Source organism: Vicugna pacos, chromosome 5 (genome assembly GCF_048564905.1).
Source record: "Vicugna pacos chromosome 5, VicPac4, whole genome shotgun sequence".
Taxonomy (NCBI): domain Eukaryota; kingdom Metazoa; phylum Chordata; class Mammalia; order Artiodactyla; family Camelidae; genus Vicugna; species Vicugna pacos.
Window position 1 is genome coordinate 22,105,074 of NC_132991.1, and position 144,179 is coordinate 22,249,252.

Below are 144,179 nucleotides of genomic sequence, written 5' to 3' on the forward strand. Positions count from 1 at the left end.
GACCTAGATACACATATAAAATTAGATTTAAATTTAATTTTAGTCTAGACTGAGATTGAATAATTTGTCCTGTCCTATGTTTAATCCCTCACCAAAGCCTCAGGCTAGACACAGGAAGTCGAGAATGAGACTGTGGTGATAGATGGAGGAGGATGCAGCTGGAATCAGAAACCATTACTCTGCTCTTGAACTCACATTAGCCTGGCACGCCTCCCTGTGTGGGAAGCAGACCCTGTCCTTAAAGCTGACCTGCCTTTGTGCAGCAAGCACCTGAGCTGCCAGTGATGGAGGAACTCAAATCTTTTCATTTGGGCACAAAGGTATCCATTGAATCCATATATTTATGTTTTCAAAACTGCAACACTTTCATCAACATTACTCTTGCCCCTACTATAGGAATTATTACTCAACATGTCAAACCATTTTGAGGAAGGTATCATAAACTATAAAGTCAAAATTTAATCTGATTTCTTTACTGAAGAGCAAAACTAGAAAGGAAAGAAAAAATACACTCCAGTGTCATGAAAGAAAATAGAATCACCTATAAATTCATGAGGCAAAATATGTTTTCTAAAATTTGCATTATAGATATTGGCAAATAGATGTGGAAAACAATGGGACAAGTGGAATATTCTTGTAAATGCACAGAGTTTTCTTTTGATAGAAACTTTTCCACTTAGTTACTAAATAAACTCTCTAAACATTGAAAATATTTTAGAACTTCTCAGGAAATGATCATTAAAGTAAACTGCTAGTGTCTGGTAAATTCCCATTCCAGTGCCCTCTCATGGCTCCGTAATCAATACCTCTAGTCTTGGTCAGATTCTTTACGAGCAAGGAGTTCTGAGAGTATTTTATACTCACTTATCTACATCAGCTTTGTCTAAGATGTTCAGCCTAGGTTGGTAAGAACATTCCATCCTTTTTCAAATTAGTTCCTGGAGCACTTTGTTAAGAAGATGAAAGCCCACATCTAGGCACAGAGGAAAAGAACTCAGTGTGAACTCCATTAGCAGGTACTGCCAGAGGCAAGGGAAAAAAAGAGGAGCTTTAGGTGGGTATTGTTCTCTGGAACAATCTGACTTCCCCAAGCAGAATCATCATTACCTCTTCCCAATTTCACGTAGATGTATTTTCAGGATACTTTGAATAATGAAATTCTAACCATGTCCTCTGGAGATTTAATAGATCAACTGTAAATAGGAAAACTACTATTCTTGGAAGCTTTTAGACCAGCTATGGACCTTTATTACATTAATTAACTAATCAATTAATCCAATTAATTAAACGACTGGATTACCAGGTACGAACCATGGATTTAAGGACTGTGCACATGCTAGGGCTATTTAAACTGAGCTGACCCTTAATGTAATTCGATGAGCAACATATATGTGTTCTTATAGTGCTGGGCTTATTATAAAGGTCTTATCAGATAGCATATTGTTCCACACACTGTATGCCAATGGGCCCAAATTTCCCAAACATAGTAGGATGTGTTACTTTCATTGTGTTGTACTGTAATTATACTGTAATCAAGATGTAGAGAACAAGAAACAATAGTAATAATCACATTAGTCACATATCGTATCTCTTTTAATCAGCAAAGACTTTGGGTCAACTCTTACGCTGAGAGGCAGAGTTGCAAAAAAACAAGTTTTTCATAAAATCTCTTCAGTTGCAAATGTAAGCACAATAATTTTTGAGGTTATGCAATGAACAGGTTTAATTCTAACTCTATGAATATGTGTGTATGTATTTCCCCAACCATCGTTATAATTGTTCATAATAGAGGCAACTTCATTTTTGAGAGTTGGCTGTGAGGTTGTGATAATGAAGAAAAAAACCACTGATACAGCATAGTTTTCTTCCTAGTGCTTCTATAGCTAATTTACTACCTGGTGGCTATATTTTTTTAATTTAATGACTTCTCAAAGAATATGTTTGTTTTATTGGTGGATTTTTCCTTTATTATAATTAAAATTGCTTCCTTTACTATGTTTTACTTATAAATTTTTATGACAGTACTATATAGATTAAGAGTTTTTACAGAGCATTGACCAAAAACCTGGTAGTATTTCAACATACTTTTCTATTTGAAGACCAAAAGTAGATCCCTGAATATTAAAAAAACTTAAAAATTACAATTTTAAAAGAAACATATATTATTTATGTGGAATAACTTTCACCATTGTCAACTTGATTTGTGCCTACTTATCTTACAACCCCATGTTCATTTTTGATAATTCTGGGTCTAGGTTGTAAACAGATCCCCAGACTAATGGTGCAGAGTTTTTTTGTGTGTGTTTGTTTTGTTTTTAGTTTCATATTACATTGCCATAATGCTTTTTTTTTTCTTTTTGCTCATGATTACAGTTAATGATATTTTAATATACTTAATTTATCAGTTTAACTGGTTAAAATAGATTCTGGTAAATTAAAAAATGCAGGGGCAATCAAATTAATAAAATAATTTAAACTTGAAATCAAGAAATATTTGACTACCTACTATGTAAAAGGAAGTAAGGAAAGATAAAACTTTATGTTCAAGTCACAAGTACTCTAACAAGGAAGATAATCGTGCATACAGATATATTAATAACTCAGCCTATGCCAAGGGCTATTAATAGCAATACAGAGAGTGCTATAGGTACAAAAACAAAGGCAAGTATTTTTATTCAGTAACAGGGAAAGACTGCAGATGAGACTGGAAAAGAAGAGGCAAAGGAGAATGAGAAAAGAGATTAAACAGATTTACACTGTAAAAGAACTGATAGGGACAAGAACTTTCAATGTAGAGGCTGTCAGCAGAGAAGGCAGTTTGGATTTGCCAATTAGGAAATCATTAGAGCTACTAGAGATGAGGTTTGGTAATACAGAAGTAGAAGTAAGATTTAAGGGGGGCTCACAGTTAAGGAGGCACTTCAACAGCAATCGTACTGTTCTTCTCTTTGAAGCCAAGAGAAAACTGAAAAAAACTTCTTAGAAGATGGAGAAGAAAACTTCCTCTTTAATAAAATTGTTAAGGGCTATAATTCCAAAGCACACTTTATGAAGAATGGCTGCTGAATACAATGCAGTCTCAGGCCTACCATGTCTAGGTGTGGAGAGTGTGCTCATATCTCATTTGCTGTGGAGTTCTCTCAAGGCAGGTGACATGGTCCTATGGGAAACCATGAAGCATATCTTACCTAGAAGAGTCATTCTGGAAAATTGGATAGGCTGGAGAGCAATCTCTAAACTCTATTTAAAAGAGACATAAGTGTGGAGGGGAAAGTACATAGATCTGCCATCAACATAGAAAGAGCAGTCAGTGTGGCAGTGGAGGAAAGAGCAGCAGCAATTTGCTTTACACGTGATGATTAAGAGTGAGCTAAGTCATTTCACAGCACAAGAACCGGTGCCACCTGGACCCAAACTCTAAAACATGCTGATTTATTGCTTCAGCAACAATAAAAAAGAGTTGGACCATGCTGAGTTGAAAATCCCCTCACACCTCCTGAATACCTTAGTCGTGCTTCTAAGTTATAGAAGACTTTAATTTTCTCAGAACATAATCAATCAGTTAAATAAAATATCGTAAGAAGTATTATAAAACAGACAATAAACTCTAAGTGGAATATAAAGGAAATCCTTAGAGTTAGATGAAAACTTAAGTTCATTTTTGGAAGAGGGAAATCAAAAGAGAAAAGAACATTTTGACCAGAAGGAGGTATCTACATAGAGGAGAACAGAAGTGGATGGAGAGTTTGGGGCAGTTAAATTCTCATAGTGCATTTAGTATGGCCAGATTGTAGCATCCACCAGGAAGCAGGACCCAAAATGAGACTCCAAAGGTAGGCACAGGACAAAGCATAAAGTGCTTTGTATGTCATGTCAACAGCTTCGTCTTTTCCATATACAATTTTAAAAGGCCTTTAAGTAGCATTTAAGACATGATTTGAAAGATTAATCTATGGATGATATGGAGTTTAGATTTTAGGGGGAATACAGAGACAGGGAAACAAGTTAAGAGACTCTCCGAAGGAAATCAAAAGAAGGTCATAAGGTGATGACATGTTAGACTTGAACAAGCAGTGAGGGTGGAAAGGAATGGAAGGAATGACTGGATAGTATATGGTCAAACTGAAGGCTCCAAGCTTTCTATAAAGCACTTATAGGATGATGATTCTGTGATCTCTTAAAGAGTCAGAGGTAAAAGGAAATTAAGAACAATTCCTTCTGCATATTTTTTCCTGTTGATACTTTTGTTTTCTACTAGTGTCTTTTTATAAGTTTAAATTTTACATCAACCTGCTTGGCTACTAATTGCTGTTAATCAGTTAATGTTTTAACCTACTATTGCATCCATGCTATGTTAGGTGTCCAAAAGTCCATTCCTGTAAGCACAATAAAGATACAGGAGTCTCATGTGAGTGGATCAGTTATAAGGAATTCCTTAGGAATAATTACAAGAAACTATCTTTGCTTCAAAAAAGAACAAAGATAATTGAAAAGTTAGAAGTTAGTTAGAGTCTTTGTAAACTGTAAACCGCTTATTGAAAGCAGATCCTATGTAAACTACATAGGAGACATAGCTAGTTACTGACCACTCTACACTACTTCCTAGCTTGACTACAACAAACATTCAGACAATAAAGGCTCCTTGTCTCAGAATAGCCTAGGGATGCTCTGACCAAAGAGGGAAAGCTATGGAGATCCAGTCCTACATTTTCAAGGCTTCCTCAGATGAAGGGTCACGAGGGTGGATATTTTCAATGGATTCACTACAGCACACAGAATTAAGTCAACAGGTAAGGAATAACTGAATTACTGAGCAGCAGTTAGGGTCCAAAGTGAGAGAGGGTGAATCTGTATGGGAGCAATAGTCACTTTCTTATTTATTTATTTATTTATTTATTTATTTATTTATTTATGTTTTTATATGTATTTATTAATTTATCCATTATCATTTAACCAGAGTTGGGGAATTTACATTATGAATTAAAATGCAAAAGTCCACACATAGGTTGAAAAATAAATAAATATATTGATGGCATAGAAAGATTATTGTACAGTAAATACAAGAGGAAGTTAGAACTCAATGATGTAAACCAAAAGTCTCATAAGGATGTTAATGGTAGTACAAAAAGTTGGTTTTAACCTCCCCAGCAGCCAAAGCAAAGTTGTTTACGGTTTTTCAAAAACTAAGATTTGAATGATACTTCCCCTATAATTTTTGGAAGCAAAATCATGTTTTGTGGTAAAATATATATATAAAGTGAAATGTATCCTTCCAGTCCTCTAAAGTCACACTGAGGCAGAAAGTCAAATTGGAGTTCTATAAGATCCAAATTCATTAAGAGCCAGAAGCAATGAGATTCAAATGTGCAGCCTGAGGTAAAGTCTACAGATCCCGAAAAGTCACACAGAATCAACTGATTTCACTGTGTTTCTTTAAATGCTAATGAAACCTGAGGACATTCATCCTCAGAACGCATTCCATTGTTCCAAGGATATGTGTGGCGGAGGGAGAAAATATTTTTCATCATCTCTTTCCCGCATTCCTACTTGAACAAATTTATTTCATTCTGTAGATTATCTCAGTCCACTAGAGGTTTTCTCTTTACTCCACCAAATCATAATGTGCTGAGGACCAACACTATTCTTTTACCAAGTATAACATGGACACAAGACTTTTGGCTGGAAATTTTGGTAGAAAAGGGTTTACACTGCAGGCCAATAATATGAGCAATCACTAAGCTTCTTTGTCTCTCTTTTTTATCTCCTTGTCTATCATAATTCTTCCTGCTTAAGCCACCCATATCAAATTATCTTCTATAAACAATAGAAAGACAACCTATGAAATTAACATTAAATTAACAAATTACTAGAATTTATTAATAATGATTATTTAAAATAACTGGGAGATAATTAAAGAATTATGAAATAAAACTAATGAGATAAAGTGAAAGAAGAGAGTATAAGAAAATAACAAGTTACTGAGTAATAATGAAAATAATAAACAGTAAATAATTAAAAATAATAAATGGTATAGCAAGAAGTAATAAAGATTCAACTGCATAGAGAAAACAATTTAAAATAACAAAGATTAAAATAAATAAAATAAAAATTGAGAATGTAAAAGTGAGTTATGAAATAAACAAGGGAAATAAATTTTTAAAAGTAAAAGTTAAAATTATAAAAGAATCAGTATTGGGGTAATGAATAATAAGAAGAAAATATAAGGATCAGGTTGGACAAAAGGGAACAATTAAGGCAAGAAATTTGATTGGAAAAATTAATATTAAAAATAAGTTGAGAAGGAAGGAGTACGTGGAAATTCTCTGTACTTTCTTCTCACTTTTGCTCTAAAGTGTAAAACCTATATGAAAAAAGAAAAATAATAAATAAGATGAAGAAGAAAAAAAAACAGCTCAAAGCCATACAAAAAAGGACAAAATATGCTAAAGTAATGCAGTGGAAAATAGCTATAATTCATTTTAAACAGACTTAATATATCATGAATAAAAACGCATAATTCTAATAAAACAGTTAAGCAATATGATTCTTTATCAACTTATTTTTGGTTTGTTTTATGAAATCAGCTTTTTATAGCTTAGAGGCCTGCCCTAATCAAGTTTGGAATTAGGACTAGGAAAACTCCAGAAAATGAACAGGAAAGCTTTTTTTTTCCTATGGTCTGGAATTGTTTGAAGAACATGGGACTCTCCTGTACTTTTAAGCTGAGCTGTAATTCAACACTTATTGTACAAAACTATTCAGACTTGATATTGCCCTCTGCATGACAACTCTTTAAACACATTTCCAGTCTATTCTAAAGGAATTGTTCTTTTCCAGTATTCTTCTAATTCAGTCAATTTTGAAAATGTGTGTCTTGTTAAAAAATAATCTCTTTCTTTCCAGATTCTAAAAATATTTCTATAGAGCAGGATACTATTCTTATACATAAAAACAAGTTAAATTTCAAGTTTATGAATAATCTTTTTTACTTCTTACTAGTTCTTACCCTTGTCTAATACAACGTACTTTCCTTATCTAAAGAAGAGTCCCTTAGAAGCATTTCCCTTTGGCTCTTAGGAACTTACTGTAACATTCTTTGGATTGTAACTAATAAAATCTCTCCCATCTTCAGTGTGGGATTTAGGAAACTACTATATACTTTGATGGATGTATACTATGAATTGTGGGAAGTAAATGAGTAGAAACTAGCAAAATTAGTGTCCAGATAATGGACACGTAAACAATGGGAGCTTTTACAGCATTTATTAGTGGTACTAGAAACCATTTTGCCTAAGAACCACAGGAAGAAAAGTCTAATGCCAGAGGACGGTCTTGAAGAGTCACCTCCAAATATCCCTCTTTCAGTGCTTCTCTTGATAGTCATTTTTAATATTTTAAAAAAATGTTTCAAGGAGAAGCAAGTTAATAAGGTAAAAGGAGGGCCCATGTATTTATATTTTACTATGAAAAAACTCTAGTGTATAAAAGCTTTGCTTTTCAATGGAAATTTTGCAGGAGTGACGTCGGCATCACGGCAGAAGAAGACACTCTCTTTGTCTTTCCCCTTCAATCTACAACCAAAGAAACATCCATTACTCAAGAAAGGTTTCTCTGCTCAACACAGTAAGACACTGGAGAAATCCACACATCTGTACATCTAAAGGTAGGTGGACTGGAACAGATCAAGGAGGGGGAACCAGGATAACAGTGAAGATGGTGCCTGTGATCCCAGACCCTTAGCCACAGCACCTAAGCCTGTGGCTCCGGAGCATCAGTGGCATCAGAGGAGGCTGCACACACGAACTGTGGCCTCTGGGCTGCAGTGACACCCACATCCACAGGGAATCAGGCAACAGTAGCAGGAGGGCCTATGACCCTGTACTTCAGAGGTACCCATGCCTCTGGACCCCACCCTCCCACCTGTGGCAGTGGAGCCCACGAACCTGACAACCCCAACACAGAAAAAGCACCCACAATACCAGCTCCTTCCCATCCTTTCCCTCCCCTCACAGGGGTAGAGTCTCCAACTCAGCAGACCCTGGAGAGGGTAGAATCACCTGCCATCTCATTGTCCCAGGTGATAATGCCAGTGACACTTGTAGGGAAAAAGCATCAGCAACCCAGAGGCACAAGCAGCAGCAGTGAGGGCTCTGGGTGACACTTCTGGCAGAGGTGGTAGAGGGAGGAAAGTGCCTACTCTCAAATGTAATCAGAGGCAGCTGAGGTAAGAGAAACAAAAGAAATGTGCTATAGCATCATCAATTGGAAAACAAACTAAAAAAAGGCCCTCTAATGTCTAATGTGTTGAATCTTTAGAACCAAGTAAAAAAAAAATAGCTTTACCTAAAGAAGAATGGTGTTCACTACTTAAAATGTGTTAGCAGAGGAACCAGTCATCAAGTACAATGAAGAATCACAGTAACACTGTATTACAAAAAAAAAAAAAAAGATAATCCTCCAGAAAACAAACTTAAAGTCACAGACTCTAGCAGATAGAGAATTAAAAATAGCTGCCATGAAGAAATTCAGTGAGCTACAAGAAAACTCAGAAAGGCAGTTCAACGAGCTCAGAAATAAGACTAATGAGCAGAAGGAATAATTTACCAAACAGACTGAAACTCTGAAAAAGAACCAAACATAAATTCTGGAGCTGAAGAACTCAAAAAATGAGATGGATCCTTGGAAGTAGAGCAGACCATCTGGAAGAGAATTAGCAAGCTCAAAGATAGAAAGCTAGAAATGATTCAGATAGAAGGGGAGTGAGAACTAAGGTTTTTTTTTTTTAATGAAGAAACAATGAGAACAGTCTAACTTCATTACAAAAGGCAACATAAGGATAATAGGTATCCCAGAAGAAGAAAGGGAGAAGGGAGTAGAAAGCTTATTTAAAGAGATAATAGCTGAAAAATAACCAAACCTAGGGAAGGAACTGGATATTCAAGTCCAGGAAGTTAAGAGAACACCTAACTACCTAACACAAAAGGACCTTCTCCAAGACATACTGCATTAAAACTGTCAAAAGTCAATGACAAAAAAAGAATTTTAAAGGCAGCCAGGAAAAAAAAAAAAAGATAGTAAACTACAAAGGAACCCCCATTAGGCTATCAACAGATTCCTCAGAAGAAGTTATATGGGTCAGGAGAGGTGTAATACCATACTCAAAATACTGATAAATTAAAAACTGTCAGTGAAGAATACTCTATCCAGCAAAGTTATCCTTCAGGTATAAAGGAGAAATAAGACTTTCCCAGACAAACAGAACCTGAGGGAGTTCACCAACACTAGACTTGCCTTACAAGAAATGTTGAAAGGAACTTTTGTGCCAGAAACAAAATGACAAAACACACAAAACTTTGAGTAAGGTGATGAATAGACAGATACAATCAGAAAATTGCAATTCTATATCAGAATGGGGTTTTAAACACTTTATTATAGTATAAAGGTTAAAGGGAAAAAATGGAGTAAAAATAACTATAGCTACTTCAATTTGGTCAGAGTGGAAATAAATGAAATACAAACTAAACAGGTAATAAAAGAGATCAGTGAAACTAAGAAGTTGTTCTTTGAAAAGATAAACCAAATTGACAAACCTTGAGTTAAATTCAATAAGAAGAGAGAAGGCTCTGATAAATAAAATCAGAAATAAAAAGATAAATAACAACAGTATCACAGAAATGCAAGAGATTATAAGAGAATATTGCCAACAAATTGGACAACAGAAGAAATGGAAAAGTTATTAGAATTATACAATCTTCTAAGACTGAATCATGACAAAATAGAAAATCTGAATAGAACAATCACTGGTAAGGAGACTAAAACAGTATTCAAAAACCTCCTCCAAAACAAAAGTCCAGGATCAGACAGATACCTTCACAGGTGAATGCTACCAATATTTTATAGATTGAATACCTATCCTTCTCAAACTCTTCTGAAAAATTGAAGAGGAAGGAGTGCTTCCTAATTCATTTTACAAGGCCAACATTACCCTAATATCAAAACCAGAAAAGAACAACACACAAAAAAGAAAATTACAGCCTAACTTCTCTAATGAACATGGATGCAAAAGTCCTCAACAAAATATTAGCAAACTGAATTTAACAATATGTTCAAAGGATTGTACACCACGATCAAGTGGGATTTATCAGGATGCCAGGAAGGTTCAACATCTACAAATCTATCAACGTAATACACTATGTTAATAAAAAGAAGGATAAAAATTTTATATTCATCTCAATAGAATGTAGAAAACTATTTGACAAGGTAAAAACTCTCAATAAAATGAGTATAGAAGAAACATACCTCATCATAATAATAGCTATATATATGTGGTAAACTCAACAACTATCATATTCAATGGTGAAAAACAGAAAGCTATCCTTCTAAGATCAGGAACAAGAAAAAGATGCCCATTCTCACCACTTTTATTCAACATAATATTGGAACTCTTAGACAGAACAACTAGGCAAAGAAAAGAAATAAAATGCATTCAAATTGAAAAAGAGAAATAAAATTGTCACAGTTCATGGATGACATGGTTATATACAGAGAAAACCCTAAATACTCCACCAAAAAAAAAAAGCTATTAGAAATAATAAACCAATATAGTAAAGTTGCAGAGCAAAAAATGAATGTAGGAAAAAAATCTGTTTCTGTACACTAACAATGAGCTAGCAAAAAAAAGGCATTAAGAAAACAATCTCATTTACAATCACAATTAAGAGTAACATACCTAGGAACAAATTTAACCAAAGCAGTAAAAGACCTGAATACTGAAAACTGTAAGACAATGTTGAAAAAAATTGAAGAAGACATAAACAAATGGAAAGATATTTCATGCTCATGGATTGGAAGAACTAGCATTGTTAAAAATGTCTGTATTACCTAAAACAATCTACAGATGCAATGAAATTCCTATTAGAACTCCAATGAAATTTTTCACAGAAATAGGACCAAAAAGTTCTAAAATTTATATGGAACCACAAAAGATCCCCAAGGAGCCAAACCAATCCTGAGAAAAAAGAACAAATGTGGAGGTATCATAGTCCCTGATTTCAAACTATAAAGCCACTGTAATCAAAACAGCATAGTACTGGCAGCAGAACAGACACATAGATAAATGGAGCAGAATTGAAAGCCAAGTAAATTCACCTATATATGGACAATTACTTTATGACAAAGAAGCAAAGAACATATAATGGAGAGAGGATAGTCTCTTCAATAAATGGTATAGGGAAAACTGGACAGCCACATGTGAAATAATGAAACTAGATCACTATCTCACACTATACACAAAAATCAAAATGGGTTAAAACTTGAATGTAAGACCTGACACCATAAAAACCCAGAAGAAGACAGGCAGTATGTTCTTTTGTGGCACAAAGAAATACAACTCAGCCATGAAAAAAGAAGTATTGCCATCTTTGACAACATGGTTGGGCCTATAAGATATTACACTAAGAGAAATAAGTAAGATGGAGAAAGACAAAAATTTATGATTTCACTAATATGTGTTCAGAAAACAAACAAATCTTCAAAATAAACAAATTAAACCAAACAAAAACAAGCATGTATGTCTAGATAGCAGAGTAGCGTCTACCACAGGGAAGGAGTGTGGACTGAGAGCAAAATGTGTAAAAGAGGGTCAACTGTGTGGTAACTGATGGAAACAAAGTTCTTGATGGTGAGCATGCTCTAGTGTATACAGAGGTTGAAATACAGTGTTTTATATATGAAACTTATAAAAGGTTATAAACTAATATTGAAAGAAAGAAAGAGAAAGAGAAAATTTAACATTGCCTGTTCCCATTTTGCAGTTATCCCAATGTCAATACTGCTGATGTCATGGAGTTAATGATGTTAATATACTCATTACTCAGTGTCTTCTGTTATACAGAAACCTCAGGGAACCTCTCCTTACCAGGATGGTGATAGCAGTAACATTGCTTTGAGAATATCTGTGTTATTAAATAAGCGAACAGTAAAAGCAATAACTACTACTACAAAATGTTTTTCGTTTTTTTAAAGTAAATCCTTGCTCTACAGTGGGAGTTTTAAAATCCTTAATGGTCATTTACTAATTTATCGAAGTCCCTTCTATTCAGATGTGAATAGCCCTTGAAATAGGGCTAGCAATATTAAAAGCATTTTCTTATTTCAAAATTATTTTGAAAACTTTCTGTAGCTCAGCTCTGACTCTTTTATCTGCTTGCTATTTGAATACAGAGGAAAAAAACAGGTATTTTTGTTAATTTTAGTTCTCCATGTAAACAATCAGACATTTAGGCAAATCGATATGCAAACATATATATCAGAGAATATTAAAGTTCCCCTGCTAGAGCAAGAACATATAGATTGCCTTAAATGCCTCTGTGAATTTAACAGTGTAGGGAAAATTTTCATGTACGAAAAAGTGAATGGGTATATAACCAGTCACTTCTCGGTTTAAAATCCTGTAGAATTTTAGTTTCTAAATCACCATCTGGCAAAATGTCATGTTACAGTGAGCCCTTGAGGTTTTTTTTTTTTTTTTTTTCCCCTCAAAGAAACCTGAAAATACTACTTGGGAAAGTCCCTGCCTATTATTGGGAAGCTTTTCTAATAACTAGAATGTATACCTCATCGGAAGGAAAGAACAGATGCTCTATTTAGTCTAGTGATTTATTGTTATATTAATTTGCTTTGTTTTCCCTGTTAGATTTGAGGGAAAGGGAGAAGAAGGAAGAGAGGAGGGGAGGAGAGTGGAGGAAGAGGGAGACGAGGGCAGAGGAGGGAAGGAATGGGGAAGAAGACAAGAGTAGGGGGGAAGAGAGAGGAAAGGCAGGGGAGGAGGACTGAGGAGAGATGGAGGAGGGAAGGGGAAGGAATGAGAAGGGGAAGAGAGGGAAAGGAAGGAAGGGGAAAAGGCAGGGAAGGAGAGTGAGGAGGAAGAAAAAGAAGCAGAGGGGAAAGAATGGAGGAGAGAGAATTTTGGGGGTGTGTGTGTTCTGTTCCTTATATTTTTCCTTACTCATATAGAGAAGATTGGGCATTCCTTGGCTTCAGGATGGAGACTGCTTGACAAGAACCTCCTGATCTGGCTTTTGTGAGAGCTTATGTTGTGCTGTACTGGTTAACCTGAAGAGGAAGGGGAAAGAGTGCCTGAGAATGCAGGGTGATGGGGCAGGGAAAGGAGAGGCAGAAAGGAAGAGAGACAAGGAAGCACTAGGCTGGCTCCAGAGTATTCTGCTGTGTGTAAAACACCTGGGATATTTCCAACACCCTCTTGGAAGAAGAAGGAAGGAGACTTCCAAAGTGACAGATTAAATTTCTGTCCACAGATGTGAGCTGTGACCTCCTAAAAAGCTTTTATTTAATTAAGAAAATAAATTCATGTGAAAGTTCCTATATACTGGAGGGGAGGAAAAATAATTTTCCTTCTACCCTTCTGAGTTCTTAGCTGGGATTCCTGTAATAAAGGACAGATTAACAACAGAAAACAAACAGAAGGTTGTTAACATGTATATGTTGTGTATATATGGGAGGTATGCAGGAGGAATGAATAACTCGCAGAGGTGGCTTAGAATTCAGGCTAACTTCTTACCTTAATAGGGAAAGGGAAGGTGGCATACCTCGGGGAGAGTAAATTATTTTTAGGAAAGATGAATGGGCTCTTGGAAGAATAGGTGAGAGATATGACGGTGACAATGTTTCTCTGCGTGTGATGCCAACCTCTTGTGTCTTCTAGGATAAGAATCAATTTTCCCCGATTAATGAACCTCAGGGTGGGGGAAATTTATGAAACTTGGGTTCTTTCCCATCTGTTTTTATGTAGATTAAGGGAGTTCAGAGGCAGCTCTCCCTGCATTTGCTGTTGTTGAAGTGCCTACAGCTAAAAATAATATACCATAGCGGCATGTTTTGCGGTGACATGTCCTGAACTCCTACAGTCATACTTCAGGGTGGCATATTCTGCTACCCTTCAACACCTGCTTTGAGACTGCAGCTGTTTGTCAGTTCATCCTCACTGGCCCTCAATGTCTTCTTTTACTTCTACAGAACAATTTTAATAGTCAGACTGTTGCCCCCCCAAAAAGGAAAAGACCCTAGTCACAGAGAGCGATGTGTAGCAAAAGATTTTAGAGGATTTATTTAGGTTAAGAAAAATAAACCTCCAAGAACAGGAGAAAGGCTGCTCCAACGGGAAACCACAATGGTTTTTGCTCTTTCTCTTATACCCTCGCTTGGAGGTGGTCTTTTGATTGATTGACAGCTCCTGCCCCTGTAACGCTTAGTGATGTTTGGCCCCTTTGCGCATGTCCTTACGCATGATCTACACAGAAAAACCCATGGCAGGGGCCTAGACTGCAATGTTAATTATATTACAACGAGCACAGGGTCATGTCCAGTTAAGCCCTTCTCACTACCAAGCAGTTGCAGCTGTTGGGTTCTAATATTTCTTGCTGGCAATCATTTAGAAGAAATAAAGTTCCCTTCTGCTGAAGGTGGGCATACCACCATCTTCCAGACCATCTTCCTTCTCCTTCACATCTGCCTGGTGCCACCACTTATCTAACTGCCTAACATGACTTGAATTGGCCACCAACCAGTATCTTTGTCTTCAATTTCATACTTGTTTTTACTTATTGAACATTCAGTATTAGCGCTTCATAGTTGGATCTGAAGCCTTGGATTCTTACAGAAACAGTTTGCTATGCTGAATTCAGTTTGGTTAGTAATACAGCAAGCACCCACTGAGGTCTACTCACTGGCACTGGCCCAGCCTCAGTGAATAAACCCTGAAGAGTAAAGATAAAGCTTATGGTTTAAGAATTAGTTTTTGAGAAAATAGAAGTTCTCTCATATCCTCAAATATCTATTTTAATAGAAGGAACTGAATGTTTTTAAAAAATAAATAAAAGAAAAGAATTCAACAGACACTTTCATAGCTCTGTTCATGGGCAAAGCTCTGAGGAGGATCAAGTCAAATTCTCTGCTTCTCAGAACATGTAATTTTACAGGCAAGATGACATACATAGAAATTAACAGACAACTCTGGATTGGTACAATTTATCCTGACAACATATTCCTTCTTCCTGTTTCCAAAATAGAAGGAATGGGAGCTCTGTTCTTTCTTTTCCCTCCACAGCTGGCCCTGTAGGGGATCTTGCTCTCACCACTCCCCACTGCAACTTGTTATCTCATAACTCCTTTATATTTTTAGGGGCTTATGTTAATATTATAAAGATTTTGCTCACTATAATATCCCTGGGGTGCAAAGAACAGGCTTAATACTTTTGAAAAAATGAATGAAAGTAACAAATTTAAAAAAGATTTACAAAATATAAGAAATAGGATCATTACTTCGACGTCCAAGCAATTTCTTTACAAGTGGCTGTGTTAAACCATAGCTTTTAAGATAATATTTTGATGAAATCATTTTTAACATTATTAAAAGATTTTAGAAGCCAGGTGAAAGAAAGACCTTGGTGTGCTGTTTCTGTCCATATCTATGTCCATAGCCTGTAGTTACAGAAGTGTGATTATCCTTCCAAAATTGACAGACTTCACCCGCAGGCTTGTGTCCTGGATATGAGAATTTGGCAAATTGTCTAACATTCTTACAGCACAAAGAATAAGCAACATAGAAAAAAAATACAAACTTTGAGACACTCTGACTAGAGTCAAAGTTTTACTCTTGCAACTTAATAAAATTAAGAGACTCTACTTACTTTATAGTATTATTGTAATGATAGGATTGATGAGGTGAAATATATTTTCTTTTCATTGCTCAATTGCTTGTATGAAAGTAATTTCATTTGTTTATCCCCATCTCTTGGACACTGAATAGTAGTACTTTTGGTATGGTTAATTTAATAAAAAGCATGTATTAATTATTAACTTATGTGTCTTGGTATGCTGGTTTTCTACATGAATTGCTTTGTATCTCAGTAATCTTATGGAAAGGTACTTTTATGTCTCCATTTGATAGATGGAATAACTGAGCCTCAGCACAGGCCAGGTGAACTGTCCAGAGTTACACAGCAAAAACGAGGTAGAGATGACTGAGTCAAAATAATTCTATACCTGGTGTGCTGTGGCGGCTCAAAAAGGCACAGATGTACCAAAGTGGTTCAATTATCCAGGCCCAATCTCTACCTTTGGTCTTAATTCTGAAACTCTTTGCTCTTGGTTTTTAACACTTTAAAAGGATATTCCCCAAAAGACTCCAGCTGGGGAATAAGCATTATGAGATAATGAAGATAGAACAATAGACAGCCCACAGGCTTAAAGGAATGATCTCCATTTACAAAGTTTCCTCTGCTAGTTTCCACTTAATATTTAAACTCTTAACTTTTTCTTCCTTGATTGTCTTGTCCAAGGCCCAAAGCAAAAAAGCAATGCAAATTTAGGGATTTAGTTCCTGGACAAACTCATTGGTTGAACTCACACAAAAATGAGGAAACTCTGTTCACAGGATTATTATAAGATACTGCTCACATTTCCAAAGATCTTAGTTGGAGGACAAGGAAATGTTTACCTAAGTCTAAAGGGCAGAGCTCCTTAGAGGACAGTGCCCTGAGCAGAGCCCCGGGCGTTTGACATAGGGAGCAGGGGCAGCTTTTTAAGTGTTTTGTCAGCGGCTGGAGATTTAAGATCACAATACACAGAGTGGGAAGAACTAAAGTTAGCTCACAAATTCCCCGAAGGGTGGAGTTTCAGCAGAAGTGTGCTGAATTTCTTCACTCAGAAGTCTGGCCTATACGTTTGTAAGGAACTGTCGAGAGGTTTTATTTTTGTTGAAGGAGAGACACTGGAAGCTGTGGACCCCACTGGAATCCTAGCAGGTAAGCTCTGAGACCCTGAATACACTTCATACACAAATACACATTCAGTGATTTTTCTAAACGGATATTCTCTCTACTAGAATCCTTGTCGTAATAATTTAGAGGTTTCTTCTGCCAGTTTTATTTATTTTTCCTGCAAATTATTTCCATAAAAGTGGCACAACCCCTTTAAGGATCCCTACCTTTGAAATTGTGGGTTAAATGAAGAGATTTTTACCAATATAGTAAAAAAGAATTAATGTCAATAGTATACTGCAATTCATCTGTTACGGAAATGACAGGCCAGCCAAGAAACAAGCACCACTCGGAGGGTTGGAGTACTCAGATTTATTATGCCGGCGGGCTCAGAGGGGCTTCTGCTCTGAAGCTCTGAGCATCTTCAAGACGTGCATATAAGGTTTTATAGGGTTAATTACAAGTATGGGGCTATTAGCCAATAAGGCTCAAACAACAAAAAGCAAGGAATCAGTACACTGAAGCTTATCAATTTGGAACAGATCACGTTACTGACCCTTGTTGAGCTTGGATTTACGAGTTAGCTTGTTAGCCCAGTAAACTGACACTAAACTTTAGGTTTACGAGTTAGCCCGGCAGAACTTATATCAGTAAACCGATATTTATCACACTTAGACTTGTGACTTAGCTCGTTAGCCCAGCTGGGCTTTTTCTTTACACATCAACTAAATATGGTTAGAGTTGACTAAAATTAATCTTGGTACTTGAGTTTAGATGGTAAGATTAGATCAAAATTCAGATCTGTAAACAAGCTTTAAGTCCTGTGTTTTCTGGTAACTCTGGTTATCTTATGGTGCTATTAGTCATATTAAATATATATTTAGAAAAGTGAAAATGTCTATCTTGTGAGCAACGTTTCTTCCTCTTTCACTTTGTAAAATGTTTGCCTAAGAATGGAAAGCTGATACACATTTTACTATACAGCTAAAAAAGGAGTTTCTTTTTCTTTCCTGCTTGCATTTTGAGGAGGGAGGGGTATTTTTTAGGTAGTAATACATATTGGATTATTGCAGCAAATGCATTGATCTTATTAATGTGAAACTCAGCATGTGATTCATATAATTAGATATGAAATACACAGCTGTGACAGTGATGTCATTCATTTCTCAATGTTACATTGAAAAAACATTGCTCTGTACACATATATTAAATAATATTTTCTTTTTCAGTGAAAAGCTACACACTTTCTTTATAATTTATTTTGCCAGGTTCTAAACTTTGAACTCATGTGTATAATTTGCTCATTTCAGGCATGAAACCTGAAACTGTGTAAAGATTAACCACTGGGTACTCATAGACATTTATTTAACTATTTAACCTTAGACCTGTGGGTGCCTAAGAGATCTTGAAATCCATGATTTTGGTTTAAAGTTTAAGCTGTCTAAATAAACCTATGAAAACACAATTTATGAAATTTTCAAAAGTTAAGTTGAGGGTAAAATGAGAATTTCCATCACAAGGTGTTAGTATGAAAAGATATTATGAGTCTATCTTTTACCTCTTTATAAAGGAATTCACTTAATTAATTTTATTTGATCCTAGCCTTGATCCTCTGAAGTAGAATTTAAGTTTGTTTTATATAACATTGCAGCACAGAAATGTTTCGTGACTTGCCTAAGATCATTTGTGTATATGCCCACTTTCTTAATAAAATTAACACTAAATATGTGAAATGTAAAATGTGGAGCTTTTTTTTTAACCTGGGTTGAATTTCTTTATTTCAATATAAAAGCATGTCAATTGACCTGCAAGTAGTAAATCTAAACAAGGCATAAAATTATGATTCACAAAGCACTAATTGTCTTAGTGGTGGGGTGAGTGAAGAAATAAGCAGGAATTGTTATGAGTCGATGAATTGCTTTCTTGGAGGGAGGGTACTGGGCTATCATGGGCACTGAGGATTGTATTTACTTCTGTTGGAGGCTGTGCATGTTGGCAGGGTGAGACCAAGAGCACTCTTCTGAAAAGACTATTTCACCACCAGGTATCTTACTATCAGTGCAGGTGAGGTTTTGACCCCTGGGCTGTGACAGGCCCAGAAATAGGACCAGCCACTTCAACCTCTGCGTAGCTGGGAGTAGAAGGATTGATTAAAAAGAGCTGATGGATTTACACTCTGTGGTGTTTCACAGACTGAGTATAGGGTTGAAAAAAATAAATAAACGGAGAGGAAGGGAATGAGCCAAAAAAAAAAAAATATGCAGAAAGACCAAGAAACAAGATGAAAGAAAAAGAAGTGAGGAGTTCAAATCTCATGCGGGAATTCTGCTCTGCACATTCTGCCCGCATGCTCTGTCAAAGACAGTTGACTCAACTCCTCAGGCTAAGTTCAGTCCCAAATACTAAGCTCTATTTACATTCTCTTTCATTTTTTTTTTCTACTCTGTTGATCCCAGAGTTTGGTCTTGAAATGGGGGAAAATGACTTTGATCCCTCAGGATTGTTACAAGGATTAAATGAGAAACAAATATAAAGAGGTTAATGAGTTAATGTGAATTTATTTTTAATCAAAAAGGTCAGATTTTACTGGGAATATGATAGTATCAAACTAATCTGTATATTTATTTGACTAACCCATTTAGAGTTTAGAGTCAACGCCAATGAAATCTCAAAGTGCTGAGTCTCCAAAGGAAGTCTCACGTATATGGCAAGCTCTCTTGTTGAAAATGTTCCTTTAATTATTTCTCCCATTGTTGGAATGAGGAGGGTACTCCTCTGGTAACAGTTATCAATTGTGTTAAGTAATCTACCAAACTAGTTTGTGTATCTTATTCAATTACCATTTGGGAGGAACACTCTATCTAAAAGGCACTGCTCAGAAGTGAGATGGCTACAAAGTTAAATTAAACAAGATTCAGGCCCTCAGGTAGAATACAGTTCAGTATGGTAGATCAGCAACTCAATCAAGCTACTACAAGCAATGGGTTTATAGTAAAGACACACTTGATAGGCAGAAAAACAGCTCATGGGATTCTCGAAACTGCCAAGCAGGCAGCTCCCCAGGCCTTACACATAGTTTGTTGCATCAAAGGATTTGAGGACTCTCCTGATTGGCTTGTCTTGTCACTTTATCAGGAGCGATAGCTGTTTTATTTCCTGTCATCATGTAACTAAGAGATTCTTACTTGTTATTGGAATAACTTCATGTTTTAACAATCAGTGGTTCTGTTTGACTCTGAAAAATGAGTCACTCTTGACAATACTCCTTCTAAACCCTACCATTTTATTGCTTCTCTCTATGATTATTTTAAAGTTTTGCTCCTGTTTCTAACTGAATGACTAGCTATATCTCAGAGCTCAGATTCCTGAAATAATTGGATTATATGCTCAGCTAAACACCATCATGACTGTTATGCCAGAGCTTTCACAGCAAGTCACTCACAGACCACTGACAAAATAGTGCATTGTCTCTAGTGGGTCAAGTGTCCAGTGAAGGTCTGATCAGCCGTGACCAGGCAACTGATAGTGTCAAACAGTGGAGACATAGTCATATCTATTTAAAAGGCAGGTTCCTTCGTCAGAAAACTACAGGTAGAAACCCATGAGGAATCAAATTATAGCCATGACAAGCATGTTAGATTTTTCCCATATATATTTGTATCTAAATAAATATAGTACCTGGCAGAAAGTATTAACATAAGAAGTGTTTTCTTAAGTGTTACAGGTGTTCAGAGAGAAAAGACCACCTTTAGCTCAAATTACATGACAAGCCTCATGAAAAACAATGACATTTGAGCTAGGGTGTGAAGGGTGACTAGGATCCAAATATGTACAAGGGAAAGTAGAACATTTTAGGCAAAGGGAATAAGGAAATGAGAAAAATCACAGAGACAGAAAATTTCAGGACGAGGATAAGTGATTTAGTATGGTCAAATATTAAAAATACCATCAACATCAATATTAAAGTCATTGACATTTGTACAACAGCATGGATCAAAGCTGAAAAACATACTCAGATGAAGCTCAGTATCCTAGTCTGGAAATACAAAGGATGGCTAATCAGGGGAGACCACTGACAATTGATAAAGGAAGAAGTCAAATAAATAAGGAGGAGAATTTAAGCGCAGAGCCCAGGAAGTATGTCTATTTAACTGGCACTGGAAAACACTCAGATATGCACCTCTTAATTGCCTAATACTCTGTGTGTTGGTTGGGGTGGGAAGAGAGAGAGTGAGGAGCAGAAGAAAGATGATTGAACTGAGAGTCTAGAATCTCATCGCTGTTAATTTTAGTTGCCCCCTAAGATTTCTAGGCTTTATGCACAGTCTATGAGTTGAAAATATCAAGCTGTATCTTGTGATCCAATTTTCTCATGAGCTACAGACTCAAACATCCAATACTCAACTTATACCTGGAGATTTAATACTCATCTCAAACTTAACATGTCCTAAATAGAACTTTGATTTCCTTCCTCAAAATTTTTCTTCCTTAGGTCTTTCATATTTCACCACTTTGAACATATTTACACAGATCCCAAAGCTAAAAGTCACTCCCTTTCTTCTCCTCACTGGAGATAATCTATCTACTATTTCTCCTAAATATATTATAAATGTACACACTTCTCTCTGCTTTTCTCCTCACCACATTTAGTCCACTATCATTTTTTTCCCTCTGAACTACTGAAATAGTCTTAATTTATGTCTTTTTTTTTCACTCTTAGATCTCATCAGAAAACAGAAAAAGTGATTTTTATTTAATGTAAAATCACATCATATTACTCTCCTCAGGACTCTCCAATGATATCCCACTGAGCATGGAAAAATTAGTCAAACTCCTTTCTGGCCTTCAAACTTTTTCATGATAAACTTTTGCCTCTGCCTCCCTTACCTCATAGTCTTTCCCTTTCTCTGCTTCCCTGCATGCATTAGTTGAACAGCCCCAAACAGTCTTCACCTCAGGACCTTCACACTTACTGTCATCCTCCTCCAGGTCCAGGTCTTCACATGCTTGACTTTATAACATGATTCAGAAATGCTCCTATATCCCTGCCTAAGAGGGATGCACTTGAGCTTCCCACTATGATAGCAATTCCATACCCCAGTGACTCTCTGCTCTGACTACTCATAACTCTTGAAACTGTCTGAAATTACATTATTTTCCCCTTCTTTCACTAAAAAGTGAACCTAACAAAAGTCACTAGTTATACACTATCTTAGACACCAGTTCTACCAGTGCTTGGTGCTCAGTGAATACTTGCTGGAAAAGTAAATAGATGAGAACTGTGTACGTGGGGTCAACAATCCTATAAATACAGAAATAAAGCTAGCCTGAGAAAATTTCTTGATACCCACCAGACTTTGTCCTCAGAGAGTATTCCAGCAAATTCTTAGATGTGTGTGTTAAATTAGATGCCTGCCCCTCAGGCTGAAGTTCTGATATAAGCAGGTGAGCCTCCTTCACTTTAAGTCTGAGCACAACTGGCTGCCTCTGAGCTGAACCCTGGGACAGGTGAGTCTGAGCACGCAAGTTCATTACGGGTATTACTCTGGTCCCTATTGTCTTATGGGTCTTGGGACTCCAACCCTATTTGTTTTTAAAATTTGATGTTTTGGGGGACTTGTCCTTTAAATGTATGTCTTAAATTTTGAGGTATCTGATGTGGGGTTGAACCTTTTGCTCCTCAGGGAGAAGATCCAGGTTTTGATTCCCTCTTGATCTTGCCTCCTATGCCTCCACAGGGGCAAGAGTAGGGCATTAAAGCCAGATTGTGTGTTAGCCTCTTTTACTCACATCAGTGTGGTTTTCTCCTCATTTTCCTGATGTGTAATCGATGCTCAGGTAGCAGGGTTTTTCAGAGGAAATTGTTCCATAAGGAGCTGTAGACTGAGTCTGTGGTGAGGTAGTATCTTCCTGTGCTGCCATCTTGAAAGGGAAAACCATACTATTCCTACTCAATTTCAGAAGACTAAAACTTTGGGAAATAAAAATAAATACAAAATAAATGTAAATATAAATCTCCCTTGTCATTTATCGCTTTCAGAAATTTGTTTTCTTTCCAAAAAGGTGGGAAGTATTAAATTAAACAAAGCAGGATGTGGTTTCAAGAAACACCACAGGGTCTTGCTTTGTTCAAAGATGGTATGTATGATTGTGAAAAAGGAGAAGTTTCTCATTATCAGCAGCAAGTAGATCTCTTTGGTCTTCATATGGCAAAAATTACTAACATTATTTAAGGTATTTAAATACTTTTTCATCAGTATTGTTTTTACTTACAGTAAAGAATTTGTTAAGGTTCTATTGTATATATGTCCATATTCTTAAAACTATGATTCAAGAATCACTGGGGATGGGCTAGGGAGAAGGATAAACTAGGTCGGGCACTGTTATTCTACACTTTTCCCAAAAGCACCTTTACTGTTACTTCCCAGTCAGACATCTAAAGGAAACAGTGATGAAATTAAATATATTTGAAAGTCACTCATTTGGACCATTTCTCAGAAAATAAAAATGGAAAGAGCTAACATTTATTAAGAGCTTACTTTGTCTTCAGCACCACTACCTAATTCAGTCCTTTCAACAGCCATAATTTACTATTATTTTCATTATTATATACATGAGAAAATCACAGGCATGGGGTTTAATGCTACTTGTTTAATTATATTATTTCTAAGGTTGAGAAGACAGGAATCAGTTAAAACAAAAGGTGTTTTTACCTAAGTCTAATTTTCTGCAGGAAAAATAAATCACTGTGACTAGATTATTTTTAATTTCCTAAATGTATTTTTAGAGAAGAAATTGTAATGGAACCTTCACCTCTTGAGTTACCAGCTGACACAGTGCAACGCATTGCATCTGAACTTAGATGTCACCCGACAGATGAGAGGGTCGCCCTCCGCCTCGATGAGGAAGATAAGCTCAGGCACTTCAGGGAGTGCTTTTATATTCCCAAGATGCAGTATCTGCCTCCAAGTAAGAATACTGGAAAGGTTTTACTTTCCTTAATCAATTTATTAACTTGTATTTGCTACTGTGTGTGTTTATCATAAATCTTTGAAAATCATTTTTCTGTTACATAATAGAGCCATTGCGACTGTGTCTGAAAAACAGCAGGTTCCTGGTGGTACTAAATCAACCTGTCAGCCTACTTTAGTCTCAGATTCTTTATGTTTCCTCTCCTCTCCTGAAGGAAATACCTACAGGGTTCTTTTACTGTCATCTGGTTCTCTGAACAATAGCGTGACTGATTGAAAATTACAGGCAGATGCATTTACTTGTTTTCTAAGCACTTAGAGCTCAAAAAACAATTCCTCTTCAATACCGTTTTAGAATATCTCTTATTTCGTGGCACCTAGTTTATGATAGCATATTTGCCTTGGAGGGTATATTATTTTGGAACTTGGATATATTAGGAGAGATGTTAGCCATCTTTGTGTGCAATGGCATGTATATGACATACCAAAAAATGCCTAAGAAATGCATATTTCATTTAAAAATAATATAGTAAAATGATTCTGTTCATGATTTGGGGGATGTTCTTTTTAAAAAAAAAACAGGTAGCACAGGTATTAAAAAATAAAAGTTTTTTTTTGTATTTGCCCTTGCTCCATTTTACATCAATGAAAAAGACTACCAAGTTGAATGGAATTGATCCACCCAAATGGGTTTCACATACTATATAATTGAGTCTAATTTCCATTTATCTTCAATCTAAGTGAGGCAGGTACAATTTTGGATACTCATAATCTAAGAGCATCAGTTAATATAATTTTAAGGTGAGACTGGGTCACAGGACTGTCTTATTTGGCTTATATGTTATTGTGTAAAAAAGAATGGCACCTTGTAGATTTATGGAAGGATAAAGAGAAAGGCCTATATTCAATTTAAAGTTGCTTAATGTCAACTGAGGAAGACACTGATGAGACCAGATAAAATGGGGCTACACCTGAAGTGATCTGAGATCACAGAAAAAAATCTTCTATGTCTTTCTAGAATCTAGAATGAAAGGGCATTTTGATTTGAAACTTAAGGGATAAAAAGAAATGTTAATGTGTGGGAAATGATGAAGTTAAACCTAAGGATCTCCTATCAGTGATGGGAAGTGGGGGGCCTGGTGACATCTAGAACACACTGTGGAATTCCTCAAAAATATCCATGACCCACTTAAGACAAAGTAGCTCTGGTGACCCTGCGCCTGTGGACTCTCCAGCCTATGGGCTTCCTGGGTGCTCTGAAGAGCCTCTACTTCAGAGATGACAGCAGAACTCTGGAGTACCACAGAGTTTAAGTTTGCCTTCTGAACGCACAGCAAAACTGTATCTCAGCAATCCGGGCTCTAGAATTTTATGCCATTTATTGAAAGTTGTAATTTTCTCATGATTAAAGAAAAAACAATTTTATACCTATTCATGAGTGGTAAGAAAAATGGACACAACAAAGTAGGCAAACAAATATGCTAAGAAAACCTTTCCACTGGGGGCAGATGATGGCATTACAGAGATAAGGAAGAACAGACAAGGCAGAAGCACTGAGAGAAAGTGACCAGTGGTACATTGTGGCTGCAGCTTGAGCAGGGATTTCTTGGGAAATAATGCTAAATAACGGTCACATCTAGACACACACCTATGATCAGTGACTGCGTCCTGAACACTAGTTCATTTCTTTGTCTTTCTTTTCCTAAGATGCCTTTCTTCCATATGATACCATTAGGTATTTGAGGTAGGACCCAACCCTGAATAGCCAGGTATGAAAACTTATTGAAATGAATAGATACACAGAAAGTTAAAATGCTGTTTTGAATTTGTCACTTTTTCTGCTACTGAATCTCAGACTCATTAACTAACATAACTTTGATCCTCATGTTGAGTCACTTACACTTAACAAATATTTATTAGTTATCTTTACATATTCCCCCCATGCCTTGAAATTTGCTTATAATCCAGCTCTCCCATTCCCAGCTCAATGGATTTGTGGTTTGTTTAACAACTAACAAAACTCATCCTGTTTGTCCTGGGAGGCACTGTGGTCTAATTTTAATACCAGATCAACACAAACTCTTCTACTAAGCTTTGAGATAATTTAATCAGATCCCAGGTAAAGATAGCTATGTACATATAATCACTTCATTATACTTAAGAGTTGACTCTAGTATCCTGATTGTAAGAATCACATTTGTCTCAACTAGATATCCTATAGACAATAACTTGAAAATTACAATCTTGGTTAAGTTATTGCTGATTCTTAAAGAAATATAAGGCAAAAGATGAAAATTAATTCAGTAAATAATTTAAACAATTCATTTGTTCAAAACATACAATTTTGAATCATATAAAAATTTATTTCATCAACCCTAAGAGATCTTCTAAATTAGTTATTGTCAAAATATGTGGTCTCCTGACCAGTGCATGAGGATCACCAGGGAATTCACCAGAACTCACAAGTTCTTGGGTACCACCGCAGAATTACTACATCAGAGACTCTGAGAGGAGCTCAGCCATGGGTGCTAGATCACTTAAGATGGTGTCATAGAGAGTAGGATCAATTAATTCCTATTCTTATCATTCTCACTCTAGGAGTTCCTTACTCTTTGAAGGTTCATCCTTTCAACAAATATTTATTAAGCACTTATTCTGTTCAAGAGACTATTCTCAGAACACTTTGTCAGTGAACTAAAGAGCAACACTGCCAACATACCTGATCTTTTATTCTAGTATGAGGAGACAGATAGTAAACAAACATACAAACAATGTATCATGTACTCTGTTAGGCAGTACTCTAAGTGTTAGTACTTCCAAGGGAAAGGAAACACTGATGGGATGACATCGGAGCAGTGATAAGAATAAAGGGAGGAAGTGAGCCTCATGGATACAGAGGTAAAGATAAGCCTGATGGCTGTTCACGTTTGCACAGCCAGTCATCTGTAGTAAGTTAATTTAAGCTATCCAAACAAGAACTGTCACTCTGACTTTGTGATATTTAGCCTAGCCTTGGTTAGATAAAATTGACATAGAAAATTATCATGCTTGAGTTCATATACAGGGGTTCCACATAACATAATAGAACCTCTTCAGTTCAACTATTGTTAGTCTCAAAAGACAGTGACAAGCATGAAATATCAGTAAACAAACTATGGGCAAGTATGCTTTTCAACATAAACTAGAATACTTTATTTAACAATAGTTAATGCTAATGCTTTTGTTAAATAAAGGCTTTATCCAGCTATAAAAGATATATTTATGACTATGTGATTTTAATAATGACTTAAATGTCTAACATCCATATGAAAAATAATGGAGTGTTTCTTAATTAAAAGCTCAATTTTGTAGAGATTTTGAACTTCTCATGGCAGTTATATTGTGCAGTTTAGTGGGTTTATTTGTAACTCTCTTTTCTTTTGTATTAGACTATGTTCTCTTTGTATCATCTTCAATTTCCTTCATTAATATTTCCAGATTATAGGTCTTTTATCATCTTGGCTAAATTTATTCTGAGGCATTTTATTCTTTTTGATGTGATTTTAAGTGAGTTTTTTTTAACTTTCTTTTTTGATAGTTCAGTATTAGTGTATAGAAATGCAACAGATTACTATATATTAATCTTGTATTCTGCAGCAATGATGAGTTTATTTACTAGTTCTAATAGGTTTGTGTGTGTGTGTGTGTGTGGAGACTTTAGGGTTTTCTATGTGAAGTATCGTGTCATCTGCAAATAGTGACAGTTTTATCTCTTCTTCTCTAATTTCAATGTTTTTATTCCTTTTCTGTGTCAGATTGCTGTAGCTAGGACTTCCAATACTGTGTTAAATAGAAGTGGTGAGAATGGACATCGTTTTCTTGTTCCTGAATTTAGAGGAAAGGCTTTCATCTTTTCACCACTGAGTATGATGCTGGTGGTGGGTTTGTCATAAATGGCCTTTATTATGTTGAGATATGTCCCCTTTATACCTATTTTGATGGAAGTTTTTATCATGAATGGATGTTGGATTTTGTCAAAAGTTTTTTCAGTGTTGAGATGATCAAGTGATTTTTTTTTTATCCTTCCTGTTGTTATGTGGTACATCACATTGATTTGTGGATGCTGAACCATCCTTGTGACCCTGGAATAAATCCAAATTGATCATGGTGTATATAATGTTTTTATATATTGTTGATTTGGTTTCCTAACATTTTGTTAAGGATTTTTGCATCTATATTCATCAAAAATAGTGGCCTCTAATTTTTTTGGGGGGGTAGTGTCTTTGTTTAGTTTTTATATCAGCGTAATTTTGGCCTCATAGAAGGAATTTGAGAGTGTTTTGTCCCCTTCAATTTTTTGGAATAGTTTGAGGATCGGTATCAGTGCCTCTTTATATGTTTGGTAGAATTCCCCGGTGAAGCCGTCCAGTCCTGACTTCTGTCTACTGGAAGCTTTTTCTTCTTTTTTCTTTTTTACAAATTCAATTTCACTACTAGTGATCAGTCTGTTCAAATAATCTATTTCTTTTTCATTCAGTCTTGACAGGTTCTATGTTTCTAGAAATTTGTCCATTTCTTCTAGGTTGTCCAAATTGTTGGTAGGTAACTGTTCATAGTCTTCTCTTATGATTTTTTTTTGTATCTCTGTGGTACTGGTTGTTATTTCTCCTCTTTAATATCTTCTTTTGTTTACTTCGGTTCTCCCTCTTTTTTTCTTGGTGACCCTGGCTAAAGGTTTATTAATTTTTTTTATCTTTTCAAAGAACACACTCTTGGTTTTATTGATCTTTTCTATTTTTTAAAAAAATCTACGTTTTATTCATTTCCTTTCTGATCTTTATTACTTCCTTTCCCCTGATGACTTTGGGCTTTTGTTTGTTCTTCTATTTTAGGTGGTAGGATATTTTTATTGAGATTTTTTAAAAATTATTTCTTGAGGACGGGCTGTATTGCTATAAACTTCCATCTCAGAACAGATTTGCAGCATCCTATTGAAGTTTTCATCTATAATTTCTTCAAATGCATTTTCAATCCCTTTCTCTCTTCTTCTAGAATTCCTATAATGTGAATATTGGAACGCTTAATGTTATCCTAGATATCTCTTAAATTGCTTTCATTTTTTAAAATTTATTTTTCTTTTTGCTGTTCTGATTGGGTGATTTCCACGATTCTATTTTCCAGATCACTAATGCATTCTTCTGTACCACTTAGTCTGCGATTCGTTCCTTCTAGTGTGTTTCTTTCTTTTTTTTTTAATTTTAGCTACTGAATTTATTTTTGACTGGGTCTTTTTTATATTTTCTAGCTCCTTGTTGAAATCTTCAGTGTTTAGATCAATTTTTTTTTCTAATTCAGTTAACATTTTTTTTAACTGAAGTACAGTCAGTTATAATGTGTCAATTTCTGGTGTACAACACAATGTCCTAGTCACACATATACATACATATATTCGTCCGTTAACATTTTTATTACCAATGTTTTGAATTCTTTATCTGGTAAATTGTTTATTTCTGTTTTATTAATTTTTCAGTGGTTTTCTCTTGCTCTTTCAATTGAGAGTAGTTCTTCTGCCTTTTCATTTCACTTAACTTTCTCTGCCTCTATGAATTTATGTGACACAGTCACCTATTGTGGTCTTGAAGGGACATTCTTACATTGGAATGTCCCTATGTAGACTGTATGCCTAACACTTTTGGTTGGAGGGCTGGATTTGATATGGAAGCCAGTTACATCTTTCCTCAGAGTGTGCCGGTAGCTATCTTATGATATGCAGGTCTTACGATGTGCTTAGTGGAAGGTCAGAAAGTCCTTTCTAATCATGCCATTTCTCAAATTCCTTCATCTTAAAACATTTTATATGCCAAGGTGCCATATTTTGGGGTAACATGTCCTGAACCCCATCACTGCCAAGAGCTCCCATCTTTCAATAACAAATTTACTTAGCATTCTTCTGGCACAGGAGAAGCCTAAGACCCCACAGCTTGAAGTACTGCATATCTTTCATGTTGTAAAGATCCCACGGGATTGGGCTGGAGAGTTATCTGTTCATTCTTGCGGGTAATTACCAAAGACAATTTCTCTCTATACTCTTTATATAATGCCAGTTAAGTGCTCATATGGTGCCATTTGATATGCTTTGAGATTTTTAAAAAAAAACAACTCAGCCAAGTAAAAGGAAAATAGTTAAAGAAGATGAGGAACCACCCTTTGGGCTGATATGCAATGAGATAATTTAGTTTACAATTCTGCTTTTCTTTCACACTGAACATATTTTAAAAATGACTTTCTAAATAAAGGTAACCCATTACCTATTTGTCTATAAAAGTATCACCAATGAAAGGACAAGACAAGACAGTGGGAGCAGAGATCTGGGTGGCTGCCTTCTCTTCCTGGGTCACTGATGGGGCTGACACACACAGAAACTGTTTAGTCTTCAACTACTTATTTGAATGTTTAGTTGAAACTTGAATCATGGTACACCAATTCAAACCTCTAAATTCTAAGCAAAATTCTTCAACATTTGTTCTCCAGATCAACAAAGAACTATTAATTAATACAATTTAAATGTGTGAATGATATTTACACCTCTTTTATTGGATCAGGCTTGAGATGCCAATGAAAAAGAGACAGAATATCTATAAAAGCGATCAGGTTGAATTAGGTGGCATGTCTTTAAAAGTCTGAAAAGGTTTAATTAGGTAGTCTGAATAAAGACAAGTATACTACTAAATGTTTCCAATAAAATTTCACCAAGAAACTTAATCTTTTTTTCTAGAGAATTAAGATAAAACTTAGTAGAATACAATTGTAAACTTGCACATTTCTAGAAAAATACTTTAAGCACATGGTTTGCTAATGAAATTGCATTTGTTGCAATGAGGGAAGAATTATCAAACAAATCAGTAAAGTTCTAATCTGTTTGTATAAGAAGTACATATAGAGAATGATCTTTGCCGATATGTGTATTAATATTATGTGCACAGATATATAGAATAAAAATGTGTAAATTCAATATAGCTACTTCAGATATGTAAGTAATCATTTAAATTCTTTTTTTATTTGCCTTGTCTATACCACCAATTAATGCACAAAATTAATGCTTACCTAAATTCTGGTAACCTTCTGCTATGACTAGATAGGCTGATATACTTCCTGTAAAAATTCTGGCTTTAACTCTTTACTATTGCTTTTGGCTACTTATAATTGTGAGTAGTTGCTAATCTAGATTGCCTCATGGAACACAATAAATGTGAGAGATCTAAACAAAAGTATCTATACATTTAAACTATATTTTAAAATATAAATGTAAAAGATTACTTTCTAGAGAACTTGATGTTATCTTTGGGAGGAATTGTACAATATTTATTAACCTTCTTGGAGTTAACTATATTAACTGTTTGTAGTGGATTAACAGTGCCAAATGAATGAATGTTAATTAATTGAATAATTTTTTTTTTTACATTTCCTTCTGTTTCAGTTGATTTATCTTTAGTGAATAAGGATGAAGATGCCATCTATTTCTTGGGAAATTCTCTTGGCCTTCAACCAAAAATGGTTAAGACATATCTGGAAGAAGAACTAGATAAGTGGGCCAAAATGTAAGTATTATTTCAAAAGCTATCGTTCAACATCTCATATAAGAATTTTAAAAATTTCTCTATATTGTCTATTATTTGGAAAGGTGTGTAATAGAATCTTAAAATTTTAGAGCAGAGAGGAACCTGAGGGATCATGCCATTCAATACTCTCCTTTTATTCATAAAATAACTGAGGATCAGCAAATCAGGTCATAAGGCAAGTTAGTGGCAGAATCTGTAGTAAAACTTTTTAAATATTTAAAAATTTAAGTTCCTCCTTGACACATCTATATTATATGCAATCAATTAATTTTTTTAATAACTAACAAGGAAATTAATATTTAGGATTCAATTTAGTGTTTTCATGATTAGTTCTTGGCAAAACACTACCACATAAATTTTTATAAATAAGAAAATTAAAATTGTTGTGGGGGGATAGGGAAGAGATTGAGTGGAACAGAAAGTACTTCCTTCCCCAAAATGAACATGATTATTGAAAAGATACTCAATGTTTGGGCTTGGCTAAGCAGGTTTACTCTAACCATGCTGGAAACTTAAATCAAGATTAATTTTTTTCTCTGTCTTTTCTGTTCTGCTTTTACTCTTCTGCTTATGAAACCCTTCACACTCTCTGCTTACCTGAATGCTTACCCTCTTTAATATCAACCTTCTCAACCACTAATCATCCCTTCCTGAATGACCATTGCATTAGTAATGACTGTTCTACAGTAGGTGGTTGCGAGGTATCTACTTTCATTAGTTTCATATTCTTATCTATATTATAATTGCTTCAGGAAAATAACATAACTTTACATACTTATCTTTCCCAATAATTACTGATAAGGCTGAAACTGGAAATATTTTGAAAAATTTTAAATTTGAAAAATACTTAAATATTTAAAATATTTTAGATAGCATAAATTTAAAAAATATATCTGATTCTTAGAATCTGAAAAATAGATATGAGGAGGGGAGCTAAACCTGAAGGACCGGGGAAAAAAACCCAAAATTCAGGAAGGTTAAACCAAACCAGATAAGAATTCTGAGCAAGATACGATTCTCATAGAAACTCAGAATGACTTTTCTAGCTTTATTTATTCTTCAAGCTACTGGCCTTTCATATTGGGACCAGCACCTCTTATTTAAAGTTTAGTTTACACTGGCTATGCCAACGATTACTACCATGGCTATTGGATAACATGGCAAAGTTCTTAATTCAGCAGTTAAGAATACAAATTTACAACTCAGCGAAAGAATAATAGAGGTTTATATAATTTAGTAAGCCTGTTATAATTTCATCTGCAAAAACATTTATGCATAAATTGAAAAATAAATATCACCACATTTGGAAGCATTCTGCACTAACAGGTTTTAGTATTTAACAAATGAGGGTCATAGCTAATAAAAATGGTTAATATTCATTTGTGACCTTAATGTAAAAGAGAGCAGAGAATTAGACTGAATTTGAACTTTGGAGAGTGTTCTTGACTCTTGGATATTCATTCAGCAAGGCTGTGCATTTTTATCCCTTAGGCATTTAAAAAGATGCTGCTCTGCTATCATTTCATGTTCTTATGATTATTCTACTTTGTTAAGAGACTGGTTAATTATTTTCAAGACTTGTATTCCAGTTATATTCCAGGAAAGTGCCTCCCTGTCATAACACCCTTCTATGGTTACCTTTCAATTTTATATTTTACCTTGTGACAATAGGAAATTACATAATCTTAAACCCTTCTGTTTTTCATCAGACAGACAATTCAGAAAGGAGGTGCATTTTATGCTTCAAGCGATGTAAACTAAATTTTAAGAAGACTTCTTCTTAGAAAAAGATTAGGTAGCTAGTTTGTTTTATTTAGTCTTTTTGTTAGAAATTGTGTGACCAATCAACCTCATGGCCTTGCAGCCCAACAATGTCAGTGGTGTTTGAGGTGCATGATTGTAATCCTGTTCCCTCCACACCCCCATCTTTGATCTCAAAAGGGTTTGTTTATTATTTTTTTTTTTTGCTCCAAAATATTTAGCTTAGCATTCTACTCTGGCCTTTTCCAGCTAATGTTGTGTTGGGAAGACTTTTCCTTCACAAGCTTACATTCTAGTAACTAGGGGCTTGAAACTTAAGTGACAATAGACAAATCAACAGGAGAAAACCTTATTTCACATGCGTGTAAAGCACTCTACAAGCAGTGCTTCACTGATCAGCCAGAGTAAGGGATTCTAACTAACTTAACAGAAGAGGGCAGTTTTAGGGCTTCAACAGGAAACCATGGAAAGTTCTATTGAGCTTTTCCATCTTGAGGAAAATAGGCAGTGTCTTTCCTGGCTGGAATTTTACCAAGAGAAACACTGAGGGCAATTGAACTTGTAAATCTTGGTCCTAAGTAAGGGCCTCCCTTCTCTGAGGGTGGATCAATAGCAGTGGCATTTTCAGGAGGTTTTCCTTAAGTTTAGATGTTTCTTTTTGAGGCTGATGTTTGTCCACATGCCTTTAATCTTCACACCACTCTGTTGAGTGGTCCCTTCACTTCCCTTTCTGACTATTGCTTTTATTATTTTACTAAATCTCCCCTGCATGTGTTTGGTTTGCCTTTAGATCCAGGGCCTCTCATTTTGGTGGGGAGTTTTATCTGATTATCTATTCCTCTTCATCTCCTGCAACCTCACTTCTGCCCTACTCTTAGCTGACACCCAAACCAGGACAGTGCCTCCCCTTCTTCTTGACCAGTGAAAGATTTTGAGAAGAACTTAGTCAAATGGAGCTATACAATCACTAAATACTCTAATGCACATTGAAATTAGTTGCCTAACAGAAAAAATAATATTAAAAATTTATAATCTTAACATTGGAATTGTCTCTAAGTGAGGTATTCCTCTGGGATATTGATATCAAGTCTTTGGCCATTCATGACCTATCAGGTAGGAAATGCCATCTGGCTCATGGTTTTCATCATCTATGTCAACATCCTTTATGGCCTATTGTAGACATACTAATACCTATCCACAAAATAAACCAACACTGATCATAATGCAGTCCAGCTCTACCACTGAGCTATACTCGCCCCAAGTAAATGATTTTATGGAAGGATGAATGGGCCCGTAGAAGAACAGAGGGAAGGTATGATAATAGTTTGTGACAAAGTGTGTATGGAGGTTGTGTTGAGGTCTCGTCTCCTCTCCTGTGACAAGAGTCAATCTCCCCTGGTTGATGAAACTCCTGAGGAGGGAATTTAAGACAGTTGAGTTCTTTTTGGAGGATTGGTTTTCAGGCAGAAAAGGGGAGTTCAGATATCCTCTCCATGCATATGCTGCTTTTCAAATGCCTTCAGCTCAAAATAATCCTTATTGCAAAGAGACAAATTTTAGTGTGGCGTTTTCTGCTACCCTTTACTATAAGTAGGGAAGTACATGGTATGTTATGTTACAGAGCTTTTCCTGACATCTCCATTGGCTAATCATCAATTGGGGCACAGAAAAAAAAAAGTTGTGATACCATTAAGGAAGACTGTGAAGTCTTATTTATTTACTTACTGGAGGAGCTTCTAAAAGCAGGACCACTTTTCATTTTGTAGGATGGTTAAAGCGTAGTCCTATTTCAAAGAGGATCCACATTTCTATTAACTTCCTAATTAGATTTTATATCCTGAAATCTAATTTCATGAGCAAATACTGGTCTGGAGACATCTCAGAGAACAGCCCACTCACAGCAATGATTGATGCCATGATAGTGAGTTAACTCCTTCCTATGCTCTCTTTTCCTTACCAGCATTTGTAAAAGAAGATTGCCGCTACACTGCAACTATTTTAAGCAGTTTTTAATAAGAACAACTTAATCTTTCTCTTAACTTGAATATGTATGTTTATAACTGCACTGTGATCAACAGCAACTCTTTCTAATGACAGGCCACTTTACTTGAGTTTATTTGAGTAACACTTTCTAAATACATCCCACTGCCCCAGGCTAGTAGATTGACAAAATGAAGAAGCAGACTCTGTGATATTTTAAGGGGAGGGAGATGCCAAAGCATTGCAGGAAGAAATGTATCCTTAAAGATTATTACCATGGTGTCTACCAGAGTGAAAAGTAGGTAGCATAATATTCTGAGATATAAATTCTCTGAGGCAGAACATAGAATTTTACTACCTAAATGTAATAAGATGTATTGTGCTATCAGCAAGGCCATGGAGCTCTATACGATTAAAATAAAAAAGGATCCAAGTATCTGCCTTTAACTACTATTTAATGATAATGACTTTTGTCTTTAGCATTTATACTGGAAGTCAAGGAACAGGCAAGCTGCAGGCTACTTAATAATAATATGAATAATATGAAGTAACAATTGCAATTCTCTTCCTCCTCAGTTCTTATGGTCTATGTTTATTCTCAAAGAAAGTCTTCTTCCTTCATCTTAGTTTGTACGGTAATTGAAATATTAGCTCAAAAATTGTGTTTTACACGACATGCCGATGAAGTGAGTTTTAACATTAAATCTGCATTAGGAAAGAAGACTTACAAAAGTGGTACTATGTACCAATCTCTTTTACATGTTATTTATTTTTCATAGCAATCCTTTAAGGTACATTTGGTAACCCATTTACTTTTATGAAAGTGGGAAATTAGGCCCTATAAGCTTCTAGTAAATGTAGTCTCATAACCAGTAGTGACCTGGAACCGGTTCATTCCAGGTGATAGAACCCAATTGTTAAATATTCAGGACTTTTGTTGATACCATGAAATTGGCCACAATGGGAGTATTCATACCAGAAAAATCAGCAAAGGCTAAAAAATATTCTCTTCTCTAGTTCTCCCAATTCTCTTTAGGGGAGAAAAAATAATTTTCCCTCTATCTTTCTAAGTTTTTAGCTGAGACCCTGTAATAAAAGAGATAAATAATAGAAAAACAAATAGAAGTTTATTAACATGAATACTTCATACATACACAGGAAATACCCAAGGAAAAATGACCCCAGAGTTGACTTAGAATTCAAGCTTAAATCCCATTTTAACAGGGAAAGAGGAGCAGGTATGAAGGCCACTTAGGGGAGAGTAAAGGATTTTTAGGAAAGATGAATGGGTCCTTGAAGAAGAGATGGAGGTATAAAGTTTGTGACAATGTTTGCCTGGATGTGGTGTTGAATTCTGGCCTTTTCTGTGAAAACAGTCAATCTCCCCTGGTTGATGAAACTCCTGGGGAGGGGATTTATGACAATTGTGTTCCTTTTGAAGGATCTGTCTGTAGGCAGATAAGGGAGTTCAGGGAAGGCCTCTCCCTGCATTTTCTGTTTTTCAAGAGCCTACAGTACAAAATAATCAATATCAATGATATACTTTAGGATAGCATGTTCTGCTGCCCTTCACCTCTGAGAGAAGGTTTATCAGCTCACCACTGCCAGTTTACTGAATTTCAGAGTATGGATTCAAACACAGTTTGCACCATACAAAGAACACATGCTCATTCCTTTCTTCTGAATTTATATAGTTTTTGCACTCCTAAAGAATTAAGAACAATCTAATTCAGAGTTTCCTAAGATACAAGTTTGTAACAGCACACAAAGTTACTCCCTTCTTGATCCTTTGTCTTAGTTTCTTCTTCTTTATTTTTTAGATATATTGCCTTCCTCATTTGATAGAAACTACTTGAGGGTTGAAGTTCTGTTATATATTTTGTGTTTTTCCATTATGCCTACTGGGATACTTACTAGAATAATAAAATTGAGCTAGAATATGATAGATGAAATTGCTTGGAAAATAGGTCAAGATATAGTGTTGGCTTTGATTATTACCACCTTTTATTATCTACTTAAAATGTCACCATGAGTATAGTCACATTTTATACACTTCTACTTAATTTACAGATTGTAATTATACTTTAAAATTCAATTAATGATCATTTTAATCTCTAGCCTCAGATAATAGTAATATGCTTTAATATATATACTACTATGTGGTACAGGTATACAAGTAAGGTATTCAAATAGTCTTGAAATTTTCAAAAGAATAAAGAGAAAATAACAGTTTAGACTCCAAAATAGAGAAAAATAATGAAATATTATATGAGCAATCTCCCCTACATCCCCAAACGAAAAGGAAATCAAAGAAGTTTTAAAGTGACAAGTTAAAAAATAGAGTTCTCAAGTATGTTTTTTTTAAGGCTTTCTTTTATATAATTACTAAAACATCACAAAGACTCAGAAATGTCCAGTTGCTAATGGCAATATTTGAAAATACACACACACACAGATACACACACACAGATTGTTTATATCCCTTTTCAATTCCAGGGGAGCCTACGGTCATGATGTAGGGAAACGTCCTTGGATTACAGGAGATGAGACTATTTTGGGACTTATGACTGACATTGTAGGTAAGTACAAAATGAAGTTTTTCCAAAAGATTCATAAAAATATAATCATTTAGTTATGCACATAGGTTATAAGGTAAAAATTTTATTGGAGAACATCCAGATTTTCTATTTTAATCCATAATGGTAAATAGTAAGCATACTTTTAATTGAGACTTGATTGCTAATGTTGTTATTTTTTCTTGTATATTCTAAGACTAGTATTTAATCACCAATGAAAAACATATGCATTTATAATTAAAGAAATTTCATAAAAATTAACTTAAATGAATTTTTCCAAGATCTTATATATAGTAAAATAAACACGAACCTTTGCATACTAAAGGTCTAAATTGCCGATTATGCTTTGGTTCATTTCAGCTTAATCTATGGTGATTTTTTAAAATTAGACTGAGTGTTGTTGAAAATAATACAGCTGATGCTGTTTTTTGGACTATATTGTATTCTTTAGAGTGAATCCTATCTACTCTTTGTGGTATTCAAGATAGTTTTTGATGGTAAATGTGTTAATAGTTTGAAATAAGTTATTTATTTAATTGGGTTGATTATTCAGCATTGCCTAAAATCCTTTATGAAATTTAGGGTATTAAACAAACAAACAGACAAACAAACAAATATATATATACTCTGGTGACAAGAAAATAGTGTGCTGCTGGGCCCTATGTCTCCTACATAGAGCCATTTCCTTAAGATCGTGAAATGTAACAAACTTCCCTAAAACAAATAAACAGAATTAAGCAAAATGAGGTAACAGAGAAATATGCTCCCAACAAAGAACAACATAAAACTGCAGAAGAACGCAGTGAAGTGTTGATAGTCAATCTACTCAATAAAAAATTCAAGGTAATTATTTTAAAGATCCTAAATGAATTCAGAATCATGGATGAGAACAGCGAGAAGTTAAACAGAATTAAAAGATAGAAAGAATCAAACAAAGCTGAAGAATACAATAACTGAAATAAAAAAATACACTAGAAGAAATCAACAATAGATGATTCAGAGGAATGTATCAGTGAACTGGAAGATAGCGTAATGGAAATCGCTCAAGCTAAACAGAGAAGAAGAATAAAGAATTGAAAAATGAGGACAGTTTAAGAGACCTCTGGAACAAATAAAGTGTACAAACATTCATATTATAGGGGCCCCAGAAGGAGACGCGAGAAAGGTGCAGAGAAGTTATTTGAAGTGATAATAGCTGAAATCTTCCCCAATCTAGGGAAGGAAACAGACATATAAGTTCAGGAATCATAGAGAGTCCCAAGTTAAGATCAACCCAGAGAGGTCCATACCAAGACATACTGTAAGTAAAATGTCAAAAAGTAAAGCTAAAGACAAAATCTTTGAAGTAGTAAAGGAAAGGCTAACTGCATACAAGGGAACTCCCATAGAACAATCAGCCTACTTTTCAGCAGAATCTTTGCAGGCCAGAAGGGAAGCACATGATACATTTGAAGTGATGAAAAGAAAAAACCTACAACCAAGCATACTCTACCTGGAAGACTATCATTTAGATTTGAAGGAGGTATAAAGAGTTTTACAAATAAACAAAAGCTAGAAGAATTTAGCACCACTAAACCTGCTTTACAAGAAATGTTAGAGACTTCTGTAAGTGGGAAAGAAAAGATCACAACTAGAAATACGAAGATTCCGAAAGGGGAAACCTTTTTTTAACGTTCCTATATGTCATGGGCATAAAACACAGTGACAGTGACATGCAGGTTGGTAAAGAATTATGAGACTGAGAAAAGTTTAGGAAAGTTGAATAGGTGTGCTGCTACAGACAACAGGGCACCACACAGGTGAGAGGTGCCTGTGTGAGTGCCGAGGGTGGGCGTACAGGCTCTTTTATTGGGGGGAGGTGGCTGTGCACACAAGGAGTAGGGGCTGCATGATCAGTCCACGCACAGGCACCTGACTGTTGTTAAGATCTGTCAGGGACTCTCTGAACATTTTAGGACTTTGATAAGGGCAGGATGTGAGGCCAGTCCCCTAGGGTATTGTGAGACAGGCTATCTCCTGGGGCGATGAGTTTTGTTAGGGTAAACGCACATCAAGAGATGTTTTATATCTTGCAGAAATGCAGGTATGTGAAGGGTCCTGCAGTGGCATGTAGGGGTTAAGGTGTCCATAGGCTCCAGGCACACCAAAAGCCCAGGGGTGGGGGTTTAATGACTCCAGAGAGTGCCAGCTGGCTCCACACTACACACAGTATTTATTTGTTCTGCAACAATTCACATTGTAAATAGTGCTTCCGGACCACATACCAGCCGGCTCTTCTGTAACATAGGCAATAAGGATAGCAGTTCACATTCAAGGTGGTAGTAGCGCCAGATCACACCAGAAGGGTAAGCAGAGACCCTCTGGGGAGGGGAGAGGTGTTATCTAGGGTAGAGGGGCTTGTAAGGGAAGGAAAGAGGAGAGAGTGGGAGAAGGAACAGAAGTAAAGAAGTCATTACTTTCAGTAGTGGTCATATTGGCTTTGCTGGCAACCCCATGTAGGGAAAAAGGAGCACTTCTGATCTTAGATGTTTGGTTGGGGAGTTGTCTGGGAGGAGAAGGAAGTTTAGGAACACATTTGACATGAGAGCAGCACACACACCAATCAGCTGAAGCTTCCTCAATCTTCAGCCACCATCTACATTCTCTGTACTGGGTTCAAGAGGGAGAAGAATCCTAGAGGTTTTGCACTGTGCTCAGTAAGGAGAGATTCAAACTTATCAGAGTCAAGGATATATGTTAGGTTAATTTGCCAACACATATCACAATGAATTTAGGGACACTGTTTTTCTAGCTTCTTCTTATGTATTTCTGGGGTTTACCTGCATGCAGTCTTCTGCCCCAAACCAGATTGCCAATAAAAAAACTTTGCATTTTACTCCTGCTTAAAGTGGCTGGCTTCCCAGAAAGCCTCAACATGGTAGAGAACCAGGTTTAGGCCAATTCGGCCCAGCCCAGGTTGCAGGACCACCAGCCAAGTTTTAGGTGTTCAGTTGACTATAATTTAGTCCTTAGAATTCTCTGTTAGACCAAAATTTCATTGGTAAAGGCAGGGAGGACATAGTTCAGTTCATAGCATATTCTCTGGTGAAAGCAAGAGTTAAATAAATGTTTATCCACTTCTACTCTAACTTAGCTTGTAGTATCAATGCAGGAGACTGGAAAAGTCTTCTCTGTGATATTTGGACAAGCTGAAGGTTCCAGTATGAGTTTTCATAGTACAATGACCAAGCAGGGTCATTTTACAACAAACCCTACCACAGGCACAGCATGGAACACACTCGTGCTTAATACAGCCCAAACTACCAGGCTTTTAAGGAAAATATATCATTAGTTTATGAACCATATGAGTGTGTAACTTATTCAAAAAGTGAAAAACAAAAACCAACTTTCCACAGAAGGGTTGCAAGCAAAAGCAGAGTGTTTGCTACTAGTCCTTATTGAGTAATCATTCACACTATTAACAATTCTACTTGTTTTATATGGTTATATTATACGATTAGAATATTGGCTTCTAGTTTAAGGTAACAGATAAGTATAAATTGAAAATGCTCCCTTCTATTCTAAACCCAGAGAAGTGATAGAAAATATTTAGATTCAATAGAGATTTCTATTAACCAGAAAATAGCCATTGCTGAAGAAAGAAGCAGCTGGAAGCTTGGATGCACACTATTTTGGGGTAGGGGCCAGGAATGTAGCGCATGGAGCCAGGATGAGTTTGTAGGGCCTGAATCCAGGACTCTCACAAAAATTCCCAGAGTGAATCTACACAGCCCTGAATGTCCAGGGTTGGAACCCAAGGTGAGAAACTTGTCAGCCAGGGCAGGTGAAAGAGAAAACCTAGCATCTCCCGCCAAATGAGTCAGGTTTTTGGGAGCACAAAGCATTTGATCAGACTGCCAGCATTATCCAGAGGAGTGGATATTATCATGGAGGGAATTCCCACCTGAACAATCCTGGATTGCATTTACAGGTGTGTTAATTAGTTGTTTGATAATACTTTTATTTGTGTTCATTTTTTAGAAGCCAATTATATTCATTCAAATGCTCAACTTGTGAATCAAAAAAAAAAAAAGCTGAAAAAAATCTTGGATTAATTTGACCTTAGCATATATGTTTTCCTTAGCTGTGGATTGCTTTTGGATTTGCTAGATTTGCTTTCAGAACATCAACTGCATTCTAATCCTGTTATTTTGTGCTTAATATTTATCGTCCTCTGAAGAGGAGTTAGGATATTTTTATATAGGCCAGGGTAGTAGTAAGGCGACATTATTTAGTGAGATTTATTTATAAAGCCCATAAAACCTGCAAAAAGATTTCCTTTGACCATTTAAAAGTTTATAGCTCTATTGCAACTTATTAAATGTGCATGTGAATTGTTGCCCAGCAAATACACATGTTACAATAATCACTGAAATTTCAAACCAGCCCACCTCCCATTATCGTTACTAAGGAAAATTAAAAAAAAAAAAAGAAACTAAATATACAGATTTATTTAGATAAGTTAAAAAATTGAACTTATTAAAGATGTTTTAAAGAATTTTTATCAACTCTACCAACAGGGATTTTTATGTGTCTTTGAAATACCATACAAAGTTATTAACACATATGGGATAAACTTCATTTTTGTTTTTTCTGGTTTTTGTCCTTGAATGTTGTATTAATTAAATTACAGACATTTGATCCTAATAATATGGGATATTAAAAAACAAGAGCTAATTACCTCTTGAAATGGGCAACGCCACTTTTGTACTTATGAAACTCAATAAACAGTATATATATATATATATATATAGTTTATTTTGTGTGCGTGTGTGTGTGTGTATCTTCCTGAAGTCTTAAGCCTTAATATGACAAATGCATTGTCATGTTTTATTTGAAATATTGTCAGTGAACTAAAGGTTTAGTTTAATGATTATTTTAATAGCCATCTGTTTTGTTCTCTACAATTCATGTTGTATCAGTAGAAATATTTCTACCATTTTATCTTTGTTGACCAAAGGAATATGAATTGACAGTGCCTGCAAATGTGTTTTATGAGCAATATTTTAAAAGCTTGTTTTTTTTTTTAAATTTCAGTAGTGATTATCTAACCCCCAAATGTCTTTACTTTTAAAATTTATGTGTTAGTAAATTAATGGTTCTTAAGTTGAAAAATGAGTTCACTCTGTTTGCTTTAGTAGGAACAGATTCTTTTAGGTGTTTGTGTGTGTGTGTTCATGTTTATCTTGTTTGCTGTAAATCCCATGCAGGTTGCCTTCTTGCCTTGGTCACTAGCAAGCTCTGAGAAAACTTGGTAGAGTCTGAAGTAGCAAAAACATTTAATAACTTCTAGTTTGTTTCTCATCTGCATGAATTGTATCCTGTTGCAATTTTTTTTATCATTCTTTCTCACATTGTAATACAAGAAACCTCAAATCCTCTTTGGAAGCAGATATTATATAATTTACAAAATAATTTTTAATTGTGTGATAACTACAGAAAAGAGCATCAGAAGCCAAGTTTACTTTTGATATGTGCGAGCTATCTAAATGTGTCATGAGCTAATGAATAAGTTGTATATTTGGGGCTAAGATCAAATCTTCCAGGTTCTTAAAATCACAGCTTTCTTTTTTTTGCCATAACATTTCTCAAAAAGAAGGAAGATACTAAAAATAATAATGTATACAAATTGATAAGGTGGATAGGGGGAGAGAAAATGAGCAACCCTTTCCATTCATAGATATAGAAAAGAATTTTCATTTCAGATGAGAAAAAAACATTAACAAAATATTTTATATAGAGATAACAATTTTACACAATATGGACATAACTTTCCTTTATAATTAATGTCATATTATCAAGATGCTACAAATAGAATTGCTGAAGAATATTATTAGTATTATTATTAAGCCTACTTCTCCCTGGGTACATAAACATCACAAAGGGCTCGATGCACGCATTTTGGCCCATAAAAATGCTGTAATGTGAACATAAGTTTGCTTTATGAAACTTATGGTTGACCCTCAGAGAAGCAATAATCCCTGGGAGTTCTCTCCAAAGAGTCATGAATCCTGAACCACATACTAGTCACCTCTAGAGGCCAGAGGAATTTGCTACTTGAAAAACAGAATGGAAAGTTCTCAGACTTAGCCTAATTACAAACTTTGCAACCCAAATCCACAATAACATTTGCATCTGCTTAATAAAATATATAGAACATGGTATGGTGGTTTTGAGAGCTATCATGAACCTTATCAAACACTAAGCAGCATGGGGCCCTGTCATCCTCACTTTGCAAAATATTTGAAATTAAATTCGGATTAGAAAGATGCAGAGGGATGTTGGTAATGAACATGGGCCTACTATATTTGACTTACAGGAGCAGATTGTTGTAGACAACACTTCCAAATGTAATCTTTTTTTTTCCCAAATGTAATCTTAAACAAAGATTTTAATTTTTTTTTTCTGAGAAGGTAAGATTTTATCTTCTACTTCCTGTGAGACTTTAAGCAAATTAGTCTCTTAGATATCAGTTTCCTCATTGATAAATATGGAAAATCAAAGTAGATACCTTACTGAGTTACTGTCAAGATAATACAAGTGACATCACAAGTCTTGGCACATAATAAGGGCTCAATAAACATTAATGTGCCAGGCATTCAGATAAGAAGGCAGTGCTCGTATATAACTAATTTTCAACTTCTGGTAAAGCAAAGACTTATGCTCAATAAATTAAAAAGCAAGAAAGCACTCTTCAGATGGGAACCCTGGCTCACACCCACCTCAGAGGAAGTAATTCAAATTTTTACATTTAGTATAGTGAATAGAACATGATCTTCTAAAGTAAAAACTCTCAAAATCTGATAAGTTCCAGCTAGTTTTTAAAAACTTTTAACCCCAGACAAATTTGCCCCCAGTACTTGTAGTTCTTTCTATTTTTATTTTTTTTATTGAATTATAGCCAGACAAATGGATAAAGATGTGGTAGACATATATGATGGAATATTACTCAGCCATGAAAAAGAATGAAATTCTGCTATATGCAGTGACGTGGATGGATCTAGAGAATATTATGCTTAGTGAAATAAGTCAGATAGAGAAAGACAGATAACTATATGACATCACTTATATGTGGAATCTAAAAAATAAAATAATACAAATGAAAGTGTATACAAAACAGAAACAGACTCACAGATGTAGGAAACAAACTAGTGGTTGTCAAAACAGAGAGGGCTGTAGGGAGGAGCAAATTAGGGGAGACAGAAACTACTATGTATAAAATAGATAAGCAACAAGGATATATTGTATAATACAGAGAATTACAGCCAATACTTGTAGTTCTTGATGTTTCAATATTAGTTCTCAAAAAGCTCTTAGGAAAAAGACAAGGAACAAAGAAAAGTAACTTGAAAGAATTTCAGTTTGCTTAAAAAAGAGTTATTATCTTATAGAATGTTGATGATTTTGAAATATCTTAGAAAATCAAATGTTGGTTTCAGAAATACAATTTGAACTAAAAGAGGTAGGTCAATCAGGTAAATTTTTCTTTTGAAAATTAGCTAAAACTCAGTTTGGTTTGTGGTCCTTTGATGTTAAGAACACTTGATTCTTTAGTGCCTATAGGTTATATTTGGAATAAACATTTCTGTTAATGTTCTGAAGTGTTAATATTTGTACCATCCTCAGATATACATGGACATGCATACACACATGTTAAATACACTGACCCTCTCCTTGGCAAGTTCATTAGCAGGTGAAGAGGGCATTTTGTGACAAGCTTGATTGAATTTAAAGTGTGGCAAAGTAGGGTAATTTTCATGCATGTGGGCTGACAAACTATTCAAGTCAGTAAGGGATTATTTACAAAGAATTGATCCAAGTGTTAGTATGTCACTGAAATTGAGGCGGGGGAAGCGCAGGGCCAAATGTATGCTAGCTTAATTCAGCCCAGCACATCTGGTTCATCACATGCTGTGTAAGAAAAATTTTAGGTGATACAAAATGAACACTGTGTTCTCTGAAAGACTAAAATTTCTGAGGAAGCTATAATCATTTTAATCAGAAGATAACCGTTAAGCAAAAATGGAATGTCTGACCTTGTATAGAAAGCCTCCATTCCATCCTGCCTCTTCTATTTCTTTGTTTTCATTTCATGATAAAATTTATGAATTGTTTTCTCTTCTTTTCTTCCTATTACATTCTTTCAAATGCTTTTCTTTCTACTAATTCTGCTCTCTCTGTATACAGTTTTCCCTCGGTATCGGGGGCAGATGGGTTCTGGGAGCTCTTGCAGATACCAAAATAGGAGGATGCCCATATCCCTAATATAAAGTGGGTCGAGCCATGAATACAGTTGGCCTTCTGTGACTGCAGGTTTCGCATCCATGGTTTAGGAAGGCTAAATGTATTATTTTCCCTTCCTTTTCTTCTTCTACTCTCCCTGTCAGACTATTTTTTAATAGAAATAAATGGTTTTCAAAAGATTCAAGTAAATAACTAACAGGGAATTAAGGATAATATCAGATTGACATTTTAGATAATGTTTTGTTTTAGAAATAACAGTAAAAATTCGCACCATGATGCAAAGAAACAAATAAAATAAACCTGGTAGCATTTCTTTTACCATATTTCAAAAAAGATTTTCATATTGTAGGAGAAGACATATGCCACTATATTCAACATAAGCTATCTCATATGTTTGAGAAACATTTTATTTATTAATGCAGAATGAAATTGTTCTTACTGCCCCTTGACTTCAGACACTATGTATTCACCTTACAAAGACCAGGGATACATCTATGAATACTCATGACTTGTTTACCAACCATGAGTATCAAATGGGGAGATCCATCCATCAAATGTAACAAAAGCTTTTTTTGGACTAGATTAAGACACAAGCCTTTCCTTAAATGGCTATGTTGAAATGTAAATTCCTAAGTTATATACTTATTTCCCATGACCTCTGCTCAAGTGAGCTTAACCTAAAATCTTTTAATAGATTAATTATTCCACTTACTCTCTATTCTTTTAAAAATATGACTCTTTCAGAAGTATCTCATTGGATACAAAATGCAGGACTTAGGTGATACATTTTCTCTAACACCTAGTACAGCCCTACAAATGTTAGAACTTGTAGCCTATTGTTCTCAGTGATGGTAAAGAGACATCATTTCTGTTACAAGGTTTTAATTGCCTTTAAGAGACATCATAAGAACTAAAAATAAAGTATCATTATCTTTGTTATTATACTCTGAGTTCTTGAGTATTCAATATATGCTTTGTCTCTGGGTCTCTTTCTAGTGCCAAAACCCTTGTTAATAGGAATTAGACCAGATTATGATTGTGTAGGGGATATCTTAATTTTACATGCTCTCTCCATCAGACAATACATGTCTATATTCATTATCTTATGTCAGTGTGTATGAATAAACCCCAGAGCTATTTAGCTCTTTGCCTTTCATCCTTAGATCTTTTGTCTTATAAACTATTATATATCTCACTGTAACGACAGTGAATTATGTTTGGCAATGTCGCCTTCTTTTATGAAAGGTGTATTTTAATTTGACATTAGAAACAACTAGCTTTAAAGATGTGACTGGCCTTCACTTCTTTTTAGATTCCTTTCGGAGATACTCTTACCACAAAAATGTGCTCTGTGGGAATTTGGCAAACTAGCTGATAATAGGATAAATCATTTTTAGTTTACCAGAGAAAGAAAATGCTTCATTATTATGTTGTTATTATTTACTATAGCAAAAAGGAAATATAATTTTAGCTAGCTATGTGCATGTGAGTCCAGATACCATTTGATAAAATGAGTTAGGTGGGGAAACTTCCACTTCTTTGTGATGACACATCAGATATGTCCTTATCTCTAAAAACATTAAGGATAAAGGAGTGATACTTTGTTTTTCCAAGTACCCTTCGAGCTAACAGAAAAAAATCTAAATTATGATATATTTATTTTCCAGGAGCCAATGAGAAAGAAATAGCCCTAATGAATGGTTTGACAGTTAATTTACATCTTCTACTGGTAAGCTGCCTTTCCCACCAGTGTTTAGTATACACTTATTTATGGAATCTGAAATTTTTCTATCTTTAATTCATGAGCATCTGAAGGTTAACTTATTTTAAAAAATGTTGTGAGGTTATTTTCCTTTCTACCAGGAAATGCTGGACCATGATAGAATGGCTTCTTCATAATCATGGGAGAGTTGACTCTTGCAAAGAGCTTTAGAATAATGAATAGCTCTTATCTCAGAATGTAAAGAGTCACAGTGGGTGAGAAGTAAAATTCCTGCAAGCACCCAAGATGATGTACAAATGCTAGCAAACAGTGAGCTTTTCAAACAGACAGTTTTTTCAATATGCTGGACTTTAGCAGGGTGGGACTATGGATTAGTATGTTTTGTTGATTAATTTGGGGGGATTAGGTTAAAAAGTAATTAGAAAATAAAACTAAATTAGAGAAGAAGGACCTAGTACCTTAGAAGAGTCACTGTGTTTCAAGTAATTCTTACATCCTAAGTACTTAATAATGTGTATACCTCACAATGTCAAATATATTCTTGATTTTAAATATGTTGCCTATAGCAATTGTTTGATGCTATGAAATATTTGTATTCCATTTTGTGATTTTTTGAAAACATGTCTACATGACACAGATGCACAATGAAGATATGATACTTATTTTAATAAAATACAGATATGATTATTAAATATGCCTGAAGGAACAAGCTTGTGGAGTATGTTAATTATGATGGTAAACAGCATAGTTTTAAGTTCAGACACCTGTGGGTTTTACCCCCAGCTGAGTTACTTAATGCCTGTTTAACTTTGGATAAGAGTTTCGGCATTTCTAAATCTTAAATTTCTCCTCTGTAAAAATGAGGACAGCGATACCTGTTTCATAGGTATGCATGAGTACAAAACACGGTAATGTATGAAAACTACTTTAGCACCCTGCCCAGTGGTCAACATCCAATTATCAGTAGCAATCATCTTCATTGTTATCACTGTCAGTCAGTATTTCTTCTCTAAGAATTACGTGGAGAAATGAAAAGGCCCCACTGAACACATGAGTTACTTCTCCCTGGTGCCTCTAGAAATGCCAAATGTTTCATTAGGGCAAAGGTACTCTCAGTTGGATCTAAAAAGAAATTTTATGAAATCATGAAATAGTGGCGATATGTGGCAATACTAGAAACCAAGTCGACACTGCAAGATAAATCAACATAAATAAGACATACATAGAACATGATATTTTAGTCTCATAAATAGAGAAATTACCATTACATGCTTTGGGAAGCTAATTTTTCAATTAAAATTTAAGTAAAGTTTAAGAATTTGTTTTTATCTGATTCACATTTTCTCCAGAATTTGCTTTCCTACTGATAAACTTAATGAGCAAATATCTTCTTCCTTTTTAGAATTCATTGGAAACAAGGCTAATTGGAAAATGTAGCCTTGATAGACACCTAGATGTGTAATTAATTAATGCCTGTAAGTGCTGGAGATTATAAAATGAAAGTGTGGCATAAAATGAACAAATGTCTAAACTGTGCATTAATGCTTTTCTCAATAAATCCATTTTATTGCAGTTATCATTTTTTAAGCCTACATCAGAACGGTATAAAATTCTCCTAGAAGCCAAAGCCTTCCCTTCAGATCATGTAAGGATTCTTCAAATTATATTTATATTTTTTCTACTCTTCCTAAAGGAGCCTATCATTTGCCTGACTTGAATGTTTATTCACTAGTCTTTTCCACATAACCTTACAGTAAAAAGATCTGTCAAGTGCTTTTGATTTATGCATTTCTTATAGGTTGCAGCTTTATTTTTTTTGTTCAAGTAAAACATGTGTTAACAGAGGAAAGAACTGAATAGAAACATTGATTTATTAGTCTTTTTAAAGATATTGAGCAAACCACTGGTCAAAATCAAGTGTAGTTGTAAATGTTTTATTAATTCTTGTTACAGTTTTATTTCATGAAATTAAATCAATACAGACCCCAGTACTTTAACCCTTTAGCTACATAGACTAGGAATATAAACATTTATTTGTCCATTTGTTTTCATAGCACACTAGCATAATTATTGGTGCTTTATACTTAAAAAAATTTATTAAAGATTAAAAGGATTTCTTGTGGTTCAAGAAGAAGTCATGCCACTTTTTCAGCAATCTCAGTTGGTAAGAAATTTGATTGTTCCAGACAGAAACAGGTGAAGTATGTTGCAGGTTTAGTGTTACAGTTCAGTTTCAATGTTGAGGAAATTTGATTTCTGTCTTTGGTACTTAAGTATTCTAGCCCACATCTCGTAATTTTAAGGCACTTAATCCAAATTAATAGCCGTTATCTTATTAAAAAGGACCAAAACTCTAGTATCTTGAAAAAATTCAGGGTCCCTAAAATTGCTTGTTCCCATTTATGTCTTGGACTCTCAATAAAGGGAACTTTCCGATGTGCTTTTCTTTCACTGGCTTACTCTCTCCAGGGTAAGCCATTTCTGTATTCTATATTGGAGCCTAGCAAGTCTTCACTGCTCACTTTGGTTATTTTGTAAACACTATTTTGACTTGAACTAGATGATTTAATATCTTATTCTAAAAATCTCTTGTATTCCTAAAGTCTAGATAACCCCTACATTTTCATTCATTTCTTATATTTTGTGTTTCAAAGAATGTTCAGATTGCTGCATGTAAATTATATTAAGCAATTCTTCTGTGCTGCATTCTGTTTAGTCACTTTTAACCTTGACCTTGAATTTAATATAATAATATGCTTTTATTGGTATTTTATTATTTCTTTTCTGAGTTATTTCAGCGTACTTCTGTGCATTGGGCTTGACTGAATAAATCAACCTTCTTTTCCAGTACGCCATTGAGTCACAGCTTCAACTTCATGGACTTAACATTGAGAAAAGCATGCGGATTATAAAGCCAAGAGAGGTATACGAGAAGAGAAAGAAATAAATATTCATCATGCTTCTATTTAGTATTGATTTTTTTCTTCATTTTCTTCAAAAGTTTATCATCTTCATTACTTTAATGGAACTTTCAAGAAAGTATAAAAGACCTATACTCCATTACTATTAGGTCATTTTTCTTAAAGTAGATAATTAACTCAAAAGTGTATTTATTTTAAATTTTCAAGGGCTAGTCATATTATAAGCAAGTTATTTGGATATTACTACAACTAGAGTCTCCCATACTGTTCAATGGGATGGGAGGAAATGGCAAATTGCATATATAGTTTTCAATTTCAAATGCCATTGCCTGTGGGAGCCATTAAAATCATGTTAAAATCAGTGATATTTGTTGAAATTGAATGATGCCTATTTTTATGCCCCCTCTTAATCTAAGTATCAGATGTCTTTCTCTGAGCATGGAGTTGGACATACAGAAAGGGACATGGTGTAGTAGACTTTATTTAGTCTTACAACCTGGCTATTACTTCCCAGAGAAATCCCAGACCTACAGACATACTGGGGTATGTATGTAACTTTGGGATAGTTACTTTATCTCTGAGATTCCTTTGTATTTAAACAGATAACAAAGGAAACACCTAATCAGGCTCAACTGTATGTTCAAGATCTAAAATACTGTGCAGTTTACATTAATAATGATGTAAGGCTAAGTTGTACAGGTTTTGGCATATAAAACCTGCAGCTTGTGTAATCTGGTACCAAGAGATCCACATAGAATAAATTTTACATTTCACATATGTATGATGCTCCCAGGCTGTTAAGCCAGTGTTTGACCAGTTATTTCTTTCAACCAGAATTATTTGAGAAATTAAAGATCTTCTCTACTCACTTCTATTTGCCAACGTGCAATAAATTAAAGGAATGGAAAGTTCTCACAACTCTGGGATGATATCTGTTTCATGTTACATATAAATTGCTTATTTCCAAGAAAACGAATATAGCCACTAATATATCATGCATTTTTAGCTTAAAAGAGACAAGTGTTGTGGAGCCCTATGATTTAATCATAGTTTGGGGGCATTCTTTACCATTACTAGATCAGAGTAGATCAACATGAGAGAGGACTGTATCCCATCATTGAGGAAAATATTTCTTATTTGCTTAATATGGAATCTTTAGAGAAGTAAAGTATTAGTACTTATAACATTTTCCTTACTCTTTTTTTTTTTAATTATGATGGACAAACTGTGTTAGCTTCCTCTAAGGAAAAATAAGTTTGAGTTTATCATGTTACTCGTTTTACTTAGAATTTTTTCTTAGAGTTACTGAAATCCTCCTCTTTATGTATAAAGTATTCATCACTTAATAATTCAAAGATTTCACTGTCAATTCCCTTTTTATAGATTACCATTTTGTAAAAACCCCTAGGCTTCTAGTAGAAGTTAGAGTATGTATTACATTTATGATACCTATTATATATGCCTAACATGGGGCACAGTAATTGGCAAATAATAAGAGTTAACAAAAATTAAAAATAATTGAAGGAAAATTCATGGGTACCTTAATGAGCTTTCCCACATATTAACGTAGTTAATGATGCTTTGACTTCAAAATCATGTTAAACACTGGAGAAAATTCATGAAGACTTCATAAATAGATCAGAATTGTTAGTGTATAAATAAATAATTTGTATTTAGCTGAGTTCTTTTTGCTCAAGTTGTTTGCAAGACCAAATCTAAATTCATTTACAAATTTAATGAACTGATCATTAGTCTTAGGCGGAAAGTTGTAGGGGAAAAGTAACCTTGATAGAATACTGAGTTTTATTGATATTTTCTTCATGTTTTAATCTTGATCTTTAGGTTGGTCTGGAGGAGATTTTACTCCTAAATTAATAGAAAATATTGGTTGGGTTACACTCAGATGAAAGATGTATATGTGTCTTTTTTTCTTGAAAAAAATATGATATTAGATTGATAAGTAAAATACTAGTTTCTAAGAAATTTGTCTTGACAATTAGTATTTTATAGACTTTCTGTACTTCCTGATATCTTATTGGATGGGAATAAGAAGGAAATAATTTATAAGTATGTAAATAGTAAAAATTAATTGAAAAACTGAAGAATAAAATCAAGCAAGTAGGGCTTGGCAAAGACACTTTGTAAACCTCTTCTCTTTTATTATCATTTCTTAATAACAAAAAGCATGTTCAAATACTTCTCTCTCTTGCCAGATTTTCGAAGATCACTAGTATGAAAAAAATTTACCTTTGATTTTTCTTATGGTGGGAAAGATCTCACAGCGAATTTTAGATGGGAAATACAAAGCAACAAATTTGTTATTGTGAATTTTAGATGGGAAATATAAATCAACAAATTTGTTATTGTGCAAATATGTAATGGTTGTGCCTCACTTGACTTTAGGGGGAAGAAACCTTGAGAATAGAGGATATCCTGGAAGTAATTGAGAAAGAAGGTGACTCAATTGCAGTCATCCTGTTCAGTGGGCTTCAGTTTTATACTGGACAGCTCTTCAATATACCCGCCATCACAAAAGCAGGACAAGCAAAGGTATGCACATCATTTCCTCTTTCCTACCTTGTCCAAAACATCAATCTACTGAGGAGTATTCAGCTGTGCTTCTAGTAAAATATCTTTGTTTCAGTCTGTGTAAAATTATTTAAAGAGTTTCTTTTAAGCAAAAAAAAAATTATATATATATATATATATAGAGAGAGAGAGAGAGAGAGCTTTAGGCATCTCTATTTAAGCCTCTTTTTTTCACTTCTGTGGTCTTACTTCCTTATTAGCATCTACTCTCCCAATGTTTACCTTTTTAACCAGCAGGACAAAAGAATTTCCTTTAGTTGATGTCACTGGTGCAGAGCTGCTCAGTCAGTAGGAAGCAGACAGTACTTAGGATAGTAACTACAAGCTAGAACTATTAGAAACTCAGCTCTGGTGTTTCTCATACTATAACTCATTCTAAATACAATTCATGCTCATTAGCCCTAGGTACCTGAAGAAGGAGAGATGCAGAATAAAAATGTACCTGAAGAAGGGGAGATGCAGAATAAAAGTTTATCAGTAGATTGAATTTTATTCAGTTTACTAAAGGAAACCATTTTGTGCCTAAGAATCTTGAGAAATTATTACACTGCCTATAACAAGATATCTTCCCTAAATACTATTAAATAACACATAGTGTACTAATTTTTAATAGTAACTATATATATATAGGTGCTTGTAAAAAAGTATTTTTAGTATTTGTCTACCTAAAAATAAGAAATCAGATGAACAACATTCAACAGTCACAACTTGTATTTAAAATCTTTAAATAACAGTTCTATTTGATTCAACAATCAAGTCACATATTTTAAAAGGTGACAATCGAATTATATTCTGAACATTAATAAGTTATTGGATTAATATATGTGTGAGACCTAGTTAATATATTCAGTTATTGAAGCTAATGAATGGAACTAATGAAAAGAAATTTAGCACCGTTATCAGCAGTCTCTAGGAATTTCCAACCACGAATTCCAACTAGTTTGATGGATAACTGTGAAAGTGGTGTATTACAAAATATAAAAAGATAATGTCTTCTTAATTTAGATATTAAATGTTAAGCACCCAAATAAAGGGAGGCCAACAAAATGCCATATTTTAAAATTTTATGCAAGAAATCAGAAGTCCCCTGATAGCGTTAGTATACTTGCATGCCTCATTAACCTTCATAAAAATGAGGCAGAAAGATGGAGAAGAAAGATCATAGGTTTTGTAATCACTCAATCTGTGGTTCAACTCTAGGCTAAGTCATTTAATTTTTATATGATCTGAGGCAAGTTACTTGACTTTTTTGAGTCTCTGTTTTCAAAGTGTTAATTTGGGATAACAGGACCCACTTCAGTGCTGATAATGAAGCGTATAAAATATCTACTGGATTGCACACATTTTGCTATTAAATGGTGGTTGCCTCCCACTTTCTACTGTCCTCAACAAATATAAAGTTATGGAAAGTGGCTCAAGTATACATTTTCTTTCATTTCCCATTAAAAAGCAAAATAAATTTGTTTACTTAGATAGTATATGTAATTCTCATTCTTAACTACTTTGGTTGCTAAAACCATTCTCTCAGTATTTTGCAGGTTTTCTGTCTCTTAAAAAATACAGTGCCTACCAGGTAAAACGCTCCTTGAATTTTCAGTCAAAGAAAGGAAGGTAGGAATAAGCAGTTGCAGCTAAATGCAACTGCACATTAGTGATAGATACTATGGAAGTGAAAAAGTAATCTAGCAGACTTCAATTTATCCATTATCAAAAATTCTAACATTTATACTGTTGGAGTATATATGTTGAGTATATATTATTCTCAATGGAGAAATTCAGAAAAATTCTTTAAAATGTTGACTTACATAGCTCTCTCAGGTAGCCTATAAAGATAAAGCTGAAGAGAGGAGCAAAGAGAAAATTAAAGGTGTCAATCAAGAAAGTGTTGGGAAATTCTAGGAGAACAAATGCCATAAGTAAGCCACTGTTAAGAATGCCTAAGTGAGATATAAAAGAGGAAAGTGTCCAGAAGTATGGTTGGAACCAAAAACGATGGAACAATAAAAGTCAATAAGAGTAGATTTTGAAGTGGAAACCTCAGAATCACATGAAAGGGAAGTGGGAACAGAAACTTTGAAAAATATATTAAATACATATATACCAAAAAGGGCACAAATCATAAGTGGCTTGATGAATTATTTTGAACCCTTATAACCATAACCCGCATCAAGAAACTTCTAGACTATTGATAACATTCAGAATCCTGGTTTATGCCTTCTCCCAAATACTGTCTGTTACCTCCCCTCCAAAGGTACCACTCTCCTGACTTCTAACCATATATATTAGCTTTGTCCCTCTTTGGGCTTTACATAAGTGAATTTATATTATTTTGTGTATCACTCACTTGTTCACTACTATGTTTGTGAGATCCATCCATATTGTTTGTAGCAGTAGTTTGTTTTCTTTTCACTTCAGTATATTATAATAATGTGTGAAGTAGATCTCTATTTTTTCCACTCTCATCAGAATAGAAAATTTGAGTTTTATTTCCATTTGAGGGCTTTGACAGCAAATGCTACTCTGAACATTCTTATAAAATCTCTGGATGTGCATTTATTCCAATTGCTGTTGGCTATATAGTTAGAATTGGAATTGTTAGAACAGAAAGTATGTGTGTGTTAAATCCTAATCAATAATGTCAACTTTCCAAAGGTTTGTATCCGTTCGTCATATACTCCCATGTGTGAGACTTTCTGTTGCTCTATATTCTCACTAATAGTCAATTTGATTAGTTTGTAACAGTAACTTATTGTGGCTTTAATTTGCACTTCCCTCACTTTTGGTGAGGTTGAGGGTCTTTCAAATGTGTACTAGCCAACTAAGGATGTTCTTTTTTGAAATGTTTATTCAGGCATGTTGCCCAATTTTCTATTTGGTTATCTGTCTTTTGGTTGTAAGTTGTATAGAAATTGATTTTAAAGGAGAGGGAAAATACAAGATTTCCAGTGATCATCTAAGAGGGAAATTAAATTAATTAATAAAAAGAACAACTGATAGTATGGTTTTGATTCACGTAATGAATTTAAGATGTGGAGGCTTTCCTTAACTGAGGAGAAGGCCTGAGATGGTGGCAAGTGTGGGAGGCTGAAGAAAATTAAACATAAGTTCAGGTTAGAGAGCCATATTCTAAGGGAAGGACAGCATGTGAAAAGAGACATCAATTTGGAGTAACATTTTCATATTACATCTTTGAATTCATCTGCTTAACTTTATACTACTGGCCAACTCATCATCTTGGAGCTCTGCCGTACTTCCCTATTTCTATATTTTGCATATTCTATCACTTGTTTCTACTAATCATGTCTTCTTATCTATCCTCGCTGAATGTTCCCCGTCATCCTTTGAATCACTGTGCCTAGAGATTTTAACCACTGCTATGATTCAGTTCTCACTGCCAAGTTACAGGATACTTCCACACTTGAAAATTGTTATTTATGACCATTTGGACTCTGTGCTCCTTGAGGTCAGTATGCCCTGGATTTTTCCCCCCATCACCCAAATGACCCTGTTGTTTCCTGCCACCATCCTCCTAGACCTGTGGACTCTGACATTTTCCTGTTCTTTACTTTTTCAACCAGTTACTTCTTCACCTACCCTATCAGGGTTGGTCTTTCCTTTAAAATTCCTGAATTAATTATGAAGTTTTCAGCTGCAAGAAGCAAAGTTCCAGACCAAAAAAAAAGCCAAAAATTATAGAGATTTCTTTTTCTCACCACAGAAGACTTGAGGCAGAAGGCTGCTGCAATGCCACTGAGTAAAATCTGAGTGACAACGCCAGGGCTCTCTTAGATATTTTTCTCAGTCTTCTCACATCAGGGTCACAAAGAGAGTTTTCCCAAATCCAGATATCACAATTCTATTTAGGGCAGAGAGAAGGGAGAAGAGAGAAGTAGCAGTATGGTTCATTTGTCCCTTTCAGCCAAAGTGCAAAGTCTTTCTCAGAAAAACCTAGCAGATTCCTGCCTATGATTCATTGACTTCTAAAGTGGCAGCTTCAAAGAGTATGAGTAAATACTCTACATTTAAATTTACTAAGTAAAATTCATTTTTAGTTTTTATGGCCCTATAGTAGAAAGAGGCTAAGAAGAGGGGTTGGGAACAGGTTTAGGCTAACTAACCCACAGTACTTGCATTTCCTAATTACACCCCCGTGGGGCAGTATTGTTTCTAATCTGTTTCCATCTTTTCTCATTTATTCCTTCTTATTTCTCCTTTTATCCCCTTCCTTCCTTTTTTCCTTTTCTTCTTTCATTGTTTTCTTTTTCAGTTCATTTCACAAAGAATTTGAAAAAAATTCATGGAAAATTGATTAGGCAACATAATGAAATATAAAGAGAGAGAAATAAAGAGATAATCTCGGTCATCTGGAGAAATGAACACACTCCCCACAAATCATAGTTTCTCAACTTGGATTATGATAAGAAATAGAAATTTTTTTTCAATGAAATTTCTTGATGTGTTAGGTAGACTAAGTCTTGGTAACAAATAAATAGATCCATAAATGGCTTCATTGTGATAGATGTTTATTTCTTGCTCGTGCAGCAGCCAGGGATCAGCTTTCTCCTGTGCAATGATTCGGGTTACCAGTGATTCACAATTGTATCCTATGGCTTTCACCCGAGAACCTGTGTCACTGTTCAGCCAAAGGAATGGGATAATGGGATCTGAAAGGACATATTAACATCTTAAAAGCATTAGCTTAACAATGGAAAAACTTACTTCCAGTTATATTCCATTGACTAACATATGGTCATTTCTGGAAAATGAAGTATATTTGTGTGCTCAGGAAGAACAGCTATTAGTCCTGCCACCCCTGGAATTCAGGTGTTTTGTGTTGCTGATGGAGCAGGATACCTACTCTGAAATTCAGTGTAGCATTTGCATTAATAACATGTGTAGACAGTGAAGACAGAGCCAGACTTGGTCTTGAATACATGTCTCTCAGTAAGTTTCTGACATAGTTTGACTGGCTTAATTCACTTACCAATATAACTTCATTTCTCCACTTAACAAACAGGAAAGGTAGGAGAGCTTGCTCCATAGGTTTGTTCTAATGAGAATTAAACAAGATACTATTCCTAAAACACTTAGTGCTTAGTGCATTATAAGTACTCAATAAATGTTAGCAATTATTAATATATAAAAAGACATATTGATATATCTGATCCACCAAAAAAGAAATAATGGATTCTTAGACAGAAGGTGAAATATTCAGAATTTTAAACTAAAGAATTTCTTTGGACAATACTCTACAATATAAAATAAAACAATAATCTAAGCATCATGGTTATGACTCAAGAGACTAGACTAAAATTTTAAAAGAGTAGATAATCGACTAATAACATTTTTAATGATTTTATCACTAAAAAGCCTCAGTGCCAACTGCTTATATTCCACCTCCTCTCTCCAATGCCACATAAAATGGTCTATAGCACACTGGAACTCATGGTGCCTGGTGGACAATGGTGCAAAATAAATAGTTGTTGAATGAATGAGTGATTGATTTCCTTATTTATCACATTTTTTGAACGATTTTACTGTACCTATATATGGATGCTGGTTTTTTAATTTTTTTTGATCTACTGAAAATTGAAACATAAGTGACAGCTAAAAAAGAAGACTAAATTTTGCAAATCTGCACTTTGTTTTATTAGCTTTTACCTTGTCATGTGGCACTCTCTACTGGGTATGAGTACAGAAATCTCTCAGACACAACCATAAGTTGCCAAAATTTTTAATAAATAATAATAAAAATATAATCTGAACAGTTTAAATAAAAATAAATTAATTCCATGTCCATAATAATATAAGACAAAAACAAATAGAAAGGCAGCAGTGAAAAAAGAAAGACATATTTTAGTATCAACAACATTTGGTAAAAATCCAAGGTATCTGAAAACTCATATGTCACCTCACAGAACCATTCACTCATTTTCAGGGAAGGCTTCTTGTTAAAAATAATTTTGAGATACTCGTAAGAGATAAATGATTGATCAAGCCTCAAAATTCTAGAGAAAGCTTGACTGAGATACTTCTAGTCCTGAAGATTGAGAGTCAGCTCTCATGGACCACTACAATAGAGTAGTCATATCAATATCAGGATTAATAATACTTACATTTGAGCAATGAATCAGATAGGGAAAATTAGTACCAAATATTTTTGTACATAACTATACTATAAATTGGCATGTTGTATGAAATTTTTATGCACAAAAATTAACCTTTTCCAAAAAGGCTTATTATTAGAATATGCAATATAAAGTAATTTTCACTAGACATTGTAGTGAATAGAGCCATTCTTCTATCAAAGTCACTGCCAGTTCACCCAATAGGATCATTTCATTAGCACATAGAAGAATCTTATCTATATTCTTGAGTAGAGTGACATGCATTTTAATCTTGTATTCTTTCTGTCAGTAAATATTTGATTAGTAAATTTTAATAATGGAGTTCCAAATATGAACACCTAATTTAGCCTGGAGTGTCAGATGACCTTCTCAGAGAAGATGAGACCTGAGCCAATTCTAGAATTATGAGTAGGCGTTAGCTAGATAAAATCCCCTCCAGGGGGCTGGCAGTATGGTGGGCCATTTTAGACACTTTAAAAAATGACAGAATTGAAAGGAAGCAAATATTTCAGTTATAACTTGATTACAGAAAAGATAGTTAGAAAACATGTGACAAGCAATGAGTCTATAAGGCAGACAGGCCAGGTTAAGAAGGGCCCACTAAGCTATATTATACATTCGAGCTTCTCTTTAAAGACTCACAGGGAGCCATTGAGAGCTTTTAGACAGTGAAAGAATTGGGTTTTATTTTAATTTTAAAAAGAAATTCCCTGCCTACAAGAATGGGTAGGAATAAGATAAGAGTGGGCAAAAATAGTCAATTGTAGTCTCTATGCAAGAATTTAAAAACTCTATCATGATACAGTTCAAAAGATAGGCATAGCAGAGAACAGATGTTTTAAGCTACATGAAATATTTTTCTGATCTCTTAAGTCATCATTCTTATTTAACCTTATTCTCTTAGTGATATTAAAGACAGATTTTATATGAGCATCAGAAATAAAGGATCTATACTGAGCTCTCGTCAGCTTTCACCCAGATTTGGTTTGATCCACAGAATCCAAGGATAAATGTGTGTGTGTGTGTGTGTGCATGTGTGGGGGTGTGTGTGCATGTGTGGGTGTGTATGGAGAGAGAGAGAGACAGACAGACAGACAGACAGAGACAAAGAGAGAAGGGAAAAATAACCTGAAGTTTAGATGGAGTGTCTCATGAACTAAGTGTCCTTTACTTTGGGAATAATAAAGGATTGTTCTGGTTAGAAATATAAAGTAAACTATCTGTAGTATTAAATTTACCCAGGTAGGAGCCTTGAGTCAATAAATCGAAATATATTTGTGAGGATCAGTGCCCAAGAATCTAAAAAAAATTGAGCTGTCTCTAAGAAGTTTTCATCAGATGTTTTATTTAATTTAAGCTTTTCATTAAATGGACCATGTGAGAAAGACTGATTAATTTTCAATATAAGAGAAATTTGCACTCAAGATGTATTAGGATTACAGATCTGAGAAAAGAAAGCTTCCCAGTTATCAATCAGGATTATTGCTTTGGCAACCGCTCTCATCAAAGCCACAGTGGCTAATTATTTCTCCTGATCTAGCCTCATCCAAACCCAGGATTCCCCAAATGAAATATTATACTTATGGATTTTCTTAGATGATATGCATTTTATTAAATACCTACATTGTCTAAGACCCAGGATATTTTATCTAATATTTTATGTTTTACGCCACTTGACCAACCAAAGAAAGGCTGATTTAAGTCTTTGTTAAGCTGAAAAATTAAAGTGTTCCAACATGAAATGCTTATATCAGTTTTCATTTATTCACTAACCACCATAAGAATGGAAAGGAAAAGTTGTCTCATGGCAGTCAAAATGGAATTTCAAAAGATCCTTGAGCAGGAAAAAAAAAATTCTCAATAAAATGTGAGAGATTTCTCTTAATGTCTTTCTTCATGATCTCCTCCTTTAATCAGTTAAGTTATTTATGCAAACAAGATTAAGGATATCAAAGTTTCATTGAGTTGAAGAGATACTGTTTATCTTTCTAGCAAATAATCTTTCTTAAGTAAGGTGGTGAACAAAGACGGTAACTATCATATTGTCTATAAAAACTCACTTTAAGGGAAGAAATCAAGGAGTGATGCCTTCAAGAATTATCCAATAGACTTTTTTGTAATATTATCAAGTTCAGTATATAAGTAAACTTAAAAATATAAGTAAATTTGATTGAGAAATTGACCATTTAGATTGACATAATAATCATTAGAAAAATATCTTATGGAAGATTATACTTTGAATTTCCAGCTAAATGGGGCTCTCTCCAATATAATAAGTATCATTACCATGTGACGGATAATTAAACAGTTGCTTTAAATCCACTTTATAACAGAATAGGTAGATAAAAATAGATAAGTAAAGGTTCAGAGTTACCATCCACCCAAAACAATAACTGCCCATTGTTGGGAAAGTTGTGATTAGACCCATGTATCTCCTATTCGATCTTTTTACTTCATGTTTCTCCCAGATGATGACCATCACTCTTCTAGCATTTGTGGAATAGAGTCCAAACTACTTTAGCCTTTTATGATTGTGCATAAATTATCACTTATCAATATCAATACTATCAATATTGTATTTTCCTCTGCTCTCCTTCACATACTTACTATTAAACTAAACCAAATGTTTCCTATGTTTTCTGTCCAGATACCATACTTTGTCTCCATGCCTTTATTCTTAGCTTCCCTTCCTCCTAGAATTTTCACATGTGAAGAATCTGTTCCTCCACCCACCTCACCTACTACCTGCTTCACAGGTTATAATCTGTCCTACAGATTTGCTTTGTTTATCTCTTTGTATATGCAAACATGGTATGTTTAAAATTTTTAAATTACATGCCAATAATGACAGAGCAAGAGATTTCATATGAAAACTCCTACTTTGAAATATCTTCAGAAAAATTAGAAGTTTGGCAACACTACACTATCTTTTCTGCAGGATAACAAGTGGCAAGGCTGAGTCACAACTCTCCCCACTGAAGCTCTCCCCATCAGGTGGGGTTGGAAATCTTCAGCACGGCTCCCACTCCTACCTTGTTGACCTCCACACTGAAGCTGAATGACAGCTGGCATATATATTTCTGCTTACATTGTAGTGCTCTTTCAAAAAAGAGTAAGGTGGATTATTTCTTACAGGCCCAACTTATATATTTCTTGACTAATTCCTGTAGAAAAATTAGGGGGCAACCTTGACCTTCATCATCAAAATTTTCTCACTCCTCTGTGTCAGGCTAAATCTGTATTCCTATTGTATTTCCATAGCATGATGCAAAAGGTATTATTGGCCCCTTCTTGCACTATGTTATACTTATTTCTTATACTTATATCTTAACTTTAAAATTTAGGAAGCTTCTATCAGTAGTGTTCAACGACTAACTGAGGTGGACCCTGCAAACTTCACAGGCTTGTGCTAGGGCTTTACACATACATAGCCACTTATCTTTAAATGCACACCTTTGGCCAGTGAATGGATAAGTATATATTTCAGCAAGAATAGATTCGGCTAATTTTACAGATCACAAATTGCATAAAAAGCTCCCATTTAACTGGAATCAGAAAATTCCTTATAATGGTTATCTACTCTAAAAATCAAAATACTTGTAAAATTTGAGTTCTTTTCAAATTCCATTTCTACTCTCTGACATACTTAGGGCATGCAGACTGCTCCATTAAGTTATTAAATATTAAAAGAACTAAGTTAAGCTTGAAAAATTACCTTGAGCTATTTTCCCCATCTTGAGTACCCCAAATAAATCAAACAAACTATATTTTGTGTGAGATCCTTGCCAGCTGGAGAAGGACTCTAGAAGAGAACAGTATTACTCAATTTGTTTTATTTTTCCTGTTTGGTTTTGCACTTACTTCCGACAATAAATAGAGGAGACAATCACTATTTTTTTTTCTGGTAAAAGAAATAGCTGGAATTTGCTCTTGAAAGCACACTCTGTTAGTAAGACATTTTTACCTGCAAATTACACGACACAACACTTTAGGGTCTCAAGATCTTTTTGCTTTTTCTCCCTCTCAGATCCTTTACTCTTTCTCTCCATGTAGCTGTTAGCTCTTAGCTTTGTCTCATATGTCCTTAACTGACACATCCTCCTTAAATTTCATTAGCAAAATGCTCCCAATGCTCGCACCGTCTATTTCTCGTCTCTGGATTTGCCTGTTTCATCAATATCTACTTTTCAAAAGCCAGGCTAAAAGGATAAGTCTAATTTCTGCAGTAGAGCTTTGTACAAATGTGGATAATACTAGGTGCTAGCTGATGGCCCACTGTGCTTCAGGCACTTGGCACACAGTATTTCCAGGCTTCCCGGCAACCCTAACAGTGAGCTTTTCCCATGGCTCAGTTGAGGAAACTGAGTCTGAGAGAGGTTAGCACTTGCCCAGGCTGACTTGGCCAGCCAGTAAGGGTTATAATTGGAGTCTGGCTCTGGCACACACCATACCTCTCTTTCTACTGTATTGTCTCATTTTATATATGTAAACTAATCATATAATGGCAAAGAATTCTCAACATTTAGAAAAGCCAAAGGAAAAATAAAATACATAATCCTCCTTTCTTGGTCATTTCTTTTCTTGGGAACCTGAAACTTTTGTCTTTATAGTTGATGTAATTGTCTCTTCAGTTCAGAGACTATTGAAAACCCACAATTTTTACTCTGCCCCAAGGATAGGAATTGAAATTGTAGCTGAATAAGATTCTGTTTAGTGCCAGCACTCAACAGTGCCCCTTAGAACTTCAAATTCACTCCTCTTAACTACTCTCCTTAAGAGAGGCTCCAAGACACTGACCCCTCCATAGCTTCTTCTGATGGGTCTCCCAGGCAGTTGCTTCATTGGCAATAGCTTCTACCTTGGATAGCCCATTGTAATTCCTGTTAGCAGCTCTTCAGGGCTTTTAGAGGTGTTTGCAGGAGCTCTTCTCCTAATTAAAAGAGCTTGCAAACTCTTATGTGACTGGGAAGCTAATCTATGTGACACCAGGGAGAATTTCAACAGGAAGTCTGCTAAACTTTCTAATGGTAGCTGAGTTGCAGAGTACTCTCCAGAAATGTCATTGGTTCTTAGGTATATTGAGAGAGAGAGGGAGAGAGAGAACAGAGATTAAGAAAAACCTCACTGTCTCTGTCTTCAAAGAGTCATATGGGTCATAGAGACGTATAAATAGAAAATTGCTTTAGACTGTGTTAGTGCTTGACAAAGGTAAAAACAAATCCATGAAAGTGTCTTAGAAAATCAGTCCGGTCTAATACTACAAAAAGCAGAGTTATGCATGCTCCAGTTCATTCTACCTTAAGATTGGATCAAAACCGCATATTGGTTTTGACTTAAGGGGAAGTCAGATAGTGTAGGTGATGTATTCCAACTCAAGTTCAGAAACTATCATCTTCTTCCAGGCATCTGTTCACAGAACTAGGGGACATAGCTATTATCCCAGTTTCTTGTTACCAGTGTTTCCCATTAGCTACCAAGCTAGCCATGTAAATCACATAGCTAAAATATTTCTGGAATTTAAAGAGTACTGTGAGTTATATTAATTTCAAAAGACATAACTAGAGCCCAGAAAGGCCTCCAAAAATGCAATAGGTTGGCCATCGTCTGCACCTGAGTACAGTTCTGCCACCCGCATTGAGGACTCCAGGGTTTGCATCCCAAGGCAAACTCCTTATCTTGCCTGTGTCCATCCTCTTCTCCCCAACATTCCAGCCCTTGTCACTTTACTTTTCCAACAGGACACTTGCTTCATATTTTCCTTTGGGGAACTATAGCTGTAAGCTACTATGCTTTTGAAAATATGAAGGTATGGCTTGATCTAAGAGGTTAATAAAATCCTAATACCGTATTACTCTAATTTGTACAGGTTGACAAATAAATGAACATTTCAGAATGGATTCCATTTTCAGTTTTTAGTTTACCCTTGAATCCAAACCAGAGTTTTAAAATCACCAAGTTTAAACATTAACTCTGATTTCATTTTGATTTCAAATAAGTACTCATTTCTAATTTAATGAATTCCTTGATATCTGTGCACAGCCTTTGTCTTGAAAGACTCTTTATTCAAAACTCTCCCTTATTGGATATCTTATCTTTTTTAACACTAAGCTCTCTGGAAACTCCTCAGTATAGTCATAGCTCCCCAAATCCCCAGCAACAGCCCACATACAAGACACAGAACGATGTTCACATTATCAGGGCTTATTGTCTTCTCTGTATACACAGTTTGGCATAAACACTGTCAACCAGTAGCTCTAGGACAATGGGGTAGCTTTCTTACTCAACTTACTGTGTAGGGTAAGGATTATTTGTGATATCATCTTTCTTTGCACACTTGCATTTTAAAATAATATTTTAATAAAAGATATATTTGAAATGATTAGACCTTGACTTTAGACTAATTCATCACATGGTCTGGAATAAAAGCTTGTCTACCCTCCCAATTTTTCTTGTTTCTGTTCCTATTTGCTGCTGAACTTCAATATGATTAGAATTATCAAGTGCCTTGCTTCCAAGTGGAATATTGTGTCTATTTTTTTCCTATAGTACATAAGCTGATTATTATTTCTTTATTGAAGTATGGCCAGTTTACAATGTCGTGTCCATAGTCTGATTATTTTTTTTTCTGATCTCATGTATTATCTTTACTAAGAGACTTAGGACTAAAATATCTTTGAGTAGCATTTGGGTTGTGCAGAAAATTTTAAGCTTTGATTCTAGTTGTCAAGCTGTTTAATTTCTAAAATATTCCCTGCAACTCCACTTGGAAGATTCTGTTGTATCCCTTTTAACTTGTGTGTTTATTTTCATTTTGTCTATGCTTTATGTTTTAATAGTGAGTAACAGCTATTCCCATCAAACTATTGGTGTATAAGTGAAGGCTTAATGTAATACTTCAAAAAATAGTATATAGGTGTACTAAATAATTTGGGGAAGGAAATCTTGATACAAATAACTTACTGACTTTAAGACAGAGTAAACATAATACAAGAAATACTGCATAGTTCCTGTTTCTAACCAGAGTTGAATGAAGAGAAAAAAAAGAAAAGTGAGAAGGATATTTGAAGACCATAACAAATTTAGACTGGGTAAAAGGAAAGGCTTTCAGAATAAAAATTCACTCTGAAATGATATGCTATATTTACAGAGATGGTAGAGGCCCCTCTTATAGAAATCTTTACTGGGTATTAATATTTTTAATTCAGCATCTATATATGCTTTTGAATCATAGTAGTTGAATGAATATTAGAAAGTTTGTGCTTCAAGACTGTGGGAGAAAACCCTACCAGCTTTCATTTACCTCTTCTTCATCCTCACTCTCCCCCAGTCCTATTCAATACTTCCCTAATTATGAAATCCTTTGGGAAATCCCAAGATCAAAGTTCCAACCTGTTTTAATCCACCTTTCATCCATACCATCTATATAAAGTTGACCAACACAGACATACTCCTACCTATATTTTTAAAAACTGTTCACTTTCCTCAAATGTTTTTATCAGTCTTTCTTTTTAAGGCAATGTTGTCCAAATTTATAGCAATGCAGTTCTTCAGTTGTTTCCTGTGGCTTTATATTAAATCAGGAGTCATATTAAGATTACTTAAAGATCAGATTAGAATAGTGTGGAAGCTGTAGTTCCCACAAATAGCCATAAGAGGCCATAAGTACCCATTACTAGCTTTGAAAGGACTTGTAAGTGCCTGTAATACCCACCATGATGTGAATGCCACTGCTAATGGCATCCACTGAACTCTGGACCGGCACTGAGCTGGGAAAACTCAAATGCTGGTATGTATGAATGGCCACAAGTTTTGTGGCAGGCACCCCTTGTTAGGTATCTCCCAAGCAACCTGGATGGTTATTCAAATGACTTGAAAACAAAGGTCATTTACCTATCTCAAATATTTTATTGTTTTAACAATTATATGCAAAAGAGCTGACTTTCAGATCTGTATATAGCCACAACTATCTTATCTTGTAAAATTACCCTTTTCACATCAACTTATTGATGGTATATATTTTTATAGGATTTTTTGTGTGTGTGAAGAAAGAAAAAACTAATAATGTCAGTGCAAAGCAAAGCTGTTACAGAATAAATCAGTAAATTTATCAAGACTTTAACACTACAAAGGAAAAAGTTAAGCTGTACTATTTCATATTTCATTTTAATTAATTGACAAATAATAGACAAATCAAATTTGAAAGACAGTGAGCTAGTTCTTCACCTGGAAATTTAGCACAGGCCTTGTGTTTAATATTACTTCACTGGTTAGAAAAAAATTTAGTACTGTGCTATTGAAGATGGCAAAGACAAAAGTGCATGATATTCCTTGTTTTATTGAGAGGGATTTTAAATATATTTTAAACTACTATTGATTTGTCCAAGAAACTTCATTTTAAAAGATGCCAAGTCTGAAAAATGGTTTATGCAATAAAATTGCAATAGAAATAAAGGATCTCAAACAGTATTTTCTTAACATTAACATCAGTTTACAGAATATTTATTGGCAATTGCATGACTTTATTATTTGCTCATTTGTTAACTTATTTATTCAAGAATTATTTGGGTTCATATTATATACAAGTCAAAGACAGTAAGATTGGAAAACTGCTACAGGAGATCCAAGCAACGAAGGCTGAAAGATGAGAGAAGGTCTGGCAAACGAATCTTCCTATAGAAGTTACCTTATTATCAAAACCTGAGCTACCTAGGCAAATCGAGAGGGAAAAAATATCCCAGAGACAGAGAAAGTTTTATGCAAACAGAGGGAGGAAGGTATAGAGACCTGAGACAGGAAAGCTGGAAAGAACAAGATAATAAAGGTCTTTAAAAAGACATACCAAGAAAATGAGTTACATTCTGAAGTTAATGGGATAATCTTTGAAGGGACACAGGAAGTCTTAAAATCAAATGTATGATTTAGAAAGTTCACAAGAAGAAGTCAGGCTAGAAGTAGTCAGAATGGGTAGAAGACTCCTGCCATAGTTTGGGAATTGACTAGAAAGCCAGGTGACATGGTGGCTGAACCCCTCTATGCTTCTACGTGGTTGTATCAATGAGTGTGAGCACTTGGGGGTAATTTTAATAAAAATCTGTTGGAAGTGTTTGATTTCTGTTTTCAAAAGTAAAGTGCATAAAGTTTGCACTCAAGTGTGCACTTTACATTTTCACCTATTCATATTGTTTTACCTATTTTTATTGGTAAAATAATGAAAATACTAACTGGATGAGTATACAGAGGTTCTGGAAAATTTAGGGTTTTTTTCCTTTATTTTTAAGACACTGCCATCTAGTGAAACTTTTGTAAAATCACTTTGTGATGATTTCATTCCAGTTTGTATCTTATGGCCTTTCCTCAGCACAGTTACATTTTAATAATTTATGTTCTCTGCTATCCACGGGGAAAAAACTGTACATGCATTGAAACATACTATAGGAGCTATAAGTGATTTGTTTTATGTGGTGCCACAAATGTGATCTCAGGGCTTTTAATAATAGGATAGTGTAGGTGAAGTTTCATGGTTTCTTCACCGTGCCATTCTTTATAAATAATAGATAATAAAATAAAAGTGCTGCCTTTCTATTATTTGAGTTTTCTAAGAAAAGTTGAGATGTAAAAACTTGTCTATGAAAAGTTGAATTGTAAAAATCTCTTCATTAAAAAATACTACTTTAATTAAAAGTGTTGGTGAGAAAAAAAGAATCTTAAATTTAGAACTTTTATATTTTTCCAAATTTAATTTCAGTTTTAAAAATGTATCTTAAAATACAAACAAATTGTGTGTGTCTGTACACATCTACTGGGCCTAAGTATTAGGCTTTGATAAACCCTAAATCTTGATGGAGATTGTATTTTTTTCCTGTTGCATGAAGCATCTGTTATATTTTATGCATGTATTGCTCGTATTTTGTGTTTGAGAAACAGATTACTGGTAAGACATTTTTCCTTTATGAGATACTAGTTCTGGCTACCTTATAATGAGTAAGATTTCTAATTAACTAACTATTCAATGTACTGAGTTTTCTCCATGAAAATCAATTCTATACGGTAGGGGCAACAAATGTTTTCTTTAATGGGCAAAATAATAAATATTTTAGACTTTTTCATTCATATGGTCTCTCCTGCAAATGATTCATTTGTGTTTGCAAAAGCAGCCATAGACAATATTTAAACAAATGAGACTGGTTGTGCTCAAATATGACCTTATTCATTAAAAACAGGTCATAGTTTGCATCCCTCTGTTCTGAGGAAAGTACCTGTAATAGCAATTTGGGGTTATTTATTCTTAAGAGGTATTAGAACAATCTAAAATTGGTCCCTCTGCAATTATTTACTTCAAAAACTTCAATCGATAGATGTGTTTCTTAGAAGTTGCAGGAAGTCTAAAGTTTTAGGACTGTAATTATTGCCTATGTTCTTAGTAAGCTAACAGCAGAACAACTCAGAGGTAAGACATGTTTGAAAGTGAACTATCACTCTCATTTAATAAGTTCTTTTATCTTTTAAAATTCATCTTCGTGTACAAAGTTGTCTTAATGTGAAGTGAATCCCTAAATTCTCTAAGTAACACTTTTAACATTTTTATATGCAGGTAGATAAACGGTTTTGATGGTAGGCCATTAAATTAGAAAGTTACTACTTGGGTACAGTTTGGATAATATAAATTTACTGCTCTAGGTTGTCCTTCTGGGAACTTAATGTAAATAGAGGCTTAGTTTCTAAAACACTGAATTCTACTAGGCAGACATACAAAACACTTGAAGCCCTACAAGTAAATAACTGGGACAGAATAGAGTCACACACTAAGAGGCTGTTAGGGTGTTAAGTCAATGTATAAGAAGAACACTGTATAGAGTCAGAAACAACATCGTTTTTATGGGTCACCTTTGTGTCAGCTGATTCAGGCAGGACTTGGTCTCAGGGATCCTACTAGCTCACTCATGCATCTCTGGCCAACTAAAGGGAGATGAGGAGAGCAGCTGATCCAGCATGGGTCAGGAGAGAAAGACTCCAATACACAGTTTTTCATCTCCCATCTGGGCCAGCACGTTGCCCATGCAAGTCCTTCTCTCAGAGATGGCAGAGGGCAAGGAAGAGCAAGCCTGATCACTCAAGTGATTTAGAGACGCTCTCTGTATTATTCTATTGTGCTAATGTTTCACTGCTCAAAACAAGTAATCTGACGGATCCCAGTGGCAGAGAATTGCACACTGTTCTCAGTAAAGGAACTGAAAAGTTTCATGGCAAAAGACATGGATACAAGAAGGGACAAAGAGCCATTAAGGCAATTTATCACAGCATATACATACATGCATTGATCAAATTAAATGTGGACATGATGTGGGATTCAGTGATAAACTGAAATTTTTATTAACTCTTCAGGTTAACAGGATACACTGAAGCAGTCAAACTTTTTAGTAATGCAAACCTTTTACATTCTTAAAAATCACTGAGATCCTCAAAGAGGTTTTAATATTGTGTTCGTATATATCTATATTTCCTATATTTGTAAATAAAACAAAAATTTAAAATACATTTATTTGTTTATTTTAGGACAAAAATAACAAACCCATTACATATTAACATAAATATATTGCTAGGGAAACTATAGCTTCTAAAAGAAATAAGAAGGGAATGTTTTATATTTGGCAGATATTTTATATATATGTTTATCTGTATGTCTGTACTGTTTGGCTTAGTAGAAGGCAGCTGGTTTTATATCTGCTTCTGCATTCAATATCTTGATTTTTTTTTCTTTGTGAAGCATATGAGTAAAATCAGTCCTTGTGCAGATATATTGGAAAAAGCAGAAGTAGTTTAACAGCTTTTTCAGTTAATTGTGAATATTCTTTGATACTACACCAGAATTTGACAAGTAAGAACTTCTTAAGAGTTGTGGTGTGCAATGTGAAACCAAATCAAGGAATTTCCTATGTTTTATTTAAGTCTGTTAGTTGATTTTTCATTTTGAATGGATCTTTTATCCACGCATGGTATATAACAATAAGCTTTGGTCTTTTGGAAGATATTGGTTCACTAAGTTATCCATATTTTACAAATATTTACATGTTCCATGATATAGTCTTTTAAAAATTATATATTACTTCTAAGCTCATCAGAAATATCTTTAAGTACTGGGAAATGGTCATATTCACAGAAGTAGATCCAAGTTTTCCAAAATTCTAATTTCTCTTGGTAACTACTTTTGTTACTTGGCAACAAATCGTGAGTTTTTTTCCTTAAACTGACAGACTCACTTCACCTTCCAAAATACACCTAAGCATGTCAAATACCCAAGTATGAATTACTATTATTTGTCAATAAGTTGCTCTTTCATGGAAAAAATGGTTCTCCATGAAGTTAAAGTGGCTAACTCAGCTTGCAACTCAAACAATTGCATAAGTACATTACTTTGAGACAACCATCCTACTTCAGGATGTGGTCAAATGTTTTATGCATAATTTGCACATTAAACCTTAAAAATAAGAAAATTAAGGTATTGATATTTAATGCAATAGTATTATTTTTACACCTTTATCGAGGAGCTATATACATGAAATTAACTTTTTCCTGCTGTAACAGAATGGCTTTGACACACAATGACAGTACAAGCATCCACTACCTTGATTTGTGCTAAGGTGCCAGCGATTTTATACATCACTGGGTTTGCATTATCAGTGCAAATGTCAACACAGTGAACAAGGCAAAAAATGTCTTCCTCTTTATAGTATGAAAATTGTTTTGACCTGAAAGAGTCTTGGAATGCCCAGGATGTTGTGGTTCACACTTTGTGAGCTACTATACGAAAGGGTAAACTGTATTTATGGTACAGCAGTTTGTCAGAGATTTTTCTTAAATACACTTGTCCTTGCTATTTTGAATCATTATGTAAATTCAAAATTTGTTATTATGTTCTTCCCCAGGGTTGTTTTGTTGGCTTTGATCTAGCACATGCAGTTGGAAATGTTGAGCTCCACTTACATGACTGGGGAGTTGATTTTGCCTGCTGGTGCTCCTACAAGGTATCAACAAACTCGTTAATATATTACATACTTTTATTACACATTGACACTATTCTAAATGAGAAGCTGGATCGGTGGCCAATTTTAAGAATTTGAATTACTTTCCTCCATTTCTTTTATTACTATATTTTTGGACTTCAGTTAATTGTAGGGTTACATAATAGAAAACTTTGATAAATGATTACATTCTGGTATTTCTATGCACTAAAGAGTATTTATCCCTTCAATTCAGTTATGAAGAAGGAGTTTCTGTAAAACAAAAACCTCCACACTGTAGAACTTAATTCAAATCGATTAGGTTCTTGGTTGCATGTTGATATGTTGTAATACATCTACTTACGTAAAGATAATTTTTATGGAATCAACTTGGTATTGACATTTGAAGACAATATAATTGACAAGGAGCATGGAAATAACACCAATTTTATTTTAATTCAGGTGTTTTAAAAATATAATCTTTTATTAATATTTAAATAATTTGATAGCAACATAATTGAAGTGAATGAGATTTGAAATCAGATATATGTCAGTGGAACTGTTAGCTACTGGTTGGGACAAAATTTGGCCAAAAAAGTAATAGTTATTTATTCTCAATTAATTATGCTGTTTCATTTTTTTCTCTTTGAACAAGGTGGTCCCAACTTATGTTTTTATTATAAAAGTTCAAACACACATTTTGAACTTGTCAAAAGTTGGTTTCATAATAAAAGTAGTCAAATTATTACATTGTTTACTTCTGTCATATATATTTAGATAAACTCACATAGTTTTATTCTGAATCCAGTATTTAAATTCAGGAGCAGGAGGTCTTGCTGGTGCCTTTGTCCATGAAAAGCACGCCCACACAGTCAAACCTGCGTGAGTACCATCTTCAGAGTCTTGCGATGAATAAATTAATTTGCATTAATAATATGCTAAATTTACATGAGTTCTTTAAAATGTTATCCAATAAGAATCTGGTGGATTACAATTATTTTACTACTCTATGAACAATGGCATACTTTATCAGAAATAAATGGTTTCCAAAGCGTTCACTTGGTTGAACAAGAAATTTAATCACAAAAAGGGAAGCTTCAATGCTAAAAATGAGTCACTGTAATCACGTAGAGCAGATGGTTTAATGCGAAGAGGTTACTTAATTTTCTTTCAAAAATTAGACTTTAGAAAATTTCGGGTTTCTCACATTGATGAATAAATCAAAGGCAACCAGAGCTGTGCCTAATAGGGCCTTAAATGTGGTATGTGAATATTAAAATTATATCTACCTTTAAAGCTAGAAACATTATAAGATGGTCTTGCAAGGAATAGCTTCTGTCCTAAAAGATTTTATAATCCATGAAAACTGAAGAAGCTGAACACTGAACAACAGACTGACTACATAAAAAGCAATACTTGTCAATTTTACATAGCACTCTTCATTTTTTAGAGCAAGTATAAATGCAAATGTGATTCATCAACAAATTTACACATTTTTATTTGACTGGGGAACTCTTAAGTGGTTCTATTATTTTTATCTGGAATGGAGATTAAAAAAGTAATGTTCTGAGAAAAAAAATCCTTTCAAAGTTGTTGCATCAGAATGTGTATGATGAGGAGATTGTCTAGACTCCTAATAGGTAATATAATAATGTTTGATTAGTTTTCTGAATCTTCTTAGCCACTGGCTATGTGGTACAATCTTGATGAGAAGTGAGACTAAATTAGTAATAAAGCTTGGAGCACCTCACATTTTTTGATGTTCTGTGCATATAAATTTAAGATGATGTTCTACAGTTAACTTAATTATGTCTAAAATTTCTCCAAGATTTTAAAGTTTTAAGATTAGATAGAGCATTTCCTTTAGACAGACATTTTGTTAGGCAGATATCTTCCTTGACTGTATTGTCAGTACATTAGATGTCTCCCTATGCCCCAAACTTTCTGAAAAGAATATGAAGCATATATCATATTATAGGAATATCATGCATGTTTTAAAAGGTCTCTTTTTCATATTTAGCGAGCACCATTGATAACATTTTACCTAGCATAAGTGCTTTCCATACAGACAATATATAAGATATTGTTTTCTTTTGGATGAAGACTCACCACTCTGATCATTTCCATCTCTCCACTTATTTAAATTGCAATAGAGGATCCGGCAAAGGGCAAGCTGGTGGAGGCATCAGGGGTGTGGTAAATAATCTACACAAAATCTAGAGAATGCAGAGTGTTAGCAGTTAAGCTCTGATTTTACAGCATCTCTGCTGCACTTTAGATTTCTTTCACCATTATTTGCCCTTCATGGGTGAGGAACAGGAGAAGGCGAAGGAGTTGTAGGGTGTGCACACATGCCTCACCTTGTAGAATCCCAACATCCTCTAGACACTACAAGTGATCGTTAAGTCTGTGCTCCCAGGAGAAAGACGATGCACAGATCAGATTTGCATTCTAGCTTGATCACTTGCTGGTCCATAACCCAAAGAATGCTCCTTGACCTCTCAGTGTTCTAGCCTCTAAATACAGGTAACATCAGCATTTACCTCAATGGCAATTACTGTGAGATTAAAATGGCATCATGCAGGTAAAGCTCTTATTACAGCCACTTAGAAGATCCATACATGTAGACTAAGTTGCTTGATAACTTGTAGAATCTTGCCTAGTACAGACCATTCCTCTCAGGAAACATAACCTTAAAGGTTATAATTTGTGACCTTTGGGACATTAAACAGCTTTGTTCCTACTGCCAAGCTCAGACTGACTCTGTAAGTCTCCATTCCTTGCATTCTCTCTCATACTGGCCTTACCATCTTACTGACTCCCTTGCTAATTAACGAGCTGAATGGAATCTTTATATGTGTTCATTTTATATTTGTATGAGAGCCATTTTTTAACTTTTTTGAGAATTATACAGTATTAACTATTGTCGCATTTTAAGTATGTGGCTTTGGAGACTGACAAGACTCAAATCAGCTTGATTCATGAAGCCCTCCTTACAGGAAACCCTGGCTGTTGTTGTTTCTTCGTTTGTTTGTTGTTAAAGTATCTTTTTGTGTGATATTAGAGGGACTAATTCCAGTGGTACCAACTTCTACTCTATAGTGGAATATAACTGCTTTTGTTGTTGCAAACTTTGAAAGGTCAACTTTGTTGCTTAAAAAAGGGTGACATCTAGTGGCTAAACATGTTATTTCAAATAAATAGTACAAATAACTTTTCCTGATCCATTCATTCTTTACAAAGTATTTTTAAAGTATATATATTTAAATTATTTTTCTTTGATATCATTTGACTATATGTTTATAGTGCAGTACTTACGTAGTCAAAGCATTCTATAAAGAGGTGTGACAGGATGAAGGTGGAAGATAAGGTGAGGGGTGTTCCAGGTGTGGGGTTAAACAAAAAGCATAAACGATTATCAAGGCTGTTTATCAATTAAGAAAGGCATTATGGGAGTGGTTGGCTCGCCTGGTGTAGAGAGTGGATCCTGGGATATGTAAGCCTTCATTCTAAAAGTTTAATATTCAGTGTGTAATTTTGAAATATCTTTTGCATGATGTTTCCATTAGCAACTGGTAAATTACATCTATATCAAGAAATTTCACTTTCTTTCTTGTTTAAATAGTCATTTTGGCTATTGTTCAAAACTGATGACCTAAGACTTTTTCCAAGAACCACTTGCCAATAAAAAGGATGAGTAGAGGCCAGAGTCAATCCACTGCATTAAGCATTATAACTCGAGCTATTTTTTTCTCAGCTAGAATTTGACCTTTTCCTAGTTTATCATCACCTTTTGTCATTCCGGTGTCATATTCTCAACCTTGTCTGTAGCTAACAATTACACCAAATTGGGACTGGTTGTGCGTAAATGCCATCTTGTGTTTTTTTTTTTTCTTTAGGGCTGACTTCAATTTAGTCTACACAGTTAATAATTATTTCTCTGAAATATGAGGGGAAATATTTTTAGTTGTAAGAATTTGACAATCAGAAATGTATCACTTTTAAAAAGTACTTAAAAATCTTGATTTTTTTTTTCTTTTTAACATTATAAGCGTTGACATTTCTGGTACACTTTAGATTAACACTTAACCTTTTGGTTTTAGGGGATTCAAATATATCTGAAGCCCATAAAAAGATTCTTCTGTAAGTGCTCACAGACTACAATTCAAGACACCACCTCTGTCTCTTGGTTTTTTTTAAAGAGACTCTAGCATGAAAATGGGAGTGGATTATGTGAGCTATTAAGTTTCCGTCTATGGCTTACTTTTTCACCCTGTCCAGTGAAATCATATATATTGGAAAACTGCTATTTCTCACTTTCCGTGTTGGCATAAAAACCTCCAAATTCTCTCGTGTGTGACAGCTCTTGAAATGCTTGTTTCTTCTATGATTTTTGTTTTTAAGTTTTCTGAGTGGCCAAGAATGAGGCCTACTGATAATTTTTTGAAAATGCTAGAATTTAAAATCATGCCAACACATTTCCATAAACAGCTAGAGGTATTCGATTGAAGGCTTTAAGTAGAGATGACATTTTTAAGGCTTTATTAAAGGCTTGAGTCATCTCCTTTATTGTAATAAGTAATTTGCAGGATAAAAAGAATCAGCAGAAAAGGCTGGATGACATCAGTTCATGGTTAAGGCAAATTTTAGAGCTCAGAAATGTAGGTTATTATTATTATTATTATTATTATTATTATTAGGGAACTTAAAAAAAAGAAGACATAAAACAATGTACAGGAAAGTCTAAAAAAGGATAAAAATAAGCATCAAGAAAATTTAGGAAAAAGACTAAAAAATTATAAGCATATTCCCAAATGTACAATTAATGTTATACGGGGAAATCAACTAATGCACATTTGTTCTGGGGAGTGCTGACTTGATATATTTGATTCTACATACTTCTCTAGGCAATACCGGAGAATACCATAGCCCCAAACTCATTTATAATTTAAGCCTTGTTTTTGTTTCTGTGATTCTTCATGACTTACTACTTACCACATCTTTGCCTAGTACCCACACAGGGTATCATAAAGGCTGAGAGAATGAGAAAGTGTAGGTGGCAGTAGCCAGGTGTATAAATTCACAAGACTCCTAGTAGTAAAGTGTATGAATTGATGAGACTAGAGATGCTTTCAAATTGGATAGGCCAATATCAACAGGTTTCTCAGTGAGAGTTCTCACAGAATCCCTAGCTGAGCTGTGACACAGACCTCCCAGTGTCTGTTCTACCTGTTTAGCCTGTTTCTGGAGTTAGGTGTTCAGTATGAATAATATGAGTGACTTCTTGCCCTATCAGCCAGCCAGAGGAGAGGTACCTGGCCATCCCCTTAGTCCTTAATGCTTACCTCCCACAGCCCTTATCTTCCAGTGTATCATTTTCTCTCGCTTCTCCTCCAATGTATGTGATTACTTGTCTATATTTCATAAGGTTTACTCTTTCACTTTTTTATTGATTGTCTCAACGCCTCAACCCTTCCTCTTACCCAGGAGCACCTCATCCATAGGTATGAGTTCAACAATAGACATCTGTAGAAGACACCGATGTGCACTTTCACCTTAACTACTTGCTTACTTTTTAGCCCTTACTTTCATTTTATTGCAGATTGCAAGAGTTCCTGATTATCAAAGCATTATCCTAGTCCCCAAAGATACATGACAATGCAGGAAAGCAAAAATTGTCATGATAGGAAATTGTCACTAATGAACTACTCACTTATAAAATTAGCCTTTACTAAACACCCTTTCCCGATTAGTATCAGCATTTGTCTCTATGCATTATTATAAGAAAAGTTTGGTCTCTTGCTGATTATAGAAAGTTATATGTATAACACAATAAAAACTTAATGGAAATGGATTGTAAAGTAAAATTTTCCAAGAGATTCAGGATTTCATGATGCAAGTGATACTGAAGAACTGCTGAGTGACAAAATCATGGACAATGAGGCTATGTCGGAGTCACAGCCATTAACAGATGCAGGAGAGGAAATTAGACACGGTACTTCAAAAGCAAATGACTTGAATATCAAGGAGTAAAAGGAAATGATGAATGCTTCAACAATTTTGTGGAAATGATCATCTTTATGCTAATGCTAAAAAAGTTAAATGTAATATGAAAAAGACTCTACTATCATAACATTTATCAAAATACAGCAGAAAATCAACAAAATTTTTAATTTAAATAATTAGCATATTATAATTTTAATCTAAGTTTTATCAAATTATAAATTAAATTTGTTCTATAATTTTAAACTTTATTTTTCAAGAGCATCTCTATCAATTTTTTTCTCCATTATTTACTACTGAAGTTTGATTTCTGGTTTAAAATAGATTTATTTTAAATGGCCTTTTCCTGGTATTCCATTTGTAATCAAATAATGAGGACTTCCAATATATCCATACATCTTTCTAATCTTAGGAATTAAACATGATGAAGCTTCCATTTTATCCTACTCCAATAGAAGTATCCTATCTAAGGTGCTCATTGCTCTATCAAGTAAAGAGAGTGATCTAAGTCAATTGAGGAGGCATGAGCAAACATAACCGATACATATTTTTGTACAAGAAACTTTCATAAATAGAAATAAATATAAGATGTTGGCTATGACTTAAAAAAAACTTACAGTCCATTTGAAGAGATAACCATTTCGATAGCTGAATAAGCAATTTGAAGGACAAGTAACACAAGGTTAGAACATGTGCCACAAGGCAACTTCTCAGTAGTTGCTGGGTGAATTCTCAGACATCACCATAGGAGCAGTGGAGACAGATAACTTTCACTCAGAGCTTCTCTGGAAAATCTAGAGCAAGTTGGTGGGGAAACCTACAGATACAATACCTCTGCAAAATGGAATGCTATGTTAACTAAGTGAATAAATTTATTCCCTGTTACTCTGAAAGCTGAACTTGTTGCCTATAAGAGAGATTTCGCTTGATTAGTTTCATAAATTTAAGGAAATATAAAGAAGAAAAAAGAATTACATAAATGACATTTCTTTAAGGGATATGTCAGGTGATCTTTTTCTTTTTATGCTCCTTACTAGAATTTTTTATGGAATCTTGAGTTATTGACTTAACATTTAAAAGTCTGCCTATTATCATAAAATTGCTCTTTATCCCTATTCTACAATATTTTAGAAATTATAAACAGTGCTGAAATCAAATTTGCTTCATACTCTCACTTAGTTTCAGAACTGTGCTCATGAGTAGGTTATACCTATTGTAAATGCTAGTCCCCAAATCCTCATTGTAAGGGATCCAAAAGAAGCTAATTTGATTGAAGACAACTCATCCATGGACTTATGACATACATAACCAATACCTATCTTCATTCTGAAACTATTTTAAATTAATAACTCTAAAAGGATCCCTGCTCTTCTTAGTTTGACATTTTTCAGTACGCAGAATCATTGAGATAATTATCACATGTGGTGAATTTAAGTTGTGATTGTAAAAATAATGCTTGTGCACTGAGGCATGATCAGTTAAAAATAAGTTCAGTAAATAATCTGATTTTCTTAAGAGAAAAAGTAATCCTGGCTCTTCAAAGAAAACCAAAATAGTAATTATCAGTATAAAAAGATACATTAAAGCCATTGTTGCTTGCAAATCACTACTCTCAGATAATGATGACATAATCATTAATTTGAGAAAACTGAAGTGCTTTGAAACCTCAAAATTTATTTTCTCTTTGAAAATTGCAGTCTAGTGTCTCTGAAGATATATGAGGTAAACCTTTTAGATACAAAAGGGAAGACTTGTCAAAGAGCTTCAGCTCTTGTTTTAATTACTTCAAGTTTTGTTCCTAAAGTGACCTTCAGAATCTGCAAGGGTTTTTGATATAAACTATGAAGAGCTATTGCTAAACTTTTATTTGTTTTTGTTGAGAAAACATGTGTATTCATCTGACTCTTTACAACTGCCAAAGAAACCATGGTGCAATGATAGACGGTGTGTTGGGTAGCATGGGAAACTGCTCATCACACACAGACCCAGTGGGTCCTGGTTCTTCCAAGACTGGGATCGGCTACTGTCAAAGGCCACAAGAACACTTGTAATGTATTGCTCAGAAAAAAGGTCTGAATTTTTGTGATCCATTTTCTCTTTGGTCACTTGTTTTTAACTCCACTCCAGAGGAGGGATTTGATTAAATGGGAATCATCCTTTTCTCTAGAGTTAGGTCTGTCGCCATCAGGATAAGTGCATGTAGAGATAGCTTCTCTTGATTTTCTTATGAATCTCTTCTCCAATCAGATTTGGTCAAGATCTCAGAAGGTCTGGTACAGGCATAGACACTTAGATAGAAATTGGCCATCTGACTTTTTTTTTTTCTAAGGGGCTTGTGATCCTTGTGAGAATTCTTCTTAGTGTGTCTAATGTGATTGTTTGAAAAACTAACTATAAATTCATTCTGAATATTTAAGTACAAGGACGTTGTCCTCTTGATCTCTTGTTACTTGCATTATCCACAATGCCCAAGAAAAATATTTTTAAATTTTGTTATTGAATATATGGCTCTTGCCTTACTCTCAGCATAATAGACAAACCATCTTCTAGCATATGGTAGCATTTCTACTTTGCAAGTTATTCCGAAGTGGGTATGATTTGCAAAATACTGTCAAATTAAATATGCATTTCCATATGCTTCTACAAAGACCAAATATATCCATCAAAACCAGCTATAGACAACTTAAAAAATCCTTCATGAGTATTTTAATCAATGTGGCAAATAGTCCTTTCTAAAGTTCTAAATCCAGACATCTTCTTGCTGTTTTTTGTGCTTTTTAGCATCAATACTACTTTAGAGGATTATAAACAAGTATTTCAAAATAATAATATATTTCAAGGAAAAAATATGCCAAAATTTTGTTAATAAAGCATTCATGCCAAGAAAATATTGACAATATTAGCTCTTGTAAGGACAACATATTATTCTGAATCCTCAGGAAACAATTTTATTAACCAAAACTTAGGATATCAAGAAGTGCTTTCTTATAATTATGTGTATCACATTTTTATTTCACTGGACAAATTTTAACAATGTTCCTTTTGAGTAAGATTTGAAGGTGTAATTGAATATGTAACAGAACCAAGTGAAGCACTCTGTCTTAACAATATTCACATATTGTTTGGGCAGATGAGTGGAGGAAAAGGAACTGACCTCCATGATACCTCCTCAGCTTCTTTCCAAAGCAGCATTAAATCAGCTGACTTAGAACAGGGCAGAGCAATTGTGAATAGATGAATATTTCTTTAGAAAATCGGAAGTGATAAAGATCTTCTTTACTCAGAGTGAGTTGGTAATATTTTACCTGTCTAATACCATGGCCACTTCAAGCCTTATAATAGTCATACTCGGGGACTAGCAGCTGACATCAAGGGACGAATGCACAGTTCACGGGCTGAAGCAACCTATTTCGTCAAGATTTGTATTGTCTTTCGTAGCTTTCAATCTGCTTCCATCACTTAGGCATACATCTTTTCCTTCAGATCGTGCTGGTTGCCAACTGCCCAGATTTAGATTCTCCTTGCTCCTTTTCTCATTTTCAGTTGAGCTTTTGTTTTTGTTTTTGTTGTTGTTGTTGGGTTTTTTTTTTTTGCCTCTTGTTATACTTTATGACTACTGCCTTCTCTGATCCTCATTCCTATGCAGTAGCTCTACCTTTCCTATATGTGCCTGAACTACTGTTATTTCTTAATTCCAATATCAATTTGAACTGGAGCAATGTGTTTCTGTTTCCCTAGAGTTTCTTCTCACTCTGCATGGTGGTTTAGCAATATTAATGCCCCATTGTGTGGGATGGCCTAAAACCTGACTGAGACTTCCTCTACCCATGCAACCATACCCATATCCTACCCAACTGATCTCACCTCCTTGAAGGCAGAGTTTTAGTATGCTCAGACACACCCTTGTTTGCATTTGGTCATCCCATTGGATTGCCTGGTTAGAAAAGACTGTCAGTGGAGACTGGAAGAAACACTTTGGCTGATTGTAGATGAAAAGAGCTTGGAATAACCAAAAAGAAAGAATGATATACAATCATTCATGAAAAGAAATTAACATTTTCATTGAACATTGTAGAAATTTTAAAGGCATAGCTGCATAATGCACCTGTACCACATTTACATTCATTAAAGAAATATTTATTGAGCATCTAGTATATCACAGGCAGTTTTTAAAATGTTTGGGATGTGTGGAGAAATACAGCAAAGATACCTGCCATTATAGAGCTCATATCCAGCAAAGGAAGACAGACTATGCACATAATAAAGAGCAAATTGTATAATACCTTTGAAGTTGAAAAGTCCTGTGGGTAATTGGAAAAGTAATACAGAAAAAGGAGATATAAGAATACTCTGTGGGATCTCTGGCAATGAACAGTATTAAAAAGACATTCAGGAAAGCTCACCACTGGGAAAAAACAATGTGATGAAGAGATGAAGGAGGTGGAGAGTGGGCCAGGCAGTTATCTGGTGAAGAGAATTCCAGGCAGTGGGAGTATTTTATCAAAAGCTCTAAGACAGAAGTGTGTCCTGGCTTTTTGAGGAACAAGAAAGCCACTGTGGCTGGAATAGAATAGACAAACTGGAGATTAGTGAGACAAAGGGTCCAGAAAATGCAGGCCCTTATAAGGCAATATAAAGACTTGGGATTCATTGCTCATTTTGTCCAAAAAGTGACATGACATGACATAGCAAATTTAACATTATCACGTGATGGCTTTCTTGGGAGTAGGCTGTAAGAGGGTAAGGGTGGACTTTGGAAGACCTTCTGGAGAACGATTAAGAGAAGCAGACAAGAGGTGACAACAGTTCAAAGCAGAGGAGTAGCAGAAGAGGCAATGAGAAGTTGTAGGATTCTGGATCTGTTCTAAAAGATATGTGGTAGCGCTGTGAAGGAGGTCAAGAATAGAAATGTCAGGGTCAGTTGAGGGATGTTTGTGATCATGCAGAAGTGAGCTGCTCATTATCTAAATACAATAATGGCAAATGGGATAAAGAAAGCAGGACAAAGATAAAAGTTATTAGGAAATGGAATCAAGAGGACATAAAGAAAATTTTGGATAGAGGGACAAGAATGAGGGGAGCATCAAAGATTAATTTGATGTCTCTCCAAAAGGTGCTAAATTACTCAAATGTCATACAGTTATTTCATTTATCAACTAAAAAACATTTCTCAAGCATCTACTACAAGCAAAGCAGTCTGCAAACACTGGGGACACAGACATGAACGAGCCTTGTTTTTCTGGAATTTATCATTCTGTGTGAGTGGGAAAGGAAAGAGAGAGGTTGGAGAAGGCTTTGCTGAGGAGGTGATATTTGTGATGACTGGAGAAATCCTCCTAACTCTTAGTCAGACTGAAGGGGAACAGGCAGTGGTAGGGTGTCCCAGGCAGGATCATTAAGGTCCCTGCATTTCAAGTAAGGAGTTCTGATTTTAGGTTAAAAAGAAAGGGGACCCATTGTTCACATGCACTAAGACTGCAAATCAAGTCTCATCAGGTCTTGGTTTGATTATGGGAAAAATAAATAGTTAGGCCTGGAGGGATCTCCAAGATTCCCTCCCAGTTTTTAAACTTTCTGATGCTCAAGAAATAAATACAAAGCGTCAGAATAAGGTAAACCGCTGGTAGGGATAAATCAGAAATTGAAACCAGTTTGATGGAAATCTGCATCGTTGGGTGTTTGAATGACTTTGATGACCCTTCTCCCCTCCATTCTTTTGTAATAGGTGGATACAGTAAAATTCAGTAAGTTCCAAGAAATTTGCAACACACTTTACTGTAACTTTCTCACCTTTTTCCTTTTCTCAAGTACGAAAGAGTACTATGTCCCTATTTCTTAATATTCAGCTGCCAACATTTTTATTATGAAAACTAAGACTATATAAAAGCTATTTGAATGAATAAATTTCTCATAACTTCCTGAATAAAACAACCTTTGTGGAATTTTTGGTTCTGTGAAACCTTATTATTTGATGAGGATTTTAAGTAACATACTTTCACTTGAGGTTAGATTATATAGGACATTAGGATATGAGATGACAGGCATTCAAACTTACCTGCAATTGCTACTACAGATTTTTAAGAATAAACAATTATGGCATACACTAAATGTTCCATTTTTTGTAATTCAGCACAATTTTTGAAGCCATGAAAGCAGTAAGACAATTGTATTTAGTTCTAAGTTGTGACCTTAAGAGGGAGAGAGAAAGAGAAATAAGAGAATAGGGGAGGAGAGGGAGGGAAGGAGAAAGAGAAGAGGAAGAGGGAAAAGAGGAAAAGGAAAAAGAAAAAAAGGAAACAACTTACTCTCAGTCAGATTTGCATTCCTAAGCACAGACTTAAATTATTAAATTGTGTGGTGATAAAAGCCAAATTAAAGGACATTACAAAAGCAGTCTTTTATGCAAATATACTTTCTTAGAAAAAAATGTGCTTTAGTTTCTTTGTATGTTGGATTTTGCTCCAATGATTAATTGTATTTTTAACATAATCTAAGAAAACTGGGATAAATTGTTTTGTTTAGTTTTGCTGAGGTATGGAGTGAGGAGAGATAAGGGGTTTGCAGAGTAAGTTAAATTAATTCAGTGCATGAAATATTTAGGGATTCATACTGGAGATTCTACCATTAAAGTCTTGCTAAGGAGATCAAGGAACGTTTGAGTATTTCATTTCGTAACTCTTAGCATCCAAAATCATATTCAGTGGCTCCCTAGTGGCTTTCTCTTACTGAATCTGAATATCATGCCTCAAAGATGCCTTTATAATAAGTGATGCTTTCCATTTGATAATACTTATTTGAAACTCTTTTTAGGAAATTTATGATGTTCAAAGAATGAAAAGCATATTAAAATCTTTACTTTCATCATTTATTGGGTCTCTTCCAATACCTTCTCTCAAAATTCTGTTAATATCTTCATTCTAAGTAAATTAACTCCCTGCTTGATTTTCAATTTTTGATGGCAAAAGATCCAAATTTCTAGTCCAAGTATGATGAGATTGCATCTTAATTGTTATGGTTCATATTCAGTTCACAGAAATGATTTATGAGCTTATTGTGATAACAGCTACTTATAAGCTAATTTAATGGTTTTTAATTTTACTTCATTAGCTTTAGAATATCTGTTTATTAGAATCCATGCCAAGATTTCATTTATATCACTTTCTTTTGTATTTCAAATTTACCTTTGCTGCATTCCAAGTGGTGGGATCTTAAAATGAATTTAACTTTCTCTTAGGTCCTCTGGAATGTATTTTGAGTCTGAATGGATATTTTTTGAAAAAATCATTTCTTTATTTGACTTTAAACAGCCCCCATTCCATCTGTCAAGACTTCGAGGTTGTAATATATGAATGATATGCTTACTCAGATTCACTAAATTAGATGCCTATGTCCATGCATTTTTGAAGAAGTGGAACTGACTACAGAGAATATAAAGAACAGAGAAAGTCAAATGAACAGTTTTAAGGGAGGGAGGAAAGTATTGTTTATAAAGAATATGGCTGTCATCTAGCCTGGCATAGGTCAGAACCCTAAGTGTGGTATTTAAGTAATCTAGGGAAAATTGCTTTTTTTTTTTTTAAAGAATCTCTGATGCATTTAAAAAAAATCTGCCTCAGGTGCTTTTGCATTTGTTGATGAATATACTTGGTCTCAGTGGTCTAAATCTGTATTTGGGCTTCAAAGGCTAATAATTGTATTATCTTAGACTGTTTATCTAGCATCTTGGAACCTCACTTTTCTCAGTGGTATAATGAAGATGATAACTGTATCTACATCATAGGATTCTTCTGAAGATTAAATGATTGTTTAGAACAATGTCTGACCCATAATAAAATCTCAATTAACATGTGTCTTGGTTGCTCTCAAAATTAATAAAACAACTACAAGAAACTAAATAAGGAAGACTCACACATCCTTAAGTCAAACTTTTTAGACTGTTTTTACCAGATCTTTGCTTAATGTTTGAGAAGTCAGTCACCAGGTTTCACATTGTTCACTTTCCATTAATTGGAACATAATATGGGGAAAAGACTTTATCTCTCAAACATATTATTTTAGTAAACATGATTCTTTTTCCTTTTTAAATTTAAATTAACAATGATTTTTAAAATTTTAATCTAGTTACGGTAAAAGTTATATTAGTATGGGCTTTTATATTAAAAGTGTATCATTGATACTGTTTTTCATGAGAATATCCAGAATAACCTGAAAACATCACAATTAGAGATTCCAAGACTTTTTTATTTCAAAAGGAATTACGGGTGAAATAAATTTGAATAAGAAAATGTCATTCTCTTGTTGTAATATGCCATTTAAATGATTACATTTTTTATCAAGTGGAAGTATTGAGCAATTAATTTTAGAAAGTTGCAATTATTTCCAGAAGAAGTAACATTTAGAATTACATTAAGATTGAAGATAAATACCACTAATGATTAAAAGAACATGGTAATTATTAATATTCTGTATCAGAATAAAGATGCAAGGGAAAAAAAACATCATAAGGAAAATTGGTGACAGTTTGAAGCAATTAACCACTACTGGCCTCAGGAGTTTGAAGCATATACAACATAGAAAATCTCCTCCATCCTCTTTTTTTTTTTTTGTAAGAGTCTTTGTATTTATGATTTGTTGAGCTGTTTGGATGAGTATTTTCTTCAAGTAACTGCTCTGATCACTGAATTCAGTGATGTCACTGTCACATCCACATATTAGACTTTAGTGCCATATATATTTTCACCTTGCTCTGGAGTCCTCTGACCTAATTTACTACTAATTGTTAGAGAATTATGGTGTAAATAGCCTCTAAAAAGAGCCATTGTCTTCTTTCTTCTGTTTATCTTACTCTACTTTCCTTCTATTATTAAGTTTAACATTTATATTGATGAAGCTGAAACTTTCCACCTTCTTGAGTCTCTGGTTTCATTTCTTTCAGGGTTTCACTCCACTCAATATCTCCTTCCTAACAGAATCTATCAGCAACTCTGTCTCCCTTAACTCTTGTTTAATATCAAACACCCAGATTGGAGTCCATTTTCCTTCTCTCAGTTCTTTCCATTTTGCTATGTCCCCTGAATCCATTCTTCTTGACACAGAGTCACAGGTCCCACCCATAGTTAAGAGGGAAGGGGTCACATGAACACCAGGAGGCAGAGATCAGGGGGGGCATGCACCCACCCTTTGTTGAATTGATTATTTGTTTAATTAGTTTCTACCCCCTGTCACACCCACACCCAAAAGACTTTAAACTCTGTGGGTAGGAACCATTTTTGTTTTAGCTCTCTGTACTATTTCTATCTCTTGCTTCTAGCAAAGTGTCTCATTAACTATTTTTGAGGAATCAATGATTGAAATACAGAAAAACTCTAATAAGCCTGATAAAAGTAAGGTAATTTCATTAGTAACATAAATGATAGAAAGAGTCACTTATAACAAGCACCAACTCTACTCTACCTTCATGCTAACTTCCATTAAACTATTTTACTTTATCTGGGTCCACTTTTAGCTTCTGCTCTTCCACTCAGTTTCTAGGGACTGCATCTCAGCTGCTACTTGCTTACTGGTTTGTTAAGATACTTGCTTTGAACACCCTCCTTCAGCTTCCTTCTGGTAATGCCTTATCAACCACAGCTTCTTGCTTTGGGTCAGCATTCCTGCTTACTTATGAGCAGGATATGGGCTTAACTGGCTATGTTCCTTTAGATGATCACTCAAACTCTATAAGCCTTACTTTCCTCAAATTTAAAATGATGGAAATAATACCTACCTCAGAGTTTGTTGCAAAGATTAAGTAAGATGACACGCCCATTTTCCAGCAAACATGTCTCCATTTCTGCCCATTTTTCCTTAGCAATTCATTATGCAAAAGCTTTGCTCAAGCATGGCTTTTGAATAGGATTTCCTGTTGGCATAAGAACAAATATTTTGATTAGCTAGGCCACTTTTAGATGTCCTGTGGGATTATACAATTTCCCTCCCAGGGTGACATGGATGTGGTGGCAGAGGGTGATGGACGGCAAACAATTGGAATCTCCAGCGGGGCTGGTCTCCCAGTAGTCTTTGTACTAAGCCATTGGATAGCAAGTATAATTTCTTTAGTGAAAAAATTCAGTAGAGCCAAATTGTTATGAAATAATGAGGTGGACAACATAGAAACAATTACAATACCATTTTTGTACTTTTTCAGATTATAAAGTCATAATACTTCTATAGATTCAGTAAGTAAAGCATGAAAAAAAGGGTGCCTTGACCTCAGTTATGGAATCAGTTCCAAGTTATTTTTCCCCTGAAGAAGAACACATTTTCCCTTCATGTAGTCACTTGTTTCTTTCATTTTTGGGTTATGAACACGGCATCAGTACTTTTAAGCATAAGCTATTATTTCCTCCTATGATACCATGTGCATACACTAGGTCTTTGATGTTTGTCAGATATACCCAGCAATCATCACAATGCATACTCTTGAATTTTTAGTATCACACCACAAACAGAAATGACAGGTACTGTGTCTTTTAACAAACACACAAAAATGAAAAAAAAATTGCTGAAAAAGAAAAAAAAGTATTGAAATATTCCCCCAGTTTTTATTTTGATCCCATTGAAAAAAATACGGGAAAAACTTGCCTTTTTTTTCATTACCCTGTCTCACAGCCACTGTATTTGCCTCAGATTTTTTAAAAAAGAAAATGCCAAGAGGAAATTTTTGAATCCGTTTCCACAGGAAGCATTATATGCAAAAGGGCTCATGTGTAATTTTTTTGATACGTAACTACAGAAGAAATAATTCCCTTTAACAAACTGTAGTATTTTTCTTTTCTTTCAAAAGATAAAAATAACATAAGACAATAGTCTTTGTTTCTATTCTAAATAATAGTGAAAGGATGTAATTCATTTGGGCTAGGACTCTTTTCTTAATTTCTCTTTTTTTATGCAGACATGATTTTAGCCTCAATAGAAGAGGTGACACTGAGTTCCCCTCAGTACCCAGCACAGTTCCATGCCTGCTGCAAAAAATGTGTATTCAATAAATATACATCATGATAAACATAAGTACCTCAAATTAACAATTACTTTGTATGGTGCTTTTGGTTTCCCAATTTAACTCATTGATATAGCTCGGTTCTGCGTTCGAATTAACTTAAGATAGGTTCTAATTCTGGATAATTAATACAAAAACGTGTCAATTTGATAAATATATTTTCAATTTTTTTTATTGATTCCAGTTGTCATCAGAAATTTGATAGTTTTTTAAAAGTTACATCTGTAACTGTCATCAGACCATAAACGTAGGTGAACAAATCATTTTATTTTCTTTATTTTCATCTGTTAACTTATTTGATGCAGGAAATTCAATCTGGTAACTTTGAGGTATGCTTAGTTATTTTTGTTATTTTTCTCAGAAAATTCAGAGTTAAACCTCTGTCAGTTTGGAGTTCTTTTCTTGTGCTTTTTTCCTTAGGAGAGCATCTAAGTTTGCAGGGTGGGTGATACACAGAGCACCCAGACATAGGTAAAGGAGGGGCATCTGGCCCATAGGCATCTCCTGGAATCCATTAAAATGAACCTGGAACCCATTACTGTTGCATCTTCTGAGATGACTGTGGAACTACCATGCATGGCCCAATGCCCTTTATCTCAACCCTCCTGCTCCTGTGAGGATGCTGAATCTCTCAGTCACTTCAATTCCCTTCTCTGGGGGCACAGGGATTTAGGAGGATTTAGGATACTCTCTTGGGTCTCTTGGGTTTGTAAACACAGGTCCATTCCCCCCAGCATTTTAATATGAAGACTACGGCACCAAGCTGGCATGAAGGGATTTTTACAAACCCTTTGGATTGCCTCCGAGTACTGAGGGAACATGGCTCAGGAAATGTCTATCACTAGATCCAAACGTATCTGGAGTTCCCACTGACCTCTCAACCATCCCAACCCCCACTCCCTAGAACTTAACTCAGGGTAGGACGTGCAGCTGGCTCTGTATTAGGAATATGAATCTAATCCTTCTCTTGCCTTTCTGAAGTTTCTCATTCCTCAGCAAGCACAAATGTTATTTTATTCATGGGTTAGGTTCATTCTTTCTTCTATTCCCTTTTCTCTTTGGTGCTTACAGCATAAACATTATGCTGGGCTATTAAATAAGACACGTAATGACTAGAATTCCAAAATGTCTATCTATTGCAAGTCAGAAGCCTTGGCTTTTAAAGATGACTGACTCTGCTGTAAGTTTCAAATACTTGCTTTGGAATTCAAAGCTAAAAGGAGTCTTAGTACTACATATCCTCTGGTGCTCTCCACTTAACAAATGACCCTGAAGAAATAAAACTTACTGATTCACCTTAAAAAAATTTTTAGTAATTTGTAAAGGATGAGAATTTTTAAATGTATACCTTCAAAGGTTTTTTTTTTAACCACCCCAAACACTTTTCTCCAAACAATATTATGTCAGTAGTTGTCCCTGAAGCCATACATTTTTCAACTCAAGAGAAGTTGGCGATTGATATGTGACTTAAACTGTCATATATAGCAGAAGCAGAATCCAAACTGGACCATTACTTTTCTAATCAGTTCTAGCGCTTTATAATGAAAAAAAAATATTTGACACCAATTCTTAAGTTGAATATTAAGTGTACACCTAGAAATTTAGTACACTCAATAAAAACTCAGCAGAATTCACTTAAAGTCACACTGAATAACACAAAAAGAAAAGTAAGAGTGGAAAAAGGAGGTGGTGGGGAATGGGCCCCCACAGTCTACGTATGTGTTGGACCTTTGAATGGACTGCTTTAACTATTTGGAACAATCTTTCCTTCCTCTTTTGCTGAAATATACTCATCCTTCTGCTCAGCTTCCTGGTCAGAGCCTCACCTGACCATCACCACGCTGGTTCAGCTGCCCTAAGCCATGCTTCCTCTACCAGTCTTTAACCACACAGCACATCATCCACATTACACTCTTCTACAAACTGTAAGAGACAAGTGTTTGATCTCATGAGCTTATATTCCAGTTGGGGGAGAAAAATGAAAATAAGCAAGTTAATTATTTAGTATTCATAAAAGATACTATACATTCCATCCTATATCTTTATTTTTTGGTTTCTTGTCTCTTGTAATCATTCCCTTTCAGGACACAGAACTCTTCCTCACTCACTTTTGATGTAACAACTCTATATTTTATTATACAGATTTACCATAATTTATAAAACTAGCCTTTTATTGAAGGAATTTTAGGTTCAATCTTAGACTATTACTAAAAGGGATGCAATGTTTGTACTTACAAATAATTCACTTCATAGTTGTACAAGTTCTTCTGGAGCGTAAACTCACAGAACTGAATTTGCCAGGTCAAAGGGTACAAGTATTTGTAAACTTCATAGCTGTTACTCATTAGTTCTCTAGAGGGGTACATTTATAATATATTTTCCCACAATAACACATGAGAGTTTCTCATAATACATGTTAATACCAGTAGAGTGCTTAATAAAACTTCTGATTTTTTGCCAATCTAAGGCAAGTAATGGTATCTCAACATAGTTTTAGTTTGTATTTGTCTTGTCTTAGTGAGTGGAGAGCTCTTTTTTTAAAAATTAAGATCCATTTTCCTTTTCTGTATGATCTATTCAGATATGTTGGTCATTTTTCTTGGGTTGTTATTCTTGCATTATTGACTTCAATATATTTTTATACTAGAAAGATTAACTTCTTGTGATATAAGTTGCAAATGATTTTTAAAAAATAGATTGTCACCTAAGAGAACTTTCTCTTATGATTCCTTGTATAATGGAGATGATCCTATAACTTTCTCTTTGGCTTTATTAATATGATGAATTGTATATTAAGTGATTTGTTAGTACTACATTGTTTTCATTTTGAAGTTTTATAGTACGTAATCATTTGTAGAAATATTCAATGTATTGTTCATATTTTTTAGGAATTTTTAGTATTATTTGTTTGTTTTTCCATATGGAATTAGTATCAGCTTCAAGTACCAAATGAAAACAAATAAAATCTATTTGTATATTTTACTAGGGCTATATAAATTTACACATTAATTTGAGGAGAACTGACTCTTTTCTTGATGTTGAAAATTATTCAAGTCTTTTTGTTCTTGTTCAGATTCAGGAGTATTTTAAAATTTTCTTTATGTAGGCCTGGAACATTTCTTGTTAATATATCAATTTGTTGCAATTTTAAATTTCAGATGCTTATTTCTCATATTAACTTTGTGCCAGACTACCATGCTAAATTATCTTTTTGTTTATACCAGATACAAAAATTGGATAATTTGAAAGAAGTGATAATTTACTACCTCTTTTCCAATTTTTATAGCTGCAAAGTCTTAGTACCAATGAGGGTTCCTTTGGTGTTTCTCCATTAAGTCCAAGTTTAGCTTGGATGTGAATAAAGCAGAAATTAAAATTTTTAACATTCTGGCCATAATTACATATAAATGCATATAGTATATTTTATTCTAAAGTTGGAAACATACTATAAATGTCATCTCCATTTTATTCTTTTTGAATATATAATCTTTCAAATAAGATTTGATAAAGGCTACATGATGCTCCATCATACGAAAGCTGTATAACTTATTTTGTTATTTCTCTATCACAAGATATTTGGGTTGCTGTGACACTGTAGACAGCATTGTGTTCATTGTCCTAGAACACACATCTCAGTGTACTCAGAATAGTATAATCCAAACAGCCTTTTGAATAAATTGGAACAAGTGAAAGTACTGGGACAGAAAACTATACATATTTTAAATTTATATTTTCAATCTGTACTCTAAAGGTTTTATTACTTTTTATTTTCATTATTAGACAAAAATTTATTTCATTTTTACTGAACCCTTGATGAAAATAGGCATCTAAATTTTAAATGACTTTGCCAATTTGATATGTGAAGTATGGTCTCATATCTGTTATTTCATATTTTTTAATTATTACTGAGAGATTGAGGGTTTTTTCCATGAATTCATGGCGTATTTGCATATCTCCCTTTATAAATGCTCTATCCATGCCCTGTGGCTGTGCAGCTTTGGTGGCATTGCCTTTTCTCTGATGAAAAAACTCTTGGTGAAAACTCTTTTAAAGGTGGCAAATAGCTTCCTTCTTCCCATCGTTGGTTTTCCTTATAATTTTGTCTCTTTTTAACACAGAATTTCAAATATGCATGAATATATTGACAAGTTCCTTTATATTTTCTTTGGTTTTCATAGTTAGAAATATTTCTTTTAAAACCATGTAAATATGTGAACATATTTGATTCATCTTTGCATTTTTTGAAATGTCGCAATTACCACTTATTAAATTATATGATTTGAGGACTGTTTTTATATTTTCTATCTGATTCTTCTTTTAACATTACTGTGCTCATTCATTTAATGGATTTGATAATATGCTATATGATACAAAGCATATTCACCTTTATATTCTTCTATTTCAAAATTTATTATTTTCACTTATATTCTATATAAACTTAAAACATTTTGCCAACTTCCAAAAAAAATGCCTTGGAATTTTTAATTTTGGTAGTATGAAAATTGGCAATTTATTTAGGGAGAATTGATTTTTAGGAATATTGTATCTCTCTCAAGTTTTATATTTTTGTTTATATTATTTTGTAATTTTTTTCATCTAATAAGACACACACATACATGTGCATGATTTTTTCCTATATATTTTGTATTTTATGTCTGGCCAATTAACATTCTTATTAAAATCTAACAGTAACCAATTTCTTTAAAAAAATCCAAAAATTTTCAACAATTATGTAGGTTATTTCTATACCATTTCTCTTTAGGGATCCTATTGCAAAAACTACATTATAGTATTCATCACTTTTCTTTTTTGAGCTTTCACCTTTGTTTTAAAATCTAAAAAAAAAAATTTGTTCATTTTGTTTTATTTTCAATAGGAACAAGGTCACAGATCTTCAGATGATTTAAAACTTTGCAAAGATAATATTAACTGGTAATATGAATAAATTGATTTTAGCCTCATTCTCGAGAAGTTTATAAATACTAATTGCCTTGTGATATCATATAGCATTCATATGCTTATGTATTTGATAACTATTATCACAAATGATTTTAATATGCAAGCCCCAGAGTCCTATATTAATTGTGATTATTTTTATAGACTAAAATATCTAATGTCATTATTTATGTTTTAGGTTAGTGGGATGGTTTGGCCATGAACTAAGCACCAGATTTAAGATGGATAACAGTAAGTGTATTCAATTTTACTTCACAAGTCTTTTTATTTTAACTTTAATACAATTTTCATCTGTCTTTGTATGATATGTATTATGCATGCCTCATGAAGACTGCACTTTGAAAATGCCACTGAGAGTTCTTAAAATAAGAAATGACATTTCCACGGTGTAAGACTAAGTATTCATAGATTTTAGCATGGTTTTGAGTCTATCCCTTTGTAGGGAAATAGGAGGAAGTGAAATCTAAAGTACAGAATTCAGATCACATCAATATAGAGTCCCCAAAACTTCAGGCAGTGAGGATAGGAAGAAATTGTTGGTTTGGAGTCAGACCCAGAGAGATTTAGATATCAGTCCCACTTTGCTGCTTAACAGTTTTCTGATGCTGCACAAATTTCAGATTTAGGTTTTGTTTTTTCCTTACACATACCTAGTGTGAATAATAGTATCTATTTCAGGGTATGGTTTGAGGGTAAGACAAGTTCAAAGCTGTAAACCAAGTAACATATTATTTAATAAATGTTCATTCTTATCCCTCTCTTTTCCTAAAATCTCTCTCCTTTTGTGGTTTTTGCCGCATGCCAAACAGTGGCAGTGAAACCCCAGTGGGTAGAAATGGAAGTACACCATGTGCAAGGGGTTCCCAAACTGCTCTACTTCTTTTTCCTGAGTGACTTTATTCATCTATCACATGGGATATAGAAAGCTTCCTAAATATTTTGAGAGTTCAACTTAAACTTGATCCTTCAGACTACTTCCTGCCCTGAGAGATGATTTTAAATAAACTCACATTTCCAACAACCAAGATGCAAAGGATCAAGAAGGGCTGTTCCAATTAAATCAGGAAACCTGATTTTTTCTTGGCTGCTGAAATCATAAGTTCTGTTATTATGCCAGTTATTTTGTAATGGGTTTTCTTATCTGTAAATGAGGGAATTGGATTTGATCAGGGATGGGCGAAGTTTTTCTGTGAAGGATCTCTTGTGAAGGAGATATTTTAAGCTTTCTGGGCTATACTGTCTCTGTGGCAAAGACACAACTCTGCCATTATGATGCTAAAGCAACCAGAGACATATATAAATGAATGAATGAAGCTATGTTCCAATAAAGCTTTATTTACAAAAATAAGCAGTGGGCCAGATCTGGCCCACAAGATGTCATTTGACTAACCCTGGATTAGATAAATCTGTAAGACCCAGAAAATTCTCTCACTCTTTTAGTTAGTCACAGTTTTAATTTGATCCCTGGCAAATTTAACTCTGTTGAATTTAACTTGCAACTATTCAATCTAATTAATTTTAATTAGGGTAATATCTGCTATTTACCTTTTTAATATATCATATTTATGAAGATCATTTTTTAAAGCCTTTTTCTTCCTTCCCTAAGAGAAGCCACTTGACCTAGTAATCCTAGTGCTAAAAGTCACCTTCATAAGTCATTTCATTCATACGTCTGCCTTTGAGTGACATTACAATTACAAGCCATTCGAACCTTAATGTTTTCCTCTCATTGATATAGTTTCATAACAGAAGGGCAAAGCATAGCAGAACAAGGAATGCTGGGCTTGGGGATGGGGAGAGCAGAGGATGGGATCCAGAAAAGTTTCCAGATGAGTTTTGTGTCCAAAGGCTCCCATTTTTGGAAGGCTACTACGAAGGTAGGGGAAGAGGAGGTGGAAATTACAGGTGAAGGAGAAACTTGTCAGTATTCTACGTCCATGGAGTTTCTCTTAAATATCTTAGAAATCTTAGGAATAAAAGTTTTTAACTTTTTATATTTTTTCTCTCTGCTACTTACTGTCATAAAAAAAATCCATGAAGGATACTTTTTAAGGCACATTCTATTAAAATGGCATAACATTAATTTTTTCCAGAATTGCAATTAATCCCTGGGGTCAGTGGATTCCGAATTTCAAATCCTCCCATTCTGTTGGTCTGTTCCTTACATGCTAGTTTAGAGGTAAGTGATCTATGCTGCAACCTTCTCACAAGTTTACTTTTCTCTTTACCTGATTATGACACGTGGTAGTGTTTTATCTACTAGTCAGCTAGGTTAATATGCACAGTGCATAAACAGACAAAGGGCAGTGTTCTCCTTTAGGACAGTGACTGTGTGTTAACGTTACCTTTTCTTTATATCACTAGCTGTCAGCATAAGGCTTGGCACATTTTGGCTCTTAATAAATGTTCAATGGGACTTAACCTGGGAAAACATAATTTTAGTTCCACTTAGAATTTGTGTGAACTTGAAAAAGTTATTGAATCTTCCATTGGTCTCTGTATAAACAAAACAAGCAAGCAATATTTAATTCTTGATTAATTCACCCACTAACACTCACTTATTAAGAAAGTATTGTGTGTCAGATGATGTAGTGATACTGGGGACTCTGTTTCTTCTAGTTCTGTGAGTCAATATACTGACAAAGTGCCACGTGACAAAACTGTAGGAAGACTTGCTTTGGGGGGGGTGGGGCAGGAAAGTTTGAATGGTCAGAATAAACCAAAGATTGAGTAAGGTTGTCCTATGAGGTAGGGTGGATTTTTTTTCCCCTACTGGGGTTTTATACAAGAATATCCATGTGTAATCTCTACTACTGTCAGCTCAATATTTTCCTTAAGTTCATTCATATTTTTACTTAAAATTAATCTCACCCTAAATAATAATATCTAAGGAATCAGCTTGGTTTTCTAGACATGTGTATGTCTATTATTTCTATATATTTAGGTACTTACCTATATCTGTATCTCTTCATTTATATACACATATGATGCATATGGATGTATATATATCCTAATTCTTTAGATATTCATTAATTTCAGAGTAAGACTAAATTTATCCAAGTAAATATATATGTTGTTAATAACTATATATTATTTAATAGTATTAATACATATGTTAAGGAAATACATATTTTATATACATACATTTAAGTATGTTTTAAGAAAATATACATGTTCTTAATAGAGATTTTAAATACATAGCTATTCAAATAAACATTTGATTTTTAAAAAAGTTTAAAGCCTCCAAAAATCAGCTAGTTTAGGAAATTCTGTTGTCACATATTCTAGCATGAGTGACTAGGTAAAGACTTCCAAAATCTCTTCTAAACCTAAAATTCTAGAATTCTGGGAACCTCGTAGCAGTTTATCATTTTGGCCACTGGATGGCAGTGTCAAGTTCCTTTGTTTTTATGAAGCTTCGCCACTAGATAGTAGTGAGCAACTCAATTCGTCTTAATTTAAAGAGCACCTACTCAGTGTGACCACTAGATGGAGCTTGTGCTATTTTCACTCTGGCAGGTTTTTTGTTTTTTGGGTTTTTTTAATTTAAATAGACCCAGTAACAAGATTTCTCAGGCAGAGATACATATTTTAAAAATTTTTTTTTGGAGCTGGGGTTGGGTGGGACGATGAAATACGCATGGAAAATCAAATAATGGTATTTGAATTGTTTTTAAAACATCCAATCTGAGGAAAACTTCTGTTAGACATTTTAAAAGAAAATAATATTTTGCTTACTTTGCAAGTTTGTATCAGGGAGAAGATGAGTTATAATATGAAAAAAAGGCACCAAGGCATACTGTAGAAAGAACTAGTACTTAAAGTTATGTCCTCAGATTTTCCTTATCTTCGTGATAGTATAGAATATATATATATATATTTCTCTGGAACTTCTTATCACTTAAGTATTTCTTTGCAGCCTCTTGGAAATACTTTGTTAAGTCACTCTCTGTTGTGGCTATGTTTAACCAAAGCTAGCTTTTAGTATCTTCAAGTCTTATGTTGAAGAAAGTGTTTTTGAAATTCTTGCTCCCCATAATAAATTGCAAAATTCTGAAATTACAACATAATACATTTGATTGTTTTCCATCCTCTACTTAACTGTTAAAATATTGTATTTTTTTGATATTTCTGAGTTTGCCATGTGAGTAAGTGTCAATGAATTAACTGATTCAGTAACAACCTTTATTTAAAAGTTAAGCATATAGGAGATAGGTAGTTAAAGTTTGAGTAAATGAAAGAAATAAATACATGAACCAAACTACCTCTCTTTGTTGTCTCTACTTCCCTTTCAAAAAATACTCTACATAGTCAAATGCCAACTAGAGAGATCCTACACTTAAGAATCAATGTACATGGATATGATTTCAGATTTGCAATACAAAGAATTTTTTTAAAAGATTAATTATTGCATTGTTTATAATTAATGTGTATTTGATTGACTGATACCATGAAAAATAGCACCTTATAATCAGTTTCAAACTGTTTCTTTATACTGTTGCCTATTTAAACATTTATACAACAAATTTAAAAATATTTTGGATCAAGAGAAAGAGCAGGCAGGTAGGAACCAGGAGGTAAATACTCTATCCCTCATTGGAACACTAAGTGTGACCTTACACAACTGACAACTATTCGAATTCATTTGCCTCAATTTTTGATGAAGATTTTGGATCAGATTACTTGAGAGGTCTCTTCAATCTTCCAATTACTAACTTGAAATTAAACAACACTTACATTGTATTTTGAAGGGTCAGATTTGTATGTAGGAATAAGGGTCATAATTGTATGTAGATGATTTTAGACCCTTTCAGTACATAAATATATAATTAATAAATAGCTTCAAAATATAAAATTATGGCATTCAGTTAAACTACAGGGCAAGTCAGAAGAAATGTTCTCTGTATTTCTTCAGAGTTTTTAGGGAGCCAATTTTAAGAACTTAAGAATTGAAAACATCATGCTATACTTATTTTTCCCTATTTAAATTTATCTAACTTTTCTAGCTTTGCATTTATTTTATTTAGTAAGAAAAGTAACCTATGTAGTGGAAACTGTGCCAAGAATTCTGTTATAAGTTGAATATTGTCAAACTACAATTTTAAGTTTTACTAATTAAAAAAAAATTCTTTCACAGTGTTGAAAGCATAGCAATAATGAGAACAGGGGAAAAAAGGAGGACATTTATTGTATTGTATCCCTGTTAACTCTGATTAGTCCCTCTTAATATTTTTATGTGAAGCCTCAGAAGAGACTTTTACACTCTGTGAGAAGTTAAAATGCTGCTTGCCTTGTTGCAGTTGTAATGTGGAAAACTTTTTTACAATTAAAAGTTACTGCTAACAAAGAGTAATGATATGCTAAAATTGAGGTATTTGTCATTAAAAAGAAATTGGTTTCTTGTTATCAAATCTGCAAAAGCAAAACTTCCTTTAAAAAAACAATAAACTTCAGTTATATTCCCCAAAGTCTTACTAACTTATGAATACAAATGAAATTTCTTTAAAAGTACTACTTTACACATTGTCTCCATTGGCATCTTAAGGGGCCCAAAGCAGATCCAGAAAGTTTACTAGAATTATTTAAATAATTAAAATAGCCTCAAATTATCATTAATCTCCAAGAAAAGCTTGGAAAGATTCCTATCATATTTTTTTAGAATTCCACACCTGACAGCCAAGCTGCTGGTGGGTCACACCTTACCTGTCCCTGCTCTTACCCTCTATGAGAATGATGATTCTCAGACCAGGCTCCCTTGATCCGAAACTTGGAGATACTGCCTAAAGGCTTCTTTGTGCCAGATCTACTGACATTTTGTTTTACCCAAGGAAATAAAGAGATGCCTCCTACCAAACTTCTGTAACCGCGATTACCTGAGTCCTACAGCAGTATTGTTTGCACTGAAGATGTCAGCTGCCTTCTTAATCAAAGACCTCAGCTTCAATTTGCAGTTAATCTCTTCTCAGGCTGCAGACATATTGTGTGAGGTCCGGTTAGGGAGAGAGGCAGATATCTTTCTATCCTGATTCTCCTCTCTTCCTTTGAATCTGTTACCTTCAATACAACTCTCATCTCCTTTGGCTAAATCCACAGCCTCCATGCAATAGATTGAGAAAGATCTATGCCTGAATGATTTGAGTCTTATTACAATGCCTGCCCACACATGCCATGTGTACATACAGAAAAAACTATTTTCATAGGCTTTATATATAGATATCACCAAATGACCCTATTTTTGCTCTGTGGCATAGCATGATACAGAAAAGGGACATTAAGTGGCCTGCCAGTGCATCATGCTCTGTTTGCAGTTCATTCAGTTCTTATATGTAGGATATATTTTTAAACTCTACTTGACCTTAGGAGATAAGCTAGAAAAGCATGCCTGTTCTGACCCCTAATGTTGCAACACCCGTTATTGTGTGCCCTTGTCACTCATCTTAATATAAGACACCTCAGGCAGCAGCTGGCAGTATTTTCACACCAGTGTTAGAGCTTAGCAGAAAAAAAACATATGAAAGAAGAAAAAAAGAAAGAGAAAGACCGAATGGCTTCAGTACTAATAAATGTATTACCTAACATCATCTGCTTCTCTGTTTGACAAAACTTACCATTCTTATTTAACTGCTTGTTTTCCTACTGTTAAATGTGAGGAGATTTAGGAATTGGTAAAACAATGATAATATTGGTAACACCCTCCACATAAGTGTTTAGCTCTTACTGTACTTTTTGTGAACTAAAAAAACTACATCAGAATAGAAAAAACTTTTCTTGATTACAATTATATAAAATGGATTTGGGGAATATTTTTTTAAATTTAGGATACTTAAATGTGTTTATTAAAGTAAGCTTTACTTTTACTAACTAAATAAAGCTAATTTAAAATAACTCTGAAGAACATTATGTTAACTTTTTTTTTCAGCTTTCACACGTATTGTTTAAATGGCATTTGTACAATTTTTCTCTCATGGAAGCTTTGCGTTCAGTTTTAATGGACAAACATTTAGAAGAGGACATTTTTTTTTACAAAAAGATTATCTAAAACAGGATGTTTTATTGGGAAGGTCAAAAGTGGGCATTTCTTTTTTTTAATGCATGATTTACAGTTAATTTTTGCTTCTTTAGAAATCAAGACACTGTTAACCTGATTGTTTCTCATCCTGCAGATCTTTAGGCAGGCGACTATGAAAGCACTGAGGAGAAAGTCTATCTTGCTAACTGGTTATCTGGAATACATGATCAAGCATCACTACAGCCAGGATGAGGCAGAAACCAAGAAAACAGTTGTGAACATAATTACTCCATCCAGTATAGGGGATCGCGGCTGCCAGCTAACCCTAACATTTTCTGTTCCAATGAACTACGTTTACCAAGAACTAGAAAAAAGAGGAGTGGTTGTAAGTATATCTCTTGCCTTGCTACCAGGTTTTCTCTAAGGATTGCATGTTGAGGATAAAATTTGGATTGTTTCACTTATTCAATGTTCCATGTTATTTCACATCAGTCGGTTAGTGAAGATAAATTAAGTGCCAACTAAATATTCAGCACTGTGCTTACTGAAGGCACAGAGATCTGGTATTTCGGATAAAAGGGAAAATACCACAAATTTTGGTTACAGGAAACAAGCTTGATTAATTTATCCATTCTTTTCATTACAGTTTGAGCAGAAAAAAATTTAGTGAAAACCCCAATATGTATTTATTGAATAAATGGAATTAAAGAACGTTATCAATACAGTAGAAGGAAAAAAAGGAAATCAGTCTTACTTGGTTATTTGCTTGAACTAAGTTATTCTCAACCTTACCACTTTAGTCAGTAAAGATAACGTAGACACATTTTAGGAATGTTAACATCGTATGGAATTTTTTTTAACTGTTAGGCCTAAGTAGCCCTCTTAGTCTCTGGAAGAGGATTAAAACATGTTCAGTGAGTAATTTCAGGAAAAACGGTGATAATGTAACTATTTCCGGTGATGATGTAATTTAGGAACTGCTGCACTCATGCAGCCTTGCAAATCTTTGGGAGAGGTCACCCCAGATTCTGGAGGCTCAAATCAGAATATCAGCATTCCAAATTAAGCTCTACCATTTACAAGCCATGTGCTCCTGGGAAAGTTAGTTAACACCTGTTGGCTTGAGATCCCGCATCTGCTTTTAGGATGCAAAAATATACTCACCTCAAAAGTCGTTGTGGAATTAAATGTGCCAGCACACATAAACCATTTATTATCTTGTCTGTCCTACAGCGGGTGTTTCTTAAAGATAATCATAGTGATCTTGAGACTAAGCCAAATTATCTGAACCTAATTCAATGGAAATATAGTTGACTAAAACTCTCCCGATCTCAGTGAGGTCTCATTCATTGAAATGTGTCCAAGGATTCTAGTCTCTCTAGGGTCTCCCCACAGATACACTGCAGACTCAGTCTATTGGATGTTTAAAAAAGACGATTGCTTAGTGGACTTCAGGAAAGTACTTTGGATATTCATGTATCAACCCATTAATATTGTAATCATTATTAAGAGGAGAGTTTCAAATAACTTAGAAACACTATGTTTTACCTAAATTGAAAAAAAAACTACTTATATATTAAGTTTCAGGGAAATCAGTATGAATGTTTTATGTAAGTTTATCTTGAACATAGATTTCCATTATGTGAACAATGCTAACATTATCGTGGCTTTATTTCTTGTTTTCCCTACAGTGTGACAAGCGGGAACCAAATGGCATCCGAGTGGCTCCAGTTCCTCTCTACAATTCTTTCCATGATGTTTATAAATTTATCAACCTGCTCACTTCTGCACTTGACTCTGCAGAAGCAAAAAACTAGCGGCAACTTAAGCAAATAATATGGAAAGCTGCTGTGGTTATTTTATTACTATTACTCAAGGTTTAATTATTGAAAGTATTTAAAACATGATTACACATACTGGGAATGAATTGTATACTTTACAGAAAAATATGACAATTTTTCTGAGTCTATGGCCTTAAGAAATCCATATGGCTGTCCCATTTCTTGGTGTTTGGTGGATCAAAGTCTTTATTAGTGCAAGTATTATGCACACAGTCTTGGTTAGCTGTCATATTTCTTGGTCAATAAAATGCTTTTGTTGATTTAATTTATAATTTAACTGACAACTTCATCATAGATGGTGAAATTTTTGTTTCAATTTTAGAAATATTACTTTAGTTTTAATTTACCGAATAGTTTCTTACAGGCACTGTAGCTGAACTGTCTGTTGCATGTATGATTTTTGCAATGTTTCATCTAACGCCAATCTAAGGAACAGAAAATACATTTTCTATGGAAGAGGCTTTCAAATGTTTTGGTCACAATCTGCACCAAGAAATACATTTAATATTAGAGACTAGTATTTATTTAGTGGATATGCCTTATTTCATTGGCTGCAATACATTAACATCTGTGAAAGAAGAAATGTCTTTCAATTTTCATTCAACAGCTTCTTAAAATTCCATTTGCCATTCTTTCATGTTACCACTCCTGACATTACCATGATTCTCATAGTGAATAGATAGCATCTTAGATCTCATTCTAAAAATAGTATATATTACAAAACCAAAAGTTGCATAAATTATTTGCCTGTGTTCTCACATTTATTATTTTATTTTATCTCATTACAGCAAATGTTGGTTGAAGCTTGTTAAATTGATTTCTTCACCCACTCTTGGGTCCTAATCCATTTTCAATCCATTTTCGTGTTCCTTATTTAATGTTATCATAATATTTTGGTTTTTTTTAATGGGAACTTCTCCTGATAAAAGACTTTAGCTGTTACTCTGTCTCTAAATAGTGAAACTCCAAGATACCTGAGGTTGAGGATTAGAATTAGGAGATGAGTGCCTCATCTCTCAACCCCTCCCCCAAATCTATGGACCTTTCTTATCCACTATGAAAAAAACCACATTTACACTCAGCCCTGTAAGACATCCCTAGCTTTCAGCTATTGATGCTGTCACAACTAGTCGTGAGTTGACAAAATATTTAACATTTGTACACATAAGCAGCAAGAAAGAGTGACTATGTAATCCTTACCTCTGATGAAATAAATTTGGATGAAATTAACTTAACCAATCACTTTGGATAGTAGAGGTAAATAAAAAGATGCAGAACTCCTACACCAACATCAGTGACTACTGATATTTATCAGGTACTTCCCACAAACCATGGATTGTGCTATTCTATTTGTATGTTATCTCACTTGACTGAATGGCTGCATAATTGCTTTAGAAAAGCTTCCCACCCCCACTTCTGACAAAACTCATCTTCATAAGTGGAAAAATACTCAAAACCTTAAAATCTGACTATACATGACTTCATACAGAAGAAATTATTCTTGAGCCTCACAGTGATAAACAAAAAATACATGGTTTCAGCTCTCAGGGAACAGGTAGCTTAGTGAGGAAACAGAGAGCAAATCTATACACACTCAAGTAAATATGTAATTACAGACTATAACTTTTTTGATGAAAGATAAAAAGTGAAACTATGAGAGAAATATCAGAGGGAAACTGATTAGATGCTTGAGTAAGGAAGGTGGATGAAGGTGCTCATAAGTTTAAATTCTAAAATACTTCATGCTAATCACATTAAAATTATATCAAATTACGTAGGCAAACTATTCAAAGCATAATCATCACTCTCATCACCCAGGTGAAGAAACAGCATTAGAAACTTGCTTCCTCTCACTTGCATTCCCCCCCTTCCCAAATCCAGAGATAATCACTTTTTGGGTTAATTATTCCTTTACTGTCTTCAAAGTTTTATGACTATATATGTACCCATGAACATTTATTAGCCAAATTTGCCTGTGTGTGAACTCTATATAAATGCAATCATACTGTATATCTTCTTCTGCTTCTTTTGCTCAACATCCTATGTTTTAGAGATTCATCCATTTGTTGCACATAACTTTTCATTCATTTTCACTGCTGCTCAGTATTCTATTGTCTAATTGGAATTAGAAATTCATTCTACTACTAATGAAGATGTGAGTTGTTCTAAATATTTGTGACATTGCAACAGTGCTGCTATTAACATTTTTAGTGCATACATTCAAAAGTTTGTCCAGGACAGAAAACACTGAAAGTGCTGAGTGGTTGTACCAGTTTCCACGCCAACCAGTAACACATGAGAGTTCCCTTGTTCCTGATCCTTGCCAATAGTAGCTATCGATTACCTTTGTCATGTATGCATATTAAAATAGCCAAGGTGATTATTAAAATAACAGAGAATAAATGTATAACTTCCACACAAGCAGAAGGAGAAAAAAGAATGAGGATACATACACGCACACATGCACACACATACACATACACCAGTTTATGCTTCAGATACATCCTTAATTTGTGGATTAAGCCAAAATTAGAATTTTACCTGAATTTTACACTTGCTCAGCCTTTCCCTTTTCAATTTCTCCTTCACAATTTTTTTTATGATAATTCCTTCAGTAAAACATTTTTATTCAAATCCCTGACTCAGGTTCTATTCCTAGGGAACCTGATCTAAAACAGCATTTTCTTTATCTAGTCTTAATACTCAGAAGTATTTTATATTCTACATCTAATATATGATGAATTTACAGTTCTGTTTCTGTTGGTTTTCACATCTCATGCTTGTTTCCTTGTCTACATTGTAACTGATAACTTCAAAGTGCTCATTATCTTGACCCTTTTGGAATACTTTGAGAACTGGGTTAAAGTGAGGTTTTTGAAAGATATTCATGTTTGCTCCTTCTGCCCAGGTCACTTCTGACACAAGAAAACTTTAAATTCTTGTTTTCAAGATTTTCAAATTACATGAGCAGCATTGCAGTTGAATATATTAATCCATGTCATAACCAATTAATAGTTACAAATTTTCAGAAGATTCTAATTTTCCTTGCTGATCCTTTACATATTCTTTGGTTGTCTACATTCTGTGGGGCTCTCCTCTCAGCTTGTTTACCTCAGCCAGTCATAGACTTGTCCCATGTCCCATTTAGTTATCGACACTGAAGCTCAGTGGCTCTAGGACATGGCAGAAACCCTTAGGATCAAAGTCATGTTTTAATTCTAAGTTTATTTTGATCTTTCCTTACTTCCTATGTTCCTACTTTTATTTCATTTTGGGGTTCTGAGAATTTCTAACCTTCTTTGTTGTTTTCTTTCCTTCTTTCCTTCCTTCCTTCCTTCCTTCCTTCCTTCCTTCCTTCCTTCCTTCCTTCTTTTTTTCTGGCATCTAATCCCTCCTCAACATACAAAACTGTCAAGTAATGGTTTATGACTGAAAATAAAAAAAAACATTATATACATCCTGTTTTCTTAAACAGAATATGTGAAAAATGAGTTGTGTTCTATGCACATTTATATAAATATCAATTCTTTTACAGTGATGCCCTTGGGTGCTATTGTAATACATAGGTTTGTTTATGTATCACAAAATTATACTTATTATACAAAACTCACTGGAGAAAGGCTGGATGTGAAGTCAAAAACTTATGTACAAGTTAAAAAATAAACTTTTTCTACAACTATTTTCTACTCAGTAACTTTCTACTTTTAAGTTCAAAACTATATGGGTTTACATTCAAATTTTGTTACATCTTTGTTTCATAAACTGAAGTTCCTAGAGCACTGATTTTTAAGTAAATGGATTTTTGCATAATCTTAAGAAAGAAGCTTGCAAACACCCTGACAGCATCACATCATTAAAAAACACATGTTAATCACTGGGATTAGGGCACCCTGTTACTGAAATGACAGGATTGATGCTTGTGTGGGCCATTAGTATCTGCATGACGTGTTTGAGAAAGGTACAGGGTATGTTCCCTGTCCTCTAGTAAAATTATTTTTAATCTCAACAAAATAATAAAGAGGATTACTATAAACCAATGGGTTTCTATTTTTCTGATGTGGTTTTGGCTTATTGAAATTATTATTTTTATTAATGCTCTGATTTTTCAATTTGTTACGTTTTAATGTGGCTCTTGAGTCCTTCTGACATTACGTCAGATGTTTTTTGACAGCTACGTTGCTTTTGATCTGACAAGATGTAGGCTTATCTTGCACAGTTCTCACCTCAAACTTGATTTCATTTATTTCTTTAAAAATATTCAGTTCCTTTTGGAGAAAAATGGTAGTTAGAAACTCTAGTCTTAACAGTAAGGGTGATCACTGTAATTGGGTTGATCATTATTTCCAGGATTTTCATTTAAAAGAGTTAGGAAATACCTACTTTTAAGATAAATTATATCTTTCTTTCATATTCATATTTTCAGTTTAATTTAGGATAACAGAGTTTTATTTAATTTAATCTATTTTATATTTTTATCTCATGCTGAAAATACTGGTTCTAATAATATTGATTACTGTTTTTATTATATATAATATATACTATCAAATATGCATACATTATATATATATATAGTTTTAGAATTAGTAATACCAAAGCTATTATAAACAATATGACTAAACAGTTTAAGATTTTTTGAAAACTTCTTTTTGTCCTTAGAATACATCTCACTAGGAATAGTAAGTCAGATCACTGTGTTTTAAAGGCATTTGTGTCAAATCTTCTCTGTATGGTTAAACCACCAATTGTATATGAAGTTAAATTCAGTACTTTGGGATTATCTTTTCAATCTTTATAAATTTCCTTTTAAATTTAAAACTATTTCAGAATTGTATAAAATTCTTGGATAATTTCAACTTCAAATATGCAAGCAAGGAATATTCAGAAAAGTCTAGATTCTGCCCCTATTCCCTTCACTCTATTTACTCCCATTATCTATATTTTTTTCATGTTTTGGTTTATCTTTTATATTACTTTACATATATATGTAATACAAGTAATACATATTTTATACATAAAATATATGTAAATATATGTGTATATTTCTCTCTGTTCATATATATAATAAATATAGTAGCATGTTACAAATGCTTTCTTCGAAAACATGTTACAAATACTTTCTTGAAAAAACATTCCTTTATAGAAAATTATAGTTCATACTTAAGGAAAATAGAATTAGAAAATAATTCATTTCAGTTCTTAGAATAATTGATTCAGGCAAAGATCAAAAATTAAAGTTGATGAGAAGGTATATAATGGGGGCATCAGACTGTTAACCACCTAAGCTCACTGATCATCACTAGAACCACTAAAACCAGAGCAATCTGTAACTGTGTGCCCAATGTGATGCAATCTGAAGTAGACAGCACCACTTAGCCTACAGACTAAGGAAGTAATAAACCTGAATGCAATCAAACTTTTAGGGCTATTCTCCAGTTTATAGCATAAGGAATGGAAGAACAAGCTAAATGACCCCACAAAAAAGCAATTATGGGGCATTCTACATGGCAGCTGACTGGGTTTCCTCAATAAGACAATAGCATGAATAAAATAGGAAACAGGTGAAGGAGAAGGCACTATTCTGGATTATGAGACTGAAGAGACAAAGCAAGCAGATGCAATGTGTGAACTTAGTTTGGATCTTGATTCAAAGACCAAATATAAAAATATTTTGCCAAGAGAACTGAGGACATTTGAATGAGAAAAGAATTTGTATTCAATTTGTTAGCTGTGATAACTATTGCAGATGTAAGAAGATATTAATATATCCAGGTATATATATCAAGCAATAGGAATAGTATGACATGAAGTCTGGAATTTACTTTAAAATTCCTCTGCCCTCATCCCCAACCAAAAAAAAAAAAAGAGAAAGAAAGAAAGAAAGAAAGAAAGAAAGAAAGAAAGAAAGAAAGAAAGAAAGATGACAAGTTATCACAAAATTAGTGGCTTTAAAGAACACACATTCATCACTTTACAGTTCTGTAGGTTAGAACTTCAGCATGGGTCTCATCAGACCAAACTTAAGGTTTTGGCAGGCTTATATTCCTTTGTGAAAGTTCTAGGGGAAAATCCATTTCCTTGCCTTTTCCAGCTTCTAGAGCCCCATTTCTTGGCTCTGGTTCCCTTCCTCTGTCTTCAAAGCCAGCAACGTTGCATCTCTCTGATGGTTCTTTCATAATCACAGCTCCCTCCAACTCTACTCTTCTGATTCTCTCATCCACTTTTATTGGCCTTTGTGAAGACAGTGGTCTCGACTGGATAATCCAGGATCACTTCCCTATTTTTAGGCCAAGAGATTAGTGACCTTAATTCCATCTGCAATTATAATTCTACTCTGCCATATAATGTAAAATATACACATGTTCTGGGGATTAGGACATGAACATCTTTGGGAGTCATTACTCTATCTATCGTAAGAAGAAATGATGGATGGATGAAAGGAAGGAAGGTTCAAGGAAAGGAAGGAAGGAAACAAGGAAAGAAGAAAATGTGTGACAAAATCTTGATAATTTTAAAACTAGATGATGATATTTGGAATTCTCTATATTTATTAATGTTTGAAAATTAAGAAAAAGCAATAAATGATGGTGACTTAGATGAAAATCTAGGACATTTGCCTCAAAATTCATGATTTTCATAAATCATGAATATAATCTGTCACACCACATATTCTTTGATGAGAACAATCTCTTCTGCCTCCACACATCAAAAAATTGTTTCTGTAAGTTCCTTACAATGGATTTTGAGAGGAAAATTACAACCTATGCTGTATCTCCACATACATTTTTTTCTACCTACCTTAATGTCCTAAATCAAATGAGAATAATATTATATAGCACAACTTCTCATGAAAAATAAAGAAGCTAACAAACATTGGATTCCTGGGCCTCAGTTGCAATTTCAATCGCATATACTCATAATATTATTTTAGGTGAAAAGAACTGCATTTGTGTGCCAATGTTTACTAAACAGAGGTCTTAATTTACTCTTTCCCAGTGTGTGGGAGCTTCATTTCATGCATCTCTCCTTGTACTCTATTGTGTTAAAACAGCAAGCTTGTCAAGAATGGAGACATTGCAGTGATATATGCAGAGTCTATGGGAGACATTTTCTCTATGGGTTAAAGTAAGTAGTTGGATCAAAGTCAGGACATAGATGCTACAGCTGGTCTGGGAAAAAAATGGCAATTAAGCGGAAAAAAAAGAACAGAAAGAGAAAATCACAGACAGTCTCTTTTTAGGCGGCAACAACAGAACCAGACTGTTTGAAGCTGGTAACTGACTCCAAATGTCACATTTTTCACTGAATTCTAAATAATATTGCTATTTTATAACTGTTATTTGGTTGTATTGATGGCCATATTAACTTATTTCATAACAAACTTGTTACATATATTTTTATGTACTATATTTGTTATATTTCTGTTTCTTATGTATCTTTGTTTCAACAATACTTAGGAGGATTGAAGAAAAATATATTAAAGCTCAGATAACATTTCCTTTGAATAGCTTTCAATCCAGCCAAAGCTGACACATTTATTGTGTTCAGTTCATGCACTTCTATGCAGTTCAATATTCAGGACCTGTGTGATTCCCTATCCAACAGAAAATTTCATCTCTTCAAAGATTTCAATGTGTATTTGTGTCAGAGAAAGTAAAAATAAAATAAGACAAAAAGAAAACTAAATGTTTTAATGTTCTCTGGGAAATTTGGGTAAAATACAGTAATTTCAGGGGAGCAAATTTTGTGCATACTAATCTATACTTCTAGGTAATATTAGTCATCTATCTCACAAAAATGGTAACTAAATAAAAGTGTCATAAACATAGAAACACTTCCAAAATGATAAGGGTCAAGAGTGCATGGAAGATACAATACACTTTTAAACCTGGAAAGTAAACTAACTTAGCAGGATGAAGTAAACTGAAATATAATTGCCAATGTGAGAAGGGAGGCTATCAAAGAGATTCATCTAATTCAGGTCAAAAAATCATTGAAATGTTTAGGAATTGGAGGTACCAGTTATTTCTGAAAGCCAGGATGCACAGTGGGATGGAAAATAGATGGCTGAAAGTCCATATAATTAGCAGTTGGACCACAAATCCCTTCCTTAGCCTGTGCAACTGGTATATTGCACCATCTCCACACCCACAAAGCCAAGAGTTCACTTTCTAGAGAGGATGAATTGTGTAGTTCTATGAGGACAGCTGAGGGGGTGGATGAGCCATTTGACTACACATTGAATGATTTAGCAGAACTTTGCATTTTAAATGGTGAAAGCCCTAACTCCCTTCCTCCTCTTGTGTCTCAAGAAATTTTGCATACATCCAGGGTCAGGTCCACCTCCCCTGCAGCCCACCCCAGGAGTATGATTATAGAGTTCTCTCTAGGAAAACTGTCCAGTCCAGCTGATAAGAGCTACAAATCTTTACATGAGTCTCATTGTGGTATAGTGCCACACACCAATCAAAAAGTTCTGCCCCTGCACAAAATGCTTGTACCTAGTTTTCAGAGTTCCAGGTTTAAAAATAAATGGACATGAAGTACCACCAGACATTTGACAATAACATTTAAAATGCAAGACAGAATCCAAAAGAACAAGTAGGGAACAAGTAATGTAATAGAAAGAGAAGAGAAAGAAGAGAAAAAGAAAAAAAAAAACCCTGTAATTAAAATCTTTCAAGAGAAAAGAAAAACCTTGGAACAAGGAGACTATACAATTAAAAGGGTTCAGAGGACAAGAAAAAGCTTCTGAACATTAAAAATAAACATATAAGAAATAAAAAATTCAAATGAAATTTTGAAATATAAAATTGAGGAATTATCTTAAAAAATAGAACAAAAAGATTAGATAATTAGAAGATTAATACTAGAGGTCAACACCTATCTAATAGTGTTTACAAAGTAAGAAAGCAGAGAAAATAGAAAGGAGAAAAATCATCCAAAATTATTCAAAAAATAAAACTTCTCCCAAGAACTTCTCCCGAAACAAAGATGTGTGTTTAGAAGAAAGAAGCTCAACGAGTACTAAACAGAGTAAGTTTGGATTTTTCAATGTAAATCACATTGCATGAAAAATGTAAGACACTGAGGATATAAAGAAGGTCCTAAAAACTTTTATAGAAGAAGATAAATTACATTAAAAATATTAGCAATCATAATGATACTAAAATTCTTACTACCAAATCTGAAAGTCAGAGAACAACAGAGGATGCTTTCGATATTCAGATGGAAAATTATTTCCAATAGTGAGTTCAACTGCAAGCCAAACTATCGATTAAATGTGAAGATAGAATAAAGATGTTTTTAGGTGAACAAGGTCTTAGACTGTTTTCTTCTCATGCACTGCTTCTCAGAAGCTACTGAAAAAGATTGAGACACACACACACACACACACACACAAAGGCAATGGGATCTCCAGAATGAGCATGAAGAGAAGTCTCATGACAATAGCCCGAGAGCAGAACTGCTCCAGACCGGTGCAAATGCTCAGAGGGCTCCAGGGGGTGGATATTTACTCCTTAGTTCTCTCTCTGCCTCTCTCTCTCACTTCGTAGTTCTGTCTATGTCTCTCTCTCTCTTTCTCACTCACACACATACAAACTGGTGAAATACCTAATGCCTCATATATTTCACTATTCTGAGAAGAGTTTTAAATTCTGTCAGAAATAATTTGAGAAACCAAATTAGTACAGAGAAACAATATTGAGCAAATGTAAATGAGGGCAATTATTGACTCTAAAAAATAAGATTACAGTAAAAGAAACATTATCAGAGTAATGCATGTAGTGTAGAAGATGTACCCTCTATTTCTCGGTTTAATATTACAAAAATGCTATGTTCTCAATATATTTTAACATATGTTCCTATTCTTTCACATGCACCCAACACCAGCTGTAAATAGTATTTGTGCAGTTATAAACATGTAAACAATGAATATTGATGTAATCTAAATTACCATTTCACTATATTTGGAGGATGAGACAAGAGAAAGTGTATTTGTTCATGTGTATGTGTCTGTGGGCAATGGAGGAGAGGGGGATCTATAATAACTAAATCCTCAACTTCCACAGTAGGAAAAAGAACAATGTTGAAAATTTGAAGATAAAGAAATAGCTATACGTTTATATTAATTAAAAATACGGAGCTAAATATAAGCAGAAAGCTGAGCACTGTCACCTTTTGGTTAGCAGGAATTAAAAGCAGGTGTGGGGAATGTGACCAAGATGGTGGAGTAAAAAGACCCTGAACTCACCTCCTCTCACAAGTACACCAAAATCAGAATTATCTGTAGAACAACCATCGATGAAAGACTGGAACCTATCAGAAAAGATCTACAACCAAAGACATAAAGAAGGAACCACAATAAGACTGGTAGGAGGGGCTGGCTCATGATATAATCAAATCTCATGCTTGACCCACAAATGGGAGAAAAATTATAGTGCACAGGTTCTCCCACAGGAGTGGGACTTCTGAGCCCTACATCATGCTCCCCAGCCCAAGAATTTGGCACCAGAAAGACAAGCCCCCAGAGCATTTGGCTTTGAAGGCCAATGGGGCTTAACTGTAGGAGTCTCACAGGACTGAGGAAATAGAGACTTCACAGCTAAAGGGTGCACACAAAATCTCACATGCACTGAGACACAGGGCAAAAGAAGTAATTTGATAGGAGCCTGGGCCAGATTTACTTGATGGACTTGGAGAGTCTCCTGAAAAGGTGGGGGTTAACTGTGGCTCACCTTGGGGATACAGCCACTGGCGGTGGACATATTAGGGAACATTCAGTGATGTGAACACTGCTGCTGTGGTGGCTGACATATTGGATCATTAGTTCCAAGAACTGGATCCACCCTACAGCCTGCAGAGGACAGTGCTGGGATGCCTCATGCCAAACAACTAACTGGATGGGGAAACAGCCAATTTATCAGAAGACAGGTTGCTTAAAAACTAAAGAGCTTATGGCTGCCTCTGGACACACTCAGGCCACCAGAGGCCCAAGACCCAGCTCTACCCACCATTGGACAGGCACCTGCCCCTCCTGACTGGAAGCCAGACCAAGCTTGTAGACCAGCCTAATCCACCTGGGGGAAGACACCAGAAGCAAGAAAACTACAATCCCTCAATGCAGGCCAGACACTACCCTGGTACCAGATGGGCCCTGGCCTAGACCACTAGTAGGCCAACACAACCTTCAGGACACCCTGAACCCCATACCCAACAATGTCAAGAACTAATACCCTCTCCTCCCAACAACCTGAAACGAGCTCTGGAGTACCTGGGCCCTCAGGCTCTGCCTGCCAATGGACCAGTACTAACCCCAGGATCTGGCTTCACCAGCAGGTGGGTGACTATTAGTCCCAGAGTCTTTGAGACCCTGACTCTACTACCAGTGAGCCAGCAATAGTCCTTGGGGCCCCCTAGGATTCTGCAATCAGTGATCTTGTGTCCAGGCCCTGCTAAACAGCAACCAGTAGCATCAGCACAAGGCAGGGCTTGGCAATCAACTAGACTAGCATCCTACCAGACCTGACACAACAGAAGGACCCACATAGCCCCGTTAGGGTGAAACCCTAGAGAATATAGCTTGAATGACTAGAGGAGAGTGCACTGCTGGGATGCAGAAGATGCACCCTACAGAGGGCCACTTTTCCAATGTCGAGAAACGTAACTAACCTATCACATACATAAAAATACAAATAGCAACTTAAACAAAAAGAAGCAGCAAAGGAATATGTTCCAGACAAAGAAACAAGGTAAAACCCCAGAAGGAGAACTAAGTGTAGTGCAGATAGGCAATCTACCTAAAAGAGTTCAGAGTAATAATTATAAAGATAATCAAAGAACTCAGGAGGAGAATGGATACACAAAGCGAGAAGTTAGAAGTTTCTAACAAAGAGTTAGAAAATATGAAGAACAACTAAACAGACATGAATACAATAATTGAAGTGAAAAATACATGGATGGAATCAATAGTAGACAGAATGACTCAGAAGAATAGATCAGTGGACTGGAAGACAGAGTAGTGGAAATCACTACTGCTAAACAGAAAAAAAAAATTAAAAGAAATTAGGACAGTTTAAGAGACCTCTGGGACAACACCAAGCACACTAATATTTGCATAATAGGGGTCCCAGAAACAGAAGACAGAGATAAAGGGCTTGAGAAAATATTTGAAGAGATATCAGCTGAAAACTTCCTTAACCTGGGAAAGGAAATAGTCACCCAAGTCTAGAAAGCACAGAGAGTCCCATACAGGATCAACCCTAACAGGAACACACCGAGACACACTGCAATCAAAATGACAAAAATTAAAGATAAAGAGAATACTAAAATCAGTAAGGGGAAAGCAACAAATAACATATAAGACTATTAGCTGATTTTTCAGCAGAAACACTGTAGGCCAGAAGGGAGTGGCATGATATGTTTAAAGTGATGAAAGGGAAAAACCTACAAAAATACTCTATCCAGCAAGGCTCACATTCAGATTTGATGGAGAAATCAAAAGCTTCACAGACAAAAAAAAAGCTGAAAGAATTCAGCACCACAAAACCAGCTTTACAACAAATGTTAAAGGAACTTCTCTAAGTGAAAAAGAAAAGGCCACACTAGAAACAAGAAAATTATAGAATTAAAGAGCTCACTAGTAAAGGCAAACATACAGTAAAAGTAGGAAATTATCCACATACAAAGCTAGTAGGAAGGTTAAAAGACAAAGTAGTAAACTCATCTGTAGCCACAATAAGCAGTTAAGGAATACACAAAACAATTAGATATAAAATATGATGTCAATGAGAGTAATCATGAGGAGAGGAGAATACAAATCCAGGATATTTATAATGCATTTGAAATTAAGAGATCAGCAACTTAAAAAAATCATCAAACCTGCTAACAAAAACCTCAAGGTAACAGCAATTCAAAAATTTATAGCAGAGGGGATATATGTCAGTGGTAGAGCATTTGACTACAAAAATTTATAGCAGAAAAAAACTAGAAAAAACACAAATACATGGAGGCTAAACATATGCTACTAAATAACCAACAGATCACTGAAAAAATCAAAGAAGAAATTAAAAAAAAAATAACCTAGAGACAAATGAAAACAAAAACATAATGATCCAAAACCTATGTTACACAGCAAAAGCATTTCTAAGAGGGAAGTTTATATCAATACCACCTTACCTCAGGAAACAAGAAAAATCTCAAATAAAGAGTTTAAGCTACACCTAAAGCAACCAGAGAATGGAGAACAAACAAAGCCCAAAGTTAATAGAAGGAAACAAATCATAAAGATCAGAACATAATCAATGAAATAGACACTAAAAACAATAGTAAAGATCAACAAAACTAAAAGCTGGTTCTTTGAAGGATGAACAAAATTGATTAACCTTTATCCAGACTCATCAAGAAAAAAAGGGAGAGGGCCCAAATTAAAATCAGAAATGAAAAAGCAGAAGTTACAGATAGCACCACAGAAATACAAAAGATCATAAAAGACTGCTACTAACAACTATATGCCAATATAATGGACAACCTGGAAGAAATGGACAAATGCTTATAAAGATACAATTTCCCAAAGACTGAATCAGGAAGAAAAAGAAAATATAAACAGACCAATTACCAGTACTGAAATTGAATCAGTAATTAATAAACTTCCAACAAACAAAAATGCCTTCACAAGCGAATTCTACCAAATATTTAGAGAAGAATTAACACCTATTCTTCTGAAAAAATTCCAAAAAATTACAGAGGAAGGAACACTTCTGAACTCATTTTATGAGGCCACCATCACCCTCATACCAAAGCCAAAGATACCTCAAAAAAAGGAAAGAAAGAAAATTACAGGCCAATATCACTTATAAACATAGATGCAAAAATTCTCAACAAAATACAAGCAAACCAACTCCAACAGTACATTTAAAGGATCATATGCCATGATCAAGTGGGATTTATCACATGGATGCTAAGATTTTTCAGTATTTGAAAATCAGTCAATGTGATACACCACATTAACGAATTGAAAAATAAAAACTATATGATCATCTCAGTAGATGCAGAAAACACTTTTGATAAAATTCAACATCTATTTACAATAAAAACTCTTCAGAAAGTGGGCATAGAGGGAACATACCACAAAATAATAGAGATTATATATGACAAGCCCACAGCTAACATCATACTCAGTGATGAAAAGCTAAAAGCATTCCCTCTAAGACCAGGAACAAAACAAGGATACCACTCTCACCTCTTTTACTCAACATAGTTTTGAAAGTCCTTGCCACAGTAATCAGTGAAGAAAAAGAAATAAAAGGAATCCAAACTGGAAAAGAAGTAAAACATCACTGTTCGCAGATGACATGCGACATACATAGAAAATCCTAAAGATGCCACCAGATAACTACTAAAGCCCATCAATGAACTCAGTAACATCACAGTATATGGAATTAATACACAGAAATCTGTTGTATTTCTATACACTAACAACAAAATATCAGAAAGAGAAATTAAGGAAACAATCCCATTTTTCATTGCATTGAAAGAATAAAATACCTGAAACAAACCTACCTAAGGAGGCAAAAGATGTATACTTGGAAAACTATAAGACATCGATGAAAGAAATTGAAGATAACACAAACAGATGCAAAGATATACTGTGTTCTTGGAATGGAAGAATTAATACTGTTAAAATGACCATACTAATCAAGGCAATCTACAGATTCAATGCAATCCATGTCTAATTACAAATAGCATTTTGCTCAGAATTGGAACAAAAAATGTTTAAATTGGTACGGAAACACAAAAGACCCTGAATAGTCAAAACAATTTTGAGAAAGGAGAATGGAGCTGGAGGAATCATGCTCCCTGACTTCAGACTATACTACAAAGCTACAGTAATCAAAATAGCATGGTACTGGCACAAAAACAGAAAAGACAGATCAGTGGAACAGAATGGAAAGTCCAGAAATAAATCCATACACTTATGGCCAATTAATCTATGACATAGGAGGGAAGAATATGTGACAGGGAGAAGACAGTTTCTTCAATAAGTGGTGCTGGGAAAACTGGACAGCTACATGTAAAAGAATGAAATGAGAACATTCTCTAACACTATATACAAAAATAAGCTCAAAATGGATTGAAAACCTAAATATAAGACCGGAAACTATAAAACTCCCAGAATAAAACAGGCAGAATACTCTGACATAAATCACAGCAATATTTTTTGGATCTCTCTCCAAGAGTAATGGAAATAAAAACAAAAATAAACAAATGGGACCTAATTAAACTTAAAAGCTTTTGTACAGCAAGGAAATCATAAACAAAGCAAAAAAACAACCTATGGACTGGGAGAAAATATTTGCAAGCAATGTAACTGACAAGGGACTAGTTTCCAAAATATACAAGCAGCTCATCTAGCTCAATATAAAAAAATAAAATATACAACTTAATCAAAAAATGAGAAGACTTGAATAGGCATTTCTTCAAGGAAGACATACAGATGACCGACAGGCATATGAAAAGATGCTCAATATCATTAATTATCAGAGAAATGCAAATAAAACTACAATGAGGTAACACCTCACACCAGTCAGAATGGCCATCATCAAAAAATCTACAAGTAATCTTAAAGAGGGTGTGGAGAAAAGGGAACCCTCCTACATTACTGGTGGAAATGTAAAATGGTACAAGCTACTATAGAGAACAGGATGGAGGTTCCTTTAAAAACTAAAATTAGAGTTGCCATATGATCCAGCAATCTCACTCCTGGGCATATATCCAGAATAAACTCTAATTTGAAAAGACACATGCACCCGTGTTAACAGCAGCACTATTTCCAATAGCCAAGACATGGAAACAACCTAAATATCCACCAACAGATGACTGGATAAAGAAGCTGTGGTATATATATACAATTGAATACTACTCAGCCATAAAAATGTAAAATAATGCCATTTGCAGCAATACAAATGGACCTAGAGATTATCATACAGAGAAAAAGAAATATCATATGATATCACATATATGTGGAATCTAACAAAATGATACAAATGAACTTATTTACAAAACAGAAACAGACTCACAGCATACAAAATTAAAGTTATGGTTATCAAATGGGAAAGGTGGGTGGGGAGAGATGAATTTGGAACTTGGGATTAACAGAAACACATTACCATATAAAAAATAGATAAACAATAAGGACCTACTTTTAGCACAGGAACATATTCAATATCTTGTCATAACTTATAATGAAAAACAATATGAAAACAATAAATATATGTATATATTTATGTATAACTGAGTCACTTTGTTTTCCACCTGAAACATAAATCAACTGTCTTTCAATGAAATATATATCTGTGTATATATATATATATGAAGGTAGGTGTGGATGAGTTGGAGGACTACTGTTCTGGGCATAAAGTTAAAATTTGAAACATGAAAAGAAGTACACTGTAAGAGTTAAAGTTCACAGACTCTGAAACCAAGTTCAAATATTGGGTCTACCACCTATTAGTTATGTGATTTTGTGATAAATGCTCAATGCCTTCATTTCTCTTTTGTAAAATTACACAATAATCGTACTACTTTATTGGGTTGCCTTACAGATTAAGTAGTTTAATATATAAAATCATTTAAATAATATGAAGCACACATTTCTAGTGTTGGCAGTTCTATGTAACTGTTAACTACATTAGTTACTTTGATAAAAAAATTTTGAAAAAGAAAACAGCACATTGTGTGATACACAGAAACTAGTCAAGAAATAAGAATCATAATATTTAAAAACTAAAACTTCATAAGTTGTCATCAGTGAAATAAAACTATCTTAAACTATTAAAGTATGTTTCTTATTATTTAATCTCTAATCAAGAGCATTTCACTAATTACGCTTAATCATGAAAGATTAATTTGTGTCCATTGTGACTATCACTATATGAACATATTGCCCAAGAAACGAATGAAAATTGGTTTTTAGGAAATCAGAATCTCATTCACTGAAATAAATGACAATAAAGTTGATTTCAAACTAATAATTAATACTTGTCAGAATGCTAATGAATACTCTGCCTAATATTTCTTCTTTTCTGCTGTGTAGTAGTCTTATATCTGCTTTGATATGCTCATATAGAGGTATGCCCTCCACATTTCAGTTTAATATTAAGAAAATTCTAACTTCTCAATATATTTTAAGATATGTCCTTATTCTTTCATATACATATAGTGAGTCCAAAATTTCAATAAAACTGATACTGAATGAATTTTCTTTTCTCTTCATTAGAGGTTAAGGACACAATTTTTTTTTTCAAAAATCAACTGTATTTAAAGTGATCCTATCAAGTAAGGGAGAAAAAAAAACAGGTAATGTTTGATAGCAGTGGTTTAATTAATTGTAACATACAGTAACCCATGTTTGTGTTTTTATTTGTATTTTCAGCATACAGTATAAATAAGAACACCTCCAGCTATTCTTTTGGCAAGCACAAATGCTGTTTATTCCATAGATGATATAGACAATAATGTATGGCTCATAATTAGGAAGAAAGCTGTAACTTAAGAAGTTCTGATGGCATTCAAACAGTTTGTGTGTAACTAAACTAAGGCTGTTAGTGAATGGCAGCTTTAAAACACTTTAAACATGTGGACAAAAAAATTGAATTTTTATTATTGTAAACGAAAAAGGAAGATTTCTGGAGAAGCCAGACAACATACTGTAATCCAGGTTTGAGCAAGCTGAGGAAGAATGGTGTCATATAAATAGAAACCTGCTCTTCTCTTTATGTGTTTAACATACATAATCTGAAAAAGAAGAGAGATATGGAATGATAATGTGGAACATCATACAATTAGTGCAGAAATAGAAGGACTACAACGAGACATAGTTATCTCTGCAAATCTAGGTACATCCTGTCGTTTTGAATAATATGCATTTTATGAAAAAGATTAAATCAAGTAAGTTTGTATGTGTGTGTGTGTGTGTGATGACTGAAGGACAGAAGTTATCCAAAGGACAAAGTGATATCAAACACACAACAACATTTAAAGACATTTCTAGTAAGGAAAGCTTGAGTACAGGAAAACTATATAATAAGAAAAAAATCTTCATAGTCCTCTATTCATCCAACTCTTGTTGTATTTAGTTATGTATAGCTTATGAAGTATTTAAAAATTATGTTCATAGTTTTATTACATAGAGGAAAAGAAGAAAGAAAAAAATAACATAGGAAAAAAGAAAGGAAGAATGGATTAAAAGGATTGAGAAGGTAAATTGCTTCTTTTGAAACATTTGTTACAGAATTCAATTCATTTTATTTACAAACTTTAGGAATTTAGTAGAGAATCATTTCCCAATATGGAATCCTGCATATAGTAAGTATTTTTATAATATCAATTTGAAGTTTGTGGTCACCGTGCATTGAGCAAGTCTTTTGGTGATGTTTTTCCAATAGCTTTTGCTCACTGTGTCTGATTACATTTGGTAATCCTCACAATATTTCCAACCTTTTCATTGTTATTACATTTGTTATGGTGGTCTGTGATCAGTGATCCTTGATATTACTACTACGACTCACTGAAGGTTCAAATGATGGTTAGTACTTTTTAGCAATAAAAGACTTTTAAAATTAAAATGTGTGCTTTTTTTTTAGACATAATGCTATCACACATTTAATAGGCTATACTATAGTGTAAACATATGCACTGGGAAACCAAAAATTCATGTGACTCGCTTTTAATGTGATATTCACTTTACTGTGGTGGTCTGGAAGGAAACCCACAATATCTCCAAGGCACGCCTTTATTAACTGAGCCCTGGCTACAGATACTTCCTTATTCAAGGATTATCAAAAAGGGCACAGTTATCCCAGTCACAGGGAGCTCAGGGTCTGAGGAAGATAGCCGTAATGTAAACACACTGCAGATATGAAAGCAGTAGAGTTTTGGTAAGGGTTGTAAAGAAAAAGAACAGTGTGTGCAATGGAAGACTGACAAGGGAAATTTTCACCCATAGGCCTCCATTGAGGGAGAGGTTATATGAGACATGGAGGGTGAGAAACAGGGAACGAAGGGTGAGGAAAGAACATTCTAAACAAAGTCCATGTGGTTCGAAAGGGCGTCATGTGGAAATGAGCCTCAGTCTTTTGAGAAACATATTTAAAAGGCAAGATTTCCTATTTAAAAGTTCAAAAACTTTTTCTAAGTTTTCTAAGATTTTTTTTCCAGTTGACTGTTACAGGCTTGGATGCAACAATAATGAAAAAACACTCCAGTTTGTGAATGTAGTTTTAAAAATTAGTTTGAGTGTTCCTGTGGCTAATCTAGTGAATATAAAACAGCTTACGGGGCAACATCAGCCCGAGGTAAGTAGTAGTTATTATGAACTAAAACATCTACTTGATCTTTGAATGTTCCTTTTATTTAATCTGTTCTCACCCCAAAGGAAGAGAAGTATTTCTCTGTTTCGTCCTATATTGACCTCTGAACTACAAGTCATTATACCAGGGTCAGCAAGCTATGCCCTATGGGCCAAATCCAGTCCAACATCTCTTTGTTTAGCCTGTAAGCTAACAATGATTTTTACATTTTCAAATGGCTAAATTTTTTTAAAGAATAATATTTCCTGACATATGATAATTATATGAAATTCAAATTTCATTGCCCACTTTCTTTTAGGGGAGAGGGAACTCAGTGTTCCTCATTTGTTTATGTATTATCTTGGCTTCTCTTACTATCTAAGGTCAGAGTTGTGTAGTTGTGACAGAGACCTTAACACCCACAAAGCCTAAAATACTTACTCTCTGGTCCTTTACAGAAAAAGTTTACTGACCTCTGTGTTAAAACATTAGTTTGTTGAAATGTAATCAGTAACACATTTATGCCACTAATCTTCAATTCAGTTGTGTGCCCATGATTTTTACTGTAAGCTTTAAATGTATATGAGCTGCTTTTTCTACTTTTAATTTTCAGAATATTATCTCATTAGCATAACAATCAATTTTATTTTGAAAAACTGTATGATTTCTTGTTTAACTTTAATTTTTAGTAGCTTTCTAAATTCTATTTTAGAATATTGAAAATTTTTCTGATACATAAAGTTAACATTAGGTGTCAGTATTTTACATATTATTTAGTAAGTGTGTGTCAGTGAAAAAGTAGTAGATCATTACAGACAGCATTTTAACTGGAAAATTTCAACTTTGTTATAATGCTTGCTCTACCATTGTTTTAGTTTCTGTTTTATTGAAATGTTCTTTATGATATCTATGAAGAAATAATTTAAGAACTCTTTAAAATATGGCCTCTCTATAACAGTCCATTTGCCAGCTGAGCATAACTGTGTCCTCAGTTTACGTCACAAAGAATAGAAGCTCTACCAAATTCTGGACCAATCATTCATGAGGTATATTAATTGTAGCCTCTAAATTTTGAGGTGCTTTGTTGAACACCGAGAGATAATTAGAATAATGTTGTAGACGGCACAGAGAGGATACAAAAGCCTTACATTGCCATATAAATTATAACTTCGTGGTAAAAAAAGAGTAAGAATTTAAACATTGCTACTCAATCAAGCCAAAAACATAACAGTCTTACCCCCAATACCAATAAATCTGTTGCCTAAAAGCTCTATGAAGCAACTGAAAGCAGAGTTGGGATGGGACTCAAACTTGCTAACTAAGGGTACTTAACTCATTTGATGGCAAAAATTGATGTAGTCTGAACTCATTTGATCTGAATTTCCATAAGGTTATATATTGCTTTTACTTATTACATTTAGTGTGAATATTCATATATTTGGCTATAGTTATATTAATGCCTGAAGTGATACCGCCATACACCCCACTCGAAGTACTATGTATTATATGATGAATACATCATATCACTTTGTAAACTCAGAAAATTTCTGAATTCTAAGTCGCAAGTGGACACAAATATTTCAAATATGTTGAGAACCTATATTACATAGCAGTTAAATATGTCATTTTAGGAGTCAGATTACTGGGTTCAATTATCACTTACTAGTACTTAGTAACTGAGCATGGACAAATTACTTAGTCTCTCTGCACCTTAATTTCTCTATTTGCAAAATGGGGATAACAATCAAATGCAGACATACTCACAAAACATATCTTCAGGCAAGCTTTTCCAAATATTATTTATAAAGACAGAAAAATAGAATCAACTTAAATACAGAGCTATAAGCAACGGGTTTAATCATGCCATCATTAAAAATTCTGTTTTATAATTTTTAAATATATTAAAATGCACTACATCCAACGCTGTAAATAGATATTGACATAGTAAAAACATGATTGCTACTCCAAAAAAGTAGAAACCAGAAATATACATTCATATATTTAAATCTAAACCAGAACGAGCTAAATAGAGGTGTATTTACCAAGTTTTATGAAAGTGAAGAGGAAGGAGAGTTTTAATTCCAACTAAAGGGAATAAATGAAGACTTCCTCTCTTTTTTAGTTGTGGAACTTCTCAGAAGTCCCAACGTCAAGGGTAATCGTTAGAGGAAGGAGCAAATGAGTCAGGAAGCAATGTCATGTAAATGCAGTGGCTTTGCTGCATACACAGGGGTTCACTTTCAAAGACTCAACTAAATGTGCTCAATCAAAAAAGATTAAATGTAAAAAACAGTCTAAGTAGTGTGGGTGACTGATGCAGACCTTCTACTGAATGAGCTGAGGACTCACATAGAATGTGCAGAGTTAACACCAATTCCTCCTCACTTTCCAAATGCCTTTCAGGACACAAGCATGTCCCAGACCAAATGGGATTCTAGTGTTTAACGATGAGGTCTATTTTTAATAAATAATTCCAAATATTAATTTTTCCAAGATACAAGCCAGAAAATTTATCTAGACGTCAATTAAAGCATCCCATTTTCCAGTAACGGAGGAAAAACTATTCACACTGGATTTATTTAAATAATACAGATTCCAATATGTCACTTTATTGAAGATCTGCAGTTTCCTTAGGTGTTCCTGGGCCCTTATATCCATGCTACATCCCTACATTTCACAGATTTAGAAACTTAGGACCAGCACAGTTGAGCACGAGAACCCTGAAGTTCTCACTCTCTGCTTGTTACTTTTCCCTCCCTGTTCCACACTGTTTGTGTGAGGATTCCACAATTTGCAAATACTATACAACCCTCTTAGTGGGGATAACAAACAGGGTTTACTGATGATTGTGTTTGCTGCCTAAGTGTTTTCATAAACCTGCTTCTCTATTGTTGGAAAACAGAATAGACCTCAGAGGATTATCTGGCTTCAGTTACTATACATTTCAAATATGGGAGATTTGGCATTGAGAGTAAGATCTTTTCATTGACTGTAGAAAGTCAATGAGCAACCCTTTCTAAAAATTAACCTCCATCCCAGCCAGGAAAGGGTGGTCCCACTTGTGGGAGTGCTTCCTTTTTCTCTCTGGTACCTGTTTCCACTGCTCTCACACTAACTTCGAAAAGAAGGAAACAATACTTCTGGCATTTTGCCATCCAAAATACTTGACACTAACCTAGTCTTATCTCCTGAAACCCATGGACAAGGGGAGATAGCCTCTGAGTACCCCTTGCTCCTTAGTTCTCCAAGTCGAAAGTCCCTCAGCCCTTAGGAATACACTGGACAGTTTTTTTTTTCCCTCTTGCCATCAAGTTTTAAAATGAATATATAGGCAGGAAATTAGGAAAAACAGAGTAATCACACTCTGCCCACAATCTTTCATCTAATCTGTAATAGATTATTAATCTATTTAATATTAGAAATTCAAAAACTATGCCTTCTCCCATAACCAACTCTTACCTGACATTCTCACAGGTGCAATTTATCTATTGTAACTGGAATATTACTTCTTTCTCAATAGCTACATACTTTTTAGATTTCATGATTAACAAAACTGAAAATAATTTTTAAAAATTGTCATCTGTATGGTATAAGATAGTGGTTGAGTTTCATTCTTTTGAACGTGGCACTCCAATTTCCTTAACATCATTTGTTGAAGAGACTCTCTTTTCTCATTGTATATTCTTGAAGGTTCCTTTGTTGTAAATTAATTGATACATATGCATGAGTTTATTTCTGGGCTCTATTCTGGTCCACTAATTGATGCATCTTTTTTTTATGGCAATACCATTCTAATTATTATAGCTTTGTAATACAGTTTAAAATCAGGGAGCATGATTCCTCCAGCTTTGTTCTTCTTTCTCAAGATCGCTTTGGTTATTTGAGGTCTTCTGTGGTTCTATAAAAATTTTAGGATTGTTTGTTCTATTTCTGTGAAAAATGCCATTGTAATTTTGATAGGCATTGCACTGAGTCTGTATATTGCTTTGAGTAGTATGGACATCATTTATTTGTGTATTTTTCAATTTCTTTCATAAAGTTATTATATTTTGTAGTTTTCAATATACAGGTCTTTAACATCCTTGGCTAAACTTATTCCTAGTTACTTTATTCTTCTGGTGTAATTATAAACGGGATTTTAAGAAATTATCTTTCTAATAGTTTCTTAGAAAATTAACTTAAATACAGTTACAACAAAGTCCCATATATATTTACATATATGTGTGAGTATAAACATATATATACACAAATATACACACACATGGAAACACACACACATTCAGAAATCTGTGTAAACAACTAAACTTGCGTGATAAATGAGTGTGGTTTTTTGGGGTGTGGAGTGTCCTTGCAGATGGTTTTGGGGTAACTAAAATTCTAGTTTGTAGTTGCTTTTGTTTAAAAAAAAAAGAAAAGGAAAAAATCCAGTTCTTTTGTAACTACTAGAATCAGCTCACAAAATTCATTTTTTATGTATGTCCATAAAATTTAATGAATTTAATAATTCAAAAGATTTATAAAGGGAAAATTGTCACTAACCTGGTCTGGGACAGACTTTTAATTCATAGCCTCCTTCTGGGAAGAAATTAACATTCCTGATAAACTGCTTAAGCAATTTTCAGATAAACTTTTAATGGTATTAAGACCTCTTCTGGGAAACCAGTTGTCATCCCATTCAGCTGAATGATAGTCAAGAGTTCAATGATCTTTCACCGACATCTTTATTTCCCTTTCTTCATATGGCTTAAAAAAGACATCTCACCACTCTTTCACATGTATGTGCGTGTGTATATATATATGTGTATATATCTATATATGTGTATATACACATATATATACATACATAGCAAGCTTGAACCTGTCCAATTAAGGATTTGTAATAATTTAAAAATAAAATTTGATCAGTGCACATAACTAAATTTTCTGGGGAAAAAAGTTTCAAATGGAAAACAAATAGAAAATTTTTCATTAATATTTGGTCCCATTTAGAAACATAAGGTCCTCTAAACACTTTAAACTACACTGGGGAATTTAATATTTGATTTCTTTTATTAAATATTTACATTGTCCAACATTTTTAAGTACTTATGTTAGTCTTCTAAAATTTACTTAATTAGATTTTAAAATAGAATAAATCTATACTAATAATGTTCTAATACTGAATATAAACTTACTGAGAGATCTCAAGTTAAAATGAATTTTATAATTGCATGTTTTAAACTGAAGTTACAAGCTTGACTTATTTTGATATGCTAAATTCTCCAAAACATTTCAGATATTTAACACATCAAGTATGCATAGTCTGCTTAACAACAATGGCACAATAATAATAATATCACAGATGTGGTTTTCTTAAACATTTTAATACTTAATTCTAAATCTTCCCAGTTTTAAAAACATGTTGCACATAATGAAACAGTGATGTCACCTAAGACAGTTTTGGGGGTTACCTTCCATGAAATGTCTGGAATTGTCTTTCACTTTTGCACTTCTTAGAGGCCAGAATACATCAACCAAAGAGCAATGTAACCTTCTTTGGGATTCTGATGGACTTCTCATGTATGTAAAGAAGATCCAACAGTCTTTCTAACTTAAAATAGGGAGACATTTGGCCCATGTTCTTAGACTTAAGTCATATTACCAAATTTTCAAATGAAACAAGGTCTACAATCCTTACTGAGGAATTAAATTTGATTTTGTATTTCTTTCTATTGAAATGTGTCTCCATTCAAGGTCAAAGATCCATGAACTTGAAGAATTTTCACATTATCTTAGCATTGTATAACCTTAGCAGACAGGAAAATGATATCAAACTAATTCCATATCTCTCTCCTGGCTATGTGTTACTATTCAGTCATAATTTCTTGCTTCCCTTCTCTGAGAACAATGCCATTAAGCCCTATTTTCCTCACTACAAAGTAGGAATAATAATATCCAGCTCATAGGTTTGTTGTGAACACTAAATAAGATAGTACTTATAAAACTTCTTTGTAATAAAATTATTATTATTTTTTTTTTTTTACCACAACTACTAATTACCCTTTACTGAGTTTTCACTATAGGGCAAATCCTACAAGAAGGATTTGGACTGTGAGTTAAGTCTCACTTAACTTGCTAATGAAATTGTTCCCGGATATCATCCTTACATCCCATAGTAGAGTAACATGAACATCTAAATATTCTCGTAGCAAAATTAAGTACTTCTTTATATTGTGTCTCCATTGCAGTTTCTTACTTCCCTGTTTTCATCCCTGTTTATTGTATTGGTCTTCACATACCAGGTATTGGACAGAGGTCTGGAACTTAGTGAGCACTCACAGAATATTTGTTCACTTGAAGTATTAAATACATTCATCGTATTTATTATTAATGTAGAAAACTTCAGATTACTGAGACAAATTTTAATAGGTCCTTCCTTTTTAGAAATTATGTATGTAAAGCAAAAATAAGAAGATAAATCCTGCTAACTAAAAGTAGAACATTATCCTTATGTGAGTTGGAAGAGCATGAGAACTTAAGATTAACATGGAAATGTTTTTAATAAAACTGTGCTAAATTTATGGAAGTATAGTTAATAAAAATGTATTCATAACATTCTTATATGATATAATGCTATATATTTTACTTTTCTTCTATTTCTAGCTCTTCTTAGAACACAGCTGAGCATTCTATTAGATGGACCTTTGGGTCAATTTTATTAATTTGAGGAACTGGGAAATTGAAAATTTAGATTAAAACAGAAAGTACTGAAGATAACAGAGATAGAGTTATAAAATAAAGAAGTTGGTTCAAGTGAGGGAATGTAAAATGCTCAGTCAAATTAAAAAACTAAAAAGCTTATTTATTTGATATCATGGTATGTGTCTTTCACTGCATTTAGCATCTTTTCTAAAGAAGCAAAAGTCACATAAGTTCATTGAATTTTATATTGACTAGGTGGGATACAATTGTTAAAAAGTCTGGTGGGTAACATAAGTTTAAGCTCTGTTTTGACCAGATAAGTAATAAGTTGTTTTTGTTTTTGCCTTTTTTTGGCTTTTGTTTTGTTTTGTTTTTATTATGCACCAAACTTTCACTCAATGTTGGTGACACATTTTATTTACATGCCCTGCAACCTCCACACATGTCTCAGTTATAGATCAGTAATTCATGCTTTTTTTATACTTCAATTTTATTACCTAAACTTACTCTTCTAAGCATCACTTTATGTTTCTAGTTAAATATAAGTGAAAATTGATTGGAGTATTTCTCAATGGAATTTTATCTTTATTTCATCATAATTGCTTCATATTTGAATAATGACAGATGAACTGCCTCATTCAATTGCAGTTTTAAGGCTTTGAAGTCACAATAACAGCATAGAATTTAAATCCTCAAGCCATTATTATGGCAGAAAAGACATTGGGGAAAATGAAAACTTATGGTGCTATAATTTGCTGGGGAAAAAAAGACTCCAATAGTTAAAATATATTATTTCCTGGACAATTACTAACCTAAGACATAGTGACACAAGGGTGAACTGGACAGTTACATGGTGGTCCCACCTTCCTAAATTACTTCTAGAGCAGTATTTTATAACTATTGAGCAAAAATTCACATAGCAAGTAAATGGCACTACAATTATTTTGCTTCAGGATGAAACATTATCTCAGTGGCATTTATAATTCTATTCAGAAACAATTCTGTATTTCACCAATAGAGAGTTCATCAGATCTTTTTCTTTTTTCTCTGACATTTACATCAAGAGCTGAGTACTTGTTAATACTCCAAGGTATGCATTTCAAAGTTCTTTTTGTCTTTGTATTCAGTTTTAAGTAATGAATCAAATAATATGCAAAAGGCTAAAAGTAAAAAAAAAAAAAAGACCCTGCATTTAAAACTTTATTAAATATGGCTAATATATTTTTCAGTGGCTGACTTATACATACAACTCTTTTCATTCCTTAACTGAGACACTATATTTCTACCAAGATGGCATCAAAATCTGGACCTCAATATACAGCGGCATAAGATGCAGAGTAAATAGAATAAATAAAAACATGAAGCACATGAAACACACTTAGCATAAGAGGGAATACTTGTAAATGACTACAATGAATAACATGAACATGAAAATGGCTCCCATTTGAAATTACAGAAAGACCCCTTTTTAATGGAGATTTTCTTGAGCCATTTATCAAAGCAAGTTGACACTCCTAATAAGTCAATACCTTTCTTTAAGAATAAAATTATATAGAATAAAATCAGTTATGTGTTATAAAATTGTATTTTGTACTAACACTAAATTCTGTGAAGTTAGGAAACCCAGTAAATATCAGTTTCTCATCTAATAGGAGGATCATCATTAGATGTTTCTTTTATAAAAGATCATAGAACACTGTGTATGAAACACCTCAGAGTCAGGTAAGACCCCTGCTATTTCTCTAATTGTATAGATGCTTTTGGTGCTAGTGGAATCTTTTAATTCTAAAATCTTATTTGTTTACATTCTAATGCTGTTTAGTTGGATGCTATATGTCATTTGAGCTCTCAGGGAAAAATGAGATTGAGTGCTCAATCTATATACCCAGTTAAGTTCTCCTTATGTTGTAGACTATTAAAGAGATCACCAAGGACTTTTGGATCTTGAGGATGAGCCTACAATTTAAGAAAAAGATATTTTATAACATACCATGACAGAACCTATATGCATTAAAAACTTCATTGCCTACTAGTTATTTTCAGAAAATACTTTTTATGTTTCATTTCATCCTTTCCCATCCTGTTCCTCTTCAACAGTTTGAGATTCCTGCATGCACTGAGGAGAGCTTTGTTTGGTACATTTTATCTCTGAATTGAATTTGATCAAGCTTCTTCAAATTGATCAATTAATTCTAATCACATGTCTCAATTTACTATGATTCAAATCTCCATTTCCCAAATTATCTCAATTGAGCTTCTTTCTTTAAAAAAGATCAGGCACTTAGAAGTAGATGTTGGCAGCAATTTATGGGGTCTAGAGATGGTGAGAAGGAAGACGAAACAGAATTGTATGGAAATGTATCAAAGCTCATTTGCCTCTCTGTGTCTAAAAGCACAAGATGATACATGGTGTCGCACATCCAGGAAAATCTTATAAAGAAAACTATTACTATGATGTATTCACAACTTACTTTTTGAGCAGCTCTTAGATTCTGGACACTTTCTCTCTTGTCTTTCAACTCTGGTGCACAGGCCATTATATTTCTAAAACCCTCCACTGAAAAACTTCCTTGACTATAGTCTCTGGCATGAAAATAATAACTCCTTTTCCCCACTCCATCCTAGATGTGCCACTAACATTTGTAGAGCACAGGGCAGGATGACAAATAGCAACTAAATATTTCAAAGGCATAAAATACATCATTAATAAGCTATTAAATAAAACCTAGTTCTATCTAAGTTAGAATTATTGCACTTCTTGGAGTCTACCCTGAAATGAAAGTGCAAGAGAGCCAACCCCCTGTCCTTGGTCTTCAGTTTGAGCCTTGATGTCTCTTCCCACCCAGGCTCCAACTCACAGCTGACGGAACCGAACTTGTGTGCGTGTCCAGCTTCATCTAAACCCTTCCCCAAGCAGCAGTTCCTTAGCCAAGCCTGAGGGTCAGTAGTGCACACAACTGTCAATGTGGCCTGCTGTTGGGAAAATAGCAGAGAAGAGGTCTGGAAGCAGGCTCAGAGCAATTTGAGCAGGAAATTCCCAAAATTTTGGTATCTGTAGGTACCTCGGAGGTCAGACACACTGACTCCAGCTGGGCACATGCCCCTTGTCCTGTGGATTCCTCATTCATGGGGAGGAGCACTACTGGAAGAGAACCAGAGCAGGGACCTCTGAAATGTGAATCTGATTTCAAGGCAGGGGCTCCTCTAGTCTCAGTCGCATGTTAGGAAATAAGCAGAGGAAGGTCATTCATATCATTATGTGAATGGTCAATGATACTAATCTTTCAGTACAGTTGAAGTGTCCCTCTACTTCTGAAATAAATGAGGTCACCAACTTTGCATTTTAAAGATCCATCTGTAACGTGATTGTCTGAAACTTGGAATTCTGTTGTCAGATGGGCTTGCCAAAGCCTGCTTAGTTTACAATATGGTTGAAATGCTGTTGAAAAAAAAAATCTTGTGACATTGGTTAATTAAATTACATATAAAAACATAAAACAAGGGAAAATAAACGTAGAAGTCTTTTAGTTTTTTTGTAATTCTTTAAATAATTTGATGTCTCTCAGCAATAACTTTTTATCATAACTACAGTTGCTAGTATCCTGGGACAATTCAGATCAGAGTCTCCTTAACTGAAGGAACACTGTAGTTTAAGGAGAGAATTTGAAGAACGAGGTGTTGGTCTTATATTGTTCTGTCAGTTTAAACCTGGAGCACTGCCTTTGGGCATGGCTGGTATCCAGCCTGTACGGATGCAAGGCTATATCTGATATTTACAGGCAACAGTCATCTAGCCAATGTCTATGTCTTCCTACTGTTTAAATATTTTATATATCATCTTTGTTTATTGGATCTGTTCATTGTCTTTGGGGCAAATTAAACATATTACCTGAAATGTAATCTCAAAGTACCCCCAGAAAATAAGAAATGCATTTTAAATACAGTAAAACCTTGCAATAAATTGGAATCAGATATATAAAGAATGCTATTGGTCCTTCACTGTTTACTCTTTCATTAGAAAGTGAGCTTTTTTTTGCATCTTTTGAGGTGGGTAGGCAGAAAGCACAGAGGCAGCCCTGACTCAGGAGACAGATGTGTTTTATATTTCCAGTAGCTTTCTGCCCAGGTCTCATCAAAGCAGCCTCCACTGTCTATTGAACCATGTGACTGTGAGTTTCTGAATTTACTATCTCCAGCCAAAAGTCCCTGGCAGCCACAAAACTCAGAATGGTCCCCATCTATACCTACACCAAAGTAAACAAGTACCACAAGGTGGCACCAAACCATGGATGAAACCAACACCAATTTGGAATCTGTAGGTAAAGGGACTTCTCACTGGATGGATGACAGGATAGCCCCTGTCATTTCACTAACCTCGCAAGGATACAATCCTAGGTTATGTATGATTTATTATTATTTGGAATATTATTGTTTAGATCCCATTTATCTCGACTTAGAGGGATTTTACTCCACAGGTAAATAATACAAGAAGAGGAAAAGGAGACATTAGTGAACCAATAAAGGCAAACAGGAAAGTTTTACACAATAAGAGTTGAGAGAGACATAGGAAGTTTGAGCTTAAACAGTAGAATGTGTACTGTGAAGGATGCCTATATGCAATTCTGTAAGCTGAAGAAGGACTCAGTTATGTCTTTCCACATTGGCAGCATTTTCCTACTGTGTGACACTGCCCTGTATCAGCCAGTATCCCAAGAAGTACTTCACTAAATTAAGTGGAAGAATAATAAAAGTTGTTAGGACAGATTGTATAACAAACCTTTGATGGCACCCCTAGAAGAATACAGGATGAGCATCTAGGATAACATACTCTCAAACTGGACTCTGGCCTTCCTTTGATTCTTCGCTGTGTGTATGTATCTCTGTGTGTCTACACACACACACACACACACACATGCACATGACACATACACACACAAACACACATGCACATAGACACATACTCTAGAACTATTTTCATTAATTATGTAGTATATACTTAATTGTTTGTAACTCAAGATAGAGTATCTTGGTATATTTTGTATCTTGCTAAATTTTGTGACCTATGCAGTGAAAAATAAAAGTAATCATATTAATTGTTTATAATACTCTATAGCTAAACTCTGATTTTAGAGACCAAAAGCAACTATTTAATTCAATGACCATTTTCCCTTTCTTCCTAAGAAACAGAACACTAATTTTCTTTTAGGCTATTAATGTGCCTAGCTAAAAGATTATATATTTATAAACTGGTTTTTTCATGGCCTGTAGTGGCCAACAAGCTATAAGCAAAATTGTTAGGTGGAACATTTGGGAGAGTGCTAAAAAGCACATCTGTCTTGTGATGCATGGAACTCAGACATGAAGGCAGGAGCAAAGACAGCTATCCTGAGACTATATGGGAAAAGCTAAAAGTGTCACAGGTATCTAGACCTTGAAATACTAAGTCACTGAATCAGTGCTGGCAACTGCCTATTTCTAGATTTCTCATCATGTGAGAGAAATAAACCCTTATGTGTCCATGCCACTACCATTTTTTTAATATGTAACTGAATCTAATCCTACCTGAAATAGAGAGTAAATAGCAAACTGTCAAACATATAGGTGATATAAAACTCAACATGAAGCAGATACTCAATAAAGTGTTTATTGAAATGTATCAAGCTAGTATGCTGCATAGCTTTTTACTATTTATAAACTGAGTTCACAAACATTATCTTACTTGAGCATTGCAAAACTGCAAGTAACTCAGTCATTATTTATTAGGAATTTATTGTGTGCCAGGCACTGGACCAGTTACTGGAGATACACATGGTAAGCAACACAAAAGCTTATTTGAACTAACAGAGCTCATATTACTGAAAAAGAGGTAAAATGAACAATATAATTTTTTTAAAATTCAGTACAATAAAAAAGAAATAGGGGGCCACAATTAAAACATGTGGAACAGGATGGGGTGCTTTATAGAAATGTCAACAGAGAGATGGCATTCTAAGCTGAGATCTGTAGGAACCAGCTGTGGAAAGAAGAGGCAATGGTCACGAGGAGGAGATTCAGAGCCTCTGAGGCAGAGCAGACAGCTAGAATAAAGGCCTCCAGAAAGAGCTTGGCACATTCAAGGAACTGGACCATTAGTGGAGACAAAGTAACACGCAAAAGAGAATGTGCCTAATATGTCACAAAAGCTCAAGAAATATTTATTGACTAAACAAATAAATGTTAACTACTGTGAAATAATTCTATTAATATAATCAATTATAATCGAGACTAAACCAAAATCTGAAAAATAACATATGCTAAAATGGCTCAAATTTAAAACACGAATCTGTAACTTATGGTTTACCAACAGTACTCTCCTTATTATGAACTAAAATATAATAACTAGACAACAGTAGAAGAATTCATTGACAATAACACTGACAGATTCTTAAACTTGTAATATTTTTTCAGAGTTTAAATTCACCTTTTGAGTATTGTTAATACTCATGCATTTATTAGAATGTCCATAAAACTTATCAGAATCTCTAACTAAGATTCAAAGGCATTAGAGTAACAGAAGCAATTATGTTAATTTTCAACATTTTCTTCACTTTGCTCTATGCATAGTCATGCCCCATCAGATACTAAAAGGGTTTTAGTAAAGTTTGTTGAAGAGAGTGGGGAACTGTCTTGAGAAATAAAGGCGTCAACTGTCTTCTTTCTGAAAGTATCTAATTATATTTGATCAGGACATATACAGAGTAAAATTTCTAAATACTTGCATATGATATTTGAGGTTAAAAATGAATAAAATATTTCATCTAAAACAGTTACTCCTAATGTCATTTTGTTGACTACTTTAACTTGTAGGTTTTAGATTATACTAATACTTTTTTAAAATACATTTTTATTGAAGTATAGTCAGTTTACAATGTTGTATAGATTATCCTAATACTTTTAATTTATCCAAGACATATACAAACTTGAAAAGAAAAAATATTTACAATCACATGTTTACCCAATTTTCACAGCTTACTGTTTATAACCAAATTTTTGTGAGGAGGTTGTTAATTCTTCTTTCTTTGAGTATTATTGAGGTATAGTTTATTTCATAATACCTGCAGATTATTTTTGAATTTATAAGAAAGTTAATATATTTTAGTTCAATTATAATGTGTTACTATATTGAAAGGACCTGAATATGCTAAGATAAAATTGCATGTCCTAGGATTTTTTTAAGTGAAGATTTTCTGTGCCCCACATCTAGAAACTCTGATTCACTAAGTCACTAGCTAAATGTTGAAATTTTTATTTAAGAAAACCCTAATTTTTATGGTGCAGAAGTTTTGACCAGATTTGGGGGGAAGATGAGCAAATAAGCGAGCATTGCTCTCAATCTTCTAATTAGCCAGTAAAGGTTTTCCAAAGAGTTAACCATAGGAATAAGATAGTATTGTTTCTCAAGAGCAACAATATAGATTTTGTCCATTGTGTAGAAGGATAAATATATATTTTTAGTTTTAATAACTAAGCATATCTTGAGAGAGAAAATGTAAGCCAGCTGAAGAGTCATTTTAGGATTTTTTTTTTAACTGGAAACTTTTCCCTCCTAGCTGTCTGCAGAAATAGATTATTTCTCCTAATTTCCTGATTTAGTTATAGTCATAGTGTACATAAAAACAGATTTGATTTTCTTGGAATCAAACATAAAATGAAAGCCAAGGCCTTATCACTGAAACAAGACAGCAGTTTTGCAGAGCTGTGTACATCCTTTGAACTCAGATGACATTGTCTCAGAGGAAAAGATGTTTGATGAGTTTTTTACACTTTAAAGCTCTTGCTCAGGAAAATGAGCTGGGGATCTCTTTTGGTAGAACTGAAGGGGAGTGGATCATTTCGTCTTCAAAAGATGAGGGAAAAAGTGTCATTTTCTATTTCCCTTAAGTATCATTCTTTCAAATACTTGTGTGACAAGAGGTTCAACAGGCTTAGATTTGGGGTTTTAGTTTCCCAGAAATGCATGTAGGACTTAAATGGCCCTGTACATCAAAAGGAAGAGAGAGAGGGGGGAAAAAATCCCTTAGAAAGAGGAAAACAGTGCTACAAACTCTTGAAAAATATAGTTCATAAAATTGCTACAATCAATTCAATATCCTACTATTGAAAAGGAAATTAACAACTGAAACTCAAAACTGAGTTAATTAACATTATGCACACCTAATTCAGGTTGTCAATGATAAACCAAGTGAGAAATGCTCTTTAGAGATAGACATTTTAAAATACATTGGTTCATTTAACAAATATATATCATGAGCCAAGTTCTATTCTAGGTGCTATGTCCATATACAGAAGATGAAGTTAGGTTGAGTAAATAAAGCATAATTAGAAATAAGATGATACAGAGTATAAATAGGGGGGAAAAGGTGAAATGACCAGTGATTAGAATGATGAACAGCACAAGGAAGAAAAGTCAAAATTGGAAGGATTGATGTGTGAAGGGTCTGAAATTTTTGCACTTCTTAACAAATCCATCTGCTGCAGTTTCATAGATGGCAAAAGATAAGAGACTCCTGGGTCAGAGACAAAGAACTTTTACTCACTGCACAGCAAGCAGTGTGTGCTTCACGTCCACATCAGTTTCCCTTGCTCTGCAGGTCCCATGGATGCAATACGGGGATGGTTCAGACAGATAAATACACACAGTTGGTTTGCATCAAAGCTGAGGGATCTTAAAATTAGAAAATCTGAATTATGTATAAATTCAAACGTACTCAACCAACCTTTGCCCCAAAAGGAGATATAATCTTCATTATCCTGAGCAATGAAAAAAACTCCCCTCTGCTCCAGAGGACCCTTCCAAAGTTGTATGCTATACATAATTCTTAAAAAGCTACTCGAGAGCAAAGCCATTAATGCCTTATAGATGGCCCAAAATTCCAGAGATCCATGGAAGACTGTCTCCCAAGAAGATGTAAGAAGTTCAGCAGTTTCAAGTAGCATTCTGCAACACTGCGTCACTTTCTATCTTACTAGGTTTTTCATTAGACCAAAATATTACTGGCACAATCATTCTTCCATATGATCTTTTAAAACTCTGCTCAGCTGTATTATTCCTGAACAAAGCAATCAGAAATGTCTTGGCTCATTTATAACATATATAGGTGTATATGGCCCATGACAAACTTAGAAGGACATAGTTTTTTAGGTTTTCACCATATATGTTTTAAAAGTGATTTGAAAGGATTCTAACTAATTATTTGTATTTATTCCTATTGCTGTCACTATTTTAGAGGGAGATATATCATTGTGGTATTTGCCAAGTCTAGCAGCTTTAAGCTACTTTTTATAATTTCTCTGTGTCCTAATCATTCTCATTTCTGGCAGTGAACAAAGACAAGGCACTTCTGCTTCATTATCGTGTTCTTTCACAGAGCCTGTAACAGCACATCTGAACCTAACAAGACAGAAATGCTTTTATCGTGCTTCAGCATGAATCACAGTAGTGCTTTATTACAATCTAAAATCTTGAAATAACAACCTAAACTCGGTTTCTGATAATTTACGTAACCCAGAGAGAGAGGTAGCCGAGATGGAGGAGTGGGAAAAACTGAACTCATCTCCTCCTGTGGACACATCAAAATTATAACTACTTACAGAGCAACCATCTATGAGAATGACCTGAAGATAGCAGAAAAAGATTTTTCACAACTAAAGACATAAAGACAGAACCACAGCAAGATGAGTAGAAGGGGCAAAGATGTCGTACAGTCGGGACCCAGATCCTTGGGTTGGCAACCCCCAAACAAAAGAACTATCACAATTATATAGATTCTCCCCAAGAAGCAAGGGGTCTGAGCCCCATTTGAGTTCCCCAGCCCAAGAGCCCTGCACCAGGAAAATGAGTCCCCAGAACTTCTGGCTTTGAAAACTAGTGGGGCTTATGTTCAAGAGAGCTGGAGAGCTGCCTGAAACAGACTCCATTCTTAAAGGGTGTGTGAAAAACTCACAAGCTCTGAGTCCCAGTGCATGGACAGTAGTTAGAAAGGGGTCTCTAACTGCTGATCTTAGAGAGCCTCCTGGAGAGGCAGAAGGCAACTGGGGCTCCCTGTGAGGACACAGACACCACACTGTAGCAGCCAGTTTTAGGAGGTCATTCTACCATGGTAACACCAACATTGTTAAATGACATTTTGGAATCCTCCCTCCAGCCTATTAGCACCTGGGAAATAGCCCCACCATCCAGGAGGCTGACATGAGGCCCACATCTCCCCTCGGCACACAGACAGACCTGCAGGGTCCAGTCCCCACCCTCCAGAGGGCAGCACCAGCACTGTACCTACCCTGGGTCATACAGACAGCTGCCTGGTCCCAGCCTTGAGCCATCCCAGGCTATGCAGTCAATTGCATGGGAACCTATCCCACTTTCCAGCAGCCCAGAGCCATCACAAAAGGCATGGCCTCACAGCCAACCAGGCAGGGGGCCAGACCACCTACAAGTATGCTCACAGTAGTCAATCCTGCCACAAGAGAAGCACATGAAACCTGCGTACCCCTAGAACATAAAGCTCTAGTGACCAGAGGAGAATATACTGCTGGGCCGCACAGGTGATCTGGAAGATGAAGTAGTGGAAATCATCTAACCTGAACAGAAGAAAACAAAATAAAATAAAATAAAATAAAAAATGAGGATAGTTTAAAAGACTGCTAGACAACATCAAGCTTACTAAAATTTGCATCATAGGGGTCCCAGAACGAGGAGAGAGAAAGGGGCAGAGTACTTATCTGAAGAAGTAATAACTGAAAACTTTCCTAAGTTATGGAAAGAGAGAGACATCCAAATCCAGGAAGCACAGAGAGTCACAAATGAGATAAACCCAAAGAGAGCCACACAGAAACACTTTATAATTAAAATGTCAGAAAAGAAAGATAAAGAGAGAATTTTAAAAGCAGCAAGATCAAAGCAAATAGTTATACACAAGGGAACTCCCATAAGATTATCAGCTGACTTTGTAGCAGAAAACTTGCAGGCAAGAAGGAAGTAACACAATATATTTAAAGTGATGAAAGGAAAAAAAAAATACTACAACCAATAATATTCTACCTAGCAAAAGGAGAGAGAGAGAGAGAGAGAGAGAGAGAGAGTTTTACAGATAAACAAAAGTAAAAAGACCCCAGCACCAGAAAACTGGCTTTAGAAGAAATGTTTAGAAGACTTACATGTAAGACCTGAAACCATAAAACTCCTGAAAGAAAACATATTCAGTCTGCTCTTTGACATCGGTCCTAAGCAATATTTTGTGGGGGGGGGGATCTGTTTCCTCAGGCAAGGGAAATAAAAGCAAAAATAAGCAAATGGGACTACACCAAGCTAAAAAGCTTCTGCACAGCAAAGGGAACCATCAACAAAATGAAAAGATAACCTACTGAATTGCAGAATATATTTGCAAATAATATATCTGATTAAGGGTTAATATGGCCACGGACACATGAAAAGATGCATAACATCACTAATCAGCAGGGAAATGCAAATCCACACCACAGTGAGATACCGCCTCACACCTGTCAAAATGGCTATCATCAAAAAGACAACAGATGCACTGTTGGTGGGACTGTAAATGGGCTGAGCCATTATGGAAAATATCATGTAGAGTCCTCAAAAAGTTAAAAATAGAACTACCACATGATCCAGCAATTTCACTTCAGTTTATTTATCTAAAGAAAATGAAAACAATAATTAGAAAAGATAGATGCAGCCCTGTGTTCACTGCAGCACTGTTTACAATGACCAAGATATGGAAGCAACCTAAGAACTTATCAATAGATAACTAGATAAAGAAGTCATAGTGTGTGTATATATATATATAGTACATCTTAAACTAAAATAATAGTATATAGCTACTATATTTCAATTTTTAAAAAAACAACAATTAGAAAAGATAGATGCAGCTCTATGTTCATTGCAGGATAACTTCCAATAGTATGAGATAAATTATTTAATAACCAACTCTCTGAAAACTTTAATCCCAAGTTATAGCAATTGCCAATTTCTGTGGTAAATACCATCACGTCCAATTTCAAATTACCAACATAATATCACCAATGTCACATGATGTCAAGTTTGAGAAGATAGGTCCCTATTTGACTCTTGTAAGGTGGCTTAAGCCTGCTCCAGCATACTAATTAATGGATAGCTTCATCCATTATTTATACTTTCCATCTGTAACACAGCTCATTGGAAAATTGGAAGGCTACCATTTAATATGTAGTTGGCAAAACACAATTTATACCCAGGTATGATAAAGGCCAGGTCATCACAGAGAGATGAGAGTCCTCTCCTTCTGGTGAAGATAAGATTTATACATTACTTTATTTACCAAAATAGAGAACACAGCTTTATCATTCAATAGCTTTCTTCACATTCAAACATGCCCATCCTGAAAACACAGCATGTTTCTTCAAAATTCAGCTCAGAAAAATCTCAGCTAAGGACAGTCAAACCTGAACCTAACTCTCATCATAATTTACCCTCCTCTATTCTGTCTTCCCATTACATCTTCAAGTCTTTGTCAGGTCAAGGAAATCTTCAGTCTTTATCTCTTTGTTGTGCTCTTCCCTATTTTCTTTATTCCCTTCCTCTGGTACTCCTTTGAGATGCATGCTTCCATTTACTTTTTATTTATTCTTTCATATTTTATATCTTCTCAGTACACTTGGCACATTCTAGGATTTTCTTCTTGTCTATCTTCAAGTCTACTATTTTTTTTTGCACCTGTCATTTATTTTAATATGCCTTTAAAATTTTAATCTATGTATTTTTGTCTTAGTACCAAATTTTACTTGAGAAAAAGAGAATGGAAAACTATAGTTTTTGGCTGAGAGTTCAAGATAATTGGTATTTATTACAACACAATTGGTGTAAAGTAATAAAGTGGAATCATCAGACATTTCATATCTGCATTACTTTTAGAAATTAAAAGAAAAAGCTTACCAGCTACATTGCTATCACAGTTTCAGTATTTGTCATCTACTCATCAGAAAGTAGATATTCATTGTAAGGTTATTTCAGCTCTAAAGATGTGAAATACAAGTTGCTGATATATTTCATGAGACAATTTTTTGTTCCATAAGTAGTTTTTACATAGATATCATCTTCAGTTTCTAATTCACTTCTACAGAAAGGAAATGAAGGAAAACAATAAAAATTATAACCTCACTAGTTCACAGAATTGCTTATTTTTCAGCTAGAAAAAAATGAACACATTCTATCTATGATGATGTAAATGATCCTCTTATTATATTTTGAGACTAACAAATTCATTTGAAGTAAATTTTTTTTTAAGTTATGTTATTTCTTAACTCAAGAGTAACTAATGCTTGGTCAAATCTACTCTCCAAAAGTTACACCTAGAAAATGATTATGTAAATTATTTAACCCTTGATATATAATGATATATTTATACATTTATCAAAGAAAACTATATAATGGTGGAATATTTCAGTTAGAAGGCAACATAATACAGGACTTTCATTCTAATTCATGACCCAGGATAGGTATACTCACTATGGTACAGTTAAAAGAGGGTCATCTTTCTACTGCTAGAAAAATTCTCTGATAATAAAAGAACACATTATAAGTCTTTAATATGTATTTTTAAACATTCATATTTGGTTCTTATGAAAATATAATTAATTATCCCTGCATTATTCCAATCAGCATAGAATCAAGCTATTATTCTCTAGTCTGGAAAAAAAAAGGTCTGTCACCTCTTCCCCCTCAAGACATTACATATCTAACACATATTAACTTCTTTTTAGATGATAATTTCTTAGAAGAGTTGTGTATATTTACTATTTGCTGATTGTGCTTTACTTTCTCCATAGCTTTACCACTCTTGGACAAATTATTAATTAATGTGTTTTTATTCTTGCTTGTTTATTGTCTGTATGACTTCATATAATGAATTAAAAGTCTTGAAGAAATTGTATCCTTGGAGTTTGGTGTTGTGTCTAGAATAAAATAAATACCTCATATACCTTATAAATAATTGTTGAATGAAAAAGTAACTGAGTGCACATTTTTTTTCTACAACAATATAGCACTTGGTTGTAAGAAATGTCACATTTCTTTTATTTCTTTTTCTATAAATAATCTAAGTCAGGCCTTGTCCTTACCTAATTTCTTTGGTGAGAAATTAAATTTCTATCATACTTTGCCCACCAGTTGTACACCCAACTTTCAGTTCTTGAAACTATACAGGATTCCTTATTTCTTCTGTAGTTCTCAGGGAAGTTCCTCAGGCTATTATAAATGTTACTGAAACACTTCTTGTCCAGGTTCAGGGGCACAGTTTGAAACAGGTGGTTCTGATACTCCTGGCAAAATGTGGGGTATGGAGATGTGTCCACACTCCACCCCAGAATCCTCACAGCACTGGACTACTTCACATTGTGTTCTCTTTTAAAACCTCTACCTCTTCATGTCATTTTCCCTTGTTCTATTTTTCATTCCCATCTTTCTACTTTACTGGCAAAACTGTTGTGATCAGAATAGAACTTCCATTGACCTCAAATACCTCACCTACTTACATATTTGTGCCTTGACTATGTGTTCTGGCTTCATTTCTGTCACAATGAAAGAACTGTGCATGCTTTTAGCCAAGGCTTAGGCCATAAAGTTACCTGTGCCTGAGATCCTGTTTCTGCTTCTCTGCCTGAGGACAGTGTCCCACAACACTTTTTCCATCTGGAATCAACCATTTTTCCCTTCTATAGGCTCATCCCCCAAGGGCATACACACATTGTTCCACCCAAAAGCAAACAAACCAAGAACAAAAACAAAACTCTGATGCCATCTCTCCCTCAAGAAGCCACACTATTTCTTCTACTTCTATTCTTTCCTGAAGAGTAAAACTCCTAAAAGATATCCCTACCTGCTACCCTCAGTCTATTAAAATAAGATATTTCCATCCAGATCCCATTAAAACTGCTTTTGTCAAGGTCATAATCTTCTATGTTGCTGAAGG

The 144,179-nt window shown here is 34.4% G+C and overlaps 1 protein-coding gene across 1 annotated transcript; it reads left to right on the forward strand.

The window, feature by feature from the left end:
- The first annotated feature begins 16,612 nt into the window (after nucleotides 1-16,612).
- KYNU (kynureninase) lies at nucleotides 16,613-103,666 on the forward strand. The gene is made up of 14 exons (XM_006196137.4): nucleotides 16,613-16,823; nucleotides 23,566-23,747; nucleotides 31,206-31,326; nucleotides 37,585-37,667; nucleotides 47,615-47,676; nucleotides 49,244-49,315; nucleotides 50,519-50,593; nucleotides 52,995-53,141; nucleotides 72,232-72,330; nucleotides 73,115-73,188; nucleotides 94,482-94,534; nucleotides 96,397-96,482; nucleotides 101,467-101,697; nucleotides 103,004-103,666. The coding sequence occupies exons 2-14, from the start codon at nucleotides 23,579-23,581 to the stop codon at nucleotides 103,127-103,129; spliced, it is 1,398 nt and encodes a 465-aa protein (XP_006196199.1). The 5' UTR covers nucleotides 16,613-16,823; nucleotides 23,566-23,578; the 3' UTR covers nucleotides 103,130-103,666.
- The last annotated feature ends 40,513 nt before the right edge of the window (nucleotides 103,667-144,179 follow it).

Excerpts from the sequence above, each read along its gene's own strand:
- KYNU (XM_006196137.4), top strand. The coding sequence starts at position 23,579 with ATGGAACCTTCACCTCTTGAGTTACCAGCTGACACAGTGCAACGCATT. Across the intron at positions 53,142-72,231 it reads CAAAAGCAGGACAAGCAAAG|GGTTGTTTTGTTGGCTTTGA; the intron begins GTATGCACATCA and ends GTTCTTCCCCAG. Across the intron at positions 73,189-94,481 it reads GCCCACACAGTCAAACCTGC|GTTAGTGGGATGGTTTGGCC; the intron begins GTGAGTACCATC and ends TTTATGTTTTAG.